A 103,006-nucleotide genomic window follows, 5' to 3' on the forward strand; every position below is an offset into this window, starting at 1 on the left:
AAATATAATAAATGTGTCGTCAAACTAAATTTGGTCAGCTGTTACGTTCTAAAGCAACTCCAATTACCACCTCCCACATCCACCAAAATTATTTTTATCAGTATTATTATAATTATTATTTTTATTATTTATCAGTCAGTCAGTCATTTTCTACCGCTTATTCCATAGTGGGTCGCGGGGGAGCTGGTGCCTATCTCCAGCAGTCTATGGGCGAGAGGCAGGGTACACCCTGGACAGGTCGCCAGTCCATCGCAGGGCATTTTTATTATTATTATTTTTGTATTAGTGCATTAGCAGATGAATGCCACTAGATGGGGTTGCTAACTAGGTTCAGTCAAAAACTACGTTACGGAGGAATACAGTCTTGTTTTGTTTTATTTTATTTTGCTTTGTCTTTTGATAATACAGCCCTATTTAAAAAAAAAGATATGATATATATACCCCAGAGTGCATATACAATAGATAGATAGATAGATAGATAGATAGATAGATAGATAGATAGATAGATAGATAGATAGATAGATAGATAGATAGATAGATAGATAGATAGATAGATAGATAGATAGATAGATAGATAAATAGATAGATAAGTGGTTTAGGTGGCCTAACAATTTGTGTATTTGTGTTGTTGTTTTTTATTATTATTTCAGAAGATCATGATAAAAGCATTAATAAAACAAATTACAAATTTAGAATTTTGTATCTGCCGAGGCTTCTAGATCTGGAGACTGCATACTACACTTCCCATGTTGCATTGCTGCACAGCCGCTTCTTGTCACTGCTGTCGCCCTCAGCCTGTGTGTGTGTGTGCCCACCGTGAATTGCTCCAGCATCCCTGCGCAAGAAGCAGGGCAAATATTAATGTGAAAAAATATAAAAATATACCACCTAAAAAGATGTAATCGTGGGATACGATTTCGTGCTGGGCTGTTTGCAATGACGGACGGAAAATATGGAAGAGAGGATTTTGTGCTGAGCCTCTTTAGAGGACGGACCGACGCGCTGAGAGAAATAATGCGGAATATTCCCTCACATTGGTGTTAACGCAGAAAATACAAGATGAAGAAGCAGTTCAATCGAATGCGACAGCTCGCCAACCAAACGGTGGGAAGGTAAGCAAAGCCTCTCAGTGCGCCATTGTCGCCGGGCCAAGTGAAATTGAAAAGAAACCCCCCCTGCCCCCGCCACCTCCTCCTCTTATGGCCCCGTTAGTATTTTTAATAAAATCCAGGCAAATGGGACGTTATTATTTATATGTATGCATATGCAGTTTGCTTATGGATAATATATTGCTAATTAGGTGGGGTTAAAGTAAACCTCGTGTTGAAAACAACACCATGCAGTGTTCCTCTATGCGTAATATCCAGCAGAATATACTACCGCATTGGCAGCGTGTAGGCGCATTGCCCCAGTAGCTCCAACCTGCCCACGGAAAGACATTAAAAATAGACAATCGCAGCAACGCTGGCAGCCTCACCGACACGTCCCCGTTTTTAAAGCAAAATATCAGCTCAGAATCGTTGCAAATTCATATTCAGAGGATTATGCTGTGTTGAAAGGTTCTGCCTGTCACCAAACCTGTCAATAGTTGAGCGTGATTCCGATGGATGGGGAGAGGGCTGCGACGTGAGGAAAGAAATAAAATGGAGAAAAGGCGCAATCTTGTCTTTACGCACAAAAATCATCTGTGAGGAGTGAAACACCATCTAAGCGTGGATAACTTGCTCTGCTAGACGTGAGCAACATTTTGGGAATGCTAATTTTGAAGATCTATGTTCGATTTTATTCATTCAACACACTAAGATGTAAAGACTGTCTATATCAGATCATTTAGGTGTCTCTGAAACTCCTCCTATCTTTAGGAATGGATGTGCTGTGACCTTTCACACAGGTCCACTGGGCTTTCCTCTGCGCACAGGGAGAGCAGCTTGTCAAGCAGCACTAGGCCAGAAGGTGTTTTCTGTTCAGCACAGGGGGATTAGGACCAGAAGGCTGGGTCATTATTACTACAAGGTTGCTTAAGTAAAAAGCACTCTGAAGGAGGGGCACACCATGTAAAGCCAGGTCTATGCTATCTTCATAATCAGCCTTTGGTTTAATTTGATTTTGCTTGCTGAAGTCTAAGGATTTCTGCACCACTCAGTGTGTGTGTTTGATCCTAGATATATGTGGGCAGGGAGGTTCTTGGATGTCATATGACCAGCTATAAAGGACATTTTTGTGTCTGTTTGGTTGTATTCACTGATAAAGAAAAAAACATATTCTAAATACATTCTCCAAGCTGTTTGTAAAGATCAAAGTTACACTGACGTTTTACAGCCCCTGAACCTTTTCACATGTTGTCACGTTCCAACCACAAGCTTCACTGTATTGTATCGGGACCTTTTTCTGTCATCTGAATGTCAGATTTGTGGAGTGCACAACTGATTAATGCTCTCCTTGTAAAGCCTGTAAGTTTAGGTACATGGTGTTGTCTTAGTAGGTCTGTAGCTGTTCCAAATTCTTTCAATTTCTACATCAAGTCTTGAAGATTTTCAAACCTTGGGATATTGTTTTGCAACCTAACCCTATTTTAAACTTGTCCACAACTTTATCCTTGCGCTGTCTGGTGTGTTCCTTGGTCTTCATGATGGGCTTGCTCAATTATGTTATCTGATAAAGTTCTTGGGCCTTCAACTAGCAGCTGTATTTATAGTGAGATGATGTCTGTGTGAAATAAACATCTGATAAATAAGTTTAATCTTTTGGCTCAAAGAAAAATTTGAAAATTAAAGCATGTATACTAGAGTAAACCCCGAGCATAAAATAATTAATCTGTTAATGAAAAATAAATAAAATTGACATTTTAATGTCACAATAAAGCACAGCGACCTACAGTTCTCTTTAATATTGACAGGAAGCGTAGTTTATGACGAAAGCTTTGACATCTAATGCACTGAAAATAAAGTGCACCTAGATGACAGTGTATTGAAGTTGAGTTACAGTTATTACTGCTGTGTACATGTTATGTCAAGGCTATGTTTAAACAGGTCATTCAAATTTCTTAACATGAAAGATAAAAAGCCCCTTAAAATGCCATCCACAAAGTATGTGTTCATGGACAGATTTAAAAAGTTGAAGCAGCTTTCATTCTGCATATGCATGCAGGGGTCTATGTGTTCTTGCACCCACTGGCAGTAGGCTGTAAGTGTGGAATCAGTGGGTGGGCAAACATGGGCATTTGCAGATTAATCAGGCATTTTAATGTAGCTTTCACACCTCAAATATTCACATAATGCTAGGCTCTGCTGTCCTTCTGCTCAGTTTCTAGAAGGTTTTTTACTCTCCCATTATGACTCATTGCTTTGTAATTTAGCTATTCTGTCACGATTTAAGCTCCCCTGAGCAATACCAGATGAAAACAAATGAGCAAATTTTATCATCTGATTTATTGTTCTGCTGACTCAGACCTCAACCTTCTTCAAACTGTGGCACAATTGCTTTGCAGGTTTAAGCTTCTGACCCTCCTGAACTTGAACAGTCTCTGTGGAGTTGGTAGTCGATGCACAGTTCTCACTTTCTTTTCATCCAACTCAGGGTGGAGTTGTATGCTTTATTAACAAGAATATTAATCTCAAAAGAGCATTCAATTATACATATGAACGGATTATTTAAGTATGCGTCTATATCGACCGTTTACTTCTACTTATCAGATTTTAACATGAATAGTCACCCATCATGGCGCATCTTTCTCCCTTTACTGTCTTCTGTCTCTTATATGGCAGACAGTAGAGGTCTCCATCTAGTGGAGTAGGTTGGTGTTCAGGTGTGCTGTGTCAGCAGCACTCCGACTCTCTAAACCTGCTTCTGCTGCAGTGTTTAAGATCCATGTTATGTGATCATTAGTTGGACCAGTTACCTGTGCAAAACACAACTTTATAGTGAACAACAAGCTGTCAAGCACACTACACAACTTAAATGAACGCTGTCTTGTAAAAGAGAGCAGACAGGACCAGAGAGTGTTAAAGTGGAAGGAAAAAAATGTTTAATTTCGTTTTTGCATTTCCTTTTAAAATGTCTATGGAATACATTGCACTTATTATGTCCTCATGCATACAGATTGAACAAGCATTGTATTACACTGATTCAGAGAGCTCTTATCCTCCATTTCTCTTGACCTATTTCACTGTACCCATCTCCCAGTCCTATTTAGGTCCACCACAGCCTGGTAAAAGATGTCTTTTAAAACAGCTGAAATCAGATATTTACACAAAATATATAAAAAGACACATTATGTTCTTTTTATCATGGTCAGATTTTGTATCAGACAATTTTTCACTGTGTTCGCTCAGGTAAGACTTTCAGAGTTAAAATTAATTCCTAAATTAAATCTAATTCCTAAACAACAGAATAATGAGATCGAGAATGGTATTACTTTCTTCAAGGTAAGAAGTCAATATACATTTCATTAGAATTTAGTACAATTGTCATTTAAATTGTAAGACTTGGAGCAACCATTTTGGGGATCCTTCCACATGCTTCTCTCTCCTGGCTGATGTTTTGAGATTTTCCTTTAATATCTCCACTTAATGTTCCTTCCTCATGCTGCTCCACCACCACCCCCCTGGATTTCATAGTTAGGATGGTGTTCTCAGGCTTTCAAGCTTCCCCCTGTTGCCTCCAAATGTCATAATGGCCAGTTTGGCCAAACACGTCAATTTTAGTTTCATCAGACCACAGAATATGTCTTCACAGTAAAGGTATTTGTCCCCGAGTGCATTTGCAAACTATGATCTGGCATTTTATGTTGCTTTTAGATTAATGGCTTTGATAAAGGACTCGTGAAACTCCCTTACCAGCTTGAGTCAGCATCTTCACAAGTAATTATATATCTGGTTTCAACTGTATATGATAAGGTCTAAAATGTCTTTGATAGAAGGGAAAAAACACAACAAACTTTCTTTGTCAGTCCTTTTGTTTAGGACTTTACATTAGATAGGTTAAACTGTCACCTTAAAATGCCAGTCATGTTCTACCTCTTCTTTCATAGTGGGTCACTGGGAAGCTGGTGCCTATCTCCAGAAGTCTATGGGTGGGAGGCGGGCTACACCCTGGACAGGTTGCCAGTCCATGGCAGGGCCATGCTCACCGTTGGTGTGAGCATAAAAGAGAGCAAAAGTCCATTCACCTGAAAAAAAACACATTATTGCCAATCAAAATTTTAATGCATGAGCCCCAAAATATTATAGCCTACCAAATAATGCATCCAGGCGGTCCTTTGCAACTGTGATTTTGCACACATTAGATGTGATGATAATTGCAATTCAGTATATTGTGCAGCTCAAGGTACACTAATAAAAATATTTCTGCCAAAACATGACAAAGTTTCTCTTATATCATAGGTCTTATTTTACTAGTTTAGATTTTCAGAAAGCATTGTAATAATCAATAATCAGTTGTAACTTTAAAAATTGATTGATGTGTTAATCTTTGATGGTTACTCTGTATTTGTCTTCAATGAAATGATTATATGTTTTAGAAAAACACTAGAGGGAAACTATTGTCCCATTGTTAGCTAGCTGGTACTTTTCGGACTTAGAGGTCTGTCTCAATTAATTGAATCTATTTATCATTGGCTGTCCAGTATGACATCGCTCTTGATGGGTTGAAACACATCTGACTCAGTAAGGTACTTTTTTTGATTCTGTGATGGCAGTTCTTGTGCTGAATGCTGGCAGATGAAAGCTGGTTCCAAAACTTTAGCACATGCCTTATATTTCCTCCTCTCGGTGTAACATCAGGTATTAAAACTCAGAACTAGCCTATGTAAGGTGTTTCTTTTTAGCCCTGAGAGACCGAATAAACTGTGGATAAAGCCTTAATGAGCTTAGATTATATTTTGAAGGTTCCTCGTCATTTAATGCTCCTTTATATAGTAGTAGTAGAGTAGAATTAGTATAGAATCATTTGTTGAATGGATGATATGGAGGTTTAACTAAAACAGAGAAGCAATGTCAGATATGTGGTCATTTTTTCAAGGTTTTGAAAGGATAGGGAAATATGTATAATATCGGTAAATATTGGTTATAAATATTAGCTGTCTAAAAGCAATATTTATAATGGATAATTTTCATAGCAGGGTATCCCTGATTGTTTCCCTTTACTGTTGCAGTGAGGTTTTATGCTCAATTAACAAACTAAAGAGAACATTTTAGTTGATTAATTTGATTGATTATTATCAAATTGTTATCTATACCCACTTATCCTTCCAGAATCACTATCTCCAGGGGTCATTGGGTGAGAGGTGGGGTACACCCTGGATATGTCGCCAGTCCATCACACATTTGGCATACCGAGTTGACTGAATCTTTAGTGCAGACAGAGCATCAGTGTATCATGAGATAAAGTAACTAACTACTGTAATTGGATAATTGCTACAACATTGACTTAGCACTGGCGTGAATTTCCGAGCAGTGGTACAAATGTGTGGTATATATGGTGTCTCAGAGCTTGGGATCATATTACATATGCTACAGTATCATATGCGCAGAAAGACCCCAAAAGTCACATATCTTCATAAGCTATTAAAACACAAGGCAGAGCCACATTAGTGTGATGAGGCTATATCAGTCATAAGTAATCACCTCACAACATATATGCAACATAGGTTCTCTAAATTAGTAGTTTTGTTTTGTTTTGTTTTGTTAACATCGGATTGTAGTTTAGGTATAATTAAAAGACATGAAAAATGTAGTCAAAAACATTCTCAGCCTGCTCATCTTTACCCAGAACATTTTTACCTCTTTATGATGTTCACCATAACGCTGTGATAAATGCACTCTTCCTACTTGTGCCTTTAGGGGTTGGCCTAAATAGCTCAGCACTTCACAGTCCAATTATCAGAAAATGGCAGCCATTTGTGGGCTGTAGATGTTTTTTTTTTTCTTCACTGCATTGTCTCGCTCTAGGTTTTCGTTTCTGGTCTGACACAGTATTGGAATGCATTGCAGAACCGCTTGCATGCTGGCTCTCAATGAAAGAGTGACATGCAGAAATTCTGAAATAGAGGCTTACAACAAGAGAAAGAAAAGCATGAACAAATGTTACCTCATATATATCTCTGATTTTGTTAATTTGTAATCTGGTGTTTGCATCTTTCTCTTCAAATTGAAAGGGATTAATGCTGGATACTTAAACATGATCATTTATAGGTGAGACATAGGAGGCTTCTTGGCTCCTCCACTTTCTTGTCTTTGCTACCTTATTTAGCCAATAACAAAACAGCAGTATAAACACCTCAGAGCACTCTGTTTTTACTCTAAAGCTCAGTTCTAAGTTGACTTTCTAGACTTTCTCGCTGAAACCCAGACTAGAAAAGAATGTAAAAAGAATGACAACAAATGAAGGCCTTCTCATTTTGATTGTTTCATAAGACTGCAGCATTACCAACAAAATGAGAACATGCCATTCTAGTTTACAGGCAGAGTTGTTGCTGTTGTTGCATTGTGTAATCAGGTGATAACATATGGTGTAAGATACATTTTAATTACTCTTTGTGCCTTTCAGGGATTGCATAATGGTGGTGATAAAGAGCCTTTGTGAAACGACTTGCTATTTTGGCCAAAAAAAGTAAGATGATGTTATTTCAGACAGAAGTCCAGTTTCTCTCTTTCATTATTGCTGTAACTTAAAAAAAATGGTATCTGAAGGAGCCCCTGTAATGGTGGTCAACATCAGCCCTGTTTGATGGGCTTTAAGAACCAGTGGAAATAAAACAGCTCAACATTAAATGTATGTCAATGTGCTGTACAGCCCCAATTAATACTTGATCGGGCCTCTTTTTTTGCAGAAATTACTGCAACGGCCTGGCGTGAAGGTGATCTGCCCCTGACGAGGTGTTAGGGAAGCCTGAGTTGCTTTAATTGGGCCTTAAGCCCATCTGCATTGTTAGCTCTGGTGTCTCTCATCCTCCTCTTGACAATACTCCACAATTCTCTAAGGTGTTTTTGTTTGCCAAGTTTAATCAAGCAGAATAATACCATGATCATCTAGGTGTTGGTACCGGACTTTTTCCTTCCACTAGAGTTTTCATTTAAATACTTGGATACGCCACTCTATGAATAGCTTCTTTAGCATCTCTGCCTCATTATTCCTATGGAAGCTGCCAGTGACTGTCTGCTGGTGAACTATGAAGACTGGAGTGTTCCCTATGGTTGTGTGGGCTTTAACATTGCTGTCATAAAGCAATTTTTTTAACTGGTCTCATGTAATGTCTTAATTTGCTGAATACTAGGGCTAGTATTGGACTAGGGTGTCATTCTTGTTAGAAAAAAATTCCTAAGCAGACCGCTGACTCCCTGTCAAGCATGCCCACTTCCTTACATTCAGCAATGTCAGACTGCTGAGAAAAGGAAGCATTAATCCAACAATAAATTTTCTGTTTTGTTTACTTCACTGGTGTTCTTGTTTGTTGTTTTTTATTTCATTTATTCTAAAAAATAAAGATCTAAAAGATTCCCTCTCCTTTGTCAATACAGTGATTGCAATTTATTTTAGTTTGGTTGACTAGAAACACTCACTAGGTATTATGTGTTTCATCACATTTGCTTGCCAACTCACATGTAAAATTTTCAAAGCTGTGAAGGGATTTGAATACGACAAATAAAAAGGGTCATTTTTTTTTTTATGCTATATTTTTGCTTTTTATTCACATTTTGCTTTGTTTTATTTTACTTCACACTCTCTTCCATTAGACATCATTTTCCTGTTAGGTGCGTGAACTTGGAAGCAAAATAAATGCATTGAGGTCTCAGTGCAAAAAACTTTTCGAAATTATTTACCATAAGTAAAGCAATTAGGAATAAGTGAATGATTGTGGTTCCACTGAAACATTAAAAAAAGCTGGAGGCTCTCCTGTTCTTTCACTCTCTCTGGACATATGTGCTTTTTCTGTTTGCACTGCTTGCTACTGTGCATGCAAGTGTGTTGCTTCTCTCACATTTATTATTGCATACTTGACAGAACTGTAACCTAGTTTGCTGGACAACTACAGTAAGTGGGTTTCTCTGTTTTAAAACTTGATATTGCGTCAGCCCCACCCCCCTGCTTTTGTCATATGGGAGTAACCCAAGCAAGGCTCTAGATGCACGACAGGGGACTGCTGAAAACAAAAAGCATCCAATGGAGAATATTTAGAGAGCATTTCCAAACGCAGACATGCTGTGAGTTTGCCTGTGTGTATGCGTGGCTGCATGCGTCTCCCATGCCAGCGCTCCAGGCTGCGTGGTGCCCTGCTGAGGCCCAGGGCCACCATTCTGCCACTTTACCCTTCCCAAGCAGCACAGGGCCATGCATCTAGTTAGCTCTCCCTTCAGGCTGTGCATCTTTTTTAGTTGGATTAGTAGCAGAAGAATGGACACCCTCTTTGCTTTTTTTTTCAGAGAATGGTCAGATTTCCAACAGCAGACAGTTGGTTTTCTATTGATGCAATATATTTGTGAGCACAGAAGTTATTTTGTGCACATTTTGTCCATGTACACATGGATTATGCAGGCTTTCATAAGCATGGACTGTGCTAAGGGGCAGAGGGTGCAGCTGTCCAACATTAACATGTCTCAAGATAGAAATATTTATTATATAAGTTTTGTTTTATGGGGAATCTGCAGTTGAAATGGTCAGCTGTGTGTTTGATGGAAGTTTTGGCTCCAACCTAATGGAATGTACCAGATGCAAAATGAACTGCATTGCTTCCCATACAAATGTGACCATTTTAGTCCAGATATCCTTAAGCTATTCAGATCTTTGTTTTTAGTAGCCCTGTGTTAATTTTATCAACTAAGGTGGAGTGTATGATGTTCAAAGTGTTGCAGCTACATATTTTCTGTGTAAATGTTATCTATGGTTTTTCCTCTAATTTCAGCACTTGTCCATGTTTACTTTGCTAAAATTTCAAAACGGTCTCACAAGAGGTGGATGGAAATAAAAAGGAGCTTAAAAGAATGTTTTAAGTTTGTGAATTAACAGTAAATTTCCTTTTTTTTTTTGTCTTATGTGCATCAGTCCTTATTTTCAAAGTTGTCTGTGCACACATTTGTCATCAGGAGCTTTAGGTAAAGGAATGCTTGTGCTGTGGCAGATGGTTGGCATAAACCTGGCAGCATCTTTAATCGTCTCCATGAGTACACCGCCCACATGGCTGCCAACTCTCCCACGTGTTTACTTTTCCTCCCAGTGCACAATCTGCACACTGTTTGCCGAGAGGAAAATCACTCCTCACCTCAGTCTTCTCTCTCAGGCTTTAGCTTCATATCAGGGTCCTTAGAAAGAAGCAGGCTCCCACAGGCTGGTCATGCTTTTCATCTGTGTCTTCAATGGTTGATTAAGTATGTTTGTTTCTTCTAAAGAGGAAATGCCACCAACTGATAACAAACAGAGAATGAAACAGTTTTCTTTTTGAAGATATGCTTTAATCTTTTTTACACCAATCTTGATGTCTTAGATGTTTACTTTTTAAATGTCACTTCTTTTGTTTTAAATGTGAAATGTAAATTTCTTCTTGTTTTTTGCCTAACCTTTCAATATCCACACCATCTGCATGTTCCAAGAAGACCTGTGCACAGACCTTAATAAGTTAAGCCCCATTTTACGCCAAATTCAGAGTGCCGATGCCTTTCAAGACTGAGCATCATGTGGTCGCAACAAATTGAAAAAACCTCATTTCAGTATGGAGGCAACAATGTCCTTACCTAGCTCAAAGGTTTGCCCCTTCTTGGCTATCGTATGAGGATGATATGTCAATGTGTATTAGATCTGTACTAGGATGTTCCTCAAAATCTGAGTATATTGACTATACAGGTCCTTCTCAAAATATTAGCATATTGTGATAAAGTTCATTATTTTCCATAATGTCATGATGAAAATTTAACATTCATATATTTTAGATTCATTGCACACTAACTGAAATATTTTAGGTCTTTTATTGTCTTAATACGGATGATTTTGGCATACAGCTCATGAAAACCCAAAATTCCTATCTCACAAAATTAGCATATCATTAAAAGGGTCTCTAAACGAGCTATGAACCTAATCATCTGAATCAACGAGTTAACTCTAAACACCTGCAAAAGATTCCTGAGGCCTTTAAAACTCCCAGCCTGGTTCATCACTCAAAACCCCAATCATGGGTAAGACTGCCAACCTGATTGCTGTCCAGAAGGCCACTATTGACACCCTCAAGCAAGAGGGTAAGACACAGAAAGAAATTTCTGCATGAATAGGCTGTTCCCAGAGTGCTGTATCAAGGCACCTCAGTGGGAAGTCTGTGGGAAGGAAAAAGTGTGGCAGAAAACGCTGCACAACGAGAAGAGGTGACCGGACCCTGAGGAAGATTGTGGAGAAGGGCCGATTCCAGACCTTGGGGGACCTGCGGAAGCAGTGGACTGAGTCTGGAGTAGAAACATCCAGAGCCACCGTGCACAGGCGTGTGCAGGAAATGGGCTACAGGTGCCGCATTCCCCAGGTCAAGCCACTTTTGAACCAGAAACAGCGGCAGAAGCGCCTGACCTGGGCTACAGAGAAGCAGCACTGGACTGTTGCTCAGTGGTCCAAAGTACTTTTTTCGGATGAAAGCAAATTCTGCATGTCATTCGGAAATCAAGGTGCCAGAGTCTGGAGGAAGACTGGGGAGAAGGAAATGCCAAAATGCCAGAAGTCCAGTGTCAAGTACCCACAGTCAGTGATGGTCTGGGGTGCCGTGTCAGCTGCTGGTGTTGGTCCACTGTGTTTTATCAAGGGCCGGGTCAATGCAGCTAGCTATCAGGAGATTTTGGAGCACTTCATGCTTCCATCTGCTGAAAAGCTTTATGGAGATGAAGATTTCATTTTTCAGCATCACCTGGCACCTGCTCACAGTGCCAAAACCACTGGTAACAATGGTTTACTGACCATGGTATCACTGTGCTCAATTGGCCTGCCAACTCTCCTGACCTGAACCCCATAGAGAATCTGTGGGATATTGTGAAGAGAACGTTGAGAGACTCAAGACCCAACACTCTGGATGAGCTAAAGGCCGCTATCGAAGCATCCTGGGCCTCCATAAGACCTCAGCAGTGCCACAGGCTGATTGCCTCCATGCCACGCCGCATTGAAGCAGTCATTTCTGCCAAAGGATTCCCGACCAAGTATTGAGTGCATAACTGTACATGATTATTTGAAGGTTGACGTTTTTTGTATTAAAAACACTTTTCTTTTATTGGTCGGATGAAATATGCTAATTTTGTGAGATAGGAATTTTGGGTTTTCATGAGCTGTATGCCAAAATCATCCGTATTAAGACAATAAAAGACCTGAAATATTTCAGTTAGTGTGCAATGAATCTAAAAAATATGAATGTTAAATTTTCATCATTACATTATGGAAAATAATGAACTTTATCACAACATACTAATATTTTGAGAAGGACCTGTATAGTGGTAGGTTTCTGGACCTCTTCATCATTAGTTTCAGGCTTGCTGTGGAGGAGGAACCACCATGAGTAGTTTTGTCATCTTAGCAGGCTGAGAGGATGCAGTTGATGTGGTCTCTGAACAGATGCAACACACTGTTCTGTGCTCTTATTTTAGCAAATGCAGTCTGAAGGATTCATGCACAAACAATACTAAATCTGTGTTTTTTTATTGCTTTGAGCTGATCTCACCAAGGCTCTGAGGCCTACATTTTTTTATGAGTAGTGTTGCTGCTATTGTCATTGCTAATTTATATAATAAACTCCATGATCCACTGCTCACACATTTTCCTACCTTCCTGCCTCATTGTCAAATATTATACCATAGCTTCCCTTTAACAGCATACGATTTGAACTTTTACAGAAGCCAGGGGATCTCACAACTATTTTTGATGTCCTAACATCCAGTCTAGATGCAATTTGGAGATGTATGTGCTTCTCCTCAGCTGGAAACCTTACTACATCGGCAGCACATTGCTTGAAGCACCACTAGCTCATTGTGGGCATGATGCTGTTGTAGCCTTTTCAAAATGCTTCTGCCACAACTATGTATCTGATGCAGCCCTAGAAGATGTCTTTAATACTGCAAACACCTCCCATGTTCTGACTGATTTCTCATGTCAGTGTGCTGTCAGCCCTGTGTGAAGTGGGAGAGTTTTTTAATAACTGACGTCATTAAAGTACAGCTCTCAGTTGTTGGCAAGAAGAAGTTAATAAAAACCAAACATTTGCTTACAGTAATTTCTAGACAGTAACCTGGTCAGATCTGCCATAGTGTGTGGTTTGTCAAACTTAAGATCAAACATGAAAAGGGGAATTTAAGCTGTAAGCTGTTGTTTTTGTCATGATAAATATTAGGAGAACAAACAAAGATCTTGCCCATTCTTTTACTAAAGATAAATTCTCATTCATTATTTGCTGCTGAGATTGGCATGGTTCAGGCACAATTGAAGGAAGGGGCTGTGCAGACAGGAAGTGGAAGTGCAGAGCGAATATTTTTACTGCCGGGTGGATGCTGGGGGTACGCAGGTGTGGTTCGTTGAGACATTCTGCATTTCCCTGTTAGCCTGAAGCACTCTTTTATTTCTAACCAGGTGTCACTCAATTGAATTGTCTCCATTTAGGTGGTGTAGAGATCTAAATTACTATAAAATCTATTTTTAGAACCAAATTCAATTATTTTCCCCACTTCTCTCAATTAATGGAGAAAACATTTAATTGGCAAAGGGCCAAGTTATAAAACACAAGCTGTCTGAACTGAGCAGACACCATTTATTTCTGATTTCCACTAGTTTAGCCTTTTCGGAGCTAATGACCTCACTCATCTCTGACTGAGTAGCTTTATCTGCCTCATCGGCACTGCAGCTCTGCCCTCCCTCACAGGCTAGAGCCGAGCCCCAGCCTGCTGGAGTCACAGTGGGATGCGATGCAGCTCAGTAGGAAGTGGCATATTGAATCTGTGGCTTTAATGTGCTGTTGTTAAGTGGTGTTTGAGATTATGAGTCAGAGAGGCAGCCATGTAAACACTTGCATTCACATACAGGTGAAGGAATGTTGGTGACCCATTTTGGAGCATTCCCTCATGTATGATATGCAAAAGGTTAATGAGTTTCTCCATGTTGGGAATACATGTATATGTGAAGATATATTGGCACAATTGAGCCAAAGTGGTATTCTAAAAATAAATAAATATGTTTAACCAGTGGAAGTCTTTATCATGTCTGTATATAACAAAAATATAATAAATAGAAATGCCAGTGGTTATTGCTCCCTGCAAATAACACATCAGTATTAAATTAAAATGTGCTTGATTATTAGTCAGAACCAACTAATAATCATTGGCTAGTGTCTTTACATACTCTAACTGCTTCAAACTTTTATCTATACAGGGCAGAAAAAACAGAGGTGCTGAGTGAAGATCTTCTACAGGTGAGCTGCAGTACAGATGTGTTTGTTTGAGTAAAAAAAGCATGGCTAAAAGCATGAACTGAACTAAACCAACAGTAACTTTATAGTAATTACATACTATTTAAGCTGTTTTCATTTAATGCACACAAGGCATTGAGCGGTTACTGGTATGAAGATGTACCAAATCTCTGAAAAGTTTCAGAACTGCTAAAATGTTTGTTCTTATATTTTGTATGGTTTAGTGTTTCTAATGAACTGCAGGGAAAATGTTGGATTGACTGGAGTTTTCCCCATTGGGGAGGGGCAGTGACACAGCAATGAGGGGCAGTCGACATATAACTGTACACCGAGCGGTCAGCTGTCTAAAAAAGGGAGGTATCACATTTTAACCTTGCTTACAAGACAGTTTATTCCAGCTTTTTGCGAAAATTTGTAGTTGCAAAATCTACAGACAGTCCTGTGGAAAATATAGGAGCTCCACCTTAATGCTGTTTTGCAACTCTAGTTGGCAAGCCATGAGCAGCATGTCTGTAAAGCCTCTATGGAACTAAAAAGCTCAACTAAATATCAAGCTAAAATCAGCTAGTTATACTTGTGTTACTCTTTAAAGAGTAGAATAGCCAACGTTATATTTTAGGGAATAATCACTTGAAAAATTCTAACTTTATTCTAGTTTATATTTTTGCTTGTGGTGAGAAGACTATTTTGCTTTGACAGCTGGCTCTTTCATTATTTGTTGTGAGATTTATCAGAGCAGAATGACAAAGTGAGAAATAAAAGAAAAGCTCAAGACAAGAGTGAAAGTTGGAAATTCTACACTTTTGTTCTTTATACAGTAACAGTGGGACTAATGCAAACTGATGTTAGTTGTTGTTTTTATCTGCTATCTGCTCAAGTACAGAGATAGTTGTTCAACAGCCATGCTGCTTGTAGCTTGCCAACAGTTCTCCTTTAGTGTCTGATTGGAAATATCAATAGACAGCTGAAATAATCTTATTTGTAATGGACTTAAAAAGAGATAGGAATCTTCTTTTAGCCAGCTGGCCAGCAGTGTGTAATATGAGAGTGTTGCACTACTATATGTTACTATACTTTCTCTGGCATCGCATTAAAATGACTTTAAACTGTAGGAATGGCATGACATTAAATTTTTGTGATTACATTTGAAAACGTTGGTATACCTTGAAACCGCCCCCAAGGCAGTTAACATAATCCTGATTTGCACCTTAAACGCATGATAAATTGTTAAGCTTGCAGATGACAGATGTGTAGCTGTGAGAATACTGTTATGTCTTTGTTTTAACATTAGCTTTCAGCTGTGTCCTGTGTGTGCCTTGTCTGTGAACAGGTGGAGAAGCGCCTGGATCTGGTGAAGCAGGTGACACATAGCACTCACAAGAAACTGACCGCCTGCCTGCAGGGTCAGCAGGGCATTGACACAGAGAAGAGATCTGTCAAGTCACCTTCTGTGAGTGCCTGCCTCTCAGATGCTAAAGGAAAGGTGTATGATGACTGACGCTGTTGTCTTCGTAACATTATCTCTCTCTGCTGTCAGAAAAAGCTTCCACTCACAATCTTGGCGCAGTGCATGGAGGAGGGAGCAGCAGTGTTGGGGGATGACTCCCTCCTGGGGTAACAATCTACTGCACGCATATAGTCATCTTTAATTACTCATTAAGCTTTTTTTTCTCTTTCTTTATTAGCATTTTCCATGTAATTGTCTGTGACTTTGTGTTTGGTTGCAATGTAACAGAAAGATGCTGAACTTGTGTGGGGAGACGGAGGAGAAGTTGGCACAGGAGTTGTTGCAGTTTGAACTTCAGATAGAAAGAGATGTGGTGGAGCCTCTTTATGTGCTTGCAGAGGTAAAACAAGCGCAAGTGTGAAGCCTTGGCCCTTTATTTTTCTTCCCTTACATCATAACCACTAATGCTTTCTTCTGTAGGTGGATATTCCCAACATCCAGAAACAAAGAAAGCACTTAGCTAAACTTGTCTTGGACATGGACTCAGCACGAACAAGGTGAAAGGCATTTATGTTTAAATCCCAGGCTGCAATCTGCTCCTGTTAATTTAACACTCATGGTAAAAATGTCCCAGAGAAATTACATATCCAGTGCAGTAGTTCTGGGGTTTTATCCCACCGCAGATATCAGCAGGCATCTAAGTCATCCAGCCACCCAAGCACAATGCAGCCCGGCGCCAAGTCCGAGTCCCTAAGAGAGGAGATGGAGGAAACAGCCAATAGGATGGAGATTTGTAGAGTGAGTCAACAGACACAGCAAATCGTTAATCATGTTATCCTTGGCTTCTTTTTCTTTCTGATTTATAAATGCTTTAAGCACATTAGACACAAATGGACCACAATGCTGAGATCCTTTATTCTCTACTTTAATTTTTAGGATCAGCTGTCTGCAGATATGTACAATTTTGTGGCCAAAGAAATAGACTATGCATACTACTTCCAGACAGTAAGTAAATCAAATTTTAAACTACTGAAGTTGTTTTTTTTTCTTTTACAAGTTACACACAACACCCAGTATGCGTTCTAACAAGATTACAGTTCCCTGCAGAACTATTCATGCACCTTGGACTTTTACAAAATTTGTCTCATTATAGCCACAAGCTTTATTGTATCCTGTCAAGATTTTATGTGATAGACCAAAACAAAGTAGTACATAATTATGAAGTAAAAGAAAAGGATGCTTTTTTTTTTTTTTACAAATGAAATGTTTATAAGCATGTCATTGATTTGTACTAACCCCCTGCAAATCAATACTTGGTAAAACTACATCTTGCTGCAAAAACAGCAGCAGGACGTATGATTTATGTCTATACCAGCTTTGCGCATCTAGAGACAGACATTTTTGCACATGCTTTTTTGCACAAGAGCTCAAGCTCAGACAGATTCAATGGAAAGTTTTTAAGTCTTGCCATGGAGTTGTATCCTGCCCATTAACTCTATCCATCTTCATTGTCCCTGCTGAAGAAAAACTTTCCCACATTATGACACTGCCACCATCATGTGTAATTGTGGGGATGTCATGTTCAGTGTGTTGTGAACTGTTTCCTACCACACAATGTTTTGCATGTTTGCCACAAAAGCTTCATTTAAATTTCATCTGACCAGACACCTTCTTTGATGTGTCTCCTGTTTCCCCTACATGGCTTTTAGCACAGCTTTCTTTTAATCATCACTTTCATCTTGCCCTTCTCCATTAAAGCTGGATTTGTGATGTGCACAACTAATAATAGAAACTTAATTCAATTCAATTCAGTTTTATTTATATAGCGCCAATTCACAACACATGTTGTCTCAAGGCACTTCACAACAGTCAGGTACATACATTCCAATTAATCCTAACCATTGAACAGTGCAGTCGGAGTTAGCTTTTTATTCAAATTGGATAAAACGTTTTTCTATCTAAGGAAACCCAGCAGATTGCATCCAGTCAGTGACTTGCAGCATTCCCTCCTCCTGGATGAGCATGTAGAGACAGTGGACAGTCACTGGCGTTGACTTTGCAGCAATCCCTCATACTGAGCATGCATGTAGCGACAGTGGAGAGGAAAAACTCCCTTTTAACAGGAAGAAACCTCCAGCAGAACCAGGCTCAGTGTGAGCGGCCATCTGCCATTACCGACTGATGGTTTGAGAGAACAGAGCAGAGACACAAAAAGAACAAAGAAGCACTGATCCAGAAGTACTTTCTATGGGAAGGAAAAGTAAATGTTGATGGATGTAACTCCTTTAGTCGTTTCAACTAGAAAGAAAGAACAGATAAACTCTGAGCCAGTTTTTAAGGTTAGAGTCTGAAAGAGAGCACATACAGTTAGTTACAGTTAAGCTCAGTCAATCGCCATGTCTAGGAGAGAGAAAGGGTTAAACACTAAAAGACAGGGCCATGTGGATCATTGGTAGAGGGTGAGTATTAAGTTGTTGTCAGCAGAAGCTTGGATGATGCCCCTCTCCAGAAAGGTGTCACAGGTAGACACAGAGTCAGGCCAGGTGTATCTTCTAGGAAGAGAAAAGAGAGAACAAGGTTAAAAACTGAAATAACAGCAAATAATGCAAAATTGAAGAGTAGTGTGAGAATGTAGCGAAGAGGGTGAAAGTGGTTGTTATGTCCTCCAGCAGCCTAAGCCTATGGCAGCATAACTACACAGATAGTTTCAGTTCAGATTATTTAGTTAAACGGCACTTATTTACAACAATGTCGTCTCAAGGCACCTCACAAAGGGTCCCACTGATGGTCATTGTTATACTAAAAACCACAATGATTGGGATACCTCTCTCTGTCAGACTGACTATAACCATTGGAAAAGAGAAGGGGTCATACAGGTAGCAGAAATGGAGGGTGTGTTTGCACCTCAACCATAACTGAGCCGGTTTAGGCTAAACCTGACTTAAAAGCAACTAATTCTCACTTCGAATTTATGGATCTCTGCAGTTCCTCCAAATTTGCCATGGGCCTTTTGGCTGCAACTCTTGTTAATGCTCTTCTTGCTAAATATAAATCTCTTAGTAAGTTTGCACTTGGCCATGCTTTTTCCATTATCCACCTTTTAGATTTTTGGAAGGAAAATGTTTTGAAAACCATGTACCCTTATTATGGCACCAGTACCACTTCAGTCCTGCAGTTTAGACCATGGTTGGATAGATCCTTATCCTTTCACATCACTTTTACATACTACTTTTTTGGTCTATCACATAAAATCCACATAAAATAAATTAAAATTGGTTGTCCTAACATGAAAAAATGCAAAAATGATTGAGGGGTATGAATATGTTTTAATGACACTATATATGCATTTCTGCATACAATCTTGCTATAAAATGGTGATTGTTATCGCCTTCTCTCTTTCCTTTCTTTGTAGCTAATAGAAACACAGGCAGAATATCACAGGAAGTCATTAGAAATTCTTCACAGTGTCCTGCCCCAGATTAAAGCTCACCAAGGTGAGTCATGCAATGTGCGTGGAGGTGTCTATGAGTGGAGATCCGTTCTCTTTCTGCACCTATAGCTATATAACGGTACCATTTAAAACGTATGCGCTCCGACATGTCAAATAACAACTTAATTAAGCAAAAATTATGTACTGTAATAATTATAGTGTACTGGTTTAAACAAAATGTAAAACCAGATAAATTTGCATAGATTGTTCAGATTTTCTATAATGATGCTAACATCCTTGAAAATCTTCCTCATAAATATGACAGATTTGCAACTTATGTTTTCTTTCGTCTGTGTTCCGCTTTGTGTTGCAGAGGCGTGGGTAGAGAAGCCATCATTTGGCAAGTCTCTAGAGGAGCACTTGAATATTAGTGGGAGAGAGATTGCGTTTCCCATCGAGGCCTGCGTCACCATGTTGTTAGAATGTGGCATGCAAGAGGAGGTACAGAACAAACACACTCACCCGCTCAAGCAAAACCTACACCTTGTAGGTGTGAAAGTTGTGTGTTGTTTCTTGCATGCAAAATAAGCCCAAATGCATACCCCATTAAGATTACATTCAAATGTCTGAACATATGCACTTTTAGCATGTTATTGGTTAATTCACACCTCGTAGTGTTTCCACCATACATGTGGTGTTTACTGGTGTTAATGTGATTCCCTGGTGTGTCGTCTATTGCGTCGTCTATAGGGTCTCTTTAGAGTGGCTCCATCTGCATCCAAGCTGAAGAAGCTGAAAGCTTCGCTGGACTGTGGAGTTCTTGATGTGCAGGAGTACTCCTCCGACCCACACGCCATCGCAGGTGAATGTCAGACACACAAATGCAAGTTCCAAGTCGTTTTCAATTGTTGTTATTGTTGCTCAGTAATTAAACACAAGGATTTTCATGTGAAAAACAATTTGTAATTCAGTTTAGTTCTTGATGGATTTTGGACATAGAGTGCTTAGAAAGGTGTCATACCCTAACTTTTTCCCTTCATATTCTGTCAGATGAGAGGATCTTTTAGTCGTATAAGTAATATAGTAGTATAAGCAGTATAAATCAGACCTTTATGGAAGAGTGGTGAAAAGTAATCTGTGTAAGGTTCTGACTGCAGTTTGCCAAAAGCCATGTAGGATTTACACCAAACTTGTGGAAAAAGGTGCTTTGGTCAAATGAGACCAGAGTTGAACTTTGTGGCCCATATATAAAACGCTGTTTGTGGAAAACTAACCCTGCACGTCACCCTGAACACACTGCCCACACAAGGAAACACAGTGCTGGCACCATCATGCAGTGGGGATGTTTTTCTTCAACTCGGACAGTTGAAGCTGGTCAGAGTAGATGGGAAGATCGATGAAGGTTAATACAGGGCAATCCTGGAAAAAAAAACCTTGTTGGTTTAAGAGACTTGTGTTCACCTTCCAGCAGAACAGCCACTTTAAAGTTGCGGCAAAAGACAGTCGAACATTATTGAATCGAGGGCCTCAAGAACACATATCCATGACACCCTTTTGATAAAAAATATCGAAAGCCATGAATCCTGTTCTGTCTTCTCCACAACCATGCAGTACTATGTGTTGGAATAAACATGAAACCTTAATAAAATACACTGAAGTTGTCATGAAGTTAAAAAGGTGAAACATTTAGAGGGTATTAAAACTTTTGGAAAGCAATATAATGGATTTGTGAGAAGCTGTTTAAAGACTGTCCGTAAACCTGAGCATGAAACCTGTGTTGAGCAGGCTGAATCTGTCAGCCTGCTGGAGGGGAATGAATATATGGGGCATGGCCTCACAAGCTCTTGAAGGAGAGAAAGAAACAACTCTCTACCCTCTCAGAAAGCTGAGCAAATTTTTTCTCTCCTTGTCTTATTTTTCTTGACCGCAGGGGCTCTGAAATCATACCTCCGTGAACTCCCCGAGCCGCTAATGACCACTGAACTTTATGATGAATGGATTCAGGCCTCCAAGTGAGTTGCTGTTCTCTCATTAAAAAACATTTATTTGTGCCATTGGCTATGATAACTAGAAAATAGTCCAGTCTTAATAAAGAGTTGAATGGCAGCCAACATGGGAAGTGGTAACATTTATTAAAACATGGAACAAAAATAAGCTGCAAGGATTTCTTTTTATAATTAATGTCTCCACAGCATTCAAGATATGGACAAGAGACTACAAGCCTTAATGGCAGTATGTGACAAACTCCCCACAGACAACCTAAACAATTTCAGGTGAGCTGCTTTATCTTAGTTTTAGCACATTTAATTATTTTCTAACCCAAACACAATGTCACAGGTACATCATGCTGATCATGATAAGAACGTGTACAACATCTATCTTACTTCCTAAATCTATTCCCTCCTTAAAAATTAATCCTGGTTTTAATGCAAATTTGCACATTTCTGAAATCAAAGGAAGACATTACTTTTTCATTATTAATCAGTGCACCACCTGAAGACAAGGAGTGTTACATTTTCCCTGGTTTACTACCTTTGATTGTAAAGATTGCGACCTAATCATCTACACCAATAACATTACTGCAACCTGCTAAAATGTTTAATAAAAAATACAAACACAGCCTAATACTTGAACAAGTGTGTCATCTTAAAAACTGACTCTTTTGTCCAACCCTGCAGATATCTTGTAAAGTTTTTAGCCAAGCTGAGTGAATACCAGGACTCAAACAAAATGACTTCTGGTAATATGGCCATTGTCCTTGGACCTAACTTGCTGTGGACACAAACAGAACCGTATGTATTCCTAATTCATTCTTAATTTACCAAATGTTGGTTCTGATTTGTGTGTAAACCAGCTGCTACCTCCTCTTTCTAGGAACATGACGGAGATGATGACCACTGTTTCTCTGCAGATTGTTGGCATCATTGAGCCAATTATTCAGCATGCTGATTGGTTCTTTCCTGGAGGTCAGAATAACATTAATACATAAAGGAGGCAGCATTCCAATGAGTAGGAAAGATATTTTATATTATTGCAACTATACTGTGTTATTGGATCATCTTGGTGAAGATACTTTCTACTTACTTTTTCTTATGTGTAGTACTATAGTAACATGAGCAAACTGTATCAGTATTTCTAGGTCAGAAATAGTGCATCTGAAGAAGCTCTTGATCAGACAATTTACAAACCCAACAAAGTTTTGAGTTATGTTTGCATAACAATATGCATATTTTTGTCAAAAACTCATCAACATAATTTCAATACTTTATAGTACCGACTTTCCTCTTTATCTTATATAACATATAAAGGTCCATGTGTGGTGGACTGGACAGATCTAAAAGAAAAATGAAACATGGTTCTTAATTTTTCAAATAAAAACGATCTTGTAAGTGTGTTGTGCATTTATATTCGGCTTCTTTAATCTGATAAATTCAAAATAAAATCAGGTACAACCAAATGCTTTCAGAAGCCATCAAATTAGTGCCCCTTTGCAATTTAATCTGAGTAATAATACCTCTGTGAAGGCCTCAAAAGTTTCTTACAGAACATTGCTGACCTACGTTGATCATCTTGAAGACCAAGGAACAAATGAAAACCATATTACCGTACCTAAACTAACAGACTGAGCAAGGAGAAAATGATTTAGAGAAGCAGCCAAGAGACTTATGGTAACTGGAAAAGCAGCAGAGTCATGTGGGATAATTGTTCTCAACTATTACACACTCTGTATAAATCAGGCCTTTATGGAAGAGTTGCTAGAAGAAATCCATAGTTGTCTGAAAGACTGACTGAAAGTACTATTTGTGTAGCACTTCCTCCTAAACATACTGAAACACAGTGGTGGCAGCATCATGTTGTGGGGGACAACGACTCTAAATATATAGCTAGAGCTGTGTTAGACTGGCTCAGGTGAAGTCTAGACCAAAATCCAAGAAAATTGCTTTTCACATTTGCAAAGCTGGTAGAGACATATGTATCTCAAAAGACTTGCAGCTGTAATTGCAAATGAAATGACTCAGGGAGCCTGAATACAAATGTTCGGCACAGTCTTTTAGATCTTGATTTGTTTAAAGAATTGGTAAATCATTTATCCCTTCTACTTTACAATTATGTACTACCTTGTATTGGTCTGTTCCATAAAATCTCAATAAAATATACAATTTGTGGTTTTGAAAAAGTTTAATGAATCTGATTGCTTTTATATAGTACTGTATTACAGTATTACAGATGTGTCTGCTTCTGCTGCAGAGATTGAATTCAACCTGACAGGCTGCTATGGTAGCCCGATTCACACCAACCACAACTCCAACTACAGCTCCATGCCCTCTCCGGACATGGACCAGTCGGAACGCAAGCAGCAGCAGCATGACCAGAGCCGGCGCCCACTGAGTGTCGCCACTGACAACATGATGCTGGAGTTTTACAAGAAAGACGGGTATGATGCCAAGTGCTGCTTTTCTGCAGCTCACTCTCTTTCTTCTCACCCATGTCTCTTTTCAGGTGTCTGAGACTGAATCAATACATTTAAGTAGGGAAACATATGGGAAATATTAACTTTTGCCCCTTATGTTAGAAAACTCCACAGGTGACAGAGAGAGGATCCTAATATCTGCCCACTAATCATTCTCCTACATGAAAATACACTCACATGTTCTCAGGATTCATCAGCAAATGGGGGTCTAAATTGCCATAGTATCATTGTCTCAACAACAATCTTCTGATGGAGGGCTGCTAGTTCTTTTTTTTTTTTCTCAGGGAAATATTTTTCTTGACTTATCTTCTTATCTTCCCACCTTGACCTCCTCCTTCACAGTCTGGCTAGTGCATCATCTGGCCTGACTCATTCACTCTGCCAGCGGATAAAGAAAAATGATAAGACTAAACTAGAAGACAGCAATAAATAGTTTTAGTTTATTTCAAGTAATGAAATACTGGATCCTCCATAATGGTGTAATGTTGCCAAAAACCTCCTCTCACCTACTGAAAATCCCTTCTTGTTCACCTCTGTAGTGTATCTCATCTTCCTCTCTTATACTCTTGTATTGTAAACCATATCTGCATTCCTCATGACCTCATATCCCTTTTGCCTTTTATCTCCCCTACTAACGCAGCAACAGGAAGATACAAAGGTACCGTATCATTCCATTTTTCCCACTTCTTTACCTCCCACCCTCCCTCTTTCTCCGATAAATTCATATACTCATTTCTACCATCGTAAATAACTCTGGATGTGTGTTTCTTGCCAGTATGGGCGTCCGAGTGATGGATACTTCCTGGGTGTCTCGCAAGGGTTCAGCTACTCTGACGCGCAAGGCTTCCTCCACCCCTCCTGGCATGCAAGGACCTGGCTCCTCCGCTGACACGCTCATCCCCGAGCAGCCCGGAGAGCTCATCACCTCGCCCTCAGCTACGCCACCTCTTGGAGAAAGGATTTGGTAAGTTACTATGAGGACACTCTACCCTTATCGCTCACATATTCACACCAGGTCATTCTTACTGTCCCCACCATCATCACCATCATCAGCATTCTCGGATGAGAGGGTGTGTTACCCATCTTTCTGTTAATTTGCAATGTCTCCCAGATGTTTGTGTCTTATTCTTTTCTGTTTCAAATTCTGCTTTGTTCAGTTCTCACTTCACATCTTTGTCATGTGTCTGTGACTGTAAAATGTTTTGTCCAAATTCTGTGATGAATTTGCATTTGTGTTAATGGCTGAGCTTCTATTTGTCGGTCCTTGCAAGCATGCTAAAATATCTCATATCTCAATATTGCCTTGGCTTTTTTTTAGCCTGCAATTAATTAATTTTTTTTCTGTTATGACACACTGATTTTAGCATTTTTGGGTCTTCATTATCACCTTAAAACACATAAATATTCAACTCTCAGTCACGTTCTCTGCCCGTGTGGCAGATGATTTGGCTTGCTTTACCCTCATTTCCCATGGCTCTTTCAGTCATTGAAAGGGTTTTGTGTCTGTTTCACACTGCCCTGGGCTGACTGCAGGACCTGGGATGCAAACAAGTCATATAGGCTGAATTCTGGTTTCCATTGCCAGCAGTGAGGAGAGCAACTTGATAATATTGTGAGCTGCAGACGAATGCTTTGGCTAACAGAGAAAGATCCTCATAGCTCTCTGCAGTGTGCAGACACAAGGTGATCACAGAGGAAGTCTTACACGCTGTATTCTTTTCCTTTGCCAATAAAACTTTTTTTTCTGCTTTTTCTTTGTGCTTGTCTTTGTATTTGCACTTTAAACTGGGCTTGCTTTGTCCTAAGGCTGGTTCCATAACCTCTGCCTAAAATGCTTTTTTACAGTGTTTTAGCTACAGGACAACTAACACCGAATCATGGCAACCGTTTTTTTTTTCTTTATTTCTCCAGTGCGTTTCCCTGTTCAACCACTAGAGCTGTTTTATGTGTGCTGTCTATTTTCTTAATGTCTACAGCTCAGACAACGTGTCGCTCAATCGGCCAGACACCTCTTATGCCCACCCAACCCCTGGGGAGGACCGGCCACCCCCTCCTTACCCTTCCTCCTCATGCCACTCTGCCCCCCACCACTTTTATCCCAAACCCCCACCCTGCGCTCGTCCGGTGGCACCAGGTCCTGAGTCCCAGCCCCCTGGCTCGCCACCACCCCCAGTGCACTGGTCTGGCTTCACTCCTCCCGCCCCACCCCCTTCCTCCTCTTCCTCTTCCTCCTCCTCGTCACTTGACATCAATTCGAACCCCAAACCTAGCTGTCTGCACTTCCCTAAGCACAGCCCGCCAGGTGACATGTCACAAGGCCCGCCACCCGACATAAACGCCTCACCACTCTATGTCAAAACCCCCCTGCTACTAACCCGCCATGACCAGAGTCACAGAAACCCCCCTAGCCTCCCTTCGTCTGCTCCCCCACCCCCACCGTGGGCTGCCTGTCCATGTACCCGAGAGAGAGGACCCCCCAGGCTGACTAGGTAAATACAACACTCCTGTGGCCACTGTGGGTGCATCATAGAGTGGCAGCTATTTTTCTCTTCTAGTTCGCTGGCTCCTATTTGCTTTATCCTTTTTCACCGCTCCCTTTTCAGTTGAGACCTCAGATTTTTTGACACTCATCTTGTCTGGAAAAGTCTGTAAAGTTGGGTACCCCAGTAACCAAAAATGTTCAAATACACTATGATTGTTATTTTGATGTTTACAGCAGTGTTTTTAACCAACGCATACAAAACGTTTTTGTGTTGTTAAGGACTCTAATATCTACAGCTTTAGGTTCCCAATAACAGTATAGACTGCTATAGAGCAGAAGCATCTTTCAGCAAAGCTCATAATTTTATGTTTAAGGCTCACCTTGGTCGTTTCGCTAACACATTGTGTTTTTGGTTTATAGAACAAAGGAGAGTGTGATTTTTTCTGACAAAACAGCTCAATTAGTGACACCGTGGCTTGTCACACACAACTCATCATACATATGAAACCAAAATTTGTCCAATGTCCCCCAGCATGGTGAAGGTTTGCTGTGGTTAGAAATTTGGTGACTGAATAAAATCTTGAGTTGCTACACAAAAAGCCAAGTTTGATTTATATCATAAAGAAAGATTAAAAAAGAACGTTATATATCTTTAATAATGTAGAATATATTCATTTGTAAAATCTGAATGATTAAAAATCTTTCTCAGAATGTCAAAATCTTTTTTCACCTATGATACTGATCTAAGTTGTTTAAGAGCAGCTATCCGCAGGTGCGGCGCTGGTGGTGTAGGGGTTAAGCACACGACCATATATAGAGGTTATAGTCTTCGATGTGACCGTCCCGGGTTCGAGTTCTGGACCCAGCAACCATGGCCGAATGTCTGCCCCTCTTTCCTGTCTGCCTACTGTCAAAAAATGAAGGCCTCTAGTTCTGAAAAGATATCTTAAAAAAAACAACAGCTATTTGCCAGTATAGAGATTACATTTAAATCAATGCTATACAGGCTATATGCCTAAAAACTCAAGATGTTTGGAGTTCTTTTAATAAAAAATACTCAAACTTTTTATTATTATTATATTGTGATGGCATTCCCCTATAAATTACTGAGCACTTATGTTCCAAACGCCATAGGACCTGTTTTTCATGAGAGAATATTTTAATTTTACTAGGACAGTCTGATGTTTCTTCACATATATGTGACTCAAATGTGATGTTGGCAATATACAGGGGCTGGACAATGAAATTGAAACACCTATCATTTTAGTGTGGGAGGTTTTATGGCTAAATTGGACCACCCTGGTAGCCAGTCTTCATTGATTGCACATTGCACCAGTAAGAGCAGAGTGTGAAGGTTCAATTAGCAGGGTAAGAGCACAGTTTTGCTCAAAATATTGAAATGCACACAACATTATGGGTGACATACCAGAGTTAAAAAAAGGACAAATTGTTAGTGCATGTCTTGCTGGCGCATCTGTGACCAAGACAGCAAGTCTTTGTGATGTATCAAGAGCCACGGTATCCAGGGTAATGTCAGCAAACCACCAAGAAGGACGAACCACATCCAACAGGATTAACGTTGGACGCAAGAGGAAGCTGTCTGAAAGGGATGTTCGGGTGCTAACCCCGATTGTATCCAAAAAACATAAAACCACGGCTGCCCAAATCACAGCAGAATTAAATGTGCACCTCAACTCTCCTGTTTCCACCAGAACTGTCCGTCAGGAGCTCCGCAGGGTCAATATACACGGCCAGGCTGCTATAGCCAAACCTTTGGTCACTCATGTCAATGCCAAACATCGGTTTCAATGGTGCAAGGAGCGCAAATCTTGGGCCGTGGACAATGTGAAACATGTATTGTTCACTGATGAGTCCACCTTTACTGTTTTCCCCACATCCGGGAGAGTTACGGTGTGGAGAAGCCCCAAAGAAGCGTACCACCCAGACTGTTGCATGCCCAGAGTGAAGCATGGGGGTGGATCAGTGATGGTTTGGGCTGCCATATCATGGCATTCCCTTGGCCCAATACTTGTGCTAGATGGGCACGTCACTGTCAAGGACTACCGAACCATTCTTGAGGACCATGTGCATCCAATGGTTCAAACATTGTATCCTGAAGGCGGTGCCGTGTATCAGGATGACAATGCACCAATACACACAGCAAGACTGGTGAAAGATTGGTTTGATGAACATGAAAGTGAAGTTGAACATCTCCCATGGCCTGCACAGTCACCAGATCTAAATATTATTGAGCCACTTTGGGGTGTTTTGGAGGAGCGAGTCAGGAAACGTTTTCCTCCACCAGTATCACGTAGTGACCTGGCCACTATCCTGCAAGAAGAATGGGTTAAAATCCCTCTGACCACTGTGCAGGACTTGTATATGTCATTCCCAAGACGAATTGATGCTGTATTGACTGCCAAAGACATCATACTAATAAATTATTGTGGTCTAAAACCAGGTGTTTCAGTTTCATTGTCCAACCCCTGTATGTGACACATATAACATCTTTAATAAAATAACTTCTTGTTCCTGCTAAAGATGTTTCATGTGTAGGAGTTTTTTTATTGCTAGGGTAACATAAGCATGTTTACTCTTTATTTTGATATGACTTATTGATAATTTGGCTCATATTTTCATACCCTACTGGTCTGCTTTAAACATAACATGTAATGACTGCTGTTTCAGTTTTTCCCTGTACAGCTCAATATTTTATATGAACATCTGTCTAGGGAGCACAACACAGAGCAGGAGAGATCAGTATCCATTAGTCTTTTTTAACCATCAATGTCATTGTAAAGGGTGAAAACACTTAGAATGTCAGGGAAAATCCAGATTTGTTAGATTAACAATATATATCCTATATCCTATCTTTAAACATTTTTTAGAATTGGCTGCCCAGATTTAGGCAAGGATCACTGGGGGTGTGGGTGACATAAAATCGCTAACAATAAACCAAGCATTGGTAATGTCATTTAAGTACTATAAGGAGATTGCTCTTTCATTTGTTTTGACTTTAGATGCAGACATTATGGAAATATTTCACAACTTGTCTGATCAGTTTTATTCCATTTGTTGGTACGTATCCTATTTGGTGTTTTGAAACACTGCAGAAAAAGATGAACTATTAATGCAACAAAACACTGACCAGCTGTGGATTTATGTATACTGTCTGAACAAAAACTAATGTCAGGGCAAATGTAATAAAGACATTCTTTATCTTTGTCCGTGACATCCGAACTTTGAATTTGATGCTGTATTGTCCTTGGCCTCTTCATTTTTAAGAAACAATCGCAAATAAAGGCTACATATCTATATTTTACTTCTAGCCACTGAGGTAACAATGAGACATTTATCTTTAACCATATATTTTTTCTCATATTTTGATGAGCATCATGTTTTGAAAAACCAAGCTCTTTTACAAACAGTAGGGATGTCAATTTTTTCTACAATGCTTTTTTCTTTTTTTTGCTTTTATTTTAATTTCAGGGTAATATTATCACAGACATCTTTTGACTTTTTCACAACATTTGATTAATTCTGGCTAAAAACAGCAATTATTTTCTCTATTGTCACTCAGAGTGACAAAAAAAAGTTTTCTAAACCTAGAAAATTAAAATATATCGACCCAAAAAAGTAAAAAAATTGTATCCATTTCTTTAAATAAGTGAAATGTCCATGAATCTTTTTAAGATTTGAATCTACAATGATTCACAGATCCTTTTTCTACAAACATTTGACTATTTTGTTATTATCATTATTACTAGACCTTTATACAGGTAGTCTGATTGAGACGATAGCTGTCTATGGTGGTGTACCCAGCTAAGTCTGCATCTTTGATACGAGAGACATCAGGAAGACATCTGGTGTAAAAAATTCCCCAAGTCTGTGTCGAAGTTGTTTGCTGTGGTGACCCCTGAATTCGAAGGCAGCCAAAAAGTACTCACTAGTCTCCTTAAAACACGAGTTCTTAGTTACAAGATAGACTTTGTTCAATTCCTTGATATACAGGTCCTTCTCAAAAAATTAGCATATTGTGATAAAGTTCATTATTTTCCATAATGTCATGATGAAAATTTAACATTCACATATTTTAGATTCATTGCACACTAACTGAAATATTTCAGGTCTTTTATTGTCTTAATACGGATGATTTTGGCATACAGCTCATGAAAACCCAAAATTCCTATCTCACAAAATTAGCATATCATTAAAAGGGTCTCTAAACGAGCTATGAACCTAATCATCTGAATCAACGAGTTAACTCTAAACACCTGCAAAAGATTCCTGAGGCCTTTAAAACTCCCAGCCTGGTTTATCACTCAAAACCCCAATCATGGGTAAGACTGCCGACCTGACTGCTGTCCAGAAGGCCACTATTGACACCCTCAAGCAAGAGGGTAAGACAAAGAAAGAAATTTCTGAACGAATAGGCTGTTCCCAGAGTGCTGTATCAAGGCACCTCAGTGGGAAGTCTGTGGGAAGGAAAAAGTGTGGCAGAAAACGCTGCACAACGAGAAGAGGTGACCGGACCCTGAGGAAGATTGTGGAGAAGGGCTGATTCCAGACCTTGGGGGACCTGCGGAAGCAGTGGACTGAGTCTGGAGTAGAAACATCCAGAGCCACCGTGCACAGGCGTGTGCAGGAAATGGGCTACAGGTGCCGCATTCCCCAGGTCAAGCCACTTTTGAACCAGAAACAGCGGCAGAAGCGCCTGACCTGGGCTACAGAGAAGCAGCACTGGACTGTTGCTCAGTGGTCCAAAGTACTTTTTTCGGATGAAAGCAAATTCTGCATGTCATTCGGAAATCAAGGTGCCAGAGTCTGGAGGAAGACTGGGGAGAAGGAAATGCCAAAATGCCAGAAGTCCAGTGTCAAGTACCCACAGTCAGTGATGGTCTGGGGTGCCGTGTCAGCTGCTGGTGTTGGTCCACTGTGTTTTATCAAGGGCAGGGTCAATGCAGCTAGCTATCAGAAGATTTTGGAGCACTTCATGCTTCCATCTGCTGAAAAGCTTTATGGAGATGAAGATTTCATTTTTCAGCATGACCTGGCACCTGCTCACAGTGCCAAAACCACTGGTAAATGGTTTACTGACCATGGTATCACTGTGCTCAATTGGCCTGCCAACTCTCCTGACCTGAACCCCATAGAGAATCTGTGGGATATTGTGAAGAGAACGTTGAGAGACTCAAGACCCAACACTCTGGATGAGCTAAAGGCCGCTATCGAAGCATCCTGGGCCTCCATAAGATCTCAGCAGTGCCACAGGCTGATTGCCTCCATGCCACGCCGCATTGAAGCAGTCATTTCTGCAAAAGGATTCCCAACCAAGTATTGAGTACATAACTGTACATGATTATTTGAAGGTTGACGTTTTTTGTATTAAAAAGACTTTTCTTTTATTGGTCGGATGAAATATGCTAATTTAGTGAGATAGGAATTTTGGGTTTCATGAGCTGTATGCCAAAATCATCCGTATTAAGACAATAAAAGACCTGAAATATTTCAGTTAGTGTGCAATGAATCTAAAATATATGAATGTTAAATTTTCATCATGACATTATGGAAAGTAATGAACTTTATCACAATATGCTAATATTTTGAGAAGGACCTGTGTATTGCATGTTAAGTTAAAATTGATTAAAAAAAAATACTATAAACCTTTTCTTGGCCTGCATGAAAAAAAGTGTTGACATCGCTGTTAAACAGGCTACAATTCTGTCACGTGACAAAGAGTAACATGAGTGACAAATAGGTTTACTGATAACATGTATTTGCTGTTTGTAAATAAAAAAATGTTTTGTCCTACTAAAACATGGTCTGTCATATTAAGGGTTTGCAGTAGATTTATATTTGGGCAGAAACATTTTGAAATTGAGCTATCACAATGAAATCATATGAATTCACAATACAGATGGGCTTTACGGGCAAGTTTCACAAAATTCTATTCACAAGTTGTCGTAGGTGTCCTGTGAGAGTAGAAATTCACAGTTCCTCATGCTTTTTAATGACATTCTTAGTGTAAATAATTGGAAACTCTTACGGCTGTTCAGAATGATGACAACTATATTTGAGGCTTTTAGAAACTCCATGTTTTTGTGTGTTTACACATCTCCTAAATCTTATGACTGTTTTAGTTTTAACTGTTAGTTGTTCTTTTGTTCTCTATATAATGTGGTTTTCAGAACACATTTTTTATTTTGGTAGGAGTGTAATTTATATGTTACAAGTGATGGTGATGATGGTGGTTATAGTTGTTGTGGTGTTGAGGTGACATAACGCAAGCAATCCATTTTCCTTTGTTTTTATTTTAATTTTATTTTGTTTTAATTATTTTCTGTTTCCATTCTGGTACAGATAATAATCTCTGCCTATTTTACAGTTCACTAAAGAGTAAAGAGCTTTCCCCTGTGATTGGGCACAAAGGCATCCAGGTGGCAAGTCCAATGGTGCCCCCCAGCTGTAGCCCTCAGAGCAGCAGCCAGTCCCCCCACTCTACTGAGCACAGTCCACACGCCCTGCGCAAAGGGCAGTACCTGTCTTACTGTGAGCTCTCGCTGAATCTCAAAACGTAAATATGATTTGTATTGATATTTTCAGAGTGATGAAAATATTCCCTCTGTTTATAGGTTCCAAGAAGTTGGCCCCTGTGCCTCCAAATGTCCCCTACGGTCAGTCTGGAGGGATGTCTGACCAGTCCACAGGTCAGCCATCACCAGTAAGCCTGTCCCCTACACCTCCCAGCACCCCTTCCCCTTATGGACTGACCTATCCTCCAGGGCAGTTACCTCCATCCTCCCCTGGGCAGACTCCACTCGGGCCAACCCACTCCCTATCATCACCACCCTCCCTTTCTGGGACGCTTACCAAGTCGCGGCCTGCCCTTAAACCCAGGCAAAGACCGAGCCTGCCCCCTCCTCAGCCACCCCCAGCTCCCCCGCCCATGGTTCCAGTCCCTCAGCCTCTGGAGCAGGGCCTACTGGATGGACTGTCTCCTGAAGAGAGCATGTCTACAGGTAAACACCAGCCATTGGAAACAACCCCTCCACCGCCACCACAGGTGGGGCTGCAGCGGCCCTCTCTCAGACTCGCTGTGGCTCTGTCCAATGGAGACGGTGGACGAGTGTAGGACCCTTTAGGACTATAGACACAGAAGACCCCTCTCCCCTTAAATGACTCCTCCCAAAGAAATATCTGAATGAAAACAAAGTGGCCTCTTAGACACAGACACCTGAGAATGATGCAATGTTAATATTAGTATTTTTACTGTCTATTGAACAGATCTCCTTGACCTATGTATTCATTGCTTGTGTTATGTGATGATGTTTCTGGGAAACGTGCGGAAACATCAAAACAGCATAGCTCGTCCTGCTTGTATGGATGTTTGCCATTAGATTCATCATGTGCTCTCTGTTTATCTGTGTTGCCCAGACCCCCCCATGCGGCAGAGGTAGGTCAGTGGCTTACACAGTTTGCACAGGACAAGCGTCTCTCCTTGTGAGCAGATGTGGAAACATAGCCAGAGAATCCCACATTATATTTACAGTATTATGTTCTGATGATGAGGTGTTTTGTTCATATATACCAGTCTTTTTTTTACTTTGTTATATTTATCATTCTCTTGTCCCCCCTTGCTACTATTGTGTACTTTACAGCTGTGTGAGGCCAGGGATTCAGTGTGGGCTAAATGTGAGGGGGACTTTTAGGGTAAGCCAGACCGCCCCCCGCCCCATGCACTCCATCTCACTGCCTGGCCTCGTAGTGTGGATGCCTCTGGGGTGTCCTGCAGCCTGCCTCAAACACTTGCACCCAGTTCTCAGTCAGATTAACTATTGCTCAACAAGTTGAACCAGTGATGCTTGGCTTAAGGATTTCCCAGAGTGCACCACACTGGGCTCACATTGCAGTAACCATCGCTTACAAGGATTCATTCAAAAGCAGCCGCCCCCCCCCCCCCCCTTCCTCTACCTTTTTATTTTCTAGTCCCATGCTGGCAGACACCCCACTGCCACTTTTCTCAGGGGTCTTCAGGTAACTCCCCTACTCTTTTACTCAGCAGACTCATTGCTTTTTGTAACCTCTGCTACCTCCTACCACGCTTCACCTCATTCCTACACAGGAATAGTCATCAGTCTGTTTAGACATGTGGCTTCCAGTAAACTGTGCAACACACTAAATTATTGATATTTTCTGCAAATACTATGAGTAGAATTCATGAGATTTTCATTGTTATTTTAAGCCACTTGGTGTCTCGGTCCCATTTTTCTCCAGAGTTCTACACACACATCTTGTTGCCTCTGTGTTTGTGCGTTGTTGTAGACGTGTTGTGTGTCACTGTGTTGTTGGAAGTTTTTCTGACAAAAATGTGTTTTTGTTGTTTCAAGTTTTAAAAAACTGTGACATACTGTACCTTACAGTATTATTGTTCCTTGAACTTTTGTCATATTTTGTCATGTTACAACCTGAAACCTTTAGTGTATTTTATTGGGATTTTATGTGACTGAACAACACAAAGCAGAGTATAACCCTTAATTGGAAGGAAACGGATATGTGGTAAAAATCGAAAGAGTTACAAAGTAAATCAGGCTCAGACTGATTGGATGGAGAACAGTGTTTTCAAGTCTTTCAGCAGATTCTCAATTGAATTTACGCCGGGACTTTGACTGGGCCCTTCTAACACATGAATATGCTTTTTCTAAACTCTTTTTTTGTAGTATGGCTGTATTTCTAGGGTTATTGTCTTGTTTTAAGGTGAACCTCCATCACACTTTTTAACAACTTTTCTTCTAAGATTTCCATTTGTTTAGCTCCATTGTTTCATCAACTTGACAGAACTTATGACCTTTTTCAACAATCTCTTTCTTCTTGTAACTCTTGTAATTTCAATAGATTCTCCCTCCTGAGCTGTTAATCTTTACAACTCCTTACGGTTTACCATGGGCCTCTTGGCTTCTTCTCTGATTAGTCCTTGCCCAGCCCATATGTTTAGGTAGATTTAGTATTAGTATTATTGTAGTTGTAGCATACTGTTTTCATTTTCGAACTTTGGATGGAATAGTGCTCTATTTTGTTCAGATATTGCTTGACCGTTCCCTCCTTTAAACTAGTCCAACACCATCCCTGACCTGTTTGATGTATTCCTATGTCTTCATGATATAGTTTGAACATTATTGTTCTCTAACAAACCACTGAAGCCTTCACAGAATCTCTGGATTTATACTGAGATGGAATTGCACACAATTTACTTATTATATGTGTTCTTAAAACAGTTTGTTACACTAGTTTGATTAATGGGTATCAAAGTAATGGCAGAATACAAAGACACGCCGCACTTTATAGATTTTAGTAAAGTAAACATTTTTGAAAGACACATATATCCTTTCCTTTCTTTTGCACATTTATGTGTTACATTGTGTATTCTGCAATACGTTGAAGTTTTTGTTGTAATGTGACAAAATGTGGGAAAGTTTGTGGGGTATCAATAATTTTGGTGCAAAACTAGTTGTTTGCCATGGTTAATATCAAACTGAAAACATCCCTGTGTAGAATGTGAAGTAAATATAATGTACAGATTTATTTAATCTGGTCAAACATCTTGTGCCACTATGATTTCAGATAAGAGCCATTAATATTACTTCTGCTCCCTTCCATTTTTACTTCATTACCATCATCATATGCCTTCCCCTTTCCTCTTTTTGTCAATACCATTTCCACTATTTCACTCTTCACACTCCCTTTTCCCCCATCATGCTCACCATTAGATATCTTCAATTATGAAATCCCCTCCATCAATGTCAATCTGGACAGCCTCATCGATGAGTTCAGCTCTGCCCCCTGCAGGAGGTCCCTGGCATTGACAGACTCTCCAGAGGGGGATGCTGTGTCTGAGGAGGAACCCCAGAGCACTATTCTATGACCCTGAGGCATCATTTACCAGCATCCCGGTGGCTGTACATGCATTGAAGTGTTGACACCAAGCCCTGAAGGAAACGACAACAGACTGGCCTCACTAGTACCCACCTGAAACCAGAACATTAACCTTCCCTCACATCCGCTACAGGTTGCAAAGAAACTCATCTTTCTCAGCTGCTTGCTTTTACGTTTACAGGTCCTTCTCAAAAAATTAGCATATTGTGATAAAGTTCATTATTTTCCATAATGTCATGATGAAAATTTAACATTCATATATTTTAGATTCATTGCACACTAACTGAAATATTTCAGGTCTTTTATTGTCTTAATACGGATGATTTTGGCATACAGCTCATGAAAACCCAAAATTCCTATCTCACAAAATTAGCATATTATTAAAAGGGTCTCTAAACGAGCTATGAACCTAATCATCTGAATCAACGAGTTAACTCTAAACACCTGCAAAAGATTCCTGAGGCCTTTAAAACTCCCAGCCTGGTTCATCACTCAAAACCCCAATCATGGGTAAGACTGCCAACCTGATTGCTGTCCAGAAGGCCACTATTGACACCCTCAAGCAAGAGGGTAAGACACAGAAAGAAATTTCTGCATGAATAGGCTGTTCCCAGAGTGCTGTATCAAGGCACCTCAGTGGGAAGTCTGTGGGAAGGAAAAAGTGTGGCAGAAAACGCTGCACAACGAGAAGAGGTGACCGGACCCTGAGGAAGATTGTGGAGAAGGGCCGATTCCAGACCTTGGGGGACCTGTGGAAGCAGTGGACTGAATCTGGAGTAGAAACATCCAGAGCCACCGTGCACAGGCGTGTGCAGGAAATGGGCTACAGGTGCCGCATTCCCCAGGTCAAGCCACTTTTGAACCAGAAACAGCGGCAGAAGCGCCTGACCTGGGCTACAGAGAAGCAGCACTGGACTGTTGCTCAGTGGTCCAAAGTACTTTTTTCGGATGAAAGCAAATTCTGCATGTCATTCAGAAATCAAGGTGCCAGAGTCTGGAGGAAGACTGGGGAGAAGGAAATGCCAAAATGCCAGAAGTCCAGTGTCAAGTACCCACAGTCAGTGATGGTCTGGGGTGCCGTGTCAGCTGCTGGTGTTGGTCCACTGTGTTTTATCAAGGGCAGGGTCAATGCAGCTAGCTATCAGGAGATTTTGGAGCACTTCATGCTTCCATCTGCTGAAAAGCTTTATGGAGATGAAGATTTCATTTTTCAGCACAACCTGGCACCTGCTCACAGTGCCAAAACCACTGGTAAATGGTTTACTGACCATGGTATCACTGTGCTCAATTGGCCTGCCAACTCTCCTGACCTGAACCCCATAGAGAATCTGTGGGATATTGTGAAGAGAACGTTGAGAGACTCAAGACCCAACACTCTGGATGAGCTAAAGGCCGCTATCGAAGCATCCTGGGCCTCCATAAGACCTCAGCAGTGCCACAGGCGGATTGCCTCCATGCCACGCCGCATTGAAGCAGTCATTTCTGCAAAAGGATTCCCAACCAAGTATTGAGTGCATAACTGTACATGATTATTTGAAGGTTGACGTTTTTTGTATTAAAAACACTTTTCTTTTATTGGTCGGATGAAATATGCTAATTTTGTGAGATAGGAATTTTGGGTTTTCATGAGCTGTATGCCAAAATCATCCGTATTAAGACAATAAAAGACCTAAAATATTTCAGTTAGTGTGCAATGAATCTAAAATATATGAATGTTAAATTTTCATCATGACATTATGGAAAGTAATGAACTTTATCACAATATGCTAATATTTTGAGAAGGACCTGTATGTGACTACAGAAACAAAACAAAAAAAAACACCAAAATGCCATAGAGGATGAACTGTTGCCTTTAAGAGAAAAGACAGGAAAATAATAGATAAGTATTACATCAAAAGATATTTTTATCACTGATTTATTTTTGCTTGTTTGCTTTACTTTGTTATTTTCTTTCTCGGTAAAGTGCTCCATGTTTCTCTGTCTTTTTCTAGTTCTTTTTTTGCCTTATAAGAACATGCAATCAAATTGCAATATGACGTTTGCAGGTTTGTGCAAGCTTTTTGCTTTTGGGAGACTGGCATGGTTTGGAGCAAATCTCATCCTCAGGTTGAAACACAGACACAGAGTGAGAGCAGGGCTCACAGGGTATTCTACTTTGCACACATTAGAAACATGCTGGGCCCTTAAGACAGGCTTTGCATGCAGGATGAAACATTTAACTCAGTTTTTTAATGTCTCTTCATTTTTACTTCTGAAAAAAAGGTCTTTGTTGGACATTTACACATGTATAGTTAAAACTCACTTAATCTCACATTACATTGTACCAGCACATAATCAGAAGAATGTTATTGTAATTCAAGCTTTTGCTACTTGCACCCGTTGTTCAGTTTGGAAGAAAGCACCATGATGTTTTTGCATGTAAAACCAATGTGACTGGCCTGCATCAGATTAAGGGCCTCTGAGTGGTTTTGCTTTATTTTCTAAGTGTTAATCTTACATTTTTTTTTACTTGTGGGAGTAAATTTTGAGCCCATGCCTGTTAGAATGCTGCAGCTTGATGATGATGGATGGACGACTACACTGCCTTTATGTTTGTGTGATTCTCTCTCTTAACTTTGTTTCAAGTGCTTCAGGTTCAGTGACCTTTGACCCTTGTGTGTAAATACACAGACTGTACATAGGCTTATGTATATAAATTTGAGAGGAAGAGTATATGTAAAATGCATATCTGGAACATATAATGATATTAATATATGTGCTGATATTTATCGTATAGAAAATGACATGATTAAAAACTTGATGTTACACTTTGTCCCTGCACACAATGAACAGGTGTATTGTAGATTCATATAGTTTTTTTTTTTTGTTTGTTTGTTTTACTTTAACTCCAGGTTACTACGATGCTGCAGCAGACATGCAGAATGTTATTTCTGCTACAACTCATCTGACGTCTTCAGTCCTGTTTGAGCTCTAGTGATTACACCCTAACGGCTATTATGATTCCTCTTTTTAAAAGCAGATGTTATTAAAATTCATCTGCATAAAGAATTCAAAATTCTTGAAATACTCCAGCCTTTTGGATTGAGCTGGTTTAGTTACAGGGGAAATAAAAATTGGGACAGCTTTAAATTAAAAACACCTTGGCTAATTTTTATTTTAACCCAAGACAATTATACATTGCCTTCCGGAAGTATTATAGTACCTTGAACTTTTTCATGTTATATCACATAAGAACCACAAACCTCAGTATATTTTATTGACCAACACATAGCGATACATAATTGTGAAGGTAAAGATGATGCAAACTGCACATGCCTATTCCTGTTTTCATAATAGCTCAAACTTAAGCATATTGGATAGAGTCTGTGAACATCAGTTTCCTTTCATCATTTCTTATAGATTTAGGTCCAGGTTATTCTAACACACAAATATGATTTGATATGAATCATTTCACTATGTTTAGGGTTCTTATCCTGCTGGAAGGTGAACCTTTACTCCAATCACCAATCGTTTGCAGTCTTTACTGGCAAATTTGGAATTGAGCATTAAGGCATAAAAGTTAAAATTTAGTGCACTTTCATTTACCTGACTTGTGGCACACTGCAGAGGAAGACTTTTACTTTTTTTTAACAATTTGATAATCTTTTCTACTGAAGTCAGATCTATTTAAAGGCTGCCACCTGAGCTACAGATCTCTGCAGCTCCTCCAGTATTATAGGCCTCTTGGCTGCTTCTCTGGTTAATGCTCTCCTTGCCTGGCTTATTGGTTTAGGTTGACGCCTATGTTTTGGAAGGTTTGCACTCATATCTTTCCTTTTTCGAATAATATATTGAACTGTGTTCAACGCTTCCCAAACAAAATTATCTCTGACCTGTCTTCTATGTTCCTCGATATTCAGGGTGTTGTTTGGTCGCTAATGTTCTGTAACAAACCTCTTGAGGCCTTCACAGAACAGCTATATTTTGACTGAGATTGCATTGCTCAGAGGGGAACTCTGTTTGCTAATTAAGTGACTTTTGAAGGCTGAATGGTGCATTGACTTTTATTTAGGTGCATCACAGTAAAATGGGGTGAATACAAATAAGCTGCATACTTTTCATATTTTTATTAGCAAAAATGTTTGAAGACTATAATTTTTCACTATTATGCAATTCTTTATGTAATCCCAACAGATTATCTGAAACTTGAGGTTGTAACAAGACAAATATGAAAAGGTTGAAAGGGTACAAATGCTACGGCAAGGCACTGTCGAAATTTAAATTTTAGCAGATGCCAGATGCATCAGAATCACTTTTCTATTTAATATGAATCATCATAGAGCAGTAATGCTATCAATTATTTCTGTATACATGTACACAATTTACTGGTCCACCTCAGTCCAAAATAAGCGCTCAAATTTGCCTTTTCCAAATCTGCTTTAAAAAAAAAAAGCCATTCAGTTAATAGAAAAGCTTTTTTTTTTTTTATGAGTGTATCCAAAAATTTTCTTTTTTTATTTCCTTCTAATATGGGATCTATGTTATGCCTCAGTGTGTGTGCTCTCAATGAACTATCTCTGATTTTGGTGATGTTTATTATCTTGATAGTTGTGGTAATTGTATGACAATAATTGCAAGTGCCCTCACTCTGGTTGTTACTTTTGAACAATAGAAATAATCAATGTGTGCTAGAGGTTTTTATTTTGTGTGCTGGATCAATATGTTCATACACAAATGCAGAGCGATCTCTGAATGTGACTCATGCAGATTTTTAATTGCACACTACCCAACAGGATAAATGAAAGTTAGGATCGAATGAAGTTAGTTTGAGACTGTTGGGATGTTTTGTTATCAGAACATGGCAGTATTACTCTAATGCTTTTAGGCATCATAACTGGAACTTACAGCCACCTCGAAGCATGCATTCAATTCATTATAGGTGTGATAATTAAGCTGATACATAGAAAACAAAAACAAAAAACATCTGTACTTTCCCTAAAAATGTGAGTCCTTATTTTTGGTCGCTACTGTAGATTAACTATACAATTATTTTTTTCAAGTGCATATTTCTTAAAGCAACTTTTTCATATAATGACATACAGTTCTGTTGTTTAATTGAGCTTTTTAATGACTGTAGATATATTTCTACCTTATCACTAGATGTGTTGCTCCAAAGCAAAGCCAGGTTTCTTTGCAGTTTGTGTGGGTTTAAATCAGAAAAGGACAAAGACAGCCATGCATGCACTTGGCAAATATATTTTAAAAGACCACAATTGTTTTTGTTAATCATCATTGTTTTAAGGGATTGTGAGAGAAAGAGAATTGCAATGGACAGTCTTTTGTGGGATTTTGAGCAATATAGAGGAGGAGCGGAGATTGCCTGTGGATGTACAGCCTCCTCCTGCTTTCACAACTAATATGTAAACTAAATCTGCCGCTTGTTGAGCCCACCATGCCCAGCCCTTCGTCCTCTGCTTAGCATAATGAGTGGAACACAGTGTGTACTGTGAAGCCTACCTGCAATCCTTATCAGAATGTCGGAAATAAATATATATTAAACTCTACATTTTTAATAATCCCACTTGGTCATTGCTGCTTTATTACTTTTTATCAACAAACATCTACACTTCAGTTTGTGAGCCAGCCCATTCTCCCCTGTATGTTAGGTTATCATTTATATCCAAATAGTATTTTCTTTACTGAACTTTTCTTATTCTTTGACCTTATTTTGACATCACCCCTACTCTGTCTCTCTCTTTCTTTTCTTGTGACGTGTGATGCCTTTTGTGGGTCAAACTGTGCACAAGCAGGTTCATTGGAGAAAATGTAACAAGTCAGATTTTTATTATTCTAACATGCATGGAAACAATCTGTGGTTATGTAGCAGAAACTTGTTGAGGTGAGTAACTAGCAAAACTGGCCAAGCAGGATGGGTGAAGGATTACAACAGGGGGGTAATAGGAGTGTACACCTTTGTTAAATTGATGGCTATTCATACAAAGCAAGAGTCTAACTTTAAAGCTCAACCAAAAAATGCACAATGAACTGACAACGTTTTGCACAAACGTAGCCATTTGGGACTAGTTTTAATCTAACTTTTGTCTTGATCTGATACTGTATTTTCTGAAGGACTCTGTCGAAATCTAATCACTCAAGCAGTGTCTCTCCTTACAGTAGACAGGCACAGCTCATCTTCTTCAGGTTGCCATGGGTGCATGAATTATTTCTAACAGATCATTTAAATGTGTCTCTCTTTACGGTCTTTATGAACAACTGGTTAAAGGACTCTTACCAGTTGGTTTAACACAAGGAACGCTCTCATCTGCATAAACTATATTAATCATATTTTAATTTCCTTCAGCAACTTTTGAGGTTCAACATTACTGGAGTCATGCTTTCCTGCTCTCTGATCATAGTTTGCTACAACCACAAACTTCAATGTATTTTATTGTAATTTTAATTCATAGGTGAACACAAAATAGAATAATAGAATGAAAGAAAAATGCTAAGTGTTTTTTTATATACATATATAAAAACGTGAATCTCTAAATTATTGTCATTTCAGTTCACAATTATTTCCTACTTTGTCAGTCATTTTCAGTCATTTTCTACCGCTTATTCCATAGTGGGTCGCGGGGGAGCTGGTGCCTATCTCCAGCAGTCCATGGGCGAGAGGCAGGGTACACCCTGGACAGATCGCCAGTCTATCGCAGTCTATTACAAAAAGTCCCAGGAAAACACACTAAAATTTGTGACAGCAAACTGTGAAAAAGTGCACAGGGTGTAAATATGTTCAACAGGCAATACCAGTAAAGTGGGAGGCTATTGCTCTACAGGCTTGGCCACAAACCCGTGGACTGCTGCTTGGAAACACACCTTAACACTAACCAGACCTCCTTAACAACATTCTGACTAAGTAAGGATTGTTTGTTGGGTTGGGTTTAAAATGCTTGCAAATCGAGACTAATCCATCTTGTCGTCAAGGCAAAATTTTAATTTAGACTGTTGCTTGGTACCTTGTGAGTCAGTAAACGTTTTTTTTTATTTTTTATGTTTTATTGGTAATTTCAACCAAGGAGATAAATTACAGAATATGGCTGTATAAAACCATAGCCAAACATGACTCCAACTGAATACTTTAAAATACAGTTCATGGTAATATTTTATGCTGATCAAACTCACATGCATAACAACGTTCATTTTCTATAAATATTGTCTTTAAGTTTTCCTTTGATCGTTTCCACTTAGACCTCCGATCTAAATGCGTCCTCAGCTGCGCTATGCCAATAAAATCCATGGTAAAGTCGCAGCCACCAGTGCCAGTAAAGTAAAGGCCGACAACAAACAGAGCAAGCATCGCGCCGTGTTGCAACCCCTACGTCTTCCCCTGCGCTCAGGGTGAACCACGGTCATCACAACATCGAGCGTATCATCCTCAGCCATCGGTCGCCCCTGGGCACTTATGATGAAGATCTGACACGCATTATGATCGTGGCCGATTAACCTCTCCTGACGGATTCGTCCAAAGATGTTCCTGCAGCAGTGGACTATCCGGTTAACTCCGCTCAAAAAACTGTCCCCAGTGGCGCGCGGTGCGCTCCGGAGCTGCGGCGGCGTCGGAGGAAGAGGCACCTGTAGGGTCTGCTCTTCATTTGGATCCTTGGTCGCCGCCAGTGATACCAGCACTTCCCTTTGCTTCTTGATGAATGTCAGATGTCGGCAGATGGGACAAGCAATTGTGTCCCCGATGACTCCATCGCTGTTAATGCTGACCAGCGTTTTCACCAAGCAGTCGTGACAAAATACATGTCCGCAGCTTAAAGTCCTCTCACTGCCCGACAGACACTCATAGCACACAGGGCACTCGTGTGCGTCTTCCTGGCTGTCGTCTTCGTAAATTGCCATAGAGACGTAGAGAATACTGAAAATGGATTGTTTAACAATAACCCTTGGTAAAAGGCACACTGAGGTGTTGCTAGTTCATTGTTCTTTATTGACTCTGTGCCGTTGGCTTTGGGTGGAGGCCTGAGAGTTTTGTAAAACAGGTGCTGTCACCTGTGACAGCAGAAACTTGTCTAATTGGATCCAGTTCAAGTTCTTAAGTGGTGCATATTTTATGATCCTCAACCCTACAAGGTTCTTTCAGACCCACACGACTACAAGGTGGAAGATTTAAAATAAAACCTGTTTCATTTAATTTCTTCTATGGAGGAAAGTTATTTCATCTCAATTCATGTCTCGACTGTCTGTGGTGCATATTTGGCTATGTTCACTGTGTTTGTACACTAACATGTTTAATAAGAGTTTTCATGTGTGTAGCAAAAAAATACTTTCTTTGAAATTTTCAGACCTTTCTGCATCCTGACACAGACAGTTGACAAACAAATGTTTGGCTTTTTCATTTTCCTATGTATCATTGAGTTTTCTGGCAATCATGCCCCACCTTGTGGTTAAAAAAAATCTGCATGCAGCTATGTTGAAGAAAAAAGGCATTTCCCAAAAATGCATACGTACACTCACCAGTCACTTTATTAGGTACACCTGTCCAACTGCTCGTTAACGCATATTTCTAATCAACCAATCACATGGCAGCAACTCAATGCATTTAGGCATGTAGACATGGTCAAGACGATCTGTTGCAGTTCAAACCGACCATCAGAATGGGGAAGAAAGGTGATTTAAGTGACTTTGAACGTGGCATGGTTGTTGGTGCCAGACGGGCTGGTCTGAGTATTTCTGCTGATCTACTGGGATTTTCATGCACTGCCATCTCTAGGGTTTACAGAGAATGGTCCGAAAAAGAGAAAATATCCAGTGAGCGGCAGTTTGGTGGGCACAAATGCCTTGTTGATGCCAGAGGTCAAAGGAGAATGGCCAGACAGGTTCGAGCTAATAGAAAGGCAACAGTAACTCAAATAACCACTCGTTACAACCAAGGCATAACACGTCGAACACAACACGTCTCGCACAACACGTTGAACCTTGAGGCGGATGGGCTACAGCAGCAGAAAACCACACCGGGTGCCACTCCTGTCAGCTAAGAACAGGAAACAGAGGCTACAATTCGCACAGGCTCACCAACATTGTTCAATGGAAGAAAAACGTTGCCTGGTCTGATGAGTCTCAATTTCTGCTGCGACAATCGGATGGTAGGGTCAGAATTTGGCATTAACAACATGAAAGCATGGATCCATCCTGTCTTGTATCAACAGTTCAGGCTGGTGGTGGTGTAAGGTGTGGGGGATATTTTCTTGTGACTCAGTGGGATGTGGTCAAAAGGGAGATTCGCATCATGGAGGATGTGCAGTCGACATATCTGCATCATCTGTGTAATGCTATCATGTTAATATGGACTAAACTCTCTGAGGAATGTTTTACAGTACCTTGTTGAATTTATGCCACGAAGGATTAAGGCAGTTCTGAAGGCAAAAGGGGGTCCAACCTGGTACTAGCAAGGTGTACCTAATAAAGAGGCTGGTGAGTGTACATAATACAAGGGCTTCCACGCTCACCAGGGCTCAGTCCAAGAGAGAACCTTTGGGATTTGGTGGAACAGGAACTGATTTTGCACAGAAATGTGCAGCAACCACTTATTGAAATAATGCAAATATGGTAAGAAATCTCCAAGGGATGTTTCAGATACCATGTTTTATTTATGCCATTAAGAATTAAATCAGTTCTGAGAGAAAAAGGGGGGTCTAATAAATTACTAACAAGGTATCTTACCTAATAAAACAGATATTTAACCTACACAGCATAAAAAGGACAAATATCCTTTTTTCACTGTCTAAATCATACTAATTGTATTCTGTTTTAGGTGATGTGGCATTATAAGAGTTATTTCTATCATTATGGCTAAAAGTGTGGATAATGAGAAAGATCATGTTTTAGAGTTTACTTTAAATATTTCTTTAAATTTCGTAGTGTTGCCCTTTGAACTGTATGACTTTGTTCAAACTGTTTTGGGCATTCTCCCACAGGCATTTCACCATAGTTTGCTGGAGTCTTTCATCCATTCCTCTTGACAGAACTGTTGTTACTGAGTCAGGATTGTAGGTCACCTTGCTCAAGCACAGCTATTGAGGTCTCCTCACAAATTCTCTTTTAGACTGAGATCAGGGCTTCCTTTATGGCTTCTACAAAATATTGATGCTGTTGTCTTTAATCCACTTTTTAACCAATCAAATGGGAAGATAATGGTCCTTGAACATTTGGTCATCCTGGCTGATGTCTTGCATTGTTACTACAACATGATGTGGTCTATTTTGTGAAGTGAACTAGTTCCTATTGCAGCAAAAGTAATCCACAACATGATCTCTGTACTCCATATTTGGGAAGTACAGTGGGCGGAATTGGACCCTGAAATATGGTAATGACCTAAGACATACCAACAAGTTGCTGAAAACTATGAAGTGAAAAGTTTTGGCCCATGTAAAATCATAGATCTTAATCCCTTTTATATGTTGTGTCTTCAAAAGGGCTGTGCATACAAGAAACCCCTCAGCCATCTCACAGCTAAAAGTGAAGAGTGGGGCAAACTATCCTCAGGTTAGTGTCATATTGGTAGATGGCTGCAAGAAGTGAAGTTGTTTCAACCAAAGGGGTAAGACTAGATGTTAGGAGGTACGGTGTCCTAACTTTCTCCTCGTTTGGATATATCTTTTGTTGATTTATTTTCTTTTATGCATAAAACAAAGTGTTATGATAGTTATAAAACAAATTACAGAATGTTTGTTATTTTTTTATCATTTGTCTCTTGTAGTGGAGACACAATTTATGTTTTTTTTGTTTGTTTGTTTTATCGCATTATTATATGTTACAGTTATTATTTTCTTTCCCTATTGTCTATGCAGGACCTCATCTCTTTACAGCTATAAGTCCAACTTCTGATTAATTATGATGTCCAGATGTCCAGAAACTTTGTTTACCTGGATCAACCATAACTAATCTTAAAACTTGGATGTTCAAGAAATTGTTTCCTTACTGTTACTTTGGAGGTTGAATTGCCAGGCACAGTTCCATTGTAACACACTTTATGTTTGGTGTAAGATATCATGTAGTTTGGAATTAGAATCAGCTTTACTGCCAGATTTGTACAGACAAACAAGCATTTTAACTGGGGTACACTTTGCTCTCTGAGAGGATTTTTTTTAAATATATATATAACAGTGGCAATAAAGAATATCTTTCAAAATGTACATACAGGGGTTGGACAATGAAACTGAAATACCTGGTTTTAGACCACAATAATTTATTAGTATGGTGTAGGGCCTCCTTTTGCGGCCAATACAGCGTCAATTCGTCTTGGGAATGACATATACAAGTCCTGCACAGTGGTCAGAGGGATTTTAAGCCATTCTTCTTGCAGGATAGTGGCCAGGTCACTACGTGATACTGGTGGAGGAAAACGTTTCCTGACTCGCTCCTCCAAAACACCCCAAAGTGGCTCAATAATATTTAGATCTGGTGACTGTGCAGGCCATGGGAGATGTTCAACTTCACTTTCATGTTCATCAAACCAATCTTTCACCAGTCTTGCTGTGTGTATTGGTGCATTGTCATCCTGATACACGGCACCACCTTCAGGATACAATGTTTGAACCATTGGATGCACATGGTCCTCAAGAATGGTTCGGTAGTCCTTGGCAGTCCATCTAGCACAAGTATTGGGCCAAGGGAATGCCATGATATAGCAGCCCAAACCATCACTGATCCACCCCCATGCTTCACTCTGGGCATGCAACAGTCTGGGTGGTACGCTTCTTTGGGGCTTCTCCACACCGTAACTCTCCCGGATGTGGGGAAAACCGTAAAGGTGGACTCATCAGTGAACAATACATGTTTCACATTGTCCACAGCCCAAGATTTGTGCTCCTTGCACCATTGAAACCGACATTTGGCATTGGCATGAGTGACCAAAGGTTTGGCCGTGTATATTGACCCTGTGGAGCTCCCAATGGACAGTTCTGGTGGAAACAGGAGAGTTGAGGTGCACATTTAATTCTGCCATGATTTGGGCAGCCGTGGTTTTATGTTTTTTGGATACAATCCGGGTTAGTACCCGAACATCCCTTTCAGACAGCTTCCTCTTGCGTCCACAGTTAATCCTGTTGGATGTGGTTCGTCCTTCTTGGTGGTATGCTGACATTACCCCGGATACCGTGGCTCTTGATACATCACAAAGACTTGCTGTCTTGGTCACAGATGCGCCAGCAAGACGTGCACCAATAATTTGTCCTCTTTTGAACTCTGGTATGTCACCCATAATGTTGTGTGCATTTCAATATTTTGAGCAAAACTGTGCTCTTACCCTGCTAATTGAACCTTCACACTCTGCTCTTACTGGTGCAATGTGCAATCAATGAAGACTGGCTACCAGGCTGGTCCAATTTAGCCATGAAACCTCCCACACTAAAATGACAGGTGTTTCAGTTTCAGTTTCATTGTCCAACCCCTGTATATACACAATTGACTTTACAATAGAATATAATGTGAGATCAGTCCAAGTATGCATTCCATTCTGGAACTCTGACGGTCAAGTGTTCATCAGAGAAACAGCCTGGGAGACGAAACTGTCTCTGTGGAGGCTGGTTTTAGCAGACAGCGCTCTATAACGCTGACCTTAAGGTAACAGCCTAAACAGATTGTGTGCAAGGTGTGTCGGGTCTGCAGAGATTTTAACTGCCCTTTTCCTGACCCCAGACCTATATAAGTCCTGGATAGAGGCCCTGATTATTCTCTCTGCAGAACAGCTCAACACAGGAATAATAAACAGGAACAGGTGTAAAAGTCCAGTTCAAGTCCTACTCTTGTGATTTTATCAAGTAGATTCTAAAGTCATTAAATTTGTGACTTAAGTCTGACTCGATTTCAAGTCAAAATAACTCTAGTCCCAACCTCTATTTCTGGGTATGCCAGATTCCTCCCACAGTCCCAAAAGCAGTCATGTTAGGGTAACGAACTACTCTTAACTGACTTCAAATGTGAATGCATGGTTGTCCTGTGTGTTTTTTGGTGGCCCTGTTTTAGATTGGTGACCTAGCCAGGGGTTAATACCCCAGCACCTACGGATGGATGGATGGATGTCCTCTCCACTGCGCATTATGATTCAAAGACATTTCACAAACTGCAGTCTACTTAAATAATAGGTTTTCTAAAACAAAACGGTTTTGTTTTTTTTCGTCTATCACTTTTTGTCAGGTTGGTCCTCTTGTAATATTACACCACCTTCTGGTTGCTAATAAAACTCCAACACTCCGTTAAAAAATTGAGGAGTGCCTCTTCTCTCATTCCAGGGCTTACGCAACGTGAAATTACGTCATCGCGTACGTATTGTGTGAGGATTTACGTTAGTTCCGGGAGACGCGTTGGCAATTTCCTAAACACATTCCAGTTACCTCAGTCAGTTTCGGAGGCCCCGGACCGGAGAAAGAGTGAGAGTCGTTGTGTGTTTCACCAGCTGGACGAAGTACTGCTGAGATAGAGGACCGGACATCGCGTTGATATGAACAGGTAACGATTTAACTGTCATAAATTACTGAATGCTTGGCCTGTTTGCTGAAGGTGCTCGGCTACTGCTCTTTTGTGAACGTTCCGAAGCTTTTAGCCTTAATTTAGTCTCAGTCTGCGGTTAAATCTCTGTTTGTGGAACCTTCTGGTGTCTTTAAACACACGACTCCTTCGGTCTGAACTCAGGGTATCAGATATCGTTTAAATTTGCGACCTCTACAGTGCTCAGCTCCATAACTTTTCTTTAAACAATGTACAGTCGGTGTAATTCATTTTTAGATTGGGTTCAGATGCTGTTAATTTTTTTCCCTGATACCCCCTTCACAAAACATGTCAAAGAAAGCAGAAGATATAACCCTTCCATAAAGTTTTGATGTGAGCTACCAGCACACCCTTCAGGGAGTGGTGTTATCATCTGCAGATCAAACCAAGAGGACCCAATAAATTAATAGCTCGTAGAAAAAGAGTTGATGTAATCCTTCTGACCTCATCAGCATCTGAAGTGCTATTAAATATGCATTCATCAGGTTTAAAGTATTTAAATACAGGACTGTGGCAGAGGATACTTTCTCCACCCTTCTCTCTTTGTCCAGGTATCGTCATAGCATAAAAATGATGCTGAAATGATCATCCCTCTTGATGCAGACTCTGTGGCTGGAGTCTTTATTCTTAACCTGTTACATTATAGGGCTTGACCTCTCCTGGTGGTGTATTATGTTACCTGTACACTGTCCGTGTTTAAAAAAAAACACAGATCTGTTATCACCTGTTCATTATAACATGTATTTGGGAGACCTACAGAGATCAATGAAAGTCACAGTATTCCATCTTGGATTTTATGTACCTATTTTTGGTACTTTCCTGGATAGCTGAGAAGTCTCCCCTCTGTCCTATGATACACCCAACTTGCTATGTCATGTATTTTGTGAAAACCCTTCAGCTTTCCAATGTTTTGATGTCTGAAGCTGCAGACTAATATATGTAGTCAGTTTATCGCTGATGAGGCCACCTCACAGGAATGTTTAAACGGAAGAGCAGGCGGTCTTTCCTCATAGTCGCCCACCCGCTGAGTGTAGAAAATCACACATCTTCATTGGTCAAATCTGAGCCAGAAAAGACTGAACCTATAGTCTCATAATTCTGAGCTTTCTTGTTCATGCAGTTCTCTTTCAGTCAGTTATTCAAGGTTTAACTTTGTCTAATTTCCTTTAATGCAATTATGTGCAAAAAAATCTGCAGACAAACCCAGCAGTTCATAAATGTTTCTGAAAACCCATTTTTTAAAATCTGCATGGGTTATGGAAAATAAAAAGGTTAATATGCAATCAGATACAGGAGCTACTGTCTATAGCGCTATTCTTGCAAACACATCAAACATCTAGGCTGTTATAGAAAGCTTGGGTCTTTTTAACAATAACTACTATAAGTTTAGATTGTTTTCAGGGAAATGGTTATACTAACATCACAGATCGAACTTTATAAAACTTTACAAACAAAGTCCTCATTTATTTGGCGTACGACATGGCTTATGGCGTTTATATTCTTACACACATTTTCAAATGAAAACTAAGATGAAGTTGGATTAAGTTGTACCATATATTGGCCAGGGCCAGAATGACGTGGCTTTGTTTCCCACATTGGCCCTCAAATAAATCTTTTTGTTCCATCTAGGTAGAAATGTGGCAAATTTAAAAACTGGATTTCATCGGTTGCCCTGCTTTCAGATAAGAAGGGAATGCATCGTGCTTGTTTCGACATGCCAAAGCACACAAAGTTAAATATTTAGAAGGGTTGTCCTAAAGTGTAAGTATTTTTGCCAGTGAAAGTATTAAGAATGTCTCTTTTCTTCTCAGGCTGCCCTGAGATGGACACAGAGATGATTCCTAAATTTTCATCAAAGGATGAGGAGGTTGATTATTGGAAAACACAAGCCCTGAAATATAAGAAAAGGTAGGTTTTGCTCATATGACTTCATACTTTGTCGTGTTACTTTAGATGTGTTTGATATTTTTAACATTTTGGTTTCCTGTGACTTTTATCTGCACATTTTGCTATGTTCTCAGCGTTTTGTGTGTGTGAATTTAGAATATTGTTTTTGCTCAATAAGCTCATCTTGCAGCTACAGGTCCTTCTCAAAATATTAGCATATTGTGATAAAGTTCATTATTTTCCATAATGTCATGATGAAAATGTAACATTCATATATTTTAGATTCATTGCACACTAACTGAAATATTTCAGGTCTTTTATTGTCTTAATACGGATGATTTTGGCATACAGCTCATGAAAACCCAAAATTCCTATCTCACAAAATTAGCATATTTCATCCGACCAATTAAAGAAAAGTGTTTTTAATACAAAAAACATCAACCTTCAAATAATCATGTACAGTTATGCACTCAATACTTGGTCGGGAATCCTTTTGCAGAAATGACTGCTTCAATGCGGCGTGGCATGGAGGCAATCAGCCTGTGGCACTGCTGAGGTCTTATGGAGGCCCAGGATGCTTCGATAGCGGCCTTTAGCTCATCCAGAGTGTTGGGTCTTGAGTCTCTCAACGTTCTCTTCACAATATCCCACAGATTCTCTATGGGGTTCAGGTCAGGAGAGTTGGCAGGCCAATTGAGCACAGTGATACCATGGTCAGTAAACCATTTACCAGTGGTTTTGGCACTGTGAGCAGGTGCCAGGTCGTGCTGAAAAATGAAATCTTCATCTCCATAAAGCTTTTCAGCAGATGGAAGCATGAAGTGCTCCAAAATCTCCTGATAGCTAGCTGCATTGACCCTGCCCTTGATAAAACACAGTGGACCAACACCAGCAGCTGACACGGCACCCCAGACCATCACTGACTGTGGGTACTTGATACTGGACTTCTGGCATTTTGGCATTTCCTTCTCCCCAGTCTTCCTCCAGACTCTGGCACCTTGATTTCCGAATGACATGCAGAATTTGCTTTCATCCGAAAAAAGTACTTTGGACCACTGAGCAACAGTCCAGTGCTGCTTCTCTGTAGCCCAGGTCAGGTGCTTCTGCCGCTGTTTCTGGTTCAAAAGTGGCTTGACCTGGGGAATGCGGCACCTGTAGCCCATTTCCTGCACACGCCTGTGCACGGTGGCTCTGGATGTTTCTACTCCAGACTCAGTCCACTGCTTCCGCAGGTCCCCCAAGGTCTGGAATCGGCCCTTCTCCACAATCTTCCTCAGGGTCCGGTCACCTCTTCTCGTTGTGCAGCGTTTTCTGCCACACTTTTTCCTTCCCACAGACTTCCCACTGAGGTGCCTTGATACAGCACTCTGGGAACAGCCTATTCGTACAGAAATTTCTTTCTGTGTCTTACCCTCTTGCTTGAGGGTGTCAATAGTAGCCTTCTGGACAGCAGTCAGGTCGGCAGTCTTACCCATGATTGGGGTTTTGAGTGATGAACCAGGCTGGGAGTTTTAAAGGCCTCAGGAATCTTTTGCAGGTGTTTAGAGTTAACTCTTTGATTCAGATGATTAGGTTCATAGCTCGTTTAGAGACCCTTTTAATGATATGCTAATTTTGTGAGATAGGAATTTTGGGTTTTCATGAGCTGTATGCCAAAATCATCCGTATTAAGACAATAAAAGACCTGAAATATTTCAGTTAGTGTGCAATGAATCTAAAATATATGAATGTTAAATTTTCATCATGACATTATGGAAAATAATGAACTTTATCACAATATGTTAATATTTTGAGAAGAACCTGTACGTAACGGTGCTTATTTTGTAGCTGGCAGCAGTTCCCCTGTGTGAGCACAAACCACCCTCAGTTCAGAAATGTTTGTGGGTTTCTCTCTGTGAGGTTTCAGACCTGAGCGACCGGGTTTGACCCAAAAAGAGCAAATGACTCGCTGGGAACTATGACATAAAAAACCGCAAACCTGCTGACCAATTCATGAGGAAATGACAAAAGCTTTGACTTCTTTAACAGAAGCCACCGGGCGTTCTGGGGTCTGCAGCTGTGTTGCGTAAATCTTTTTAAGTTCAGCTTGGTCCTTCTTTGGAGCTGAGAGTCACTCAGGCGGTTTAGAGTTGCACAGAAGGGGTTAAAGACCTGGTGGTTTTCTGAGAAATTCCTGCAGTGGGTACATGAGGGAAAAACATCAAACCGTGGAAAAACCAACTTTAAATAGATGGCTTACTGTGGGTTGTTGCACGTGTTTCAAGCATGTGGTTTTTTTTTTTTTTCCAGATGGACTTTAACACGGACCTAACAAATACTGCATCTTGCAATGTTAATAAGTTACCTTCTGAAATGGTTAGCTTCCCATATGAAATCAGTCAGTTCCTGTATTTTTGGACATTGAGAGGGTAGTTTAAATTGACTGCCTGGTGCTGGAAGGTTAGAGACTCCACTGTGGCCATTGCACATCCTCTCTGTCGTTGGCATGTGTGGAACGACCATGCAGAGCAACTGATTCATGGATTCCAGCTGTCTGAGACCATTATCTCAGTGCAAGTCTGCTGAACTCAGACTAGTGTTGAGTAAAGTGTTATCTGATCAGGAAAAAGCTTATAAAAGAATTAACTGTTCTGTTCGAACTTTGTTTATTACTATAGGTTTATCTTTTTTATATATTCTTTAAGTGGTCAGCTTTTATGTTTTTTTTATCTCTGATCCTGGCTCAGGCAGTTTAGGTAGCTCCTCAGAGCGGTATATTTACATTGTTTAATTCAACAATGCTGGGTTGTTAGTGGTGGTTAAACCAAGAGTGAAAGTTAAACATTTTTCAGTATTTATTTCAGGTTTATTTCTGCCAATTTTGGGGACAAAGCTCCAGGAACATGTCTGAGCTTGGCTTCTCCTGCAGAACAATAGCCTGACAGTTTTCTAGAACTAATCCTACTGCTCTGCAAAGCTGAATGGTCCTACTGTTGATCATTACTACAGATGTGAGACAATGACTGTTGTTGTTTGTATCATTCAGTTGCCAAGATGCTCAAGAAGAGCTGCAAGAGTTCCAGGAGGGGAGCCGGGAACTGGAAGCTGAACTGGAGGCTCAGCTCAGTCAGGCTGAACACCGGCTTCGAGATTTACAAGCTGAAAACGAGAGACTGAAGAACGAGGTGTCAAACTACAAGGTAAACTGCTGACTAGAGATGTGCTGAGAAATCTGCTGATGGGCGATTTTACGCTCGACCAGGTGTTCAGTCATCAGCCGGTTTAAAACTTAAAGTCCGCCCTTTTTTCTGATTAGAGAACACACAATAGCTAAGCTAACACTTTTCAGCATAGAAGTTGTTACTGGAGGAAGAACAATGAATTGGGTATTTTTTTGTGTTACTGAGGTGCTTAAACATGGTGGCATGTCAGTGTTCATTCCGACTCCTAATTTTATACTGGGAGTGAATCATTTTGAACAGTCCAATTCCATCTTTCATCAAACCTGTTGGATTAGGAAATGTTGGTATTCTTTTGGAAATATCACAGCTAAGGTAAAGGCTGACTATTTCTACAAGGAATACACAAAAAACCCTTTCATAACATAGTTCTGCAACTCACACAACCATGAGTCCTTCATGCTGGATAACTTTGTCCTTTTACATAATACATGTCAACATGGATGCTCAACATATTTCTCTGATCAGACTGCACTGGAGGATCATGTGGTACCTCTGCTCTGTCCAATTTTACTAAAAAGCTACACTAAGGACAACTTAAAATGTAAACTTTGTAATAATTTTGTGGCATTAAAATATTGGCAACTTTTTCTTTGATTGCTGAGCTGTGTAACAACTACTGCTCTCTAACACACTGTCTGATGCTGCCTCTGGTCCTGATATAAAGAATGGTTGTTGACAGCAGAAAGTCTAATGTATTGTTATAAAAACATAAATGAATAATTTAGCAATCAAACAATGCAACACGTGAATGCAAATTAAGGCTTTTTTCCTCTCACATTGCAGAAAAAGTTGACTATACGGTGTCTTAAAATGCAATTAAATGGATTTGGGGTTTTATTTGTACAGATGCTTCGGTCTTGTAGCAAGGAGCAAAAAGGACAGCTCGGTTACTCAAAGCAGTTTTTGAGAAAAAAAAGGGTTTTGTTTTTAATTAAAGTATTTAAAATGGAATCTAAATCTGCTAAAATTGGTATCAGCAGGTCAGGCCTTTAGAAAAATCGGTCATCGGTGCATCTGTGGTTAGGACACTAAAGCATTTACTTGTGCCTACTTAGGTCATCTGAACTCTCTTCTAGGAGAGAGTTTATAAAGCATGTTAAGTAATCCTATGGCAGTGCTTAATTGGATGTCAGGATAAAGGACAAGTCAAAATCAGAGCGGGTCTAAACACTAAGAACTGATCTTTGACATTGTTAGCTGTATTAATGTGCACACAATAAGAAATTCACCACTGTGGTGGTCACATGGCCAAACATGTGAGCCCATGTGCCACACCCTACTCTTAAAACGGGCACTGTTAATGAGCCAGAGAAGGTATGAATGATGTTTTCCTGTCTTTCTACATCAGGGGCCACAGTAAAGGTATGCAGCAATGCCTCTAATTACGCTGTAACCTAGAAACTCAGGAAGTTTCCCTGGGAACAAAGAGGCCTTTTGACAATGAAATAATACCATAGGACATCTTGGCTATCTTGTGACTCTCCTGATTTCCTCTGCTGTTGTTTGTCACCAAATGCATAAAATAGTATTTTCAAACATCATGTGATTCTCTACACTGGCTCACTCCCAGGGTGTTTTCTCCTCTTTATTTGATCAATTATTATCAGGAAAAGCTAGAGCAGCAGTATGCTCAGAGTTACAAGCAAATTTCCATGCTGGAGGATGACCTGAGCCAGACACGCAGCATCAAGGAGCAGCTACACAAATATGTGAGAGAACTTGAACAAGCCAATGACGACCTGGAAAGAGCCAAAAGGTCAGATTGAGAATTCAGATTTGATTTAATTTTGTTGGTGTATTGTACTAAGACCTTAAGACTACTTAACGAATTTTATTCAGTGGAATGGTATTTTTGATTTTTAGGGCAACAATAATTTCACTAGAAGACTTTGAGAGCCGTTTGAACCAGGCCATCGAGAGAAATGCTTTCCTTGAGAATGAGCTAGACGAGAAGGAGTCCCTCCTTGTGTCTGTGCAGCGGCTGAAAGATGAAGCCAGAGGTAAGGAACAAACTTTTTTTTTTTTTTACATTTGGTAAGCACTGTTTGTGGCATTTTGGAGGAGTATTTGATGAGTCGGACTCTTATGTTCGGCAGACCTGAGACAGGAACTGGCAGTACGAGAGCGGACTGCTGACAGAATGTCCGCACCGAGCTCGCCAACGTCAGACATCGACAAGACTGATCCTGCTGTACAGGCCTCTTTATCCCTTCCTGCGACACCTGTAGGAAAGAGCATAGAGCACGCTTTCATTAGCCAAAAGGGTAAAGGTCAATCCTATGTTTATTTCTGTATATACACTGCTCAAAAAAAGGTATACTTTTTAATCAGAGTATAATGTGAAGTCAGTTAAACTTCTGGAATATTGATCTGGTAAGTTGAGTAGTAGAGCAGGTTGTTAATCTGTGTCAGCTGTTTTGGTGTTAATGAAAATACGGGAGCACAATAAGGGCAACAATGAGACAACCCCAAAAACACGAATGGCTTTGCAAGTGGAGGCAACAGACATTTTTCCCAGTTTTTTTTTTGACAACTTTTCGGTAGTCTTGCATTTGACCAGGGTCATTGTCACTACTGGTAGCATGAGGGGATACCTGCACCCTACAGAGATTGCACAGGCAGTCCAACTCCACCAGGATGGCACTTCAATATGAGCCATTGACCGAAGGTTTGCTGTGTCAGATAGGTGGCTACTCTAGAAGAGGTGGTTAGGGTCGTCTGAGGTCCTTAATCCATCAGCAGGATCGGCTCCTTTGTTTAAGGAGAACCTGGATGAGTTCTACCAGAGCCTGACAAAGTGACCTCCAGCGGGTCACTGGTGTAAATGTCTCTGACCAAACTATTAGAAAATGAGTTCATGAGGGTGGCCTGAGGGCCCGGCGTCCTCTAGTAGGACCTGCGCTTGCTGCCCGGGACCATAGAGCTCGACTGGCATCTGCCAGAAAACACTGGAATCGGCAGATTCTGCACTGGCACCTTGTTCTTTTCACAGAGAAGAGCAGATTAGCTCTGAGCTCATGTGACAGACTTGCAAGGGTCTGGAGAAGCTGTAGTAAACCTCATACTGCCTGCAACATGATTGGTTTGGTGGCAGGTTGGTGTTGGTCTGGGGAGGCATATTCATGGAGGGATGCACAGATCTGTACAGGATACACGATGGCACCCTGACTGCCATTAGCTATCGGGATGAAATCCTTAGACCCATTGTTAGACCTGCTGGTGCAGTGGGTCCTGGTGCATTCTAATGCTTAGCCTCGTGTCAAGAGTATGCAGACAGTTCCTGGAGGATGAAGGAATTGATAACATTGACTGACCTCCATGCTCCCCTGACCTGTTTCCTATGTAAAGTCTCTGGGACATCATGTTTAAGTCCATCCAACACCACCAGGTTGCCCCTTAGACTGTCCAGGAGCTCACTGATGCCCTGGTCAGGATCTGGGACGAGAAACCCCAGGACAACATCCATCATCTCATAAGGAGCATGCTCCAACGTTATCAGGCGTGAATACAAGCATGTGGGGGAATGTTGGAGTTGCTGCAATGACATTTCAGCTAATTGGACTAGCCTGCCGCCTCAGTTTTTCAGTTTACATTTCTTGATGACTTCGGATTAATCCTTCTGTTGGTTTTCATTAAATGATGTGGCATCCTTTCGTTCCTAACACATTACCCGTTCCATATCAGTATGGACATCCAGTTTGTTTGTTTTTTCTATCTGAAATGTTGTGGTGTTTTTAAAGTGTTCCTTTTATTTTTTTCACCAGTATATTTAAAGAAAAAATCAAATATACATTAATTTTAGCTTTTTGCTATAGGATTGACCAATGGCTGCGGTGGCTCCGCCCTCACCCCTTCAGCCAGGATCTCGGCGCTTAATATAGTTGGAGACCTTCTGAGAAAAGTTGGGGTATGTGTTATTCATTTCATTATAAATTTTTACCTATTATTAAATAGTTTAAATTATTCCTTTTGTTTTGCTGTGTGAGAGTGTAGAGAAAAAGATATATGGGTAAATGTCTAAAAGTATTTGCTGGAGCTAAAGTAGGCAAAGCTGTAATTGATTGGCCTTCTCCAGAGGAAGACTTGCTCCCAAAATAGCATTAAAAAGCAAATGGTGTCTTTCTCTGCCCACATTAAGACATAATGAGGCATTATGCATGCATTTAGGAGAAAGTCAACTTTTATAAATGTAAATTACAGCCAGGGTAAATTATTTTATATTCTCAATAAGAGAATGTGTAAAAAAAATAAATAATTATATCTCAGCTAGAACCTGGGGGTAATGAGTAGTCAAGCATGTCCCAAAGGGAAGAATTCATCCTCTCTTCCATTGAGTTGAAAGTTTTTCACAAATGATATGTCCATAAAAAGTAACTAAGTCTAGGCTGGTAAACAGAGCTTGGGGAAATTAACTCTATTACAAAGACCCGCTTGTATTGTGACAATTAGTACAATATATTGTATGTAATATTATAGTTGGATACATTTTTAACTTCAACCAATGCATTTAATCAGTTAAAATGATATATCATTCTACATGTTTTTTACAACCTGCATCATCACTCATTGATTTAGAAACTTATCGCTGTGATTTCTTCAGTCAGATGGACTGGATTTTTGCTTATTAATAAATTAAAGCATTTTGCTGCATCTCTTTGATTACTTCTGTAGCTGTTGTGTTGTGCTGATGCAAAAATAGGTGAAATTGCTCCAACATGCTGGTCTTGATGGCCGTATTTGCATGTGCATGTATTTGGCGCAGTTTGGTTTGTGCAGCCTGTGAAGAAATAAAGTGGCAGGAGAACAGCAGCTGCGATAAAACAAAATCAAAAGTAAAAACATTCCACTGCTTGGTGAATTTCCCCCAAGGTTTTGAAATTGTGATTAAGTCCTAAAACTGTCTTTTCAGGCTAAATACTACTTTTTTCTGTTTTGTCATTAGGCTTTGGAATCCAAACTTGCAGCTTGTAGGAACTTTGCCAAAGACCAGGCAGCAAGGAAAAAATACTCCGCAGACATGGGCGTGCTCATCAACAGCAACGCTACAAAGTTCTCGCACCCCCTACACACAACCTACTTTGAAACAACGTAAGACCCTCTTGAAGACCTGGTTCTGCACTATATTTTAATCTGTATCTGCTAACGCAGTTCATATCCTTACCTCAACTGCAGGACTGTTAATGGACTGGACCCAAGCTCCATGGCACCGTCTAGAGCCATGCCTCCACCGGGCATGCTGCCTCTAAGTGTGTGAGGAACCCATTCAAACCTCTGCTTAATCGCCTGTCCATCCATTAGAAGCTGCCTACAGACAGAACACATGGGCTGGTGTGTGTGTGTGTGAGAGAGAGAGACTAAGTTAAAGATTGTTCACCGGGTGCGAGCGTGCATGTTTGAGTTTGACAGGTGCACGAAATATAAAACTAAATAATGAGCGTGCCTCCAGGTTGCAGCTCTAAGTGCATCCAGGTGTAGGTGCTCAGCCATTTCTGCATATGTTACTACAACAAACTTGCATGTGCCTAAAGTAGAGCCCTACAGTGCTTGTTATGGTCTCTAGATGTCAACCTCCATGCTGCAGCACTAACTCAACTTCTCAAAAAAACTTGAGGGCCCTCAACAGACCACAGCTTCCTTTTGATTTTTTTTTTTTCTTTATGTATATTCTCTTGAATTGCACAACTAAACTAATTTATATTTTCGAATGTGTAATATTTAAAAAGGGATCTGCTCATTTGAGCTAATTTATTTCATATGCTTTGAAATGCATTTTTCCTGTTTGTTACTTTTTTGCATGTGTGCACATGGTTGCAGAAGTACGGATGGACCCCGTGCTGAAGAGACGGACCGAAGTGAATGTTGATTGTCCAAAGCCATGTAACACAGTCGTTGCTGTTTTTCCTCAACACTTGCTGCTCTTAAACTAACTGCCCCCTCGGAGGTCTTTTTTTTCCTAGCATTTGAGCAGATTTCTCTGTAGAAGTTCACTTAGAATTTTAAGAAAACAGTTTTGCCTTTTTTATGTTTGACTTCATTGTGATGTGATATCTTTTTGGGTGTGAATTTGGCCCTAAATCTCCCACCCCCTGTAATGGATTCTCAAAGCCAAACAAGATGTTGAAAAATCTTTTTCACTGTTTGTTTTACTAAACCTATTTGAATTAAATGCATCATTTCAGCATTTGTGCAATGCAGGACTGACACTCTTGTTTTTCATTAGTATTAATTTGGCATAAACATTTGTCTTGGCAGCTTATGTTATTGACTTTGTATCCATTTTGCTTCTCACAGATCACATTTTTAAATCCTCAGTAGCCTGAAGTATAATTTAAAGGTTAGTTGTTATTTGTATTTATGAGATCTCACTTTAGACACCAGGAGAGCCTGTTACTGAAGTAACTTCCACAGCAAGTTTGTACAGTAGGGTTTATAGATGGTGAAAATTTGCTTACCTGTACATAGACATTTGGCATTAAAGTCCTATTTATTTCAGATTCTGTATGGCATGTATTGAGATGAGTTTTGTTATGATACAGTGGTTCCAGCCATTGTAATATGATGTTATATTGTCAGAATTGTTGAAGTAAATAAAGATTGAGATATTAAATGTGTTGTTTTGGTTTTTCTGAAATTGTTTAGCAAAACGTCACCAAGCACTTATTGTCATTTTCCCAGACTTTAATTTATTATTCCATTGATTTATTGAATAATTTTCAGTATTGAAGGACAATTAAAATAAAAATTAATTGTTCAGTTACCATTGTTTTTAAAAGAATTGTTGTTCCCCAGGGTAATAATTAATCAGTAGGCTGCATAAATATACCAACAACAATTAAAATAGGGCATAAATTATTGAGATACATAGTTCAGTTTCAGTTTACTTCGTACTTTACAATGACTTCCTTTTAAGATCCAAAAATCAAAGACCCAATTTCTTCTCCATTTCCTCCTTCAATATGTTCTTGATCTAGAGAAACAGAACATACTTTCTTTAGGAATTCTGCATGAATTATGGCAGTTGTATTTCTCAATGCTGAAATTAAAACAGCCCTCCTACCTTCCCGGAGACGGTTAGAGGGTAGCTGTCTACAAAGATCACATAGTATGGAATCTTAAAGTGAGAAATCTGAGGAAAAGAAAAAACATGCATGATTGCATACTTTTTTTAAATAATTTTAAATAGTCTTGGCCTTTCTGTAAGTACTGTATGTCCATTATCTCTTCCTACCTTGCCTTTGCAAAAGTCCCTTATCTCCTCTGCAGTTGAGGTTTGGCCGGCCCTGAGCCTAATGCAGGCACACACCTGCTCGCCCAGCCTCTCATCTTTCACTCCAACCACCTGGAAAGCAGAGCATTACATCACTATCTCTAGTTGTTTTATAATGATAAAGAATGTAATATTTTTACAAAAACAGCTTCCCCTCAGGCAATTTGTTTTTCTTTTTATTATGAGTTTGATAAAAAAAAAAAAAAATACTCCACTGCTGTGCTTTTTTTTTTATCTCACCTGCACCTCCAGAACTTTTTGATGCTTGTGGAGAAACTGCTCTATCTCAGCAGGGTAAATGTTCTCCCCTCCGCGAATGATCAGTTCCTTAATGCGTCCCTCGATGCGGCAGTATCCCAGACTGTTCAGGCTGGCTGTGTCACCGAATAAACACAGCATTTTCATCAAGAACCCCTAACTTAGAAGCATCTCTAAAATTACTCCAAAAAAATCTCTGCATTAAAAATCTATCTCCCCCAGTCCTATACCAGCGATCTTCAGCTATGACTTCTCTGGTTTTCTGAAGATCATCCCAGTACCCGAGCATCACACAGTAACCTCTGATCATCAGCTCCCCTGAAGCACCCAAAGAGACAATCTGGCCTGTGCTGGGGTCCACTACCTTGGCCTTAACACACATATTTAAGCACCTTATTAGAGTGGGAAAATAAGACAGGTTGTACTGTGCTGATTTTAGCACCAGAAATGTCCTTTATGTTTTCCATCTTCTTCCCAATGACCAACACATGCATGTTGGGGTAATTGGCATCCATAAATTGTCCTTAAATGTGAGTATGTGCAGGCATGGTTGATTCTGTATTGCCCTCTGATGGACTGGTGACCTGTCCATGGTGTATCCTCCTCACCTCTTGACCCCTGAAAAGATTAAGTGGGAACTGGAAGTGGATAGATGCAAAGAAGGGCATACCTCAGTGTGACACATGATACACCTGACAGTATTGATCTTCAGCTCATTGTTGTCTTGTGGGAACCCAAGAAATGTAAGAGGGCTGTTTTCAGTGGATCCGTATATAATCTGTGAAAAGATTAACTTAATGGACACTCAGGAGCTGTTTGACTATGTCGTGCATTAAATATTTTATGCTCACCGTTATCTCTTTCATGTTAATTTCTGATATTAGCTTCCTCAGGATCTCAGGAGGGCACGGAGAACCTCCCATAAGCCCTTGAAGCAAAGAAAATACTTCACACCAAATTCAACAAAACATACTAATCTTGACTTTTAAGTCTCTTACCAGCTTCAACTGATGACAAGTTATACTTTTGTAAATCACGTCTGAGCAGGTCAGTGTACATAGTGGGAGTGCCATAGACAAAGTTGCAGCTTAAAAAGGAGAAAGATAAAAACAGCAATCAGTGACAGTTATTGTTACTGGAGGTCATAGATACTTCGAGGAACATACTTTTCATTCTGGATGACCTCTAAATTGGCACAACTGTTGTAAGCAGAAGAAGGGAACACCAGTGTGATGCCATGAACCGCCATGCACATCCCTCCCATCACAGAACCGAAGCAGTGGTACATAGGCACGGGCACACACATTCGCAACTGAGGCTGGCGGTGAATAATAAATACACCATTATATAAATCAAACTGTGTTTTTCAACATGTCTGACAGACAACGTTGGACTTACTCTGTAATCATAGCCCACAAAATATGCATTATTTACAATATTGTGGTGAGAAAGAGTGGCTCCCTTTGGTTTCCCAGTGGTACCCTAGTGCCAGTAAAAAAAAGAAGAAAAAATGCATCTAAATCAATACATATTATATTATACGGCACATGAAAAAGATCTTATAATGAAAATTACTGAAGTGAACTGGATGTTAATGGCATCATCAAAAGACAGCTGGCTCTGCAGGTCCATCAGCTGTTTGTAGTGCAGACTCTCCCCTGCTTGCATCACATTGTCCACATGGAGCATTCCTGGCTGTCTGCTGTCGGTCAGAATGATTATACGCAACTCTGGCACCCTGGGAGATCCCGAAACAGATCATCATTGAAGTGGTTTTGTGTGGCCAGCAAAGGCTGTTAGTGCAATTTAACTTATATTTTCATTTTGTAGGTTGAGATTTTCACTGACAAATTGAAATCAACACAAAGTAGATTTTATTAACCTCTTTTTTGCTTTTGTTTGAACCACAAACATCCAGTGAATTGGATGTGTGGCCAAATTCTGATTTTGTTGCTAAAATAAACAAAAACCTTTCTCGACAAAGAAATAGACAACAATCAACCAGAAAAAGTATGTAATGTTATGCCTTTTTTTTTTAAATAAGGCAAATATGCAAGACTCTTTTCATATTTCAGATTTACAATGATTTCCTGATGTGTATACAAAAATCAGACTACTTTGTTTATTTCATTAAAATATTGCATTTTTAGTTAACTATTAAGCAGGTAAACAAAAAAGATTTTGTCGCATTTTTATTTTGAAATAATAATGCAAACAACGTTTTGTGGCCTAGAGTACTTTCAATTTGACAATCTTGGCCCACGTGGCAGAAGGTTTGGACACCGTTGATCTCAGGTCTATTAATCCTTAAGCTCCAACAGTGGAAGAACATTAACAAAACATGTGATTGTGTCAAACCTGGAGCTTTTGATCATGCCAGGCAGCATTGAATCGATTCCTGGACAGATCTCTTGCAGCATCTCACAATAGTTCTGCCTTCTAAAGCTGGTTGGACACAACACTGCTTTACACTGGACCTACAAACAGCAAATCTAGATTGTTACATTATTTACAGATTATTTGTTTCAAAGAATCCATGCTGCATGTATTTCCTAAGATGTTTGTTGTATTTTATTTTGTGTCGCAGTTATGTGACCAACTACCTTTTGCAGTGTAATCTCCACCTCCTCCACTTGATAAGCTGGGTTCAGTGACACCTGTAGGTACGACAACGAGGTTTTCAGGGATGGAAAGATTATCCAACAAACCATTTTAATGATCTTTACAAACAGAATTTGGGGGACTTTGTTGTGTTTGTTCTTTCTTCCACACATGGTCAAGATTATACATGCTCAAATATGTACATACATCCCAAGACACACATCTTGTAGTCATCAGATGTCTTCTGGCATGTTTATGGTGGGATAGTTAACTGCTTATTAGTAGAGTTTATTTAAATTGGTAGGCAGGTCAACAGGTTTCATCTCTGTGCCATTTTGAAAGCTCAATGTAAGCATTTTCTTTTTTATTTATTCACAAAACTGTATTGATGTGTGTTTGAGATCTGTTGAGATCTGTTTTCTGCTGGAATATGAAACTGTGTCCAAGTATCAACCATCTGATCCACTACATCTCCATCAGATGAACAATAGTTGGTCAAAATGATCAGAAACAGTCCAGAAAGCACCTTCATTCTAGCGTACCATGACCTAGAAACCCGTGGAAAACCAGTGTCACTTTCCAAAGGGAAAGCAGTTTCTCATCACTGTGGACTGAGATGATGCTGACAGAGAGAGAAGCCTCTGCTCAAAACTCGACTCCTTTAAAAATCGATGGGTATTAGCAGCTGCCCATGTGGACAAGCCAAAGGACTTCTGTAGAAAAGTGTTATGGCCTGACAAAGACTGAGATATTTTACTTCAATGACAAAATGTTTCGGGGAAGAATGATAAGTCTCTAGATTAAAGAATGCTGTACACACTGTCTAGCATAGTGGTGGCAGCATCATTCTGTACAGCTGTTTTGCTGCCTGTGCTACTGGTCCACTAAACAATGCACATGGAATAAATTATTTCATTTTATTCATAAATTTCACAACTTGATGTTTAAAACTTCACCCAACAGGGTACTGATCTCAGACACATGTCAAACCTGGTTATGGAATACACATCTTTTAATATACGCTAAGGTTATGTTTTTGGAAGCCCTGACATACTAGAAACTTATACCTTTTTGCTTAAAAACTGGGTCTGCAACAGGAAACCAAAACTGTAACGAAGTGGGATACATTTATACAAATGTCTTACTTCTAAAGCTTACACAGGATGCACAGGTAGCAACAGTATGTATTAAAATTCATTTAAATCTCATTTTTATTAAATACAAATCAGATTATTTGAAGAGTAAATTCCTCTTTTTAAGGCCACCTAATCACATAAAAGGAATGAGAAGAATATGTTCGGTTGGTATCCCAATAGAGGAAGGCCAAGAGGTTGGGTTTAAAAAAAACCTTATCATATAATCTATTACTAAGCAGAAAATGTTTACTCTGTGCTCATAAGATGCTAATAAAACACAAATAATAGCCTCCAAAGTCTTTGGAGTTTTATTTGTTATTTATGCATGCATATATGTTTATTTGTGAGTTGACTTGTAATATTAGGTTACCTAGACCTTGACCAGTAGATGGCGACTTTTCAGCAGACTGACAAGCTGTGCTGAAGACTGTCGGCTGGCTGGCCAGTTGCCCATATCTAACAACTTCAAGATAAGAAGTGACATAGTTCTGCAATGTTTGTATTCCTCCTTGAAATTAACATGCCACAATGCATGAAGTCCATCACAGGACCAATGAGCCTAACAATGAGCCTTGGGATCTCCAAGTGGGTCAGACACCATTTACTTCTGAGAACCAGCTTGGGCGACTTGCTCAAGCCTCTGTCAGGTCTCTTTCCCTCGGCTGCCAGCAGTGGCTCACACAGGTGCAGTCTGCCCAGAGAGTTTATTCTGAGGCTGGAAGGCTGTTGGAGATGTAACTGTTCCTCTTCAAAATTGTAAGCAATCCGAAAAACCATATTGAGAACACCTCTATGAATAAAAACAATGTAATTGGATTTTAAACCCTGTGGATGAAATTTTTTCAGTGACTCAATTGATGCACAGTTCTTGTACTTTGTGCGTTTAGCTGGTTAGAGATGCATCATGGTGTCCATCTTTACGGCTCTTTATTCCATCTCTGCAGCCACTCATCGTTCTCCTCTTCATAATACTTGTACTTTACTCACTCAGCTCTCAAAAGCACATGAAAGACAGTGTTTATTATTATCTACTATAGATACTTGGTAGTATGAAGTGATTATTATGTTTGCTTTTTCAGAGCGAGAGTGTCCTAAAGGTTGATGATAAGAACAGGATGAGAGCAGTTATCAAGGGCACTGAAATATTTTTACCAGGGGAAAAGGACAAAGTTATATTCTGTTTAGAAGTTTACCTTAGCAGAAACTAATTATTAATTACTTAGAATTTAAGTTTAATTTATTTATTTTTTTTTATTTCTCATGGCTTCTTCATAGACATTTCATTTGGACAATCTCAAGAGCACAGTCTGTGGAATAGAGGATCATTTTAAATTAATATCACCTTATGGCATTAATCAACAGTATTGGTCAGTATAGTGAAATGTTTATGCTGTAGTCAGTGTAAAAATATGTATGTTTAAGATCATTACCTTTTCAAAACCATTTAAAGCACTTTACAATTTCTGTTGAGAACAATTTGTCAAAAAAACACCCCACCTACAGTTAAGCTAGAAGTTAATTGCTACAAAACCTTGTTGTTGGGCACACCTTGCCAAGGGATTTTTATTTATTTATTTTTTTTTACCAAGTACTAGTGTAGATGTCTACAATTCAGCACAGCTCAGCCCTCCTCTAAGGCACTGAAAGGTTCAATGTCCACCTGGTTTATAAATTCAGACAGTTCCTAGACTGACCAGGATAATTCCAGCCTTAGCTGAAGCAAACTGGAAAATGATCCATTCATATATGTTTGGAGCCCAAATCCCCAGTCAATCACCTCTCTTCAAGCCAAGCGCAAGCAAGCCTGCAGCAGCCATGTCCACCTTGTTCAAAAAAGTGCAGAGAGGGACTTAACACATGCAGGATTGCAAAAATCTAAGCAAAATACATCAAATCTGAAACACATATCTTTCTGAAACTCAGCAAACGTTTTCCTGATGCCATCCTGTAGAAAGACCACAGCTTCACGGTCAGGATAGCGTTGGACCGTTGCTTCCAGGCTCTCGCCTACAGTCAGGGGAAGCAATGAATATGAAGAGGTGCCATGGACGTAGCTGGTGGTCAGGGATGGTTTATAAGGAGGACTGTCTACATGGAGAGACCTGGCAAATATAAAGTTCACAGACCTGTGACCTGTCATTTCAGTTTTTTGATTTACTGCAGTTCCAAAGATTTCTAAGAAAGAAAACTTGGAAAATGAGAGTTAACAAACTGATTTTCTGATTCACATGTCAATAAAAATCTAGTTTTAAATATCTGAGCTGATGGACACAAATGATCATTTTTTCCACTATTTCCCACGCCTTCTGGTAGGGTAGGACTTAAACAGCTTGATTTTTACAGCCAAAGGATATCAGTAACATGATTTCCTATTTGAAGAGGTTTAAGAGTAACTTACCGAGACAAAGCTGCTGCTCCTGGTTTCCACATCCTGCAGCTTTTGAGGCCATCCAAACATCGGAAACTGTAAGCACAGACCCTGAGCAGCGAGGAAGAAATCCTTGCAGACATTGCGCTTCAGTATCACGGTAATGTGGACAGGAATGCAATAAGAATCTGTCTGGGTAGTAGTGTGTGCTCTACAAAACTGCTGGTTCACTCTGGTTGGGTTTAATTGCAGCATGTGTAATAATTAACTTATATTCACCCTCACTAGATAGCTACTCACTTGAAAGATTATAGTTTGTTCATTACATCAAAGTATTGTACTTATTTTAACCCTTTAAATTAAAACTTAAGAACTGAAAGAAACAAACAGTTGCTGTTTGTAAAGACAGAAAATCTTAGGATGTCCATAATATTATTTTTAATATAATGTTCCTTAAAGCTTTTGAATTGTGGCAAAGGAAAGTACTTAAAAATGATACTAACTTGTGTTCTGGTCAGTATATAATCTATTACTAAGTAGAAAATGTTTACTCTGTGCTCAGAAGATGCTAATAAAACACAAATAATAGCCTCCAAAGTCTTTGGAGTTTTATTTGTTATTTATGCATGCATATATGTTTATTTGTGAGTTGACTTGGAATATTAGGTTACCTAGACCTTGACCAGTAGATGGCAACGTTTCAGCAGACTGACAAGCTGTGCTGAAGACTGTCGGCTGGTTGGCCTGTTGCCCATATCTAACAACTTCAAGATAAGAAGTGACATAGTTCTGCAATGTTTGTATTCCTCCTTGAAATTAACATGCCACAATGCATGAAGTCCATCACAGGACCAATGAGCCTAACAATCACATTCTACTGAGAGAGAAAGCCACAGTAAAAAAACATACATGGGTGAGATCAAGAAAACTGTACACTGGAGACTCCGCCGCTGGAATTTGAACCAAGGAACCTGCAAAGCAATAGTGTTGAAAACTACTACAATAAAGTACTCAAATTGTTAATAATCTACTGTACATCATATGTAATTTATCAATGTAATAATGCAACAATATTGACTTTTTTATATAAAAATATTATGTAAATAATTTGTTCAATTTGTAAACATCCGACATTTTTTTATTATTTGCTGATTTTATTATTTACAGCTCAAAATACTTGAACTGGTCAAACCAAAACCTTAAAAGTGTACACTGACAAGAGATTACTTTATCATATTTGTGGAAACTCAAAAGAAGGGAATCTTTTGGCTTTAGGTCGACATTACACCATTAGAAGTGTAAAACCTAGGGGCAGAATGAAAGGCTCACCCATTCATCTAAGAGTCACCTCTGACTGGATCTTTTCTGCAGATCTGCTTCAGGAGTCATGGTGAATTAATTTGACATAATCCTAGAATACTTTATTTTTTGCTGCATTTTTTGTGCCACTGAAAATGGGTTCAACATTTCAAAAGCTGGATACTTCTTTCGATAATTCATTTTTGGCATATTGCTGGTTCTGAGACCAAATATTTTGTTATTTATTATTTAAAGCACAAATGTTCTTGCTTCCTCTGTGCAACTCCCCAAAGGCTCAGTATGTAGGCATAAGCACATTGTTTGTGACAGCCATCTTAATAATAAAACACAATCAACTTGTTAAACAATACCTGAATCTCTTTAACAAGTGTAGTAACAAGGATGTAGCATGTATGACTGCTCTGCATTTACATTCATCAATGCTCCAGTTGGTACTTTGATACTTATTCACAAATTTGTAGTGAGCATAAACTGATAAATCATTCAGAACAAAACCTTCCTAAATCTGACATTTGCTTCCACTTTTCTGTATAAGGAGCACAGAAGCATTCTTCTCTTTGTATATTTTGCTGTGTAGCTATGGATACCCTTCCATGGACTTAAATTAATGTTTAACTCTACTAACACAGAGTTTACACAGAAACATTAGACAACACCAAGTCATTCATCAGTCTTTGGGCTGTTTGTCTGCAGAAAAAATTATCTCCTAACCCTTTCATTATGCTGTGTCAGTCTTATTCAGACTTTGTTATGACTACAGCATGAATCTACGCTTCACCACGGATGGAAATGCGAGTAGTCTCTCTGGGACTGCTGCAAAACTTTATATATAATGTCTGTTTCCTGCATGCACACTGCACTGTCATTATGGCTTAGGCTGTGGGTTAATGCTGTGCATAACCCAATTCATCAGTGGAGAGTCGACCTGAAAATGTATGTCGAACTCATTCAACATTGTTATTCATTCTCTGTAGGGTCGTGGCAAAACTCAGTAAAAATGTAAATGTTGCAGGGCTTAATGCATCCTGCAGAGGGCGGCAAAGTTATGGGAAATACCCAGGCTCATTGCCAGTCTGCTGCTGTAGTATTTATCTTGCTTTTGTGGCTTTAAATGAAAAAAGTTTCACACAGCCACCTTTTCAAATCAGTAAGTTCATTAAGTCGCTGTGATTTTACAAATAACTTTTCTGATCTTAACGCTTTATGTAAATTAGTAACAAAACTTACAAAACTATCATAAAGAAAAAAACTTTGGCCTACATTTATAAAAAAAATAGATGTGTTTACAGGATTTTCAGTTATTAAACTAAATTTTGCATGAAGTGTTATATATTTGTAGGATGAAGTAAGCAAAAAATTATTTTTTCTAAAAATATGGACCTATAAAGTTTAATTCCACATGTTCCACAAACTGTTCTTCAAAGTTTCCTTCGATTTTTATTTTCCAATAAAAACTGATTTTATGGGGAAAGAAACCCAACTTGCCTTTTATCACATTTTTATATAAATCTAATAAATGTTGTCAAATTATTTATTTGCAAATGCAAGAGCTTCTACCACTGCATAACTGATTCTTATTGACCCTAAGGATGGAATGTTATTGCTGCCATTAAATCTGTGTAATCTGTTTTTCATTCCCATAGAAAGTTCTCCTGCCTCAGTGCTTCAGTTGTTTTTTTCAGTGAATCCCTTCCATCCTGTAATCCCCCAGCCGGTCACGGTAGATGGACACTCTTAATGAATCAGGTTCTGCTGGAGGTTTCTTCCTGTTGAAAATGAGTTGTTTCTCTCCACTGTTGCCATATGCTTACTGAGGGATTGTCAATTAACAGATTCATTTGTTTGGGCTTCCTTAAACTATATTTTTTTAAGCAAATTGCATTGACTGATCATCTGAAACTTTTTGTATTGTATTATAATTTGGATTATATGGGATTGTATGTCCAATTGTCTGTGTTTCGATTGAATTGGGTGGAGTTGGACTAATTTGAACTGAATTTGACCCAAATTGAATTCTAATTAATTATCTCTGCCAATGAGGATATGTTTTCAGTTGAGTGTGTGTGTGTGTGTGTGTGTGTGTGTGTGTGTGTGTGTGTGTGTGTGTGTGTATGTGTGTTTGTTAGCCCAAAAAGTTGCAAAGAATCCCTAAAATTTTGTTGGTGCTTTTCATATTTTGCATCAGTCACCCTACGTTGGGTGGTGGAGGTATGCAGATTATGTTGTTAGATATGAATATGGCTTGTCTGTCTTAGAAATGGCAATAAAATAACATTTGTTGTAACAGTATAAATTAAAGGAACAGTATTGAATTGCTTGGTTCCAAAAAATCATTTGTTTGTTTATTAACTTGTGTAAAATAATTAGTGTATTTGATCAGACATTTTAACCTCTGTTATGTAAAATTTCAAAAAGATATTCATATTTATGTACACTACTTACAGAAGTTTGGGATATTTGGCTTTTGGGTGAAAATGATTGAAAATGGAAATAATTCACGCTACAAGCAGAAGCATGCAGTAGTTATTTCCTCATCTCAAACAATTTATTGAAACAAAAGCTAACAACAGTGGTGGGTATACCACAACAAAAAAGGTCAATATCTCAATATTGTTTCATGTGCCCTTGGGCACATGACCTCAGGCCACTGAAGTTCTGGGGTACAGATTTACGAGCCTCTAAACGGCGGCTTAGCTGATCTCACAGGTTTTCTATGGGATTCAGATGTGGAGAAAGTGCAGGCCACTTTATTGGTACCACGGCCTCCAGCAGCCATTCTCTAATGAGGAGACCTCGATGAACTGGAGCATTGTCCTCCATGAAGATGAAATTAGGCCTGCGTTGTTCATGCAAAGGCACAATTTATTCAGGTAGTATGGGCTTGTCACTGTACGATTCACAAAGTGTAGGGCAGTTCTGCATTGACCAGACATAACTGGCCACACTGTAACACCACCACCTTCAAAGGCTCATCTGGTATATATAAATATAGGCATCAATACTGTGAATGAACACATATGCAATAATGTGGCAAACACTAAATTGTAAAAGAACTTTAAATATGTTTCATATTTTAGATTCCTTAAAGTAGCCTTTGCTGTGATGACTGAAATATTAATCTTTGGTCATTATTTTACACTTTTTTCTTACTATAATATAGTAATAATAATAATAATGTGTGTTCATTCCCAATTCCATTTAAGATGAACAGCAACCACAATGTCATTTTTCGCCCTTTTGTTTTTGCATTTAATTTTACTGATATTACAATTAACTAGTGAGTCAAGAATGAAATAAATTGGCTGTAACAGAGATCTTTTTACTTCCATAAATTAACTCTTATAAATGAGATAATTAGAACAGAAAAATATGTTTAATGGGTTCACAAGGATAAAAATATTAACATGGTCAAAACACATGTTGAAACTCTGAAAGCTTATGGATTTTCAGAGTCCCATAAAACTGCATTCACCACAGTACCTTTAAATGTTTTTAAATATAAAACGTAAATAAAGAATGTTGTAAAAAGTCTCATTTTAATAGGTTTTCTATTTATTAGTATATATATATAACATAACAGTGTGACACTAATAACACGAGGAATTATTTCTTTATTTGAAAGTATCCAGAAAGCAGTGTGCAAAGTCTCATTATCCACACCTCTCCAGCGTTTAGTTAAAGGAATACAAACACTGTGGAATTACTGAATAGGACCTTTTGGTCCAGTTGATCTTAAAAAAGCTCTGAATATATTTCCATACATACTGCAAAACCCATCCAGTTGGCACACACATATGCAGAAATCACAGACTGGCCCATTGAGTGGCTTGTGGAAACATCTTCACTTAGTATTTCAGTAGAATTCAGTAGGTGTTGCAGTTTGAGAAGAACCATTAGTTTTTCAAATGGCCTCATGTTCTCAAATTATAATATTTTTATTGTCATCAAACTTTGGGTGCCATCTGTATCTTTGCTGCCCATCCCTCACTGATTTCCTATTTCCGGCAAGTTACGCATTCCACAGCAGAGCAGTGATAATCCACTAAAAGCTACTGATTATGTCGCCAGGGAACATTTTCTCCTCAGTTTGCAACTGAGTAAACCTGGTGCAGCCTGAGAATACAGCTCCAAAGATAATTTCTAGCGGTAACTGTTTTTTTTTTTCTTTATGCTTTGGCTTTGCCAGAGATTAAGCTGCAAAACAAAACTGATTGAAGATTTTAGTCATTTACTGTTCTAAGTAAAGAGGTCAGCCTTTGACACTGCAACACGAGTGGGTCTCGAGTAACCCAACAGGTTACTCACCTCTAATTGAAGGTCACATGCTGTCACCTGTGCCTTTAAACTGTTATGCATGCATGCATGTGTGCATCTAAGAGTGTGACCCCCTGCAGCTCTACTTTCCCCTGCCTCAGCCATTCTTTTCCCTGATGAGCATTCAGCTGTTGCCAACACTTGTCCACTTGATAACTGTTGCCATAGCTCAGGAACTCAGCACACTGTTTAACAAGCGGTAATAATTTTAATGAAAACCTTGTGTCCCTGCAAGAACTAGGTGATTGATAATCCAGAAGTGAGAATTAATATGCTTCATAGTTTTGTGTTTGGTTTTTGGCACTGATTTAAATTTGCACAGTGCCTTTGAAAAAGTATTCATTCCCCATGAATTTCTTTTTTTTTCACATTTTAAGTTACAACCACAACTGTCAATGTATTTTATTTGGACTTATGCAATGCACTGGAAAATAATTATATATGTTTTCAAAATGTTTTACAAACAATAATCTAAAAAGTATGGCATGCATTTGTATTCAGTCTCCAAAGGACTTGCAATTGGTAGCTGCAGCTAAGAATTGGGCATGTCTTTACCAGCTTTGCACATCTAGAGATTTAAATATTTACTCATTCTTCTTTTCGAAATAGCTCAGGTACAGTTGCATTGGATTGAGAGTGCATGTGAACATAAATTTTGAAGTCTCATCACCGATTCTCAATTGGAGTTTGACTTGGCCATTGTAATGCATGAGCATCATTTAACCCAAACCCTTCTACTATAGCTCTAGCAATATATTTAAAGTCATTGTCCTGCTGGAAAGTGAACCCCCAAATCTTAAAAAGTGTGCTGTGCATTTGTTCACGTATTCAATCAAACACCTTTACTTTGATAGCCATAAGTAAATTCCATTGCCTCTCATTGGTGTGTAATCTTTAAAACAAACAGCACCATCAACACCAATGTATATACCAAGCAGGTTAAGAATAACTTTAGAAGGAAATTTTAAGCAAGGTTAGGTTATAAAACAATATCCCACGCTTTGAATTTGTGGAAGATGAAACCATAATTGAACTTTTTGCCCTACATGCAAAATTCTCTGTTTTGCAGAAAATTAACATTGCACATCACCATGAACACACAGTGAAACATGGGGATGACAACATTAAGCTTTCAGGGATGCTTTCCTTGCAAGCACAGGAAAGTTCGTTAGAGTAGACGAGATGGGGCTAAATTCGGGACCAATCCTGAAAGAAAACCCAAAAAGAATAAGGACTCTAAACATGCAGCAAGAGCTACATTAATTTTAGATCAAATCATGTTCATGTGTTAGAATGCCCCTGACCTATTTAGGTAAGTTAAGACTTGGAAAATTCTCCTCATGGACACAATATAATCTAACTGAGCATGTTCTATTTTGTTGAGAAAAATGTTTTCAGTGTCTCGAAGTTCAAAGCTGGTTGAGACAAACCATGACCCAGGTCATCTGTTTACAAATGCATTCCAAACTTTCAAGATTTTTCTAACAAAGTTCCAATGAAAAACTTCAGTTTGTGGCTGTAATGTACCTGCTCTAACAAAAAAATGTGAAAACATTGAAGGGGCTTGAATGCTTGTGCAGCTCACTCAATTACGATATTTTTAACACATGATTTTAGGTCATATTTAGTCTAGAAGCTGAGTTTACAAGCATAAAATGTCTAAAATGTCCAAACTCAATGGTAACAGAATGCATGTTTTTTGTTCTTTTGAACCGGATTCCTTTCTCCACAAATCCATCTATCATTCTTTGTTTAAATGCAAACAGCTCACATCCGCTTCTTAGTAAAACTCTAAGGATTCACTTCCTACCTATCTGTCACACAACCTATTATTCCAAGCATCTGGACATCCATGAAACCTCACATGTCCAATAATACGATCTACCACGCTCTGGGCTTGTCTTTGCCATTGGCTGATGATCTGCTTCACCTCACATTGCCCAAAGATGCGTGTTTCCTTAAGGCGCCGGAGGGCATGGCCCTGTCTGCTCCAACTTCTAATGGCTAAATTTAGACAGGAACTATTTTTTCTCCTCTCATCCAAAGGCTTCAACCCAGGTCAGAGGCCAGAGAGGGTGGGACCAGTTGCCAAGGAAGAGTCAAGCAGCAAGGCAAACCCACTGGTGCTCATTGGCCTGTGCAAACAGCAGATTTGCCTTTCTGAACTGTGCAACTGACAGGCCTGAGAGCAATAGGGCCTGTGCAGATTGCATTGTCTCAGTCAGACAGAAGCAAGTGTTGATAAATGACAGGTTGTATGGAGCACAAAACAACACGCTCATTCATTGCCAAGATTATGTCTAGATAGGACGTGGGTGGGGTATACTTTTTGCTATTAAGGTCTCTGAATATTTCTGTAATTGTCTGTTCTAAATGTAATATACCATTTATTACACTCTACACCAGAGAAAACCCAAAAGCTGATCCCTTCAGCCAGTTATAATCTGAAATCAAGAGATTGCTGTTTTGCGTTACTTTAGGAATATAACAGTAAATAGAGCTTCATAGTTCTGGTGACGTCATGAGAAAGTTTTACCTCTGTTGACAGGACTTGCTGTTGCCATGGGGCTCCTGAAAAAGGCATCACAGCTCCCAGTAAATGAAGGCTGTTGGGGGAGGGGATGTGCAGGCAAGTAAATAAAAGTGCCATTTGCTACATGTTTGCTGGGCTTCCTCTGAGCCAAAACGTCTCTCTTGTTATTGGGTTGCTGAATTTGAAGCTTCTTGCAGGAGGACCCCCCACTCCGGAGGACCCTGGTGCTGGTGTGTTTGCTGAACAGACCGTACACCCCAGAGGCGCCTCTGAGAGCCACGTGAGTGGACAACGGTATCACACATTCATTCATTCAAATGTAAGGAGGCAGTCTGGTAGGCGCAGACTTTAGCACCAATTCACCATTCACAAACAGAAATAATTAGTTGAATGCAGATGCAGCTCAGGCATTCCAAAATTATCCCTGGATAGGGATAATGTCTCATAAAAGCTTTCATATATATGTTTAATATATACCGGTATGTATTAAAATCACATAAGTCTCAATAAATACAAAATATATTCTTTATTATCTTTCTTAAAATTTTTAACTCTTCTGTCTGAAGTCTGTGTGAAGAGTAAATTCCTTTTGTCTGGGAGCCTAAATTGCGGACACAACAGTGCCTTGTGAACGTATTTATGCACCGCGTGCAATTTTTCATGTTACAACCAAAGTTTATTGTATTTCAATGAAAATTTATGAGATATGCCAACAAAAGGTGGCACATCACATCAAACTGTTATTTTTAACATTTTCAACATCATATGTCCTTCTAACACATGAGTATGCTTTCATTGAAACCATTCCACTGTAGCTCTGACTGTATGTTTGGGGTGGTTATCCTGCTGGAAGGTGAACCTCAACCCCAGTCTCAAGTTTTTCGAAGCCTCTAACATGTTTTCTTACAACATTGTTCAGAATTTAGTTTCATCCATCTTTGAGTTAACTCTGAGTAGCTTCTCTGTCCCAGATTAAGAAAGGCATCTTCACAGCATGAGCCCGCCAACACCATGCTTCACTATGGGGATGTTTTGTTCAGGGTGATGTGCAGTATTTGAAAACAGCAAATGGGACTGTCGTATGGCTTTCTATCAATGACAGTTTTCCTCTTGACACTCTTGTATGAAAGCCATTTTAGTGGAGTGTGCAACTAATTGTGTCCTGACAACAGATTGTTCCACCTGAGCTGTGGTTCTCTGCAGCTCCTCCAGATATACTATTAGCCTGTTGGCTAGCCTGGCTTGCCCATCCTTTCAGTTCAGGGGGATGAGAGGGCACTGAAGATTTTTGTTTATAATACATTATTTAAATGTGGAACTTCCATTCTAAAATTTCACAGTGATAGGCTACATTGTGCTGGTCTGTCACATAAAATCTGAATAAATCCGATATAGATTTAATGTGACAAAATGTGCAAAAATTCAAAAAATTTGTATGAATACTTTTGCAAGACATTTTCTAAGTCGGAGCAAAATATTCCCAAGTACCATTCTACACCTGATATTTACAGATCCTTCTCAAAAAATTTGCATATTGTGATAAAGTTCATTATTTTCCATAATGTAATGATGAAAATTTAACATTCATATATTTTAGATTCATTGCACACTAACTGAAATATTTCAGGTCTTTTATTGTCTTAATACGGATGATTTTGGCATACAGCTCATGAAAACCCAAAATTCCTATCTCACAAAATTAGCATATCATTAAAAGGGTCTCTAAACGAGCTATGAACCTAATCATCTGAATCAACGAGTTAACTCTAAACACCTGCAAAAGATTCCTGAGGCCTTTAAAACTCCCAGCCTGGTTCATCACTCAAAACCCCAATCATGGGTAAGACTGCCGACCTGACTGCTGTCCAGAAGGCCACTATTGACACCCTCAAGCAAAAGGGTAAGACACAGAAAGAAATTTCTGAACGAATAGGCTGTTCCCAGAGTGCTGTATCAAGGCACCTCAGTGGGAAGTCGGTGGGAAGGAAAAAGTGTGGCAGAAAACGCTGCACAACGAGAAGAGGTGACCGGACCCTGAGGAAGATTGTGGAGAAGGGCTGATTCCAGACCTTGGGGGACCTGCGGAAGAAGTGGACTGAGTCTGGAGTAGAAACATCCAGAGCCACCGTGCACAGGCGTGTGCAGGAAATGGGCTACAGGTGCCGCATTCCCCAGACCTGGGCTACAGAGAAGCAGCACTGGACTGTTGCTCAGTGGTCCAAAGTACTTTTTTCGATGAAAGCAAATTCTGCATGTCATTCGGAAATCAAGGTGCCAGAGTCTGGAGGAAGACTGGGGAGAAGGAAATGCCAAAATGCCAGAAGTCCAGTGTCAAGTACCCACAGTCAGTGATGGTCTGGGGTGCCGTGTCAGCTGCTGGTATTGGTCCACTGTGTTTTATCAAGGGCAGGGTCAATGCAGCTAGCTATCAGGAGATTTTGGAGCACTTCATGCTTCCATCTACTGAAAAGCTTTATGGAGATGAAGATTTCATTTTTCAGCACGACCTGGCACCTGCTCACAGTGCCAAAACCACTGGTAAATGGTTTACTGACCATGGTATCACTGTGCTCAATTGGCCTGCCAACTCTCCTGACCTGAACCCCATAGAGAATCTGTGGGATATTGTGAAGAGAACGTTGAGAGACTCAAGACCCAACACTCTGGATGAGCTAAAGGCCGCTATCGAAGCATCCTGGGCCTCCATAAGACCTCAGCAGTGCCACAGGCTGATTGCCTCCATGCCACGCCGCATTGAAGCAGTCATTTCTGCAAAAGGATTCCCGACCAAGTATTGAGTGCATAACTGTACATGATTATTTGAAGGTTGACGTTTTTTGTATTAAAAACACTTTTCTTTTATTGGTCGGATGAAATATGCTAATTTTGTGAGATAGGAATTTTGGGTTTTCATGAGCTGTATGCCAAAATCATCTGTATTAAGACAATAAAAGACCTGAAATATTTCAGTTAGTGTGCAATGAATCTAAAATATATGAATGTTACATTTTCATCATGACATTATGGAAAATAATGAACTTTATCACAATATGCTAATTTTTTGAGAAGGACCTGTAGACAGTTAGCCCTATGATGGGACAAGTCAAATTCATTTTGCTAGAGACGCACTCAGACTTTAGTCCTTAATGTAGAATGTTACTTTGCTGGAGAAGCTAAGACAAACACATCTGTAAGGTATTTAATAACTGAGAAACCCATAAACTGATGAGGAAATATGACAGAGTTCAATCTGCATGTACAGCATCAAGGTTTTAAATTATATATGACAGGGAACCAAATTTTCTAGTAATCATTTAAAATGTTTTAATCAATATTTCTCAAAATTTTGCAAAGGCCTTTTGAGGGTTTTTGGAGGGATTTGCTTAGTTTTTTTCTGTGATTTTATTTCCAGTTGTTATACAGGGTACTGTGTCAGCTTTTAGCAAATCATTAATCTGTCTAAAAGTGGTCAAAAAGCAAAGAAAATCCCTTAAGAAGAGAAAAACAAAACTTTTAGAGAGTGGTCTGATTTAGAGGATAAGAGCTGTTTTTTCAAACTTCATAAGAATGATGTGAGCTTTAAAAGAAATTAAGAAAAAAAACCTGTCAAATTTATCCAAGGCATTTTTATCCACAACAAACTTAGCTAATCAATTGAAGATTTATTAAGGAATTCATCATTATCATGGATCAATATTTCTTTTTACTGTAAATGAACCACACAAAATTACTGTAATAAAAAGACTGTTGTTCTCTTCTCCCTAATGAGAGAAAAATGTGACATTTGAAACAATCTGAAGCATGTTAGAAGTGCATTTTAAAAATGTGGCACTTGCAGAGCATCAGATGTTGGCAGAGCAGCTGCACACTGAGTTGTCTCTGTGTCGGTGTTGGCTATCTGGCTGCCGGGGTGGTGTGTTTATGTGTGCTGGGGTTAGGGCCACATCCACGCTGCAGCCATACACACTGACATACTCTCCTATACACACACATAAAAACCACAGAGACTCTATTGATTCTGGCTAATCAAGACAGCAACATTGGGGTGGTGGATGCACATCCCGTGTGTGTGAAGTCAACACATTCCCCACATTCCTGCATTTCCCAAAGAAGCCACTACAGGCCTTCGCTCTCTGCTGGGGTTTTTCTGCGCCTTAACTCAGCTGCCCCTCTTTGTGTTTCTAAAGCACTTTGTGTTACACCCAACTGTGTGCAAAGTGCTCTATAAATAAAGCTTAATACAGGTCCTTCTCAAAATATTAGCATATTGTGATAAAGTTCATTATTTTCCATAATGTCATGATGAAAATTTAACATTCATATATTTTAGATTCATTGCACACTAACTGAAATATTTCAGGTCTTTTATTGTCTTAATACGGATGATTTTGGCAAACAGCTCATGAAAACCCAAAATTCCTATCTCACAAAATTAGCATATCATTAAAAGGGTCTCTAAACGAGCTATGAACCTAATCATCTGAATCAACGAGTTAACTCTAAACACCTGCAAAAGATTCCTGAGGCCTTTAAAACTCCCAGCCTGGTTCATCATTCAAAACCCCAATCATGGGTAAGACTGCCGACCTGACTGCTGTCCAGAAGGCCACTATTGACACCCTCAAGCAAGAGGGTAAGACACAGAAAGAAATTTCTGAATGAATAGGCTGTTCCCAGAGTGCTGTATCAAGGCACCTCAGTGGGAAGTTTGTGGGAAGGAAAAAGTGTGGCAGAAAACGCTGCACAACGAGAAGAGGTGACCGGACCCTGAGGAAGATTGTGGAGAAGGGCCGATTCCAGACCTTGGGGGACCTGCGGAAGCAGTGGACTGAGTCTGGAGTAGAAACATCCAGAGCCACCGTGCACAGGCGTGTACAGGAAATGGGCTACAGGTGCCGCATTTGAACCAGAAACAGCGGCAGAAGCGCCTGACCTGGGCTACAGAGATCAGCACTGGACTGTTGCTCAGTGGTCCAAAGTACTTTTTTCGGATGAAAGCAAATTCTGCATGTCATTCGGAAATCAAGGTGCCAGAGTCTGGAGGAAGACTGGGGAGAAGGAAATGCCAAAATGCCAGAAGTCCAGTGTCAAGTACCCACAGTCAGTGATGGTCTGGGGTGCCGTGTCAGCTGCTGGTGTTGGTCCACTGTGTTTTATCAAGGGCAGGGTCAATGCAGCTAGCTATCAGGAGATTTTGGAGCACTTCATGCTTCCATCTGCTGAAAAGCTTTATGGAGATGAAGATTTCATTTTTCAGCACGACCTGGCACCTGCTCACAGTGCCAAAACCACTGGTAAATGGTTTACTGACCATCGTATCACTGTGCTCAATTGGCCTGCCAACTCCCCTGACCTGAACCCCATAGAGAATCTGTGGGATATTGTGAAGAGAACGTTGAGAGACTCAAGACCCAACACTCTGGATGAGCTAAAGGCCGCTATCGAAGCATCCTGGACCTCCATAAGACCTCAGCAGTGCCACAGGCTGATTGCCTCCATGCCACGCCGCATTGAAGCAGTCATTTCTGTAAAAGGATTCCTGACCAAGTATTGAGTGCATAACTGTACATGATTATTTGAAGGTTGACGTTTTTTGTATCAAAAACACTTTTCTTTTATTGGTCGGATGAAATATGCTAATTTTGTGAGATAGGAATTTTGGGTTTTCATGAGCTGTATGCCAAAATCATCTGTATTAAGACAATAAAAGACCTGAAATATTTCAGTTAGTGTGCAATGAATCTAAAATATATGAATTTTAAATTTTCATCATGACATTATGGAAAATAATGAACTTTATCACAATATGCTAATATTTTGAGAAGGACCTGTATATTGATAAATATTTTTGTATTACAAGTTTTGTTTATATTAAGTCAATCATTTTTAATCAGTTGAATATTCTGGCCAACAGCGATGAACAGGCCTTGCATTTTGGACTTTCAAAGTAAAAGTTTACAAATATTCATTAAAATTAACCTCTAAACATTTCTTAGGGCAGCTTATAGCAAAAAGCCCCTGTAGTACTAAAATAATTAAACCAGAAACGTAAAATTGATTGTTGACCTTTCAAAATAATTCCTACACATACTCTTCAAAATAAAAGTCTCAATCTTTCAAAACAAGATTCCACTCTACAAGTGAAACTATACAAGGCATGAAAAAAGTGACTCTGTTCACCTTTCAAAATACATCTCATAGAGACTTTACAAAATGAAGGTTGAAGTTTAATTATTCCAAGGACCCAACTCAGCAACAAACCTTTATATTGGGCCAGGGTTTGCCCATCAACATTTCTTTAAGAATCTTCCCAATTTTAAATTTGCTACTCAGTGGACATCAGAAGGTAGACTCATTCTTGATACAGTTGACCACTAAGAAGAGGTTAGATTTTGAGAGTTTGAGTCTGTGACGACTTTAATACTACCCTAGCCCAGACGTGAAGTGTCCTCAACTGCAAAGTGTCATTTCATGACCAGCGTACTGAGCCCAGAGACACGACACCAATTAAATGAGATACACAAGCTGTAGAGGACCCGACCAAAAACTGATCTGATCCTTTAAGTTCTATTGAAGAAAAACATTCTGGGGCTTTCTCAGACTGGAGAATGAAGAATGAGTCATGCCATATAAAAAGAAAGGCAAATATGATGATAACTACAGTGGAAAGGCCAAACACATGCTTCTAATCGTCATAATGCGAAAGTTATTTGTTGCACTCATTCGCTATTTATAAAAGATGCTGAGGTCTGAGGTTCAATATGGTTAACTGACTAAAAGCATATTTAGTCAGGCACAAATAATTAGAATTCAACTTTATTTTAATATATGTCCTAATCAGGCACCCACATGATTTGGTGACACCAACAACATCGTTAATGCAGCTAAGGAGCATAGGCTAATGAGTTTATGAATTTAATCACCCCAATTATTGGTCTTTAAATTATCAGAACATTGAAAAATATATGAATTACTGACACTAAACTTCCGAACAACATGAACTAATAACAAATTCATCAGTAAATAAAAGCAGGTCTTTATTTATTTAGGATCTTCAGTTCTTCAATTATAAGGCATTTTCTGTGCAGACAGCTGATGTGGAAAGAGCATTTGCAAAATGACAGAAGTGTGAAAGAGCATGACTTTTTACATGTTTCCAAAATCCAAGTTACATTTTAGAGGGAAGGAAAATATGTCAATTGAAGCAATGAATAAATGTCGGAAGACCCTCCTTCACCTTGTTTTACAAAGCTCCAAGTCCTAAAGCCAGAATCAAGAGAAGGTTTCCAGAAGAAGGGGACTGTAACCATAGAAACTCTGTTTGCATTTCCCAGTGAGCAATTTGAGGACGTCTGGCTGTCAGCTGGAATTCAGACAGTCAATTCAGAACCATGCACCATTCTGTCTGGAGAGCAATTGTCTACGTGGGGCAGCTCAGTGAACGACATTCTAGGTGCATTTCCGTTTAAGTGAAAGGGCAGACAGAAAGAGCTGGGGCCTCGTCGTCTTAACACTACAAAGAACTCCTGTAGCCGCACCGCTTCCTTAAATGCGTTTTATTTGAGCTCTTGGAAAATGGCAGGTCTTCATTTAAAGCAGGGAGGTTTAGGCTGCGGTTTACATGTCAATCAAAATCAGGAGTGTGGTTTGAGAGTCGGACTTTATGCTGCGTGCCCTGTCACAGGGCTGTATTCAGATCCATCTTCAGACCGCTCAGTCATAGCGAGCTCCTCTGCTCGAACACAGGGGCCTTTCACATTGACCTTGACACATGGCCACCCCATCACCACAGGAGCCAATGTAGAGGAATCCACCCTGACTCTGATATCAATCTCCTTTTACCTTTTAGATAAATAGTTTCATCTCCAGGCTGGAAGAGACTAATGCACATCATATGGCACTGGTTTTATCCCTGTAGCCTGACCAGAACATATAGGGGTTGGACAATGAAACTGAAACACCTGTCATTTTAGTGTGGGAGGTTTCATGGCTAAATTGGACCAGCCTGGTAGCCAGTCTTCATTGATTGCACATTGCACCAGTAAGAGCAGAGTGTGAAGGTTCAATTAGCAGGGTAGGAGCACAGTTTTGCTCAAAATATTGAAATGCACACAACATTATGGGTGACATACCAGAGTTCAAAAGAGGACAAATTATTGGTGCACGTCTTGCTGGCGCATCTGTGACCAAGACAGCAAGTCTTTGTGATGTATTAAGAGCCACGGTATCCAGGGTAATGTCAGCATACCACCAAGAAGGACGAACCACATCCAACAGGATTAACTGTGACCTGGCCACTATCCTGCAAGAAGAATGGCTTAAAATCCCTCTGACCACTGTGCAGGACTTGTATATGTCATTCCCAAGACGAATTGACGCTGTATTGGCCGCAAAAGGAGGCCCTGCACCATACTAATAAATTATTGTGGTCTAAAACCAGGTGTTTCAGTTTCATTGTCCAACCCCTGTATGTCCCCATGAAACCATTACATTGCACGTACTATCAAAAAGGAGCTAATGTTTAAGCTCTCCACTTTTACTGCTTTTAAATAAACACTGATTTGTTTTTAGAGATCACAACATTAAAAAAAACACTCAAGGGAATAAAAAAAATTTATTCTCTACAGTAAAACATGTTTTTCCTTTTTTGGTTCATCTTTGTTTTGCTATTGCAGAGCCTGAAAAAAAAAATCAATTCAGGCATTAAGTTGCAAATATTTTTTAAACAAAATAAGAGTCTATGAATTTACACATATTTCTTAAGAAAACAAATACAGATCTATACATCTTTTTTTGTTTTTTTTTTACAAAGCACACAGTTTCAAAATGTACAATATTATTTCACATTTTATACATACCAAATGGGACCTTTGCTACATTTAAAAATTTGAAGCTCCTCATATCTGAGAAGACCATCACGTTCAGCTTCCATTGCATGATGCTTTGTAACATTTTCAATCTCCATACTCTAAGAGCCACAGGAAAGCTGAGTGAAGATTGGGACAGTTTGTCAGTCTCTTTCTCATTGGCTTGAACTTTCAGTATAGCTCTCCTCAACAATCAAAGAAAACTTGCTTTGTTTGCAAATGTGGGCAGCTAAATCAGTCAGTCAGTCAGTGTCCACATGGCATGGGTTGATCCCCTGCACTTGTGCCTCGTGATACAACCACAGGAAGTCTTTATAGCGAGGAGCACATCCCATCCAGGCCTCCCCAAACCTCACTGTCCCTGTGAAAAGGAACTCTCCCTCTCCAGACTTCACCCTACACTGCAGGGGCATTTTAATGTTGCCTGTCCAGCTCCGTACCCTCACACCCCCAGACACAAAGACATGGGTCTTCTGCCTGTAGAGGCGACTGATCTCCACAAAGACCGATGAGCTCTCCTCCTCCGGATCCACCCTCTTAATGATGCCTCGTGCCACTGCAGCCAAACAGGAATGCAACAACAAATTGGTTTTATTAGCTGATCTGTGACTGACTTGTCTGAAACTCAAATATCTGATCAGTGAATGGACGATAAACAAGGCTAGCAGGTCCCCAATAATAACAATTCAGTGAGGGTGCAGTTACTAATTGAAGAATCAGTGAAGTGTTTACGTGTCTGCTGTTCATTCAGGCTCCAAGAGAGCAATACATTCTGCGGATAACTATTTACTGTTATAAATATAAATCAACAGTGAGACTAATCACACTAACCACTGAAGTAAGAGTTCAAAATAATTCCACAACCATTCCTTGCTTTAAAAATGGTAAAAACCAGTTTCAGTTTGATTCTCTCTCACACAGTGTGATGTTGCCTGCAATGTAAAATAACTCACTAATCAAGGCAGATTTTGTTATAGTTATTTAAGAAAAAAATCAGAATCTGCCTAAATCAATAAAGGCAGGTCAAAGCTTTACAAAAACCGTAGATTAGAAATTGGCCACAACGCTCTGATTGGTGCAGCCCTTCTTATACATCATAACCAGAACTTACCAAAATCATTAGTGCAGACTGCTAGAAGCATCTCAGCATCAGTGCAGCAGGGCTGACAGGGTGCTAGGTGAAAAAAGAGAACAGGGTAGATAAGTCAATGTTTATCAGGGTGCTTCAACAGAAAGAGAGATGTACAGGTTTCCATTTAAGTGAACAAAAACAGCTTCAACTCGACCAAACACTGTCACCGTATTCTCCTTCCCAACAGATGATTGTAACAAAAAAAAAAATAATCTGCTAATCAACTGCACAATATATGGAATCGCAACATCAATTTTATATTCAAGCGCCTTGAATGCAATTCTCCATGCCAATAATATAGAAATTCTTGATGCCAATACTCGATATATATTTTTAGAGGCAGAGATGCTAAAGCTCGCAAAACGCGGTGCGGACAAGCTTGAAAAAGGAAAACAAAAGAGTGAGTCAATTATAATCGATATGGTCATGGTAATATTTAGCAATTACATGTTTTCCTGATATTGTGCACCCCTACAGATAATAGTAAATGCGTTAAGCATTGCTTATTGAATATACTGAATTATGCATGTCTTGCTGTACATTTAAGGCTCACAGGACCTGTTCAGTTAGTAACCCCCACCACAAGTGCCCCCCACCCATCCCCAAAACTGCGTGACAAATACAGACCAGATGAAAATAATAGGCAGCACAGTAAGGAGGAGTGGCCTGCATCCTCACTACTTAACTTTAAAAGTGAAAAATTACTTTAGAAACAGCAATTTCATTCAGGTTCTACATTACAAAAGATCCATAAAGGGGTATGATCTGATAACTAGAGGGCAGATGTATTGGAGAAAAAACAACAGTGTCTACCACGAACTGAAAAAGTCTGATGCAGAAAGCATTTCACCTTTGACTGGTGGCTGAAGAGAAGCAACTCCATCAACCAACCTCCAGCAAGTTTTCAAGCAGGAGAAAGGGCACTAAATGGGACTAATGAGTAGTTGTCGCAGGTGGACCCACAGCCAGACAAAGTTAAATGCCTTCATTAACCACAGGCTCACTCGTTTTTTCTTGGTGGCAGGCTAGTACTCTGAAACAGGAGGTGGAGGTCCTAGTTTTAGCAGAGACAAGGGTCTGGAGTCTGTCGAGGCAGCAGTACCGCCTATCAGTCCAAAAATACTGTTAAATCAGGTCAATCATCTCTGTTGGAAATCACCCAACTCTACAAGACGAAGCACAAATTTACATCAAGTTAAGAAATATTGCATCAGAAAAAAAGGCTGAAAATTCTAAAATAGTAAAGGTGTACTCCCATTCTCTTAATTTCCAAGGCTTGAGCCTGTTTTAAGTCTGCTTTTTTGAAGTAATGACTGCAGGAGTAAAAGGTATACATGTCAGCTGGAGCAGAAACACAAGGCACCACAACATCACTGAAGAGATCAAGGGTCAAACAGCCACAAGCCTGGATGACTCGCTAACAGCTGGACAGACTGTGGACTTCAAGAGAGCAGACCTCGCCCAGAGCCTTGGAGTGGAAAGCACTCTTGCTTTGAAGTGAGTCCGAGTACTGCCGTGGCATCAGGCGGAGCCACGAGCCGGGGCCTGGACCGGGGTGTTGCCCTTCCTGCAGAGCACAGCCGAACCGAGATGAGCGGAGCTCACATGTGAAACATGAAACAACCACAGGAATGGGCCAAGAGCCGAGTCAGCGTCTCCATCTGCCCCGTTCGCTCTGATCAGAACCATTTCATAGAAGCAGAGAGCGGAGGAGGATGGGAGGGGTGCAGAAGCACATTAGAGTCAATGCAACATCTGGGGCCAGATGCATTCCACTGTAATGGAGCAAAACTTGCTAATACCACTCATAAGTGACAAAAACCACTTCAAACAGCCAGAAGGAAACAGGGGAGATATATGAAGGGGAAAGGAATGAAAAGCAAAATAGCAAGATAATAAATAGTCATAAAAGAAAATAAGAGATAGGAAATAGTCATAGGTGAAGGTGGCTGAGGGAGCGATGGAAAGAAAAAAGTAGGGGGTAAACAAGTATATATGTTCCCTCAAAGTTCCTCCCAACATCTGGTTGGAGATGCATTCCAGCAAATTGGTGAGCAACCCAATCCAAGCACAGCGGGTCAGAGGGAGGAAGAAGAGAGAGGAAAGAAGGAAGAAATACAGCAAAGACAATGAGAAGAAGCAAAGGAGTAATCAATCTGCCTGCTCAGGCCTCACATGACACAAGACCACTGTCTTTGTCAATCACCACAGTGCTACCTCATGCCACATTACAGCCACAGATCATGCTCCAGAGGAGGACCGAGCACACTAATGTGGTCAAACCCACTGCAGAATCCCCTTCTGCTTTTTAACCCACAACTGTGCCAAGCAGTGACGCAAGATTTGGAAACACAAAACCAGAGAGCCGTAAAAACACATGTGGGTCCGACACTGCTCAAGTTTTGCTTTAGGTGGAAAAAACAACAGTTGCGCAGCTTGAAACTGTGCAGGTCTGGCAGGTACCCAGCATGAAAACATATGGCTGTTTTTCATTGGAACACACACACACACACACACACTCTTGTTTTGCTATATGTAGTGAGGACCATGTGTTGACTCCCATTGACTTCCATTGATTTTCAGTCATTTTCAACCCTTTCTATGCCCTAACCCTGGCATTAACCCTAAACCTAACTATTACCAGTGCTTACCTAACCCTCACCTTAACCTAAAGTCAATTCACACCTTAGTCCTAAACCTAACCGTTAGCAAAATAGGTCATGAGGACCAGCAAAATGTCCTCACTTTGGTACAAATGGTCCTCAATTTGATGGTGAAATCGGGAAAATGGTTCTCACTGTGATGCCAAGACAGGAACACACACACACACACACACACACACACACACACACACACACACACACACACAGGCTATCCAGAAAAAAAAATAATAATAAATAATAATAATAACCGATTGCAGCAGAATAGAGCAACAGGGCAGTTGTGAAACAAGCAGAGGTGTAATGTTTTTATTAAAACTCTGTCAGGTTTTAATCTTTTTCTTTGTTTTCCTCCAAAACTAAAAGAGAAACTGAATCTGGCTAGAGTGCACTGTTGAGGGAATGATTACCGTCAAACCTAATAAAGGTTTTCACCAGCAGATGGCTGTATTTAGCGCTGAGTGCACACCACAGTGACAAAGAAAACAAGCAGGCATGGGTCAGTATGAGATTCTCAAAGTATGATGACCTTGAGTTAAAAAAACAATTTAGTTGGTAAACCTGATTACTTTTATTTGAAAACAGAAAAGCAGCAATTAACTGCTAAAATATTATTACAGATTGATTTTTAAAGTTATGTTATCTATAACATGTATTTAATATTTAGATTTTCATATACATAAGCATAAATATAGAATAAACTACTGCTGAAGTATGAGTTTCCAAGTACTTTTTGTGCTGGAGACCTTTTGTTGTTCTGCTCTTTATAGAGAAACACACGGTCATATTAAAATATTAATTAGCCAGGCTATCCGTTCATGTAGCTAGCCTCCAGTCCTCTGCTTAACAGATTTAAAAGCTGTTGCCTAGTTAAGAGAGACATGGTCTTTAGTTTCAACACTATAACGGTCTGCGTTTTTGAGATTGGAAATATTTCCAAACAGCTAAGTTTGTCTTTCTGTAGGCGAGGGGAAAAAAATGTGGCAGCCTGTCTTTAGCCAGCAAACCAATGGTGGACAGCAACAGGTGGAGGAGGGGCAGTGTTGCATTACTCTATACACAGAGAAAACTCAGGTCACTCCAGCATCTCATTATAGGACTTTAAGGATTAAAGGAATGTATGATGGATAATCTTGGGGGGTTTGTAACTTTTTAACTTTTTAAATCATTAGTATACATTAATACCTTATATCTGATACCTAGAATCAATTTCACACACTTATTATACCTCATAACATCGCTAAGCACAAGTTCATCACAACTGCTGCAATACAGAACACAACAAACATCTATCTTACCACCAGGTGATTGTGTCTCCGCCCTCAGCCTGTCGTTGACCAGCTCGTACTGGAACGCCGTAATCCGCCGGCTGATGTCCGTACGCGGGATGGCCTCGATAAAGAGGGCCCCCTCTCGGATGCTAAAGCAATGCACCTTCCCCTGAGCCTGGTCCTGCTCACGCAGCAGCAGCTGCAGCTTGCCACTGCGGTCCAAGTAGATGTTCGTCCCAGTGGAGTCCTTGGAGGGTTTAATGCAGACAGAGAGGCGGGCCGCTGCAGGCGACACGGTATTGGGCCGCAGGTTGACGATGACGGCTCCAGTGGGGTAGAGCCACTCCAGAGAGCCCTGTGAGCAGCGCAAATAGACCTGCTCCACATCCCTGGTGTGGCCTTCATGGGTCAGCCCACTATATGTGGCAGAAGAGGTAAAAAGTGAGCTGAAAATCATCATTCCAGTGAAGAATTGGGAAAAACCATGTTTTGCTTCATCCAGACTGTAATGACAGTACATCACATTCCTTCTAAAGCATTAAGGCTGTGCGCAAGACTGGCTGCATGACCAGTCACGAGCCAAAGCAGCCGACATGACCTCAGCTCTAACACACTCTCCCCATTCCACATTGTTCTGCCCTGAGCTCTGGCAAAACGCACCACTGGCATTTTGCCTTTGGGAAGAGTTTGGAGGCTGAAGTGGATGAATGGAGGGGACACAGGGGCTTCTGGGCAGACAACAGCAGCAGCAACAGCAGCTAGGCCTGCTGCATGCAAGTGCAAATGCCGGTCACGCACCAAACCTCCCCTTGGTTTCAAACCACCAACAAAGAGAGTGGAAGAGACTTGTCCGGGCAGCACTTTGGACTTTGGCGCCAGCACGACCAAATCACTCCCTCCACAACTTAATGCCTGGTCAGGGGGTTGAAAACTCCAGTGTGTCAGTCATTCCGTGGCAAAGCCAGAGGCAGGAAGCCATCGGCATACACATGCCAAGCTTGTGGTTGAACTCTGGGGGCGAGAAACGCCCAATGTTCTGAAAAGGAGACACTGAAATTCAAATTTGCCATAGATCTGAAGTAACCAAAGGCACATGCTGAGCAGATGCAGCTGAAGCCCCATAACCAGGCTCACCTCAGCATGCCTCTAATTAAGTACTATCTAAGTTCATCAGTTCTGCATACAATTAAAGGAGATTAGGCAAGAATCTCACTAATGAATAACAGATCATTAGTTGGAGGCTCAAAGCAGGGCCTAGCCCTCCTTGTTGGTGGATAAAAACAAAACCACTCTTATGGCAGTTTCTGAGTGCAACACAAAAAGGATGTGAAATTTCCATAGTGTAATGCAGTCAATCTTTTTCAGTCCCATGTGATATGTAACAACTGAAGTAAGATTTACAAAAATAATCAGTTTTAGGTCCAAATATCTATATACATAAATAAAAATTAAATGGACCAAATCTGCTAACTTGTTGCGAGTGAAGGGTCATGCTACTTCACAGTAAGAGCATAAATCATTTTGCCTTTGTAAATGTAAAGTTTAAAACAGCGTATACAAAATAGCATTTTCTTTATTTATGCGTCATATGGTTAAAACGTATCTCTTCTTTGAGTTTCGGTCAGTCATTTCAACTTGCAGCCAGCAGCTCGCTCTCGCAGCCGCTTGAATTGAGCATTTTCAGGTGGGATTTTATTCAGAATAAAGCCAGAGAGACTCACCTGCCCTTCCAGCTGCACTGGTCGCTCGAGTACTGGCAGAAAGAAATCCGGCAGAGAAGGAGGAGAAGCAGAAATGAGGCCAGCATCGGAGAGAGCATGTTTATCTCGCCTCACTGTGCCTCTTTTCTCTGCTGAAACTATGTGAAAGTCCACCGCCGTCTGTCCGGCCACATAGTGTTTCCATGTGCTCCGCTCCGCTTCGTCTGCTCTCAGGGGTCACTATATTTTGTTTTCTGGAGTTTCAGCGACATGAAAAGTCTCTTTTCGGTCACAGACGAAGCGCTCCCTACGTTCGGCTCTTCGCTAACTGTGGACTGGTTTCGGCTCGGTCTCTGCCTCCGCATCCCTGATTGCGCTCTACGTCACACCCGTTCGCTCAAACAGCTGCGTTCAAGCGCTCACCTCGGGCTCGGACATACCAGATTCATTGAGCAAAATTACTCTTGTGTTTTAAAAAACTTTGATCTATAAGCCGTAACCAGAGGTAGGTAGAGTTGCCGGTAAGTGTATCCAAGGATAAGCAACAATACTTACAAATATTTTTACTCTAGTAGTATTTGGTGAAACGTTAAGCACTGACACAGATTATTTTTTAATGTAATCAAACAAAAAACATTATTCTATGCGCAAATTCATTCAAAAATAAACACTAATTAGAACACGAGGCCGAGCAGATAGAAGATAACTTTAGAAAACAGAGGCTTGTGAAGATACAAGAAGTCTCCCTTCACAATAATCTGTGTGTGTATTTGTGTGTGCCTGTTGGGTTAAAACACACTTGTTCTTCCTACAGTGAAGTAACCAAAGGGGGGTAGAGAAGCCAAAACATCGCACACAAACAGGAGTACTTCAAAATAGTATGACAGAAGGCAAAAAATATATGATGGAGTAAAAATATGCAAGCAAATGTAACTTATTCCTATTGTGATTGTTGGTCTCTGCAGCTCCTCCAAAGTTATCATAGTCTTCTTGGATGCTTCTCTGTTTAATTCTCTGCTCGACTGGTCAGTCAGTTGGACGACCAGTATGCGGGAGAACTATTTCCTGTTTATTTTGGAATGATGGATTGAACAGTGCCCATTGAAATGTTTAAATCTTGGAATATCGTTTTATAACCTAACCTAATCAAACTTCCTCACATCTTTATCCCTCACCAGTCTGTGTTCCTTGGACTTCATGATGCTGTTTGTTCACTGATGTTCTATAACAAACGTCGGAAGCCTTCATGGACGAGCTGTATTTACAATTAAATTAAATATAACACAGGTCTACTCATGGGCTGCACGGTGGCGCAGTTGGTAGCACTGTTGCCTTGCAGCAAGAAGGTCCTGGGTTTGGTTCCCGTGCAGGGGTCTTTCTGCATGGAGTTTGCACGTTCTCCCCGTGCATGTGTGGGTTCTCACCGGGTACTCCGGCTTCCTCCCACAGTCCAAAGACATGCCTGTTAGGTTAATTGGTAACTCTAAATTGCCCTTAGGTGTATGAATGAGTGTGTGTGTGGTTGTTTGTGTGTTGCCCTGTGATGGACTGGTGACCTGTCCAGGGTGTACCCTGCCTCTCGCCCGTAGACTGCTGGAGATAGGCACCAGCTTCCCCATGACCCACTATGGAATAAGCAGTAGAAAATGACTGACTGACAGGTAAACTCATTTACTTATTAGATAATCATGAAGGCAACTGGCTGCACTGGAGTTAATTTTATTCTTTATTTTATGCTTATAGAGGGTTGTATACAAATACCCAACACACTTATTGGATTTTTATTTATAAAAAGTTTAAAAACCATGAACCATTTTCCTACTTCCACTTTTTCTGATAAAATGTATTACTGAACTGTAGTTAAATATTCATTTTTAAATGATAAACCTATTTTATTTTTTTAAAAACCATGAGAACAAAACATTTGCAGTGGTATGTCAACTGAGCAGGTAACAAATGGGCATGAAATACAAAATTGTTGCCAGGCTACGGATCTTTTAATTTTAAGTTCGTTTTTCAGATGTTTGTTGGAATGCACAATTTCAGTTAAATTCAGTTAAATGTCTCCAGTTTAAGAACCTTGAATCTACATGAATCTACATATCTACAATACCTAAAGAGCTTGAATACAAAGTTCATGCACGAAAACATTAAATTTAATCTAGACAGTAACTGCCAATTATATTGTTTTAGACAACCTGCCTAACTTACTTCACTGTAGGTTACAGACAAATGGTCTATTTTTAAATTTGTCAAACCTCACTGCTGGTAGCAGTTTCCTGTCATTGCCTTGCCAGTAATAATAGTCATGGTTTTCTTTCGTATCGGTTCCTGACAGATCTCTCACTCAACCAGATATAAACTGGTTGTGTGCTTCTAGACTTGTGAATGCTCTGATGAACCTGGCTATGAAGCTGAATTCACGGAAAACACCAAGTTCACCGAGTCATGGTATGAAAATGTTCTACAGGTGCTAATAATTTGGCTTCATTTGACCTTTGAAGTCAGGTATCGGTTTAATCCACTGATAACTTTGAAACTTGGTTTATGCAACCCCCTATATTTACTTAGTAGCTAAGTACCTTTGACAGTTGTTTTCTTCAGTATCCCCACGTCTCCAAGGTTGGCTGTTGATTTATTCTGGGACTCTATAGAAGCCATGAGATAATAAAAACTACTGGACTGGTGGACATGAAGTCTTTCTGTCTACTTGTCAGCAAAAGCACATCTTTTAAACAAGTTAAATATTTATCAAGTGTTGAATTTATTAAAAAAATACAGTTTGGTGATACATCACTGTTTATAGCTAAATGGAAAAAAAAAAAAAAAAGTGTAATTTATTCCTCCCTGGAAATCCATAGTTTTAGGTTGTGCTGGGACTTGTTTTTCAAGTCATTTGTAAAGTTACCTTGCTGATCAAGGAAAACTGCAGTTCTTATTTTTTTGCATGTTTGTCCCACTTAAGTGTTTTATATCATCAAACAAATTAAAATATTAGCCAAAGACAAGACAAGTAAACACAAAATGCAGTTTTTAAATGAATGTTTTGATTATCAAGGGAGACAAAAAATCCAAACATACATGGCCCTGTGTGAAAAAGTGATTCAGAAAAAGATCATCATACCAACAGTAAAAATATGCTGGTGGTAGTGTGATGGTCTGGGGCTGTTTTGCTGCATCAGGAACTGGAAGAGCTGTGATAAATGGAACCATGAATTCTGCTGCCTACCAAAAAATCCTGAAGGAAGGTCCAGCCATCTGTTTGTGACCTCAACCTGAAACAAACTTGGGTTGTGCAGAAGAACAATGATCCAGGACACATCAGCAAGTCCACCTCTGAATGGCTGAAGAAAAACAAAATGAAGACTTTAGAGTGGCCCAATCAAAGTCCTGATCTGAATCCTATTGAGATGCTTTGGCATGACCTTAAAAAGGCAGTTCATGCTCGAAAGCCCCCCAATGTGGCTGAATCAGGACAATTCTGCAAAGATAAGTGGGGCATAATTCCTCCACAGTGCTGCAAAAGACTTGTTGCAAATTATCGCAAATGCTTCATTGCAGTTGTTACTGCTAAGGGTGGCCCAACCAGTAATTAGGTTGAGGGGGCAATCACTTTTTCACACAATGCCATGTAGATTTGGATTTTTTTTTTCTCCCTTTTTAATAAAAGCCTTCATTTAAAAGCAGCATTTTGTGTTTACTTGTGTTGTCTTTGACTAATATTGAAATTTGTTTGATCAGCTGAAACACTTAAGTGTTACAAACATGCAAAAAATAAGAAATCAGGAAAAGGACAAACACTTTTTCCCACCACTGTATGTAGATTTAAGCCGAAATCCCCAGAGTATCAGTGTGGGTTTGTTTCTCATTTGACCACAACCCCAGTGATATCCGCTAACACGTCAAAATAAATTAACCAAAGCTGTATGTGTTGGTCAAGTAAACACAAAATGAGAGTCCCAAAAACACGAGGGAATAATGTCCCAAGATCCTCTGCTTTGAATTTTCTTCATTTGCAGTTTAGTGGGATTCAGAAAACCACAAAGCTCTCTTATTAAAACATCCCTGGCGGCTCTATGGTCAAGCAGTAGTTTTCGGATATTCTGTGAAATCATTCAATCATCATCAGTTACTTCAAACAACTGATCTACATCTCAGTAAAGTGAGTAAAATGAGTTCCAATGAGTCTGAAGTAAAAACACCTTAAAGCTCTGTTTCTGAGTGAATCAAGATCTGCAGGGACTTGAAGAGCAGCAGGGTCCATTACTACTGGCTGCATCAGTAAACATGGATGACTCATAAATCATATCATGAATCCTACTCAATGATTTCTTTTGAACAACTTGTTTTGTGCGGGGATGACATCTGGCATGGGAAAGAGACCTGTCTGACAAGGAAAACCAGAGCATTTTGTAACTGCTACTTGTCAGCTCCAGTTTCCTAGAACATGAAAATAGTCGTAGCTCGTTACTTACAACATTGCTGACCCGACATGCAGGATACCAGCCCAGACTTGGTCCACAAGCCCAGACTTGGTCCACAAGCCCAGACTTGGTCCACAAGCCCATGCTTGGTCCACAAGCCCAGGCTTAGTCCACAAGCCCAGGCTTGGTCCATAAGCCCACCAGAAAGTACCGAGAAAAAAACTCAGATGAATCTTCATATTTATTTAGGCTTTCAATTTGACAGAGAGGTTACAAATGCAATAAAAAAATCACCCAAACCCTCCACTGTTTCAAGACACTGAGGAAAGCCTTGTTTGTGTAATTTGGATTAAGGGTTTGGCTTTAGGAGTGTTTGCTGTGGACTCTTTGTTGTCTTTGCCATATTGCAGGTTGTCTGGGAAGTTTGTTGATGAGGTAAAAAGAACCACAAGATGTGTCCAGACACGTAAGACAAAGATTCATCACAATGACACCTGCAGAGTTTCATCGAAGCTACACAAACAGATAGTTGTTTACTGTATGAACTCAAATCATGCCTAATGCTTCTTCATACATAACATATATTTCTCAGGTTTAACATGCAGGAATCAATCATAAAACTAAAATACTCTTCAGATATTATTAAGCTACAGTGTCTGGAAGTATGTCACAACAAAACATTATTTGTGTGTTTTAGTGACAGACCAACAAAAAGTACCACAGTTTTGTGAATCAGAAGGAGAAGGATAAATAGCATGTAAAAAGTAAAAATCTTTAAAGTGTGCTGTGCATTTGTATTCATTAGAACACTTTACAGAGCACTATTTAGTCTATCATTCAAAAATGGAAGAGCATGGCACAACTGTAAACCCATCAAGATATGGCCATCCACCCAAACAGAGTTGGGCAAGGAGATTTTTAAACAGAAAAGAAATAAAAAGCTCCATGGTAACTCTGGAGGAGCAGATATTTGCTGCTCAGCTGGGGGAATATGTTGGCAGCACAGCTATTTGTCTTGTACTTCTCAGATCTGGCCTTTATGGAAAACAAACTGTGTACATGGCAGTGGCAGCATCATCCTGCCTGGATCCTTATATTCAGCAGGGATAAGAAGGCTGGTCAGAGCTGGTATGAAGCTGGATGGAGCTAAATACAAGGCAACTTTAGAAGAAAATAAACTATTAGAGGCTGCAAAAGACTTGAGATTGGGGTAGAGGTTTACTTTCCAGCAAGACAGCACCCCTAAATCTTCATCCAGAGCTGCAATGGAATAGTTGAAAAGAAAAATTTTTGTCTATAGATGAGTAAAGCTGGTAGAGATATACAGGTCCTTCTCAAAATATTAGCATATTGTGATAAAGTTAATTATTTTCCATAATGTCATGATGAAAATTTAACATTCATATATTTTAGATTCATTGCACACTAACTGAAATATTTCAGGTCTTTTATTGTCTTAATACGGATGATTTTGGCATACAGCTCATGAAAACCCAAAATTCCTATCTCACAAAATTAGCATATTTCATCCGACCAATAAAAGAAAAGTGTTTTTAATACAAAAAACGTCAACCTTCAAATAATCATGTACAGTTATGCACTCAATACTTGGTCGGGAATCCTTTTGCAGAAATGACTGCTTCAATGCGGCGTGGCATGGAGGCAATCCGCCTGTGGCACTGCTGAGGTCTTATGGAGGCCCAGGATGCTTCGATAGCGGCCTTTAGCTCATCCAGAGTGTTGGGTCTTGAGTCTCTCAACGTTCTCTTCACAATATCCCACAGATTCTCTATGGGGTTCAGGTCAGGAGAGTTGGCAGGCCAATTGAGCACAGTGAAACCATGGTCAGTAAACCATTTACCAGTGGTTTTGGCACTGTGAGCAGGTGCCAGGTCGTGTTGAAAAATGAAATCTTCATCTCCATAAAGCTTTTCAGCAGATGGAAGCATGAAGTGCTCCAAAATCTCCTGATAGCTAGCTGCATTGACCCTGCCCTTGATAAAACACAGTGGACCAACACCAGCAGCTGACACGGCACCCCAAACCATCACTGACTGTGGGTACTTGACACTGGACGTCTGGCATTTTGGCATTTCATCTCCCCAGTCTTCCTCCAGACTCTGGCACCTTGATTTCCGAATGACATGCAGAATTTGCTTTCATCCGAAAAAAGTACTTTGGACCACTGAGCAACAGTCTAGTGCTGCTTCTCTGTAGCCCAGGTCAGGCGCTTCTGCCGCTGTTTCTGGTTCAAAAGTGGCTTGACCTGGGGAATGCGGCACCTGTAGCCCATTTTCTGCACACGCCTGTGCACGGTGGCTCTGGATGTTTCTACTCCAGACTCAGTCCACTGCTTCCGCAGGTCCCCCAAGGTCTGGAATCGGCCCTTCTCCACAATCTTCCTCAGGGTCCGGTCACCTCTTCTCGTTGTGCAGCGTTTTCTGCCACACTTTTTCCTTCCCACAGACTTCCCACTGAGGTGCCTTGATACAGCACTCTGGGAACAGCCTATTCGTTCAGAAATGTCTTTCTGTGTCTTACCCTCTTGCTTGAGGGTGTCAATAGTGGCCTTCTGGACAGCAGTCAGGTCGGCAGTCTTACCCATGATTGGGGTTTTGAGTGATGAACCAGGCTGGGAGTTTTAAAGGCCTCAGGAATCTTTTGCAGGTGTTTAGAGTTAACTCGTTGATTCAGATGATTAGGTTCATAGCTCGTTTAGAGACCCTTTTAATGATATGCTAATTTTGTGAGATAGGGATTTTGGGTTTTCATGAGCTGTATGCCAAAATCATCCGTATTAAGACAATAAAAGACCTGAAATATTTCAGTTAGTGTGCAATGAATCTAAAATATATGAATGTTAAATTTTCATCATGACATTATGGAAAATAATGAACTTTATCACAATATGCTAATATTTTGAGAAGGACCTGTATGTCAGCTGTAATTGCGGCAAAAGGTGGTTTTACAAAGCATTGATTTACTAAGCCAGAAAACAAATACATGCTACACTTTTTAGGTGTTAGGAATAACTTTTATTAATATGAGTCATAGCTGTTTTTCCCATTTATACCGTAGTGAAATAAAGTATAAGTTCTAATGTTTCCCTTTTGTTAGAATAGGATAAGAATGCTCATTGACACACACTACAAGGATAAATGGCCCAAAGTATGTCATAAATGACCTGAAGCTGGGGCACTGGGGTTTGATAGTGGAGCAGCTGGTATAACTGGGTTGATTAGAAAGCTACAGCACACTTAGATTAAGTATGGACACCTGCTACTACACAATCTAACAGATAGACACCACAATGGTGACACATAGTCTACTGATAATCACTGAGGGAGGGAACATCCATTGCATTGGAGTGCCAGATATAAAAACTATATGACCTTCTATCGAGGCTCTTCGTCATCCTCTAACAGACGGTGACAGTCCGAGACGGGAGCCTCAGCGTTGATCTTTGTAATCATTCCTCTGCCTTAATCTAGATTAAAGGAGCTAAAAGTTAGAAACTGTTTGAGAGTCGTTCCTTTAAGAATCAGTGTTAGATAAATGTGTGATTGCTTCTGGGGTTCAAGTACCAGAGGAGCTCCAAGGCGTCTGACCGCCAACAGGGTGCTGTAGCTCGGACATAGGTCTTTATTTGTGAAAACAAAAAAACTTTTTAAAGCCATTTCTTCATTTTCTTTTACATCAAAATAATGCACTATGTTGTGTTTTTCTTTTACACAAAATACCTATAAACATATTGAAGCTTGTTTCTGTCCCCAAAAAAAGTTCATTGGGTGTGGATACGTTTGCAAGGCACTGTACTGGTGTATATGCATGCTTCATTTAGAAAACTACTGCTTTATTACTTTCCAGAACATTGCGAAATAAATATTTGGCTTTTTGAGCTGTCAGCCAGACAAAACATGCCATTTCAAAATGTCACCACTGGCCTTGGAGAATTGTGCTGAGCATAGTCACATTTTTCCACATTTTGAAGACAAAACAAGTGATCAGAAAATATGGCAAATAAGTTAATGTCCCATGGGAATAACATGAATCGCACCTTCCTGATGACCTGCTGTGAAGGAGCAAAACTTACACAACCAGTATGCCTGCTCCTATTTTTCCCAGAGGAAAATATTGTACTCGTCTTGTTATTGCAGTTGCTGCCAGTGTTCGTTATATTCTCATCACAGCTTAAAGGAAGCAGGTTCAGCTCTCACTCTCCACTCGCTAGGAGGTGGGGGTTGGTGGTGGGGGTGGGGTGGGGGGGTTGTTAATAAAAAGGTAGTCATGTGGTGCTCTTTTAGATTGAAACTTTGCAGAGGACTCAAGATATTTACCAGAAAGGCACAGAGGTGCAGTTTAAGGCAGAGGATTAAGTGTTTTACAAGTATGCAGCTGGGCAGAGAGTAGTAGAGTGAAGTGGAAGGAGTTGGGTATGGGGGAGGTGACTAAAGTTTTTAGGGGGGAAGGGGTTGTGTTTTTTCAGACGGGCCTGTTGTCCCAAACTCTTGCTGAATGTGACTTATGCCCAGAGCTTGCCCCCAGGTGAAAAAGCAGTCGTAAAGTAGATAGATGCTGACAAAACACAATTTTCATGTGTTTGTAGGATGAGTGAACTATTGTGTATCTTCACTGTCTTTTATCCCCTCAGCTTTGAGTTTTTTTAAATTGGAAACACAAACAAAGGGTCTTGCTTTTCACTGAGTCACCAACAGCACTTTTTTTTTTACCACAGCACAACTTTGGTATTTTCTTTTTGAGATGGAGCTAATTTACAACAACCTTTCTGTCAATGCTGAACCTGTTTGTTGCTCATTTTCAAAGCTAGTCATGGCCTGTTTGATTAGTTAACATATCGATCTGATACTGCGCCGTAAATACCATTCACAAAGGCATGTCAGGTGTGTTGTGGTATGCAAAGGTAGATTGGAAGGTGCTGATGCCATCGAGCAGCCGTCTGCCTGTCATCGGTCCTCACTGGCTTCTTTCCAGGGTGTCAAAATTGCAGCTGAGCTCAGTAAACAGGTAAAAGTTTCATTGTAAAGCATTATTTTCACCTGAAGACAGACATGGCATTTACATCTCATCTGAAATCTTTCATGGCATTGTCTGTCACTTTTCTCTTGTTTGAATAAGAGGCTCGGATATGTAGGTTGCTGTGCTTTAACCATCCACCATGGTCAATAATTGGCAGCAGGGAAACGTGTGGGAGGAGAGTGACGTATTTGAAGAATGTAGCAGCTAGCACATCTCACTGTGAATTCTCCGAAGTTTTTGCAAGCCAGCAAAGACAACACTTGTCTTTTGCTTTAGCCTTGACGGTGATCTCAAGCTGAACATGCTGGAGTACAGAGAGAGACAGCTGAGATGGAAAATGTGGCTCTTTACAATATCTTTAATACAGTCTGATTAGATAGGGTCAAGGCCTTGGCCTAGACAAGTCCTAATACTGCTGAGCGGTTCTCGTCAATCTATTTATCAGCACATTTATTTGTCAATCGCAGCAGAAAATAAGGGCTCTTAGAAGAAATTGGGGTCACAGGTCAGTCTGAAAGAGCACTCATTTGAACAGGTGGGTACTTATGAAGATAGAAGACAATAAAAGTGATGCAGATGCAGATTTTCCTATGGATCAGATAGGGATAAGGCCGGCAGGAAACCTTTAGGATTAGCTATGCAGTATAACATTAAGCGCAAAAGAGCAAGAAGAACATAGGAACTAGTATCAAGATCTGATTACCTTTAAGGAACGTAATTCTGTGTGTTTCAAACACAGAAGACTATTTCCGCAGATTAGATTAGACTTTGTGATCGGATTCTCATGGCTTCCTCTGGCCCATGGCCCTCCATCTCAATGCCCTTGTGACCTAAAGGTTTTCTTGATGGGTGCGCTTCCTCTGTTATTCACTCATTGGGTACAAAAAGCTTCAGCTCTTGCTCCTGCTGATGTTAAGTGACAGCCATGATAGACTCAAGAGAGTGCAGAGGTGGGAGGGAAGAAGCAAGGGCTCCTTCCTTTGTTATGTCCAAAATTCCTTGGCTTACACGAGAAGATCAGCTTCTCAGCCTTCCAGATTCCTGTGCATCTTCTTGTGCAGTGGGTAAAGTGAAAGAAACATATTTAAATGTGCTTTTTTTTTCAGAAGTTAAATTTCCGATTTCTTTGGCAAAACAAGCAAAACCTTTTTTTAAATTGCAACACTTCAGCTTATATGAGGTTCAGTGATCTCACAGACAGCATGAGACTTTAGATTTTTTTATGTTTGTTTTACCTTCAATTTTTATTTTAAGAAAATACCTTCTTGTTTTCCACAAATGGACAAAAAGACATCATTGCACATTACTCATTG

The 103,006-nt window shown here is 39.9% G+C and overlaps 4 protein-coding genes and 1 pseudogene across 8 annotated transcripts; 2 read left to right on the plus strand and 3 right to left on the minus strand.

Moving 5' to 3' along the window:
* The first annotated feature begins 806 nt into the window (after positions 1–806).
* Positions 807–36,339, plus strand: LOC124865028 (rho GTPase-activating protein 44-like). Of its 5 annotated transcripts, XM_047360016.1 has the most exons (23): positions 807–1,112; positions 14,371–14,410; positions 15,738–15,857; positions 15,945–16,021; positions 16,143–16,254; positions 16,335–16,411; positions 16,538–16,652; positions 16,791–16,859; positions 19,267–19,348; positions 19,658–19,785; positions 20,035–20,146; positions 21,215–21,296; positions 21,477–21,557; positions 21,963–22,076; positions 22,159–22,250; positions 23,533–23,719; positions 24,396–24,413; positions 24,531–24,719; positions 25,732–26,244; positions 32,623–32,786; positions 32,870–33,256; positions 33,896–33,947; positions 36,002–36,133. In XM_047360016.1, the coding sequence occupies exons 1-22, from the start codon at positions 1,060–1,062 to the stop codon at positions 33,901–33,903; spliced, it is 2,820 nt and encodes a 939-aa protein (XP_047215972.1). In that variant the 5' UTR covers positions 807–1,059; the 3' UTR covers positions 33,904–33,947; positions 36,002–36,133. The 5 variants fall into 5 exon arrangements, with proteins under 5 accessions (XP_047215972.1, XP_047215971.1, XP_047215974.1 ...); XM_047360015.1 differs by lacking the exon at positions 33,896–33,947 and having other exon boundaries at positions 36,002–36,339; XM_047360018.1 differs by lacking the exon at positions 33,896–33,947 and having other exon boundaries at positions 32,870–32,958; positions 36,002–36,339.
* A 6,780-nt stretch (positions 36,340–43,119) lies between these two features.
* On the minus strand, positions 43,120–44,582 carry LOC124864738 (RING finger protein 222-like). Its single transcript, XM_047359629.1, has one exon. The coding sequence runs from the start codon at positions 44,049–44,051 to the stop codon at positions 43,425–43,427; it is 627 nt and encodes a 208-aa protein (XP_047215585.1). The 5' UTR covers positions 44,052–44,582; the 3' UTR covers positions 43,120–43,424.
* Positions 44,583–49,485: 4,903 nt separating this feature from the next.
* LOC124864856 (nuclear distribution protein nudE-like 1-B) lies at positions 49,486–61,412 on the plus strand. Its single transcript, XM_047359798.1, has 9 exons — positions 49,486–49,658; positions 51,509–51,605; positions 54,610–54,763; positions 56,413–56,561; positions 56,669–56,805; positions 56,902–57,069; positions 58,621–58,712; positions 59,748–59,893; positions 59,978–61,412. The coding sequence occupies exons 2-9, from the start codon at positions 51,520–51,522 to the stop codon at positions 60,057–60,059; spliced, it is 1,014 nt and encodes a 337-aa protein (XP_047215754.1). The 5' UTR covers positions 49,486–49,658; positions 51,509–51,519; the 3' UTR covers positions 60,060–61,412.
* Positions 61,413–61,468: 56 nt separating this feature from the next.
* On the minus strand, positions 61,469–68,610 carry LOC124864857 (annotated as a pseudogene).
* A 16,587-nt stretch (positions 68,611–85,197) lies between these two features.
* Positions 85,198–92,576, minus strand: LOC124864513 (meteorin-like protein). Its single transcript, XM_047359321.1, has 4 exons — positions 92,254–92,576; positions 90,560–90,948; positions 86,581–86,643; positions 85,198–86,025 (listed from the first exon to the last, which is right to left on the minus strand). Exons 1-4 carry the CDS (start codon positions 92,349–92,351, stop codon positions 85,712–85,714), a joined length of 864 nt encoding a protein of 287 aa, XP_047215277.1. The 5' UTR covers positions 92,352–92,576; the 3' UTR covers positions 85,198–85,711.
* Between the last annotated feature and the right edge of the window lie 10,430 nt (positions 92,577–103,006).

Source organism: Girardinichthys multiradiatus, chromosome Y (genome assembly GCF_021462225.1).
Source record: "Girardinichthys multiradiatus isolate DD_20200921_A chromosome Y, DD_fGirMul_XY1, whole genome shotgun sequence".
NCBI classification, from domain to species: Eukaryota; Metazoa; Chordata; class Actinopteri; order Cyprinodontiformes; family Goodeidae; genus Girardinichthys; species Girardinichthys multiradiatus.

What these genes read in the sequence shown, in the direction of transcription:
- LOC124865028 (XM_047360015.1), top strand. Translation starts at nt 1,060, where the DNA reads ATGAAGAAGCAGTTCAATCGAATGCGACAGCTCGCCAACCAAACGGTG. An exon ending in CGACCCACACGCCATCGCAG is followed by an intron (nt 20,147 to 21,214) that starts GTGAATGTCAGA and finishes TCTTGACCGCAG; the next exon opens with GGGCTCTGAAATCATACCTC. An exon ending in AGGGCAGTACCTGTCTTACT is followed by an intron (nt 32,787 to 32,869) that starts GTGAGCTCTCGC and finishes CTCTGTTTATAG; the next exon opens with GTTCCAAGAAGTTGGCCCCT.
- LOC124864738 (XM_047359629.1), bottom strand. Translation starts at nt 44,051, where the DNA reads ATGGCAATTTACGAAGACGACAGCCAGGAAGACGCACACGAGTGCCCT.
- LOC124864856 (XM_047359798.1), top strand. Translation starts at nt 51,520, where the DNA reads ATGGACACAGAGATGATTCCTAAATTTTCATCAAAGGATGAGGAGGTT. An exon ending in CGCTTTCATTAGCCAAAAGG is followed by an intron (nt 57,070 to 58,620) that starts GTAAAGGTCAAT and finishes TTTTTGCTATAG; the next exon opens with GATTGACCAATGGCTGCGGT. An exon ending in ACAACCTACTTTGAAACAAC is followed by an intron (nt 59,894 to 59,977) that starts GTAAGACCCTCT and finishes CCTCAACTGCAG; the next exon opens with GACTGTTAATGGACTGGACC.
- LOC124864513 (XM_047359321.1), bottom strand. Translation starts at nt 92,351, where the DNA reads ATGCTCTCTCCGATGCTGGCCTCATTTCTGCTTCTCCTCCTTCTCTGC. An exon ending in CAGTGCAGCTGGAAGGGCAG is followed by an intron (nt 90,949 to 92,253) that starts GTGAGTCTCTCT and finishes TGCCACATATAG; the next exon opens with TGGGCTGACCCATGAAGGCC. An exon ending in GGAGACACAATCACCTGGTG is followed by an intron (nt 86,644 to 90,559) that starts GTAAGATAGATG and finishes TTTTTCACCTAG; the next exon opens with CACCCTGTCAGCCCTGCTGC.